A 144,179-nucleotide genomic window follows, 5' to 3' on the forward strand; every position below is an offset into this window, starting at 1 on the left:
ATGTAGAAGCAGAACTATGGCCTTTCATTAAAAAAATAAAAAAAAATGCATTTGTACTTACAGTTTTCTCTTACTCATGCAAAGTTCTACAAATACCCATTGATCATACGCAATGAAATCTACCCAACGCAGTTTGTACACCCTTTAAAAAGTAGGACCTGCCCTTTGGTTTAATTAGATGTTAGGCTGTCACTCTGGCATAGTAGGTGAAGGCAAAATTTAGCTCCGTACACACGACCGTTTTCCTCGACAGAATCCATTAAGAAACTTGGTGGCAGAGCTTTTTTGCCGAGGAAAACAGTCGTATGTATGTTTTTTTTAACGAGAAAACTGTTGTGGAACTCGATGAGAAAAAAAGAGAACAAGTTCTCTTTTTCCTCCTCTGGAGTTTCAATTTCCTCGTTGTGTTCCTTGACAGGCTGGTTTGACGAGAAACACGTTCGTGTGTATGCTTAGAAACCCGCACATGCTCAGAAGGGTGGTGCCAGTGGAATCAAACTTCCCCTTTATAGTGCCGTCGTACGTGTTTTACGTCACCGCGTTTAAGAACGATGAGATTTTGTCTTGAAAGTGTGTACGCAAAGAAAGCTTGTCAAGATTCTCGACAAGCCTAACAAGGAACTCGTCGAAGAAAACAATGTTTCATTTACGACAAGTTCCTCGGTCGTGTGTACAAGGCCTAAGGGTCAGGGCCAGATAAGTTGGGAATGGATGAGCAGGTGACACTTTGTAGCTTTGTGAGGAATGAACTGCAAAACCACTATGTGCACAAATTGAGAAAAATGTTCCTCTGGATTTTGTTTTTACTCCTGGAGATGACTAGAGGAAGACAAGTGTGATCGCACTATGGGCCTTGGAGTAACCAGCATATTGTTGAGAGAGTCAAGGGGAAAGGAACTATTTGTTCCTACGCCTGTACACCTTATTATTTTCAGTAAAGGTTTTCTTCTTATACATAAAAAAAAAAAAAAAAATGCAACTCGACATTCCTTTTTCCTGGATCATGCCAGTGATTAAGGAACCTGTCCAAATGGGGGCCTGAAAGGGACATGGATAAACCTATTGCTGGACTCTGTGGGGAGACTTGAGATTTGCTTTTGGTGATGTGCCTCTGTGTCCACAGGAGTGGGCTTGTGCATTCACTAAGATGCTACCTGATAACTTGGGTGAGTTTTCTATGCGTCTTTTGGTGACTTAAAGTGGTTGTAAAGGTTTGTTTTTTTAATTTTCTAAAAAGGTTCCTTTAAGCTAGTGCATTGTTGGTTTACTTACCTTTCCCTTCGATTTCCCTTCTAAATGTTTTTTTTCTTTGTTTTCTTTGTCTGAATTTCTCACTTCCTGTTTCTCTTCATTAAAGGGTCACTAAAGGAATTTTTTTTTCCTTTACCTTTCTGCAGTCCTGGTTTCATGTCCTCATTGTTCGTTTTTGCTCTGATGTTGCTGTAATTCTGCTCTGTTCTGGACACTTCCTGGTTGTCTGTTTCCTGATCACCACAGTACTGGGAGATTCTAGTTTCGTTTTCCTAACCATCACTCTCTATGGCTCTGTCCAGCACAGAGGCATTAAATTACATGCAAAAACTAAGCTAGAAGCAAAAACGAAAGTGAAACTAGAGGCACATTATATGATTGATTTTTATCTATTTTTAATCGTTTTTAAAAGCAATCAGTTAACTATTATGGGCCAGATTCACAGAGCAGATACGACGGCGTATCTCCTGATACGCCGTCGTATCTGTTGTTCTATCTATGCGACTGATTCATAGAATCAGTTACGCATAGATAGCCAGAAGATCCGACAGGTGCAATTGTTTTACACTGTCGGATCTTAGGATGCAATACCGCGGCTGCCGCTGGGGGGAGTTCGCGTCGTAATACAGCGACGGGTATGCAAATTAGGAGTTACGGCGATCCACGAAGATTTTTCCCATCGTTACGTCGTCGCGAGTGTTAGATTTCCGTTGCAAAGATAGGGCACCTTTAACATTGTGTAAAAGTATTGCACCATGTTAAAGTATGCCCGTCTTTCCCGCGTCGCTTTTGAATTTTTTGGACATTTTTTCTTTTTCCCGGCGCAAGTCTTTTTTTCACGTCGCGATTCACAAAACGTCGGCGCGTCGTAATTTCGCGCAAAGCACGTCGGGAAATTTGCGACGGGAGCATGCGCAGTACGTCCGGCGCGGGAGCGTGCCTAATTTAAATGGTACCCGCCCCATTTGAATTGGGCCGCCTTGTGCTTGACCTGTTTACGATACCCCGCCGCAAATTTCCAGGTAAGTGCTTTGTGGATTGGGCACTAAATCGGAAAATTTGCGGCTGTGTAACGTAAACGGGTTACGTTACGCTGCGCCGCCGGACTGTGAATCTGGCCCATAGTCTCTATACCCTGTAAACAGTAATTTCAGCAAAAACATTTTTTTCCTTTAGTGACCCTTTAAGCTGTTCTGGCTGACTAACTCCCAGCCAGAACAGCTCGGATGATGGGGGCAAGCTTACTGAGGAGAAACAGAAAGTGAGAAATTCAGACAAAGAAAAAAACATTTAGAAAGGAAATCGAAGGAAAAGGTAAGTGAACCAACAATGCACTAGCTTAAAGGAACCTATTTAGAAAATAAAAAACAAACCTTTACAACCCCTTTAAAGCAGACCTTCACCCTCCCGCGGCACTCTCCTCCTCTCCATCCTGCTCCCCTTCCATCCAATATTTGGGGTTTCTGTTTTTGTTTACTTATCTGTTTTCCTTCCATCAAAGGCTCTGCCCGCCGCCTGGTTTCCAGAATTTGCCTAGGCGAATGATTCGATGCCCCTGTTACCTCCTGGGATACATGACACACAGTCCTATTCAGCAAGGGGGTGGACATAGTGGCACCTGTACCCGGAAGAGCGGGCAGCTGTCACAGATAACATGGTGGCACCAAACCTATGCAGTGGCTGCAGAGAGGAGGATCCCAGTAGCTCAATGCTGGACCCGCAGGCTAGGTGAGTATGCTTACTGTGTTGAACAATGTAAAGCAGGGAAAAAATGGAGGAGGGAGGGAAACGCTGCAGTTCCTCTTTAAGAAAAGTTGAAGAAAAGAAGCATCTCTGAATTGCTTGACTTGAGGTAGTGCAATAACACATGTGTCTTTGTTGAGTTAAGATTTCTGTTTTTTCAGAAAGCTTCTGACCCCGTAAAACTGAAAGAAGAATATCCAGTATGGTGCCCATGCTGATTTAAATAAGAGCTCCCTTTTACAAACGTGCTGTGAGGAGGTGGCACTTATTCTGCACTGCTTCTGAATCCAGAACGGCATTGCCACTCTTGTTTAGGCTGTGTCTGCTTGCCCTACATTCAGATTAGATGTTGTATGGTAAGGTGTTATTAGCATTGTCACTGCTGATTCACACACCTGTAGCTTGTCAATCAGCACCTTGCCTGCTTACTGGATTGACAGCACGGCCTCTGTTGCTGCCCACTTTAACCACTTCACTACCCAGCTATAGTCATATGACGTCCGCAGATGGGATCTCCCATCCTGCATCCTGGGTGGGCGTCATATGACATCCTTGGCTTCCCCGCAGTATAGGGGCGCACACCCGCCGCGTCACTGAGGAGCCGATACACGTGCCCGGTGGCCGCGATCGCTCGTGACAGAACAGGAACATGGATCTGTGTGCGTAAGCACACAGATCCACTTCCTTTTAGGGAGAGGAGACAGATCGTGTGTTCCTAGTAAGAATCAGATTGTGTGTTCCACAGTAAGAATCACTCCCTAGGTAACACATGTAACCCCTTGATTGCCCCCCTAGTGTTTACTCCTTCCCTGCCAGTGATGTTTATACAGTAATCAGTTAATAGCACTGTTCGCTGTATAAATGTCACTGGTTCCAAAGTGTCAAAAGTGTCCGATCTGTCCGCCGCAATGTCACAGTCACGATAAAAAAAAAAAAAAAATCGCAGATCGCGGCTAATTACTAGTAAAACAATTATAGTAATAAAAATGCCTTAAATCAATAACCTATTTTGTAGGCGCTATAACTTTTGCGCAAATGAATCAATATACGCTTATTACGTTTTTTAACCAAAACTGTCGCTCTTTTTTTTTTGGAGAGGTGATCAAATACCACCAGCTTTATTTGTGGGGGAAAAATGTAATTGCCTCGGCAGGAAGGGGATGAAAATGCACTGTATTTAAGTTGTTAACATATGTGTAGTGTATAGTAATATTAAATCCATATATCGCAGCATTATAATTATTGTAAATACCTTTTATTTTCCTATTTTGTAAGTTGGTAATGTGATCTTTCGCCATTTCAATGTGTAAAATGCGGACTAACCACCTTTCCGGCCTGTGATGTTTCCTCCACACATCACCACAGTATTTCCCCTCTCTTTTACCCTTCTCTGCCCAGAGCTGATTGGGACTCTGGTGGTCACATGACTTAATAAAAAATAAATATCCCCCAAAAAATATATAAAAAACATTTTTTCTTCTATTCTTTTTATTCTTCTACATATTATTGGTAAACAAAATCGCAATAAGCATATAATGATTGGGTTGCGCAAAAGTTATAGCAAAAGTTATAGCATCTACAAAATAGGGGATAGATTTATGTCATTTTTATTAGTAATTATTTTTTACTAGTAATGGCAGCGATCTGCGATTTTTATCATGACTGCTATAATGCGTTGGACACATCGGACACTTTTGACACTATTTTGCGATCATTGTCATTTATAGAGCGGTCAGTGCTATAAAAATCCACTGATTACTGTGAAAATGACACTTGCAGGAAAGAGGTTAAACACTAGGGGTTAAGCGTGTCCTAGGGAGTGATTCTAACTGTGGGGGGGATGGTCTCACTACAACATGACAGACAACACTGCTCCCGTAGGGAGCAGTAGATCCCTACCATGTCACTAGGCAGAATAGGGAAATGCCGTGTTTACATAGGCTTCTCCTGATTCTGCATCTCTGTGTCACGATCGTGGGCGAGTAGGCAAGTGTATCGAGTTCGCCGGGGCCCGCGGGTAAGGTCAGGGAGAGAGCGGCGGGCGCGCGCCAATCGGAAAATTAAAGGGGACGTACCTGTACGCCCATTTGCCCACTGCTGCCATTGTGTCAACGTATATAGGCGTGAAGCGATCGGCAAGTGGTTGAAGAAAAAATCAGCATACATATTAAGATAATATACTTTTGGACTCTTTAGATGCAATTTTAAATTTGGGATCTACTAACAGTTCAAAACTAATACTAAAAACAAAAACTAAATTTGGGTACCAGTGAGTTGAATTACCGTATCTTTAAGACTCTGTTGACAATTATTAAAAAATTTGTATTCCAGTAATGAATATTTTATGTAACTACGCATATTCCATACCTGGCTGATTCCCCTGGAAACTGGGAATCACTGAAGTAGACACCACTACTCCAAAGATCTCCACTAGCTTCCAGGTCCTGTGCTAACTGGTGCCCTGCTGCATTGTGAATGAAAACAAAGGTTCACTGATTGGATGAGATGGAGAGGTGGGGCAGTGACTAGGCCCAATGTAACGATGTATAAAATATCTATACCAGGAATTCATCTTTAATGCCTTGTACACATTATCGGAATTTCCGTCGGGATAAACTCTGACGGATTTTTCTGACGGAATTCCGTTCAAACTGTCTTGCATACACATTGGGCCAGATTCTCGTCCAGCGGAAAAATTTCCGTTTGACTTTTTCCATCGGAAATTCCGATTGTGTGTACAAGGCATAATAAGATCCAACTTATAGGGAGGCCTATACATGTACGCAGGGGTCAAGTCCTGGGAAAAAAAGTGTGGGAACTCCCACCCAAGATCCACTCCACCACCAAAAAAAAAAGATTATACGCTCATATGCATAATTACTAAACCGCATGTTTTTTTTTTTCGATCCACTGTACCTTAGTAATCCTTTATGTTACTGGCTGCTTCCTGTATATGGATTTATCGGGTAGTGTGCGGGTATTCCGTCACTTCCTCGATGCCGCAATGTCTCCTGGGAGCTTTTGTCATTGTTCCCAGGAGACATTGCGGAGGTCTGCCGCGAGTTATCGCGGGATTTAGAAAGAAGCAAGTTCTTTCTAAATCCCACGGCAGACCTCCGCAATGTCTCCTGGGAACAATGACAAAAGCTCCCAGGAGACATTGCGGCATCGAGGAAGTGTCAGAATACCCGCACACTACCGGATGAATCCATATACAGGAAACGGCCAGTAACATAAAGGATTACTAAGGTTCGCCTGCCCCAGACAGTGACTCGAGCTGGGCATCGCCGCTTAGTGAAGGATTGGCTCAGGCGGCTCAGCTGCTCTCGGCTGCTCTAGTCCTGCAAAGGGAACTGAGTTCCTGCTGTGAAAAAAGTGCAGGAACTCCGTTCCCACGCGTTCCCGCAGGACTTGAGCCCTGCATGTACGTCCCTTTGAATTTGCCGCCCCTGCCGCCAGCTCCGTGACTGTGCCTGCGGGACCCGCGGAATCCGTTGGTATCCCGCGATCATGTCATGGATATAGCGCAAAAAAATAAAACCGCAGAGGTGATCAAATCGCAAAAAAAGTGGCTCAGTCATTTGGCAGCCAAATCCTCCGGGGCTGAAGAGGTTAAACTTTTTTTTTTAGACTGAGGGGAGGCTTGCATTACCTCTACTGCAACATGTGACCTCCATCTTTTTTGGCGGCATCTTGAGTAGCAGCAATTTATTTTTGTAGGTTGATATATAACCTTTTTTGACAAGCATGATACTTTAGGAAACACATTTAATTTTTTTGCTGTAACAGTAACAGTACTGATAGCATTAATCAACCTGACAGTAAAAACAGATTGACACTTCTAATCAGTAGATTATTTTGATAAAACAGGACTCAATTTTTTCCCCCCCAAAAGAGAGCAAATTGTCAGCTACCGGGCCTACAACAGCAATGTATTTTGTAAATACAAACCTATATACTGTATGTGGCCCAAAAAGTGCAGCTGTTGGTTTGACAAGCTTTAGTCTATCTATTAACCACTTCAGCACCGGAAGATTTTACACCCTTCCTGACCAGAGGACTTTTTACAATTTGGCACTGTGTCGCTTCAACTAAAAATTGTGCGGTCGTTCGACGCTTTACCTAAACAAAATTTGTATCCTTTCCCCCCCCCCCCCACAAATAGAGCTTTCTTTTGGTGGTATTTGATCACCTCTGCGGTTTTTATTTTTTGCGCTATAAACAAAAAAAGAGCAACAATTTTGAAAAAAAAAAGATTTTTTACTATAATAAATATCCCCAAATAAAAAAAACAAAATATTTATTTACCAGTTTAGGCCAGTATATATTCTCCTACATATTTTGGGGAAAATAAATTGCAATAAGCGTAGATTTTTATTGTTATATAACTAGATTCAGAAACACGTACGACAACGTATCACTAGATACGCCGTCGTAAGTCCGAATCCGCGCCGTCGTATCTTTAAGCGCATTCTCAAACTGAGATACGCTTAAATCTTGCTAAGATACGACCGGCGTAAGTCTCCTACGCCGTCGTATCTTAGCTGCATATTTCCGCTGGCCGCTAGGGGCATGTACGTCGATTTACGCGAGAATATGTAAATGAGCAAGATACGCCTATTCACGAACGTACGTACGCCCGTCGCAGTAAGCTACGCCGTTTACGTAAGGTGTTTTCAGGCGTAAAGATAAACCACCAAAAAGATGGCGCAGCCAATGTTAAGTATGGACGTCGGCACAGCCGTCGAATTTCAAGTCGTTTACGTTGTTTGCGTAGGTTACGTTCACGTCGAAAGCAAGGAGTATTTGCGACGTGATACTGAGCATGCGCGCACATGCGCCGTACGATTGGCGCTTCATTTACATGTATGGTAATGAATCGTTAATTCATTACCATACAACACGCCCCCTACCTGTCTATTTTGAATTAGGCGGGGTTACGCCGGGACATTTGCGCTACGCCGACGTAACTTAGGAGGCAAGTGCTTTGTGAATACAGTACTTGCCTCACTATCTTACATCGGCGTAGTGCAAATGGGATGCGCTACACCGACCTAAAGAAGCGCCGCCATACGTGAATCTAGCTAAATGTGTCTACAAACTATGGGAAAAATTTATAGCATTTTTATGGCATTTTTATTATTATTATTTTTTTTACTGGTAATGGAAATTGTAACGGTCAGGGGTTAACACCGTTTACGATATTCCATTCCACCAACCCAAGACAGCTTATCCGACACTCCACAATCCAGCAGACACGATCCATATGGATTTTTCCCAGAATAACGAGACACAAGCTCTGTTCTCTGGTTCCAATGAATGAATACTTTAATGGTAAACTCAGCTCTTTCTTATACAGTTAGCAACCAAATATGGACAATGACTCACTCCACCCACAACGTGACACAAGAACTTCAATACACATTCCTTTAGATGTAAGTCAGACTTTCTGGCACCGAATCTACATGAGTCAATTACTATAGCTGACATGGCAGACATCATGACTTTTAGAGTGTGTTAACTCACAACACATATTAGCATCAATAGAACTTTCACACAATACAGGGTTAGTTAGCATAGCACCATGAAATATCCTTAGGAGCAGGCTTAATTAACACAATAGACAATAGAATGCAATCACAGCAAGCTTTCATCATTACAGCCAGGTAGCTGGAGGCGATAACATCAATTAACATCTTAACAGTAGCAGACTTAATTAGCATCTCAACAGTCTATGTTCCACATTTAAGGAGACCTGTTGTGGTCAGAATTAAACAACTTGTAATATTTCAAGATATCCTGCAATACATGAATTATCATTACTGTCCCATCTCATGTAATTCATGATATAATTTCTCAGTCATCCTATGCCCCTATTGGAGGATGACCCTAGAACCAAGAGTCATTAGTGAAGCTGGCACAGGAGTACCCCGCATCCTTCAAAAGTCTCTGGGTGGTATCAAGGGCCATTCCGTTACAGAGATGATCTGCAATTTTTAGCAGGACTGCGACATTGCAACAGACAGATTGGAGACTTTTGACACTTTTTTGGGACCATTGGCATTTATACAGTGATCAGTGCTATTACTGTGTAAATGTCACTGGCAGAGAAGGGGTTAACACTGGGGGGCGATCAAGAGATTAATTGTGTGTTCCCTCAGTGTGTTCTAACTGTGGGGGGAAAGGATTGACTAGGAGAGGAGACATATTGTTTTCCTACTTAGTAAGAACAAATGATATGGGCTCCTCTTCCCTGACAGCACAGGAATTTGTGTGTTAAAAGGAATGGGCGTACCCATACGAAATTTCACCCAGGGGAGCCATTCTGCCGCAGTATATCTGCGTGAGCCGGTTGGGAACCAGTAAAGGTTCTTGTGGTAAAACCAAGGAAGCTTAGGCCTCGTACAGACGAGGGGTTGTCCGATGGAAACGGTCCGCCGGACCGTTTCCATCGGACATTTCACCTCCGGATTTTGATCCGATGGCTTTTACACACCATCGGATCAAAATCCGCGGTGACGTGTCGCGACGTGCACGACGCTGGAAGGTAAATACTTCCACGCATGCGTCGAATCATTTTGACGCATGCGAGGGATGGGGAGCGGACGGACTTATCCGGTGAGTCTGTACAGACGACCGGATAAGTCCAACGGACAGGATTCCAGCGGATAGATTTTGTAGCATGCTCCAAAATTTTTATCCGCTGGAAATCCGTCGGCTGGATTTTTATCCGCTGGGAAATGTCCGCTCGGGCCTACACACGACCGGATCTATCCGCTGGAACTGATCCACGGAAAAATCCCAGCGGATAGATCCGGTCGTGTGTACGGGGGCTTAGACTTCTGTAGTGTATCAATGCTTTACCAAACAGAAAAGCTGCACATACAACTCTAGGATACACAATACAACCCAATTCATATCTTACAAAATATGCCTACAACCTGCACAAGCCAATCATCCTTTCTAGCAAAATAAGTATTTATAATATGTTTGCAATAGGTAAACTAAACATTTACTCAACGTAATCAAGGTCATAGATCTCTTCTTCGACTCCAAATGTCTCCAAAGTTCTCCAGCTTCTCAGAGGCGTACTAAGTGGGGGGCGGTACCACACACTGGGTGTCAGGCCGCCACCCCCCCTCTGAGATTGAAATGGTGGCAGCGCCGCGGGTTTAGACAGCACGCAGCGGCACAATGAGAGGCACAGGCAGGGAGAGATGAGCTATAGTGGCGCTGTGGCGAATCAGCGATGCGGGGGGGGGTTATTTGCAGGATGACACCGCTCTCCGCTGCAGCTACCATCCCCTCCTCTCGCGGCCGCTGGCTGTCTGTCTGTGCGATCCCGGATGTCACACAGGCACAGCTCGGCTGAGCAGCAGTGAAGCCGCCTCCTCCTCCTCTCTGTTTATGTATTAAAAGGGGGAGGGGACCTGCTGTGCATGTGCCGGGCACTATCCGATGGCGGACCCATATCGGCAGGACACCCGCCACGCTGATCAGAGGTACTGAATGGGGGGGGGGGGCTACACTGAAGGGGGGCTGTACTGAACAGGGCTATACTGAAGGGGGGGGCTGCACTGAACGGGAGCTACACTGAAGGGGGGCTGCACTGAATGGGGGCTACACTGAAGGGGGGCGCTGCACTGAAGAGGGGGCTACACTGAATGGGGGGCTACACTGAACGAGGGGCTGCACTGAACGGGGGGCTACACTGAAGGCAAATGCTCTAGGTACGCCCCTGCAGCTTCTCACAGTCATGTCTTGCTTTTTGTTTTCCAAAACACAACTTCTTTGTCTCTCCACATGCTTTTTTAAAACGCAATCTCCTCCCTATACTTCCTGTTACAACATGTCCTGCAGAGAACTGCCTCTGCTACCAGTCCAAAAACCCATCCAACTGGTTTATTTACATATCAATGGGGGGGGGGGGGGCAGGCTTTTTTTTTAAAAACATGGTAAAAAAATCTAACTCCATATTATGGGTATAACGTTACTACAAATAGCCATGACAACACATGCTTGAAGTTTGCATTGCCATGCTAATATCCCCAAAAGGGGAATGTCCTCCTTGACGGTATAAAGTATGTTTTAATAAAGAGTAATTACTTTGATTTTACCTCAACATCTTGTCTGTGTACAATGTTTGGGGAAAAGGGCTGGTTTTAGCTCTTGGTCTGTTGGAAGAGTTTGGGGGGCAGGAGGCACTGTTTGGCGGAAGCACCCAGGCAGGGTGCCAGGCGGACAGACAATTACATTGTCTTTTTTAGACAAACGTAGGGGATAGTGGCGCTGTCACTTGGTATGTATGATAACAAAAAGTCCATCAATTTAGTCCTTATTTTTTCATATGAATGGAAAATGGCTGAGACTAAAAGTAAGGGTTAGGGGGGGTTGCGTTCCAACATCGACCCACAGATTCCACCAAGCCTCGGGCACAGCTCTCCAGCCTCCTGGAAATACTGCTGGACAGGATTACCTTCCCCATGACAAGGAAAGCTGCAGTAACGCTATAAAGCCGGATGGACGCCACATTCAGTAGTGGATAATTGCACCTGTTATCTATTAAATGCTATTTGTTCTAACCTGGAGGTGCCTGTTCTCTTCTTTTTACATTATTTTTTTCTCTTTATTTTTACCTGGTGATTCTGCCAGTAACACATTTCCTGTCCTAGGGTGACTACACCTATTCAGTCTACTGCATCTATGGAGGTACAGTGTTGTCAACTAAAAGTGGAACTAAACCAGGGCTCAAGTCCTGTGGGAACGCGTGGGAACGGAGTCCCTGCACTTTTTTTCACAGCAGGAACTCAGTTCCCTTTGCAGGACTAGAGCAGCCGAGCCGCCCTTGCCAATCCTTCACTAAGCGGCGATGCCCAGCTCAAGTCACTGTCAGGGGCAGGGGAACCTTAGTAATCCTTTATGTTACTGGCCGCTTCCTGTATATGGATTCATCGTGTAGTGTGCGGGTATTCCGTCACTTCCTCGATGCCGCAATGTCTCCTGGGAGCTTTTGTCATTGTTCCCAGGAGACATTGCGGAGGTCTGCCACAAGTTATCGTGGGATTTAGAAAGAACTTGCTACTCGATGAATCCATATACCGGAAGCGGCCAGTAACATAAAGGATTACTAAGGTACAGTGGATCGGAAAAAAAAAAACATGCGGTTTAGTAATTATGCATATGAGTGTATCATTTTTATTTTTTTGGTGGGGGAGTGGATCTTGGGTGGGAGTTCCCACACTTTTGACCCCAGGACTTGACCCCTGAACTAAACCATCCTAGTCTTTAGTTTACAGCCAAGGCATTTGCCACCTTAGCTTGTGTTTGATCTGAAGTTGCCATTGTGCTGCACATGTGATCCATTATGACTCTAGTCATTTGATGGCTTGACAGTTTGGATGAGAGCTCAAGCAAACATTACAGTTATCATTCACAGCAAATCTTCAATGTAACTGTTTTGAGACACAGTTAATTTAATGGGTTTCATATATAGAATATGTATTAGGACTAAAAAACACCTTCCTCATCTCCGTAGGTGGCGGTGTTCTGTAGAAGAAAACGAATAGCAGGGTACTGAGGTCAATATAAAATAAACTACATTTTATTAAAATGAGCAGCACACTTACATTGGATTTGGCATGAAACAGCATGGATAGGAAACACTTGAGACCAAGCAGCTGTGATCAGTGTGAGGTTGTAGACATCACTGAGCAAACAGAGACTGAGTATGACAGGGAGCCAGGACAGCTCAAAGTATGGATATTAGCGGCAATGTTCTAGGCTGCACACAAGCATGACAACTGTCAAAATGCTTGGTGGATGTCGGGAAAGGAGAGGCGTTTCCAGGGACTTTGCTCTCTATTTTAAATGCATCTGAAAAAAGGGGCAAATTCTCTGGAAACATGTCATTCACACCCCCTCTCCTGACATCCACCAGGCATTTTGACAGTTACCGCTAATATCTATACTTTGAGCTGGCTGGCACCCTGTTACATAGTTACATAGTAGGTGAGGTTGAAAAAAAGACACAAGTCCATCAAGTCCAACCTATGTGATCCTCTGTCTCTGTTTGCTCAGTGATACCTACAGCCTCACACTGATCACAGTTGCTTGGTTTCAGGTGTTTCCTAGCCATGCTGTTTTATGATGACTTCAATGTAAGTTTGCTTCTTATTTTAACCACTTGAGACCCGCGCTATTGACAAAAGACGTCAACAGCGCGGCTCTCAGGTGCCAACTGGACGTCTTTGGACGTCATTTCAAGTGCATTACCCGCGCGCGCCTCTGGGAGGCGCGCAGCGGGTAAACACTGTCCCGGCGCATCGCTGGGGAGCCGATGCGTGTACCTGGCGGCCGCGATGTCCGCCAGGTACACGCGATCGTCAGTAACACAGCAGATACGTGGAGCTCTGTGTGTAAACACAGAGCTCCACATCCTGTCAGAGGAGAGGAGACCGATCTGTGTCCCTTGTACATAGGGACACAGCATCGGTCACCTCCCCCAGTCACCCCCCTCCCCCCACACAGTTAGAACACACCCAGGATACACATTTAACCCCTTCCTCACCCCCTAGTGTTAACCCCTTCACTGCCAGTCACATTTATACAGTAATTAGTGCATTTTTATAGCACTGATCGCTGTATAAATGTGAATGGTCCCAAATTTGTGTCAAAAGTGTCCGATACGTCCGTCGCAATATCGCAGTCCCAATAAAAATCGCAGATCGCCGCCATTACTAGTAAAAAAAAAAATAATAAAAAAAAAACATAATTCTGTCCCCTATTTTGTAGGCGCTATAACTTTTGCGCAAACCAGTCGCTTATTGCGTTTTTTTTTTTTTTTACAAAAATACATCGAAAAATACGTATCGACCTTAACTGAGAAAAAAAAATAGTTTTTTAAAAAAAAAAATTGGGATATTTATTATAGCAACAAGTAAAAAATATATATATATTTTTTTAATTGTCGCTCTTTTTTTGTTTATAGCGCAAAAAATAAAACCCGCAGAGGTGATCAAATACCACCAAAATAAAGCTCTATTTGTGGGGAAAAAAGCACGTCAATTTTGTTTGGGAGCCACGTCGCACGACCGCGCAAATGTCAGTTAAAGCGGCGCAGTGCCGGAAGCTGAAATTTCGCCTGGGCACGAAGGGGGTTTATGTGCCCAGTAAGCAAGTGGTTAATAAAGTGTTTTTTTGTATTTGATACTGACCTCAGCGCCCTGCTGTTCCAATGGACCAAGGGACTTTGCACTTCTCCTAGGAGCGATGCATGTACTGTGTACTTGTACACTCCTTGAATTTTGCTATACTGCTGTTTGGAGGTGTTCTGTAGTTCACATAGAAAACCGGAAACGAGAGAGAGAGAGAGAGAGAGAGAGAAGGAAAATGTACATTTATCAGATTTCTGGCAGGATCAATAGGCATGTTTTTGCACTTTTGGAGAGGTATAACAAACCAGTTGGAGTTTACATAGACTTTAAACAGATTATTGAAATTCCTTCATAGGAATGTAATTCGTTTTCTTTAGTGCCATGCAACAAGGAGAACACACTCTCAATGACTCTTTTGTTACCCAGTTATACAAAGCTCCATCTATTAAGTGCATTTATTCCTGTATAGAGGGTGTTGAACAAAAGAAACAAACACACAAAATCACACTTGTTCAGCAAACCTAATCTATCACCCTGTACAAACAAAACAAAGCACGCAGCAATGTTACTGGTGTTTTCCCTTTGTCAGACGTGTTGTTCCTTCTGCCTTTCAATGTGTCTATTCTCTTTCCTTCATGCTCCATTAGTGCATTGCCTGCTGACTCTCCATCTTTCTCAGTTGACATGCTAATAAGTAAAAATGAGTAATAGCTTTAAATCCAATTTTTTGTTTCAGCCCACACGCAAGCAAGGACGGGAACAAAATCTGTAATGTTTCCTTACTTGGCAATTGTTCTTGAGTGTTTCCATATGGGAAACTGATGTTGTAATCACCTTGAAACTGCTAATCTGACAAGATGGCGGAGAGCTAGCACACACAGTTCTGGGGCCTGCTAAACCACTTCAAAATCGGGCACTTCTACCCCTATCCTGACCAGGCCAATTTTAGGCTTTCAGCGCTGTCACAGTCTGAATTTTTTTCACACAAATAGAGATTTATTTTGGTGGTATTTACCCAGCCAGGTAAAAACAATAAACTTGTGGTGAGGTAAGTAAAGTTGAAGAAGAAAGGAGAACAGCAGATTCAGGTGTAATAATAGGGAAACAGTCTTGCTCCCAAGCGTAACAATTATCTGTGCCACTCCTGCCTGAGTGGCCTCTCTCACTGACCTGGCAGCCGGAGTATCACTCGAACATTTGTAGGATAAAGTCCCTGCCACAGACCCTCCTTGGTGAACTTGAGCTTGAGGAAAAGTCTCTGCCACAGACCCTCCTTGGTGAACTTCAGAGAGACGCCTCTGCCACAGACCATCTCTGACTTGTAGTTGCGGAGGCAATCCTCCTTAGATAAATGACGCCTGGATCTCCTTCCACTTTCGCTCAGGTACTCAATCCTTCAGTGTCCAGCTCCCTTGATCCCCAGTGGTTTGTCGAGATCCTTTTGGATCGCCAGCCTCTCAATGGCGCTCCTCAGATGGACTCCCCACCGAACAGTAATACAGCTTGGGATCCTCAAAGGTGGGAACCCAGTCGCTCACGGGTTTCCGTCACTGTTCAGATGCTCTGGAACCAGGAACACCGCGTGGCACGCACGCCCCAGCCAGGTAGGCCATAACGCCGGGGCGCCGTGATGTGGTCACCCTAAAGGTGGGTGCCACACTTGAAGAAGAAGAAGACCCAGAACCAATGGCGTCTGCCTCATGAATACCCTTCTCCAGCACCAACACCAATCGTGTTTTGCGATCCACCAATCAAAATCTACTCCAGATACCCAAAGCCAGATACAAGTCCAAGGGAGAACGAAGATTTGCGCTCCAGGGCCCCAGACTATGGAACGCTTTACCAACCAGCATTCGGTTGGAGGAGAGTCACCTGACCTTTAGGAGAATGATCAAAACCCATCTCTTTTAAGTTCTAAGGAGAAATGGACAAACGAGCGCCCAGAGGCGATTTACTTCGCATGTGCTGCACTATATAAGTTTCTCACTCACTCACTCACTCAGCATGCACAGCGAGGCCCAAACCCTCCTGATTGGCCGCTGGGAAAAAGCACCCAAACCTTGACTCCACTGCTGCCACCTGCAGCACCGGGGTTGAAAGAACATCCCAATGCAACAGAATAGCCTACAGCACAGCCAAGCTGAGACAGAAAACATGTTTTACACTTAACAATTTGGATCAGAGTTTAACTACATTCTGATCTCCCTTTAAATTAAACAAGCATCTGTACCATAAAGTACACAGTCGCTACATAAACAAAAAAGGCCGATTTTTTTTTTAAAAAAAATAGTTTTTCTTTGTTTCTGTTATAACATTTTGCAAATAAATAATCTTTCTTCATAAATTTAGGCTAAAATGTATTTTGCTGGTGAAATTAACATCAGGGTTTATTATTTAGTCTATAGGAAAGTTATAGAGTCCACAAACTATGGTACAGTGAGGGTAACAAGTATTTGGTCCCCTGCTGATTTTGTACGTTTGCCCACTGACAAAAAGATGATCAGTCTATCATTTTAATGGTAAGTTTATTTTAACAGAGAGAGACAGAATAACAACAAAAATATCCAGAAAAACGCATTTCAAAAAAGTTATAAATTGATTTGCATTTTAATAAGTGGAATAAATATTTGATCCCCTATCAATCAGCAAGATTTCTGACTCCCAGGTGTCTTCTATACAGGTAACAAGTTGAGATTAGGAGCACTCTCTTAAAGGGAGTGCTCCTAATCTCAGCTTGTTATCTGTATAAAAGATACCTGTCCACAGAATCAATCTCTCCACCATGACCAAGAGCTGTCTAAGGACCATGATGGTCACAGCCTCCCCTTGAGTGGGCAGAACAAGCAGCCTCGAACCCGGCCTGTCCCCATATTTATATAACAAGGCGGATAGGCAGGGTCCAAAAAGCCTGCGAACCGAGGTGAAGAATATTAACCCCTTGCCTAGCCTGGGTCATCCACTACCTAGCTAATAAACTGTAGGCAACATGCCTACAACTGTGCTGCCATTCTATAAAGGAGTGTTCTCAATCTGCTTTTAGGTACACTTTAAAAGATAATTGCACATTTGCAGAAGTGCACTTATAATTTCTGATATGGGGGATGGGGTGAGAGGACAGGACTGTAACTCGCTAAACAGATGTAAAAAAAAAGGCGCCAGTCACATTTATAACAAGGCGCCAGTCACATTTATAACAAAACAAATTCCTCACTCAATAACATTTCAGGTAGAGAGGGGTAAGGGCTCAGGACACCAAGAACAAGCAGACGAAAACTTGCAGGCTCCTACAAAAACAATGGACAGTACAGAAAAATGCCTTTAATGCGGAACAATACTAACCTCTGCTCCAGCGTGCAAATTTCTCTAGCTCCCTGCCCATCTGCTGACATCTTCAGGCGGCCGACTTCTGGTTCTCGAATTCTGGCCACTATCATTGGCCAGGCAGGGATGACGTCACTCCCACGAGTTCAGTCTGAATCGGCATTGCTAAATGTGTACAGTGCATGTGCAGCATGCGGACAGACAGGTAAGTAGCTTTAATGCAGAAGAGACAAAGCATGTCTCTTCTGCATAAAAAATCCCACCTGTCTGCCAATTTAAGTGCCTTAGCCTAAAGTTCCACTATAAGGTGACACAGGTACCTTCTTAGCAACAGCTAAAACAGCAACAGCCCAACAGTATACAACTCATTGCTTACAGTATATGCAGAAATAGACTGGACGAGTCCATCTGGACACTTTCTCTGGCTCTCCACAGCTTTCCCCTATGGAAAAGTAACATTTAACACTTCCTCATCAGATTCTTCCATGTCCGCTGACAGGCTCCAAATTCCAGAGCCTCAAGCACTTGGTTAGGCCTCAGGCTTTAGGCCTAATACTCAAAACTGCTCCATGCACACCCACAACCAGGCAGGGTCTGAGTGGAAGTGGGAAATCGCTTGGCCTCAGCAAATATATATACTCAGGGCCGCCATCAGGGGGGTACAGGCAGTACACCTGTAAGGGACCCGGAGGTCCCCAGGGGCCCGGATTGCAACTCCCTTTAAAGGGGTCCGGAGGTTCCCAGGGGCCCGGAGGCCCACAGGGCCCCAGATGGCAACCCCCCCTTTTTTTTTTTTTATAAAAAAAATATATTTTTTTTAATATATTTTTATTTTTTTATTAAAGGGCCATTTTTTTTTTTGGGGGTCCGGAGGTCCCAAGGGGCCCGGAGGCCCACAGGGCCCCAGATGGCAACCCCCCTTTTTTTATTTATTTTTTTATAAAAAAAAATATATTTTTTTAATATATTTTTATTTTATTTTTTATTAAAGGGCCAATTTTTTTTTTTTTTTGGGGTCCGGAGGTCCCCAGGGGCCCGGAGATCCCCAGGGTCCTGGATGACAACCCCCCTTTTTTATAAAAAAAAATCTTTTTTTTATTTCTTTTATTATATTATATATTATTAAAGGGCTCAGAGGGCCCCCTTTTTTTATTTATTTTTTTATTAAAGGTCCCAGAGGTCCCCAGGGCCCTGGATGGCAACCCCCCCCCTTTGTTTTTATAAATGTTTATTTTTATTTTTTTTATATTTTTTTTATTTATTTATCTTTTATTAAAGGGCCCAGAGGTTTCTTTTTTATTAAAGGGCCCAGAGGTCCCGGATGGCAACCCCCCTTTTTTTGTAATTTCTTTTTCTAAAAAAGAAAATGTGTGTGTGTATGTATGTATGTATGTATGTATATATATATATATATTTTCTTTTTTTTTTTAAAGGGCCCAGAGGTCCTCAGGGCCCCAGATGGCAACCCCCCTTTTTAAAAAGAAATACATTTAAATATATATTTTTTATATATATATTTTTTTCTTTTTATTAAAGGGCCCAGCCAGAGGTCCCCAGGGCCTTTTTTCTTATTTTTTTGTAAAGAGCCCCCCCCCCGCTTCTCAATTCGTGGCAGCCTCCCCGCTTCTCAATTTCAGGCGGCAGCACCCCCCCACCCCCGGTTCTCTCTCCAGGGGGCCCATGCCTGAAAATGTGTAAGGGGCCCCATAATTTCTGATGGCGGCCCTGTATATACTCTTCCACTGCATGCACCAGTGTCCAGGAAACTCCTACTGGTTTGCTAAGAGAAACATAAATATTGATAAGCCAATTTTACTGTAGCTCATCATACTACAAAATGGAGGAACTACAGCTGCACTAGAAACCCAAATGATCAAAAAGACTACAAATCTACCTACCACCCAGCAAGCAAAATTTGACCAATAGTCCCTTTTTAAGACATGGGGGCTACATTCTTTCCATTCCACTTTTGGTGGACCTACCCAGCCAAATCAGTAGATTGTTAGCCAACTAAGTACACTGTTCAAAAAAAGCAGGATTGGTTTATAAATGTAAAGTATAATTAGCTATTCATATTTAAAACAAAAAAAATCCCTGTTGATCCAGGAATATCCAATTTTTTTATGGGACACATTTTTTCTTTGCCGGAGCAAATTTAATCATGCTTCATAAGTTTTTTTTTGCCTTCCCAAAGTCCCAACTTCTGTAAAAATGCAGAGCATTTCTTAAAAAATTTGGAACTTTAACCCAAGTTTCTGAGGTGAGGCCAAGTGATGATCCCAGTGCCTAGAGGAACTGGGGTATAAAGTAAGCAGTCTTTACATTTTTATTTACATTTTTTGGATGCATTTTATTGTACATTTAATAATAATGGGGGGAGGTTCCCTGATTAGAGGACCTTGCATTTTCATAAATGAATAAGGATGATTTTGCGCTAAAGTAAAAAAAATACAAAAAAGCATTTTCATAGTCTGCTTTAAAGTCTGACTCTAGCTTCGTAAGAAAGAAAAGAAAAAAAAATCCTCAGCCCTTGATAAAATAAAAAGTCCTGCAATACTCAACAAATATCTGACACTGTACCTTGCAGAATTAATGCTTCACAATCCAGCACTGGTATTCTTCTGTGTTCTGCAAAAAGGAAGAGTCCCCATGGCATCACAAAATCAGGCTTAGGAAACCTATGAAAAAAGTATGTATAAAGATTTTTTTAAACAAATAAAAGTCTGTAGGGGTGCTCCAAGGGTGGAGTTGGACTTTAATACACGAGTAGGCTAAGTTATAACAAAAAAAATAAAGTGTAGCGCTAAAGGAAGAAGAGCCCTATGATTGAGTCTCTAAATAGTGGTATAATAACACCAAAAAATGTTCATGTGGTCAGTGAAGTTAATAAATCTGAGTTTGTGACAAACTCCAATTCATCAGAACATAGTGACTTTTGTGATACACTGTGATTGATAGATGATCCGCCACCAATTAAGGATAATTGTGAGGCTTACCAGAAAGATCAGACCCGAATAAGTGTATACCTATCAGGTCATTAAAGCTTGAATAAAACCAGGGATCCAAACGAACTCCGAAATGGAAAACGATAGGCCTCCTAGAACCTCCTTATGGGTAATACTCGATATGTAGCAAGTTCACAGAAGCCAGTTGAATGGTGTCAATAAATGCTCCCATATGGTAATATTAAACATCCAAAGGTTTCAAATATTGCAGAGTGTGAGAAAAGAAATAAAAGAGCACATAGCGTAATTCTGTAATCAATACTTGACAGTATTTAATAAGATAAGTTTACACTCACATTTAGGTGGGATAAAACAAGCGCTTTAAAACAAGTCCAGCAGTGGGGTCAGTGTGCACACCCGACGCGTTTCGTTCTCTTGAACATCATCTGGGGCACTGGGGCATCTTCAATACATGAGTAGGCTAAGTTATAGCTGGTTTAGCGCTGACCTCCCCAAGATTGCCAACAGAAAAATTATCCGGCCACCTTCACATATGTTATATCTAAAAAATGCATTAAAAAAAGCTATAAAAAGACTAACATTTTTGGTTACCATTGTTTGCTACAAACAATATTCCCTTGCTTTCATCCAGTAAGCTGACCAGCTTCTCCTGTACCAAAAACAGGTTTTTAAAACTGATATTAAACTTCTTTTAAATGACATATGTATTGCTTTTCTGAATTACGTTGTAATGACAAAAACTTTATTATTCCAAAGTAACAGTCACACAGCCAGTCCTGGCCCTTTTTTTTCAGCAAATGGAAGCAATGCCATTCTGGACTTTTTTTTTACAAAGACTTTATTTTTAATTGCACCTCACAAACATAAGCCAAACGTATCATATATATTTGTAAATTATTATTTTGGAGTTAAATTAGGTGTAATAATGTTTTTTTTTTTTTTTGCCAAGAGAAAAAGAAGGCTTACTATACATTTTTAAGAGGTGTACCATTGGCAGACAAAAGAAATTAAATGCTATGAATATGCATAATTATCTAAATTAAAATAATTGGAAATAATCCTTTGTCTTGTCAACAGCGTCAAAACTTATCACTGCAAGTTGCTCGCTACTGTTAAATATCCTTTACAGTATAGACAAGCATAGTTAGTGGGCGATATTTCACACCAGAAAAAAAAAAAAAAACAGTGAAGCAAATGTTTTTCTTGAAGATAAGGCTGTTTTTTGCTGACATAAAAGCATAATTCCTCTGGTGTTGCTGGGACTTACATCGGATACAATTGCAAAATTAAATTGGATTCATCATAAGAATTGCCATCTTTGTTTAGGCTGGGATTAAATAATTATTACTCCTACTAAAACTGCTCTAATTAATTTAGAACTATTGATTTGCTGTATTGAACCTGCTGCCTGTTAAAGAGTTGAAGCAATTGCTTATATTGAATTTTTTTTTCTTATTCTTGCTTGTTTAGCTATTTAGCTACATTTACTAGCTCTTTTCTCTTTATCATCTCCCTTCTTCTTTAGAGCCGAACTCCAGGCAAACAACGAAATAAACAAATTATATACACATATGAGAGCTGTTTTACCAGGATTTGTATTCTGACTCCGTTTGTTGTGAAGCGATCCCTTGTGAGACCTGTATAAGCAGATATAATCACTGAGGACAATCCTCATCAGATAGCTTGAACTCACCAAGTACCGATTTTATTTGCAGAGGTGCTTTAATCCGAAACATCAGGGTTACAGCAGGTGGCAGAATACAACAGATGAATAGGTTGTGTTACTTATGCTGTCAAAAGATGATATTGTCTGTAGCTTACTATGCAGAATACATGTGCCATGTTACATGTGGCCTGTTAGCTGCCTCCATTACACAGGAAGTACAATCACAGGAAGAAGTGGTGGAGCATTACATACAAAGGAAGGGCATAACATCAGACCACAGAAACATGGAAACTAGTGCATTACCATAAAAGGTCACTAGATGGCAACATGTGAACTAAACATAACATCCATAGAAAAATGGTTCAGAGAAACAATGGGGTAGATTCGCAAAGGAGATACGACGGCGTATCTCCAGATACGCCGTCGTATCTCTCAGTCTGGCCGGTCGTATCTATGCGCCTGATTCATAGAATCAGTTACGCATAGATTTCTGTTAGATCCGACCGGCGTAAGTCTCTTACGCCGTCGGATCTTAACTGCATATTTACGCTGGCCGCTAGGGGCGTGTACACTGATTTACGCCTAGAATATGTAAATCAGCTAGATACGCGAATTCACGAACGTACGCCTGGCTGACGCAGTACAGTTACGCTGTTTATGTTAGGCTTTTCCCGGCGTAAAGTTACCCCTGCTATATGAGGCGTATATGCGGTGTACCAATGTTAAGTATGGCCGTCGTTCCCGCGACGAAATTTGAAAAATTTACGTTGTCCGTGAATGGGGCTGGACGTCATTTACGTTCACGTCGAAACCAATGATGTCCTTGCAGCGTACTTTGGAGCAATGCACACTGGGAAATTCCACGGACGGCACATGCGCTGTTCGTGAAAAACGTCAATCACGTCGGGTCAGGGTTAATTTACATAACACACGCCCACCTTTTCACAATTTGAATTAAACAGGCTTACGCCGGCCTATTTACGTTACGCAGCCGCAACTTTCTTTTGAGAATACGGCACTTGCCTGTAAAAGTTGCGGAGGCGTAACGTAAATAGGACACTTTACGCCCGCACAAACATACGCCATTCTACGTGAATCTACCCCAATATATATATAAATTCTATGCCCCATTGGGGCGGCACAATTTGTATTTCTGTTGATCCAGTTCTGAGATTTTACAGCTCCGCCATACAGCACAACCCTGGTTGCCATGGAGGGGACCATGATTCTTTTGATTAGATATTGGACGAACAACCCAAGGTTCTTTTCGTGGCAGAACTTTTAAACATTGTTTCGTCATTACCTGACTTTGTCTGAGGGTGACGCCCTCAGACGAAGTCAGAAAATTACGAAACGTGTCAGGGTGTGACTTTCAGTCAACTAAATCGGAAGTGACGTATGCACTCCACGGACCAGGAAGTACATGGGAATACCGCTAACCTAGACGGTTTCTGCTTCTAGCTTGTCCAAGCGCCTGTAGTCACATTTATACATTGCCTGAATACTTTGTTTTTTCTGGTACGCACATATGTAAAGGGGGTACTGTTGGAGTTATAATAAACTTGAATGGTACTGCTCTATGTGATATTCATTCAGTCTGCGGACTCCATACTAAACAAGACTAAGCAGTGGAAAGTGCAATATTAAACGACGGATGGTCATGATTGGTTTATTGCTTATTTGATCCTTACCTCGAGTAAGTGCATCCCCTAAAGGGGATTTTTTCCCCCCACGTGGGGTGAACAGCTTTGGGTGAAAGGAGCTTTGTGCACTGATTGTTGGTTAAACCACTACCATCATCATCCACATCACTATTGCTTCCTATATGCAACACATATAGAGGACTTTCAGACAAAGGTTTGATTGGAGCGCTGCTACATCACTATTTTGGACTCTGGGACTTTTTGAGTTTTTAATAATACTGTTTTTTATATTTGTTTTGTTTTAAACAGCTGCTGCATGTTTTATGAATCATATCACACTGTTTTAATCTTGATTGCTTTTTCCTGAACGCTAAGCGGTGATCTTTGTAGTTAGGGCAGTTCAATCACCATCTTTGTTTTTAAGCTAGAAAAATTTGTTAATTTAATTTTCATTTGTACTTTTTTTTTCTGGGCCATTGGTTATGATGGCAATTTGTAAATTAGAAAATTCATAAATTTGTAAATTCGAACATTCGTAAATTCATAAATTTGCAAATTAAAAAATTTGAAAATAAGAAATAAAATCCCAGAATTCAAAAGAATAACCAACTAACTAACTAATCTATCCGAATTTACGAAATATGCGAAATAAAGAATGCCGTATTTAAACGAATGGAACGAATTAATAGTATTAAAACATTTTTTTAATATTATTATTATTATTATTATTTATTATTTATTTGTTCTGTCCCATTTGTTTAGATACGGCATTCATTATTTCGGATAATTCATAACTTCAGATAAATTCAGATAAAATCGTGTTCGTTATGTTCACTAACAGCCAAATTTGAAAGCAAATTCCATTACCTATAATTTAATAGTTAGTAATAATTATGTTTATATTAGTTAGTTATTTTTTCTGATTTTCACATTTTTGAGTTTAAGGATTTTTGAAACTTTTGAATTTACAAATACTTTAAGGGAAAAAAATATATTTTTAGACATATATTGGCCCTTGATGCTTGACAGAAGCTGATCTAATGACTGGCCTTTGTCACACTGGATGTTGGAACATTTTAATTGGATCAGTGCACATGGGGAAATCCATTTTTTTTTTTTTTTTAGATAAGCCCTCTCACTGATGGGGAAAAAAACTGATCCATATATGGAAAGCCTTAGTTATACTTTAATGATAGGTCCACTTTAAGTCCCTTTGGCCAGCAGTGCAATCAGAATAATTGCCATATTGTACAGAAACAACCCAGAACATAAATACATTCATCTTACTTACTCATGGCAGTTTCAAGCTTGTTAGCTCTCATCAGTGCAAGAAATAAAAACCATGGCTTCTGTGGAGTAGGGCTCAGGGAGCAATGAGACCGTACAAAATGTTGTTCCTTGGACATCTGCCTGTAAAGCTGGCCTTCATTATAGAACATCAGCCTACACACACCAAATAAAATGTCTATCTTTTTTTCCTGCCCTGGCTGAAAACTCATAAAGGAAAAAGAAAAGCCATATTATCGAGGAATAATTTTGTACAAAACAAACCTGTATTAGGTGCCATGATTAGTTTAGGTATTAAAGTTCCGTGTCTTGCCATCTGATTATACGGCCAGAAATATAAATCCTATTATCGTTCTGTAATATGTCTAGACTTTTTAATGCAGTGTTGAGATTGTTTTTCTTTCAGCCCTTGATCTTGCAATCAATTCCATAACCCTTTTATTTCTGTTCCATAGAGTCAAACACACTCCGTAGTCTCAGTGATTGCATGTTCTTTTACCGGAATCTTTTTAGTGATAGCTAATCTCTGTTCTTCCAAAGGGTCCTTCAGTGTATTACAGAATAATGTAATAGAGGACATTTCGCCATTTAGGGGGAAAAAGTATCACTGATATACTTGACTGATACATCCTCGCCACTTCACAAAAAATCAGCAAAGCTCTGCTTTTGAACAAGAATAATGGAATTAAAGGACCATTCCAGCATCTTGCATGTTATTATGAAACAAGACAATATTAAAGCAAAGCATATTAACCCCAAACACCTTCCACCCACCCCTCCCCAAGAGCCCCGGGCCAGAATTTTTAAAAATTGAAACCTCAATATATAAATTTATAACCTGGACTGTTACAAGCTGATAACTGCTGCAGAACTTTGTTGCTGCTGTATTATCCATTTGCGGTGTGAACAGGGTTAAACTGAATATTCATTAATGCAGATGTACAGCAGTCATATTTAAGGAGACCACTTGGCAATGCTTGTCTGTGGAATGTCTTCAGTGCAGGGGGCAGCCATCTTGCCTGGGTCTGGAGCAACCCTGGAGGATTGTAATTGGTTGATGCAACAAAGCGAGGGGAGTGTGTCTGCAGGTTGCTGGGAGAAAAAAGTGGGGACAGTTATAAGGCAAGGAAGGGTGAAAATAAAGAGACAGGGCTGCTGGCTGAAAGGAACCTTACCATAGCTGACCACAATCAGGTGAGGCCTCAGAGATCAAAGAGGATGTGCATTGTGCAAGACCTTGCATCAGAGACCCTTCAGGTCTGGTATGGATTTTAAGGGGAACTCCGCGCCAAATAAAAAAATTACGTGGAGTTCCCCCCAAAAATCCATACCAGACCCTTTATCCGAGCACGCAACCTGGCAGGCCGCAGGAAAAGAGGGGGGGACGAGAGAGCGCCCCCCTCCTGAACCGTACCAGGCCACATGCCCTCAACATGGGTAGGATGCTTTGGGGGTCTGTGACCCCTCAAATCACCATGTCTCCATGTTGATGGGGAAAAGGGCCTCATCCCCACAACCCTTGCCCGGTGGTTGTGGGGGTCTGCGGGCAGGGGGGCTTATCGAAATTTGGGGGACCCCTTTAACAAAGGGGACCCCCAGACCCTTGTCCCCCTATGTGAATTGGTAAGGGGTACATTGTACCTCTACCATTTCACAAAGAAAGTGTAAAATTAAAAAAAAAAACACACAGACACAATTGGTATAAGTCCTTTATTAAAAAAAAAAAAAAAAAGCAGGTTTCCCATTGCATCAGAGGGGGGCAGGGTCACCCGTCACGTCACTGGGAAAGCACGGTTTCCCCTTGCGTCAGAGGGGGGCGGGGTCACGTGATGGGTGGCCCCGTCCTCAGATACATAAGAGACCTGTCAGGCTGCCGCAACGTCATTCCCGGGGTGTCTCCGGTGGAGACAGGATGCTGTTCCTCGCTGCGCTGGACATCATTGCTGGAGCCTGGAGAGGAGATCATCCATCGCAGGATACCAAAAGCGCTGGAGTGGAGATCAAGAGTGGATTACCACCGCTGGAATCTTTTTTTTTATTTTTTATTTTTAATAAAGGACTTATCCCAACTGTCTGTGTTTTTTTTTTTTTTTTTTTTACAATTTTTTACACTTTCTTTGTGAAATGGTAGGGGTACAATGTACCCCTTACCAATTCACATAGGGGGGCCTGAGATCTGGAGGTCCCCTTTGATAAAGGGGTCTTCCAGATTCCGATAAGCTCCCTGCCCGCAGACCCCCACAACCACCGAGCAAGGGTTGTGGGGATAAGGCCCTTGTCCCCATCAACATGGGGACATGGTGCTTTGAGGGGTCTGCCAGGATGCATGCTCAGATAAAGGGTCTGGTATGGATTTTTGGGGGGAACTCCACACCATTTATTTTTTATTTGGGACAGAGTTCCCCTTAAAATCCATATTTGGGGGGAACCCTACTTCATATTTTTTTTTATTTGACGCAGGGTTTCCCTTAATATCCATACCAGACCTGAAGGGCCTGGTAATTGAATTTGGGGGGACCCCACGTATTTTTTTTAAATCGATTACTTTTTTCTGTATCGGCGGAAGCCGACAATTCATTACAGCTGCGAATACTTTTAAATTACTGTTTTTCCTTCAAAAATTACACTTTGTGCAGGGACAGTTCTAAGCGTTACTTTACAGGCATACTTTACCCACCCCCAGGTACAAAATTTAAAGGAGTATTTTATTTTTATTGTTTCACTTTAAGCATTATTAAAATCACTGCTCCCGAAAAAAACGGCCGTTTTTAAAACTTTTTTTTTGAATTGATACATGTCCCCTGGTGCAGGACCCAGGTCCCCAAACACTTTTTATGACAATAACTTGCATATAAGCCTTTAAAATTAGAACTTTAGATTTCTCCCATAGACTTTTACGGAAAACGTTTTGCGGCTTTTTCGAATTTGCTGCGAACACCCCAAATTGTTCGCTGTTCGCCGAACGGGTGAACAGGCAATGTTCGAGTCAAACATTAGTTTGACTCAAACTCAAAGCTTATCCCTAGTGCAGAGGGTAAGTTGAACTTTCATATATTTAAAAAAAAACAACACAAGATTGGGGACTAAAACAGAATAATGAAACTGCAATTACACTTGAATAGCAATACCACATTCTAATGTATGTGATAGTAAAGTGGACCTGTAGTCAAGACAGTATTCTCAATAAAGAAAAAGAGACGAAAAAAGTTAACTCTAGCAGACATAAAAAACCTAAATGAATCATCAATCATTAAGGGGTTAAAGGAAACTTGTCTTGAGTAAAATTTATTCCTCTTTCTGAAAATTCGAATTGACTGGCTGTCGTGGTGAATACCTTTATTACCTTCACAGTCACCGAAAAAAATTAAAATCTTTATCTGTCTTACTTCTGAACTATAAGAAATAACAAAGTTATTGCTCAATTAAAGTACAATTAAGGGCATTTTTTTTAAAAGATTTGTATTGAGAAAGAGTATAACATCTGTCAGGTATTTCTTGCTGTTTGGGACCACACTTGGTAGATTCTCTCTTTCTATTTGTCCTTTTTACCATTTTAACTGAAAGTGAAAGAAAATCCCAAACTTGGGGTTATCTACAGAGGAGGAATAGAGGGGAAATCTAATGAGGACACTAGTTCTGGTGACAACCCATGATTCCCTCACTTTGTAGGAATTTCTTCTCAATTCCTATTTTGGCTATGGGACAGGGAAATCTTCTCAAAACAATAACCCTCCCTTACTCTATCCGAAATGAAAAGAAAAAGTTTTGTCTTTAGTTCTACTTTAATAGAACCATAGCTGAAGTAGATCTGCAGCTAAAATATACAGTACTGTAAAAAAGTAATTGCCCCCTCCTATGCTGAATCATGAATGAACTGTGACTAACCACAATTTTTTGGAAAGCTTAGTTAAATTTCACTTGCCACACCCAGGCCTGATTACTGCCAGATCTGTTGAATAAAGAAATCACATAAATAAAAGCTGTCTGACAAAGTGAAGCATGCTAACAGATTACAAAAAGCCACACATCATGTCACAATCTAAAAAAACTTCAATAAAAGATTAGAAACAAAGTAATGTACATGTATCGGTTCTAGGAAGGGTTTCAAAGCCATTTCTAAGGCTTTGGAACTCTAGTGAACCACGAGGAGAGCCATTATCCACAAATGGAGATAACTTGGAACATTGGTGAACCTTCCCAAGAGTGGCCGGCCTACAAAAAATACTCCAAGAGCATGACAATGACTCATCCAGGAGGTCATAAAAGAACCCAGAACAACATCTAAGGAACTGCAGGCCTCACTTGCTTCGGAAAGATCAGTGTTCATGATTCAACAATAAGAAAGAGACTGGGCAAAAATGGCATCCATGGGAGAGTTCCAAGGGCAAAGCCACTGTTGACCAAAAAGAACACCAAGGCTCATCTCACATTTATCCAAAACAATCTTGATTAGCCCCAAGATTTTTAGGCAAATATTCTGTGGACTGATGAGACAAAAATGTAACTTTTTGGAAGGTGTGCATCCGTTACATCTGGCATAAAACGAATACAGCATTTCATAACAAGAACATCATACCAACAGTCAGACATGGTGGTGTTAGCATGATGGTCTGGGGCTTCTTTGCAGCTTCAGGACCTGGATGACTTACCATAATAGATGGAACCATGAATTCTGGGCTCTACCAGAAAATCCTAAAGGAGAATGTTTGGACATCAGTTTGTGACCTCAAGCTTAAGTGCACTTGGGTTATGCAGCAGGACAATGATCTGAAACACAACAGCAAGTCCACAGTTCAAATAAAGCACAATTTAGGTTTTAGAGTGGCCTAGTCAAAGCCCAGACTTAAATACAAATTGAATGCTGTATCATGACCTTACACAGGCTGTTCATGCTGGAAAACCCTCCAATGTGGCTGAATTAAAACAATTCTGCAAAGAAGAGTGGGTCAAAATTGCTCCACAGCAATGTGAAAGACTCATTGCCAGTTATCGCAAATGCTTGATTGCAGTTGTTGCCGCCAAGGGTGGCACAACCAGTTATTAGGTTTAGGGGGCAATTACATTTTTACATAAAGCCAGGAAGGTTTGGACAGCTTTTTTGCCTTAATAAATGAAACCATCATTTTAAAACGGCATTTTGTATTTACTTGGGTTATCTATATGTAATAACATTTTTTTCTGAGTCATTTAAGTGTCAAAAGTATTGGGACACCTGCCTTTACATGCACAATGGCATCCCAGTATTAGTCTGTAGGGTTCAATGATGAGTTAGCCCACCCTTTGCAGCTGTAACAGCTTCAGCTCTTCTGGGAAGGCTGTCCACGAAGTTTAGGAGTGTGTCTATGGGAAATGTTTGACTATTTTTCCAGAAATTTGTGAGGTCAGGCACTAATGTTGGATGAGAAGGCCTGGCTCGCAGTTTCCGCTCTAATTCATCCCAAAGGTGTTCTATCGGGTTGTTCTATAAGACTCTGTGATGGCCAGTCAAGTTCCCCATCCCAAACTCGCTCATCCATGTTTTTATGGACCATGCTTTGTGCACTAGTCCAAAACATTTGGTGGAGGGGGGGTTAGGGTGTGGGGTTGTTTTTCATGGGTTGGGCTTGTCCCCTTAGTTCCAGTGAAGGGAACTCTTAAGGCATCAGCATATCAAGACATTTTGGACAATTTCATGCTCCCAACTTTGTGGGAACAGTTTGGGGATGTCTCCTTCCTGTTCCGACATGACCACACACCAGTGCACAAAGCAAGATCCATAAAGAGATGGATGAGCGAGTTTGGGGTGGGGAGACTATACCGGCCTGCACATAATCCTGACCTAAACCCCATAGAACGCCTTTGGGATAAATTAGAGTCGAGACTGCGAGCCTTATTATATATATATGAGCATCTTGTTTAAAAATACTTTAAGTAAGCGTTAGGCAATTTTTCTTTTTCATTTTGAATGGAGTAGGGAATAGTTAGGGCCTGTTCACACTGTACAATTGCAACACAGTAAAATTGTGGTGTTCAGATCTCAGCGCTTTGAACCCTTTTCCGGCTGTTAGCGGGAGTTAAAAGCATCCCAGCTAGCGGCCGAAAAGCGCTGCAAAAACAACGGTAAAACGCTGCTCATTGTGAAAGTGCCCTTTGGGTTGCAGCTGCTTTCAGAAGTATCTCTTAAACTCTTGGGGAAGCCACATAATGTTCTTCTATGGAGAGATATGGTATGACAGAAGCTTTGTGAGTTGAGAACTGCTGTTTTATGGGGATCTGAACCCAGGGACCATTAGCTTGCTTGAAAGGAAATCTTGTTGTTTAGTTATTGATGAACAGGCTAGGATCATGTTTTGTTGCATTGGACTTGCTTCTTAAGTTATTTAAAGCGGAGGTTCACCCTCAAAACTAACTTTTTATCTATGCTATCTGCAGCCTTAATAAAGGCTTGTAGCATTGTAATTTTTTTTTAAATCTGGACACTTACCTGTCTTCAGCCTCACTTCCGGGTCTTCTTCCTTGCGGGGAGTGGGCATGTCGCTCCTTTTCCCCGAAGGGTAGCTCTGCGCAATGTCTCCTGGGAGTGAGTGTTGATCCTCCCAGGAGACGATTGACGTGCGGGTAAAGCGCGTCATCGCCTTCCGAAAATATCTGAAAATATCCAACGGGGACTCGGCTCTTTACGGCGCTATACGACGCCTGCACCTGCCGTGTATAGCTGACCTCGTGAAGTGCCGAGTCCCATCTCGGATATTTTCGGAAGATGTGACATGCTTTACCCGCACGTCAATCATCGAGGCCTCGTCTTAGGAGCGCCTACTCCCCGGAAGCCGGGTGAAAAGAACGAAAAGAAGGGAGCTGCGGTGGCTCAACGCGATTGGCACTGCGCTGACAAGCCATTCACCTCTGCAGCTAGGGGTTCGGATCCTGGTCTCGGCTATATGTGAATTGAGTTTGGTGGTCTCAGCCCAGCTCCCAGTGGGTGTGCTATGCGAGGTAAGCCTGCGCTTAGTACGCCCACCCCCCTCCCACAAAAACCACCACACTTACACGCACTCGAAATTGGGTTAACATGCACGCACTTTGACCACGCGGTCTCTAAAAAAAGAGAGGTGAAGGACTAACAGGGCTGGTTGAGCGGGCTAGATCCTCTCACTCCCTTATAGGGAGTCCCTCTGCCCCGTTGGGCTTCAAAGCGGAGCAGGTAGGGCGGGCTGTGTGGGAGGACCCCCCTCACACACCCACCATTGCCACCCGAGGCATGGAGAAAGGTGGCAGATTGCCTCTGGGGGAGGCCTGCCTACTCCCAACTCCTGCAGTCCGGCTCCTCTCTCGAGTACACGCACAAAATACACTTCAAGCAAAAAAAAAGAAAAAAAGAACGAAAAGAAAAGTAAGTAAAGCGAAAAAAAAAAAAATCCAGCATACTGTTGATGTAAAGGTATATAGATGTTTTAGGGTGAACCCCCGCTTTAATGCTGTGTAGAATATATATGTTGCAGACTCACATAGATGTGTGAGGACCTGGGGGCGGGAACAGGAAGTAGGAAGTTATGAAGTGAAACTAAGAAACACTTGGTTCACTGCTGGCTGGAAATAAACAAGTTCTTCACAAGATTCGTCTGACGACACATCATTGTTTCCACAAAATCGACATGCTGGAAATGCTGATAATGTTTTTTTCTGATGCTAGAAGCCAAATAAAGCTAAGTATGTCTGCAATAAGATCACCAGATGAATATTATGCCAATCACATAGAGGGTCAGGTCAGGTGAATGGCTGCAGAAGTTAGTCTTCTTTACTTGTGATTCACTAAGCGAAAGATAAGAATTTGACCACAATGAACATTTTATTTCTTTATGTCAGACCGTGGCTTGGAAAATCTGAATATTTGGAAGGGGTCACAGAAAAAGTCCTTCCTTTTACAAAGGAAGAAAGATCTTTATGTGGCTGGAACTGCTTTTCCAACATAAAATGCATAAAAATAATGATACGAAGCATCTGACTCTGAAAGAAACAATTTCTTCCTAATGGAACACAGACATTCATTTCATACAGCTAAGAGTGCCATGGGTTCTTACCTTGGGAAATTAACATAAGTCAAAATGAAGCAGAAGGTTGCAATAAATCTAACGTTGAACGCTAATTCTTTTTTATCCTTTAATAGTCGAGCAGTTTGTGCCACACAGCAATTTTATCAACATTTTTTCCCACCTTTTAATATGTACATAAGCTTATAGGACTCCAAAGAGCCTGTAATTGGGCAAGCGTCTTAAAGAGTCTTGCTTGAATTCACCATAGTAAAAGTAAAAGTTAATTATCCCGTCGCTGTATGCAGAGCCTTAATACCAATATGTCAAAACTGTATCTCTGAAAGCGACTGTCTAGTGGAGCACTCAATATGAGCCTTGCTATAAATGTGATTTGTGGGGATCATTAATGAAGTACTAGACCTAATTGACTTCTTTTGGCTTTCTGTCAACATAAAAAAGTGCTGTACTAGCAACCATAAGTTGCAGGAAACTTCTGTAACAAGGTTCCTGATAGAGAGGACTTTACAAGATAAAAAGGTTTTTATGATTCGCTGCAGGTATAGCAGCTTGTCCAAATACTTTTTACAAATATTAATGAAAATCTAATTTCATATTTTATTATTGAAACAATACAAACAGTCAAAATGAATCCCTCATTTTAAAGAGTTAGAATAACGATGAGTTAACCACTTGCTTACTGGGCACATATACCCCCCTCCTGCCCAGGTGAAATTTCAGCTTCCGGCACTGCGTCATTTTAACTGACAATTGCGCGGTCGTGCGACGTGTCTCCCAAACAAAATTGGCGTCCTTTTTTCCCCACAAATAGAGCTTTCTTTTGGTGGTATTTGATCACCTCTGTGGTTTTTATTTTTTGCTCTATAAACAAAAAAAAAGCAACAATTTTGAAAAAAAATACAATATTTTTTTGCTATAATAAATAGCCCAATTTTTTTTTAAAAAAACATTTTTTTGCTCAGTCTAGGCCGATACGTATTCTTCTACATATTTTTGGAAAAAAAATCGCAATAAGTGACTGGTTTGCGCAAAAGTTATAGCGCCTACAAAATAGGAGACAGAATTATTTTTTTTATTTTTTTTACTAGTAATGGTTGGAACTGCAACATTATGGCGGACACATCGGACACATTTTTGGCACCATTCACATTTATACTGCGATCAGTGCTATAAATATGCACTAATTACTGTATAAATGTGACTGGCATTGAAGGGGTTAACACTAGGGGGTGAGGAAGGGGTTAAATGTGTACCCTGCATAGTGTTCTAACTGTGGGGGAAGGGGACTGACTGGGGGAGGTGATCGATCTGTGTCCCTATGTACAAGGGACACAGATAGGTCTCCTCTCTCCCTGACAGGACGCTGTCTCTGTGTGAGCCGGCAATGAGAGATGATCTCATATGTTTACATTTGAGATCATCTCTCATTGGCCGCACAGATCGCATAGCAAATGGCCACTCTTATTGGCCGTTCAATGCGATCTGTGATTGGCTGTGTCCAAGGGACACGGCCAGCATAGAATTTCCCCGCTGCACGCTCGGGAGCGCGCGCGGGGAACAAGCAAAGGGGTGGACGTCAATTGACGTCCTGTTGGATATTCAGGTCCGCGCTGAAGCCGTCATTCAGCTATAGCGCGGGCCTCAAGTAGTTAAAGTAGAACTATAGGCTGTTTATAGATTTTTTATTTTGGTTAGAGCAAGTGAGGGTTATAACCCTGTCAGATTTTGTTTGGCCACCTATGTACCATTGTGGAGATTTCTCCATTATTTCCTGTCCCATAGCCAAACAGGAAGTGGGAGGAAACCCCTGCAAATTAAGGGAATTCTTTGGGGACCTCCAGATCACCAGAGCAAGTATCCCCATTGGAATAACCTCTATTACTTTTCTTGGGACAACCCAAAATGTGTCTTTCACTTTTAATTAAATAGTTAATAATTCTCCTCTCTGGGGGCGATACTTGTGATAATGTTTGAACTTGATTGCATGTTTTTTGGAGTAATATTGATTTGATTTGGCCATGAATCTCCATTAGGGCATTGAACCTTCCTGTATTTGGTAGTTATGAAACTTAATGCCACATACACACGATCGGAAATTCCGACAAGAAAATCGTGGAATTTTTTCCGACTGAATTTTGGCTCAAACTTGTGTTGCATACACACGGTCACACAAAATGCCGACCGTCAAGAACGCGGTGACGTGCAACACTACAACAAGCCGAGAAAAATTCAATGATTCCGCGCATTCGTTGAATTGATTCCGAGCATGCATGTTTTTTTGCGAGTCAGAATTGCATACAGACGATAGGAATTTCCGACAAGAACTTTTCCCATCTGAAAATTTAAGAACCAGCTCTCAAATTTTAGCTGTCAGAAACTCCAACAGAAAAATTCCGATGGTGCCTACACACAATCAGAATTTCCGACCAAAAGCTCAAATCGAACTTTTCTTGTTGGAAATTACGATCGTGTGTATGCGGCATAGTATGTGTTGCTGCTGATTTATTTATCTGGGCTGTCTGCTTAGATTTGATCTCTATTCTAATTCATGTTTTTTCCTTTTCTTATTACTGCTTTTATGTCTTGTTAAAAAACTAAATAAAGACATATACTTCAATAATAATGATAAAAAGGACAGATAGAAAGGATGAATCTCCCTAACTGACAGCAATAAAAACTGACAAGTGTTCTAATCCCTCTCCAATCTATCCAAAACTAAAAAAAAAATACGTTTTGCTCTTAGTTATACTTAAAGAACGCATACAATTATTATTTTTTATTGCAATTTTTTAGTTCTCACTATAACAAAAGAACATAATACATACAACAACACTACACTGTGGGGTTGATTTATTAAACTGGAGAGTGCAAAATCTGGTGCAGCTCTGCATGGTAGCCAATCAGCTTGTTCAATTAAAGCCAAAAATGGAACTTCTGCTTTTCAGTCCCCCCCTCGGGTGTCACATTTGGCACCTTTCAGGGGGGAGGGGGGAGCAGATACCTGTGTAATCCAGGTATTTTCTCCCACTTCCGGGCATAAGAGCAATGTCTCTGCGGAGATCTACGCCATGTCCGACCCCACCTCTGTCTGTCCCCCTGCTGCATTCTGGGAGACACACAGGTCCCAGAAGACAGCAGGGATCAGTGAGATCGCGCAGCGTGGCTCAAGGTTTCACTTCCTGATTCCCTTACCGAAGATGGCGGCACCTCCACCCGAGAGCCGAGGGACAAATCGGCTTCGGGGTGCTGACATCGCGCCCTGGACAGGTAAATGTCCATGTATTAAAAGTTAGATATACTGTAAAAGAGGAGATATATGTCCCCCTTTTTTTTGTCTTGGTTTGTTGTGGTATGGCAGGGTGAATTGGTTTGGAAGATATTAGAAGTATGTGAGTGAGATGGAAGAATATTTTAAGATAAGAGATTGGAACAAGGAAGCTAATAGACAAATAATCAAGGTTCTGTATCAATACATAAGGAGAAGGAATAAACGCATACTGTAATGAATCTTGTATACAGTGGCCCAGATTCAGGTAGATTTGCCCATTACTTACACCTGAGCCGCTCAGCTGAATTTCTCTGCGCTGGAGCAATTTTGCCAAATTGCCACCTGATTCAGGAATCGTTTGTTCAGTTAATTTGCTCCTGTTTAAGGCAAAGCTGAGGGCGCAAGGCCGTGCAAGTCAAAGTGGGTGTGCCCCTATGTAAATGAGGAATTTTCGGCTCAGCAGAGGTTTGCGCCGGGCGCGCGCATGCGCAGTTAGAGCGCTGCCGTCTGCGCATGCGTCAAACTGTGCCTAGCATAATTTCAGGGCAAATCCTGCTCAGCTGCTTGCACTGAGCAAATAAATAGGAGCAGACTTGCGCAGGTTCTTTGCTGAATTTCATCCTGCTTTTTCCTACCCCCCCTGAGCAAGGAAATTCAGCCCATTTGCAAGACATGGCACCTCCCAAAGGGACCAAAAAAAGGAAGGCCAACTTTGTGGCTGCGGAGATGGACATCCTGATTGCTGCACTCCAGCAGCATAAGGAAGTCCTATATGGTGCCCAGCGGGCAAACACCACCATTGCCCAAAGGAGGGCTATATATGAAGCCATTGCCCTGGACATCAATGCCCTGGGTAATGAAGTGCGTACCTGGGATGACATCCAGAAGAAATTAAATGATATGAGGTGCAGGGTCCGGGATAAACTGGCCCTTATCAGGAAACATACTGGTGGCACGGGAGGTGGGCCGCGATGTATGATCCGGCTCAATCAGGAGGAGCAGCTTATTGCACAAACGTTCGTGCAGGAGCAGGTGGAGGGACTTGAAGGGTACGACTCCACTGTTGGGAACTTGGGGACTGGTAAGTTATTTTTCTTTCATATCTGCTGTGCATCATGGGAGGGGGTACAAGTGAACATATTTGTGGGTAGAAGTGAAGATGTAAGTATTATTTTTCTTTCATATCTGCTGTGCATCATGGGAGGGGGTACAAGTGAACATATTTGTGGGTAGAAGTGAAGATGTAAGTATTATTTTTCTTTCATATCTGCTGTGCATCATGGGAGGGGGTACAAGTGAACATGTGAGAAGTGTGTTGCACCAGCAAAATATTTCGTTTTGGTGTCATCCACAGGTGGTGATGAGGAAGAAGAAGCTGGGCCGTCTTCGGCTGCGGCTCGACCCAGCCCATCCAGACCAGAGCCAGGGGTCCAGTCAGGCCCCATGGACATTCTGGCTATGCTGGTCCAGGAGGAGATCATACCGGGGACAAGTATGGAGGAGGAAGTGGTATTGGAGGAGGATACCTTTTTCCTCATCCAGGAGGACTCTGGCTCCCTCCAGGAGGAGACCACCATCCCTGACCAACCCACCACCCCCCCGCCCAGCACGTCATCCCCCTCCAGGGCAAGCCCCTCCCTTGTGGACCCCTCCCCTTCTCCCTCTGTCCGTGGCCGAGCCTCTCCTCCCAGGAAGGCTCTGTCCAAAACGAGGCATATACCCTCCACCCTCCGTGACGGTCTGCTGGAGGAGCAGGCCCTACAGACCCGCCATATAGGGGCCATGGTGGGAGAGGTGCGTCGTCTGGCGGACAGCATGGCATCCACCTCCACCTCTATGCAGCATGCCCTCACCCTGCATGCGGACCGGGACAAACATGTCGCACAGAGCCTGGGGGAAATTAGTGGCAACTCTAAGGCCATAGTCACCTGCTTGGTGGCTCAGGAGACCACACCAGCTTTGTTAAGCAGGATGACAGCTGCGGTGCAGGCCAACACCGCTGCAGTGCAGGAGGAGGCGAGAGTTACCCGCCGGCATCAGCGGGATACCACCACCCGCCAAATGCGGATGTTGGCCCAGACCAACACCATCCTTGCCCGCCTGGCCAACGCCATGGAGGGCATGCAGCCACCACCTGCAAGGAGTGTGGAAGTAGGGGTTGATGCTCCTCCCCCCCTCCTCCCCCCCTCCATCCCCACCCCATGCCTCCTCTGCACCACGGAGATTGAGGAGCCGGAGCCGGGGCACCCTTGGCCCAAAGAAAAAAAACAAAAAATTATTTAATGTCTACATTTTTTTTCCCCACAGAATATGATTTTTTTTATTATTTTTATATATGCTCAGGATATGAGTTTCTATTTTTTTTATATGCTCAGGATATGAGTTTTTATATTTATTTGTAGTCCCTACACACGGTGAGGAGTGTATACTACAGTGTGACTGGTGTGTGAATGGGGGGGGGGTGGCACTCCTGCTGGAAAAGGGGTGTCACCCTCTGCCATGTGAAAGGTGTATGAATGGACAGCAACATAATTGGAGCCTTGACGCGGCGTTGCTGCTCCCTAATACCATGGGGTATTGTTGGGTCTAATCCAATTTGGGGTGCATGTGTCGTGTGTGTGCTAGGGACTACAGTGGTGTACATACATGCATTATACTTGTGACAAGATCAGGGTGTGTTTAATGTGCAAAGAGACGTTCCACAAGACCATTCCGGATTGCTCTTCCCTCAGAAGATCCGGTAGTGCTTCTTGGGGGGGGGGTTGCGTGGTTCGGGGGTAAGGTCATTGCGTAGCTCAATGTGCATGCCCCTTCTTAGAGCTAAATTGTGGAGAATACTACATGCCCCTACGATTTGGCATACAAAGTTGGGTGAATACAATAGGGTCCCCCCTGATTTATCCAGACATCTGAATCGAGATTTAAGAATGCCAAATGTGCGCTCCACCACCGCACGGGTACGTGCATGGGCTTTGTTATATCTTTCCTCTCCTGGTGTTTGAGGGTTACGAAATGGGGTCATCATGTGAGGTCCCAGGGCATATGCAGAGTCACCTGGAAGGGAAAAGACAGGAGAATGTTAGTCGTGCATGTGCCCCTTGTGATGTCTGCATCATGGGGGGGGCAGTCATACCTGACACCCATGTCACTCACCAATCAGCCAGCTGTCTCCATACATGTTCTGGTCAAACTCGGTTGGGATGGGGCTGTGTCGGTAAATAAAACTGTCATGGCTTGACCCTGGGTGTTTGGCACGGACATGCCATATGAGGCCATGTGCATCCACAATCATCTGCACATTTATCGAATGCCAATGTTTCCTGTTGCAGTAGATATGCTCGAGGAGCCGGGGGGGGCGTAGTGCCACATGGGTACAATCTATTGCACCCACAGTGCGTGGAAATCTGGCTAATGCATAAAAATCACTGATTGCCTTCTGCCGCAGGTCAGCCGTGGTTGGTTTGATAAATTGTGTGCCCATTCGTCTGAGTATTGCAGGGATCACTTGGTGCACACACCTGCTCATGCTGGATTGGGACATCCCCGCCACCACTCCACCTGTGCGCTGAAATGAGCCACTTGCCAAAAAATGAAGGGTTGCCACTACCTTCACCAGTGGCTGCACTGCCTGTCCCCGATGGGTCGGGCTGCTGATGTCATCCTGCAGGATTGTTACCAACTCAAGGATGACCTCAGGGCTAAAGCGAAACATGCGATAGACCTCAGTATCAGTCATCTGAAAAAGGTTGTAGCGCCCTCTGTAAATCCTCTCCCGTGCCCTCCTACGAGTCGGCTCAGTCAATATAATATCAAGAACCATAGCTGCCCCTGGCATGTTGGTGCACAGATGTGAGGTCCCGAAAATGTGGGTGCTCTGATTGTTCAGCTCGTCTGTCTAGGTGCTGCTGAAGTTGCGCGCTCCTTCAGATGACATTTGGCCATCTTTTGCTAACTTGCCCCTGCTTTTATCAGGAGCAAGTTTGCCCAGGGAAAAAAGCTTGCGCGCTTCCAGCGCAAGATGCGCATCACACGCGCATGTTTCTGAATCATCGGCAGTACCTAATTTGCATATTCGCTGAGGGAATTCCATGAAGGCGCAACTTACACCCCGCGCAAAATTGCGCGAAAATTGCGCAGGAGCAGCTAGGCTGCGTGCGCGGGAAAATGGCCGCATTTCAGGCTTAACTGGTTTACAGAATCAGCAGCAAATTTGCATGGGAGCAAATCAGTACTTGCGCGGCGCAAATCACACTTGCTCCCGCGCAAGTGCTTCTTGAATCTGGGCCAGTAACTGTAAATGTTGTTTTATAAATTAATGAAGAGAAATTGAAAACATATATTAAAAGTCAGCAGCTGTGGTATTTGTAACTGCTGACTTTAACCACTTAAGCCCCGGACCATTTTGCTGGTCAAAGACCAGGCCACTTTTTGCGATTCGGCACTGCATGGTTTTAACTGACAAAATCTACTCCAGATACCCAAAGCCAGATACAAGTCCAAAGGAGAACGAAGATTTGCAGTCCAAGGACCTAGACTATGAAACGCTCTACCAACCAGCATCCGATTGGAGGTGAACTACCTGGCCTTCAGAGGAAAAATCAAAACCCATCTCTTCTGAGGGCAAAAAGTTTACTAAGGCCCCTTTCAGACTGGGGCGGGAGCTGCGGTGGCGGTATAACGCCGCTAAAAATAGCGGCGCTATACCGCCGGAATTGCCGCGGGTATCAGCCGCTAGCGGTGCGGTATTAACCCCCGCTAGCGGCCGATAAAGAGTTAATACCGCCCGCAATGCGCCTCTATAGAGGCGCATTGCGGGCGGTATTGCTGCGGTTCCCATTGTTTTCAATGGGAAGGAGCGGTGAAGGAGCGGTATACATGCCGCTCCTCTCACCGCTCCAAAGATGCTGCTGACAGGAGATTTTTTTGTCTCCCGCCAGCGCATCGCCTCAGTGTGAAAGCCCTCGGGCTTTCACATTGAGTCTGCAGTGCAGGAGTTTTTCAGGCGGGATAGCAGCGCTATTTTTAGCGCTTTACCGCCTGAAAAACTCCTCAATGTGAAAGGGGCCTTAGGGAAGGGATACTAAGCACCCAGAGGCGATTCAGTTTGCATGTGTTGCGCTATATAAGTTTCTCACTCACTCAACTGCACGTCGTGCGATGTGGCTCCTAAACAAAATTGACGTCCTTTTTTTCTCACAAATAGAGCTTTCTTTTGGTGGTATTTTATCACTGCTGCGATTTTTAGTTTTTGTGCTATAAACAAAAATAGAATGACAATTTTGAAAATAATGCAATATTTTTTACTTTTTGCTATAATAAATATCCCCCAAAAAAATATATAAAAAAAAGTATTCCTCAGTTTAGGCCAATAGGTATTCTTCTACATATTTTTGGTAAAAAAATTAGCAATAAGCGTTTATTGATCGGTTTGCGCAAAAGTTATAGCATCTACAAAACAGGGGATAGTTTTATGGCATTTTTATAATTATTTTTTTTTCACTAGTAATGGCGGCGATCAACGATTTTTATCATGACTGCGGCATTATGGCATCGGACACTTTTGCAAATTTTTGGGACCATTGTGATTTTTACAGCGATCAGTGCTATAAAAATGCACTGATTACTGTGAAAATGACACTGGCAGTGAAGGGGTTAACCACTAGGTGCCGCTGTAGGGGTTAAGTGTGCCCTAGGGAGTGCTTCTAACTGTAGGGGCGATGGGCTGTGTGTGACAGGACAGTGATCACCGCTTCTGATTACAAGAAGCTGTGTACACTGTCCTGTGTCTAGGAAGATTGGGGAAATGCTTGTTTACATCAGCATTTCCAGCTTCTTCCTCATCATGACATGATCACGGGTATGCCCACGGACATCGAGTCCGCGTGACCCGTGGTCATAGTCAAGAAGCTTGCGGTGAGCATGCACAATGCCGGCTTCTTAAAGGGGATGTAAATTCTAGACTTTTTGGCTCTATACACCACCACAATGGATTTTTAAATGAAACGAAGAAGATGTGCTTTAAATGCAGACTTTCAGCTTTAATTTGAGGGTATTTACAGCCAAATCAGGTGAACTCCTTTAAAAAATCCACTTTTTCGAAACAATGGTTTCTGTTTTTGGTAATTTGACAATTGTCATGTGATGCCAAGGCTAGTTATATGAAGAAGAAAATATTCCGCGCTTAGGACCCACCAGGGCTAATACAGATGACAGTAGAATATTACGCTAAGGGAAATGAAGTACTATAACAAAAATCCAATAAGTTCCTATAGATATCCAGTAAAAGTTATATATATAATTCTAAAATTAAAATTAAAATTAAAATGTCAGGCTGCAGCTAGTTATAGGTTGGGGTGGTCGTCATTTGTTTGTACTCTTGGTAAATTGGCGAAGGGGCGCTCTGGATACCTTTGCTGCTATTGGGCTTTTCCTGGGTGTCCAGTGCGTCAATATCCCTTCAGGCCGGGTTCACACTATCTTTGCATGCGGCTCACAGCAAGGGTCAAGTGCATCCTGTTCACCGTTCCAGGTCCGATTTCGGGCAACATTTTTGACTAAATATGGAAATGAAACGCAGCAGAGATATGTTAACTGGCTCCATAGAGAGCCGGCCCAAATCACCTGGGGAACCTGCATCCAATTCGCAATAGTTTGACCCAGTCTCAAGGAGGGGTGGGTTCGCTCCAGGCATACCTACCCTTAATCTATCCATTATTAAATATGTGCTCCAACTCAGGGGACTCTCAAAATTATAGAGTTAGGTCTGCGGTACACTGGGGTGCCATGACATGGCCACTGCAGCTTACGCATCTATTTGCAAATGTGTGCAAACTAAACCCCTTGGGCCAGATCACATAGCGAGTACGCCGGCGTATCTACTGGTACGCCGGCGTATCTACTGATACGCCCGCTTACTTTCAAATTACCCGCATCGTATCTTTAGTTTGAATCCTCAAACCAAGATACGACGGCTTCTGGGTTTGATCCGACAGGCGTATGGCTTCGGAAGCCTTCGGATCGTAGGTGCAATACTTCAGTGCCCGCTGGGTGGCGTTCTCAACGTTTTCCACGTCGGGTATGCAAATGAGCTATTTCCGACGATCTACGAACGTACGCGCGGCCGTCGCATTCTCTTACGTCGTCTCTAGTCGGCTTTTTCCGGCGTATAGTTAAAGCTGGTATTTTGCGGCGTATAGTTAGAATTGCCATGTTATGTATGGCCGTCGTTCCCGCGTCAAAATTTGAATTTTTTTGATTTTTTGCGTAAGTCGTCCGTGAATCGGGATGGACGTAACTCACGTCTAAGTTAAAAAAATGACGTCCTAGCGACGTCATTTAGCACAATGCACGGCGGGAAATTTCGGGACGACGCATGCGCAGTTCATTCGGCACGGGGACGTGCTTCATTGAAATGAAACCCGCCCCTAATCGCCGATTTGAATTCCGCCGCCAGAAATACACTACGCCGCCGTAACTTACGGCGCAAAATCGTTGAGGATTCGAAATAACGCCAGGTAAGGTACGGCGGCGTAGTGTATCTCTGATACGCTGCGCCGATCTATTTCTATGTGGATCTGCCCCATACTGAGAAGGAGGTAAGCGGACATCTTGTTACACCCACCGGAGTCTTGCATTTTACAATTTTTTTTAACAGTAGACTGAGTTGATATAGTGAAATACAATACTTAAAACTCTGTCAGACTGGTTACGTGTTGAATTTTAAAAGCAGCGGCAAGCCTGTTCATTCCACAGGCTTGCTCATCGGACAGAAGTTTGCTGCCTTTAAAATTCAATATGTAAACATATTCACAGAGTTTTAAAGTGGATGTAAACCCACTCTCATTCTTTCTAAACTACTGCCATAGTGCTGATCTATAAGGATATAGATGCCTCCTGCATGTATCCTTACATGTCAAATATCTCCCCTCTGTCTGTTATAAGACCCAAAAAACTGCAGATTCTGTGGGTGGATCTGTTGTCTGGAGCTCGGTGGGTAGAGTCGTGATGTCAGTAGACTTCCCGCCCACCTCTACACTAAACTTACACTAAATTCTGCTATGATCCTTAACATCCAGTTAAAATCCAGAATAGTAACCACATGACTTCAGAAAAGGAGTGGGGGTGTGAATTAAAAAAATAATGCCTGTCTCCAGGCTAGTGCATGAGATATGCAACCTGATGTTGCAACTGTGATCAGGTGACTTCAGACACACACACTGCATTATAACAATCAGATCACTCGAGCTTTCTCCTCTGCCCATCTCTCACTAGATACATCTAACCTAAATCAGATAACTTGTCTGTGTATATTCTGCTTTCTGTTCTGTGTTTTCACTGCAATATACACGCTTTTCCTCGTCACACTGAACTGTGGAACACACCCCATGATGAGAAACATCCAGTCAAAACACAGTAAATCCAGCCAATCCTGGGAGAGCTGGAAGGGAGGGGAGAGGAGGGAAGGGGAGGGGGATGTGAATTGTGAACTTTTTACACAGGATGTGCCTCTGTCTCAGGCTAGTGCATGAGATATGTAAATAACCTGTCACTCACAGCAAGGGGGCGGAACGGACTAAGGTTTTTCTCTGCAAGTCCGTTTTATTTCACTGAACAATAAAAGAGGATTGCTCAGAGCTGGATTAACTCTGTGTGGCAAGACTGAGCACGGATGATATGAAATCGTATACCCTACATTGTGACATACAAAAAAAAAATTGGGGTTTACATCCACTTTAAGTACTGTATTTCACTATATCAACTCAGTTTACTGTTATTTTTTTTATAAAATGCAAAACTAAAATGGGTGTAACAAGATGTCTGCTTGCCCCCTTCTCAGTGTATCTTTACTGTGGTGGAGTGCGGGGTGTAGCAAGATGGCAGCGACAGAACGTCACTTCCATGACCAATTCTGGCAGGTCGCCTAACCTGACGGAACACCGGCTGGTAAGTGAGCTGGAAATTTCGGTTTGTTTGTTTTTTGACATCCTCACCCTTCCATGTGCTCCTTGCTGCAATGGTTAGTTATAGGTTACAGTGGTTGCCAATTGCTATTTGTTTGTACTGATGTGATTCTGAAGCCCATGCAACTTATATATTGTTTAACCACTGCTAAGAAGTAATTCCCATATCTAGCTGTCCTTGTCATCAAGAATGAAAATGAAGGAAAATCCAATTTTTTTTTCCCAGAACAGGAATAGAGGACAAATCTACCAATGGGGAAACTTGTTCCAGCTGACGATGAGGATTTTCTTCACTTAGAGCATTTTTATAGCACTGAGCAATGCAATAATGTCACTGGTCCCCAAAAAGTGTAATTTGGGGTCAGATTTGCCTGGCGCAATGTCGCAGTCCACTGATTGCTGCCATTACGAGTATAAACGATTAAAAAAATAAAAGTCCCAAAATCTATCCCATAGTTTGTAGACACGATTGTCAAAGAATATATATTGGCCTAAACTGTTGAATAAATATTTGTTTTTATATTTTTTGTTTGGATATATATATATATATATATATATATATATATATATATATATATATCCAAATATATTTATGGCAAAAAGTAAAAATAATGTTTTTTTCAAAATTGTCGCTCTTTTTTTTTGTTTATAGCGCAAAAAAATAAAACCTGTAAGTTTTAGGAGGTGATCAAATACCACCAAAAGAAAGCTCTATTTGTGGGGAAATAAGGATGTCAATTTTGTTTGGGTACAGGGCTGGACTGATACAAAAAATTGTCCCTGGACTTTATTCAGACTGGCCCACTTTGACAGGTCTCTTCCATGGCGGCCGGACAAACCACCCCCCCCCCCCCGGCCGGCCAACCCTGATGGCCACACAAGCCCCCCTTCCCCTTCACTAGCTATTAGCCATTCTACTTTATTAGAGTAGAACGGCTGGTACTGGTTTATAGGCAGTACCAATGGGGAAGCTAGACATCTAGACGTTATTTCACCCGGGGCAAAGAATCAGTTGAGTGCCCTCCCTAATGGGTCAAGATTAGGTAGAGGTGAGAAACTCCCAGGCCATAGCTGTTGAGAAAGCTGTCTGTCCCCTCCCCCGTGCTCCTTCTGCCCCCCCCCCCCCCGTGCTCCTCTGTCCCCCCTGCTCCTCTGGTCCTCCCCCTGCTCCTCTGGTCCTCCCCCTGCTTCTCTGTTCCCCCACATGCTTCTCTGTTCCCCCACATGCTTCTCTGTTTCCCCACATGCTTCTCTGTTTCCCCACATGCTTCTCTGTTTCCCCACATGCTTCTCTGTTTCCCCACATGCTTCTTTGTTTCCCCACATGCTTCTCTGTTCCCCCACATGCTTCTTTGTTTCCCCACATGCTTCTTTGTTTCCCCACATGCTTCTCTGTTCCCCCACATGCTTCTCTGCCCCCCCCTGTGCTCCACTGGTACCCCCCTGCTTCTCTGGACCCCCACATGCTTCTGTGTTCCCCCACATGCTCCCCCACATGTTTCTCTACTGCTACTCTGTTCCCCCATGCTCCTCTGTACCCTCGTACTTCTCTGGTCCCCCCCCCCATGCTTTTCTATTCCCCCCTGCTGCTCTGCCCCCCGTGCTTCTCTGGTCCCCCCACATGCTTTGCTGGTCTCCCCATGCTCCCTATCAGAGGAGAGAGAGACAGAGGAGCGGAGGGGGGCGGCAGTCCGCTGTCACTGAAGCAGGCCCCCTGAGCCATCGGCCCACCGGGAAACTCCCAGTAGTGGTGATGGCCAGTCCATCCCTGTTTGGGTACAGCGTCGTACGACTGCACAATAGTCAGTTACAGCGACGTAGTGCCGTATCACATGCTCGGGAAGTGGGTAAATCCTTTCCGGGCTGAAGTGGTTAATGCACAAAAATAAGGATTCAATGGCTTTTCCTTATTTATGTATGTGAATTGAATGTTTCAATGGGAAAATTATTAAATAATGAATGCAGTTAAGATAACTTATGCAGCTTTGAGAGATGGCTATTTTGACTGTTAAATTTAGCTGTCTCCGCAGATCGGTATTTTTAATGTGGACAGGCTGCTGCCAAATACAGCATCAAGTGGTACATAAAAAAAATAAGTAAAGTAAAGTCCTAAATACAGGTACCCTCACAAAGAATGAACTACGGGATTGGTGGATTTGTCTGGAGCTTTCCTTTAAAAGATAATACAAGGGCTGACATTTCTGTATTTTTAGAAGCACACATTCTGGTCTGACATCCTAAAGTGCATTTTCCTCCAAAACTTTTTTTCAGTATTAGATAGCGCAAGGAAGGTTTGGAACACCTCAAGTTTTACTGCCATCTAAGGCTAGAGCCTTCCCTTCTAGCTTTTTATTGCCTTTGTTTTGCTTTCTAATGCTGCATACACAAGATCGGACATTCCGACATCAAAACCGTGGATTTTTTTTCAGACGGATTGTTCGCTCAAACTTGTCTTGCATACACACGGTCACTCAAATGTTGTTGGAAATTCCGAACGTCAAGAACGTGGTCACGTACAACACTACGACGAGCCGATGAAATGAATTTCCGACAAGAACTTTTGTTGTCGGAAAAATTAAGAACCAGCTCTCAAACATTTGCTGTCGGATATTCACTATTTAGTAATCACTATTTTCAAAAAAAGTATTGTGATGGAACCATCCAGTACTCAGCTTGTGTGTTTCCGTCAGTATACAACTTCTTCCAGTCTGGACCCAGGAACAAATTATTATAGCCAATCACCCAGGAATCTAGACAACACTAACTAGGTATGTAGGTGCAGTGGAACTGGACATCTTTATAGCAAACTCAGACAGAATTTATATACCACAATTTATATACCACACAAAAAGAGCTTGCAAACAGTAAGATAATTAACATAGCTAGGGAACAGCCAATATACACAGTCCAATTAACATAAACTAATTACCGCTTAGCAGCCGCCCCACATACATACCTAGTATAGAACCGGACGCGTCTGGGGTGCACGCACGCCGCCTGCGACCCACTGTGATTGAACACAACAGGAGCCAATCAGCGGGTCAGGCAGATGCGATGTCTGCCAGGACCTGACGATCATTCAGGAGAAAGGCAGAATGGCGGTCTGCCTATGTAAACAAAGCAGACCACCGTTCTGTGAGAGGGGAATGTGCTGATCCTCTGTTCCTACTAAGCAGGGACACACATCTTTACATTCCCCCAGTCAAAGCACCTCCCCAAAGTTAGTAAGCACAGCCAGGGAACACATTTAACCCTGTTGAACGCCCCTGATGTTAACCCCTTCCCAGCCAGTCATTAGTACAGCGACAGTGCATATTTTTTAGCACTGTTCACTGTATTAGTGTCACTGGACCCCAAAAAGTGTCAGTTATGTGTCCAATTTGTCCGCCGCAATATCACATTTCTGCAATATGTCGCTGATTGCTAGTAAAAAAATAAAAATAAATAAAAAGATCCCATCGTTTTTAGCCGCTATAACTGTTGTGCAAACCAATCAATATACACGTATTGGTATATTTACCAAATATATGTAGCAGAATACATATTGGCCTAAATTGGTGAAGAAATTCGATTTTTTTAAAATAATTATTGGATGTGTTTTATAGCAGAAAATAAAAATATTTATTTTTTTTCAAAATGGTCGCCGTTTTTTTGTATATAGCACAACAAATAAAAACTGCAGAGGTGATCAAATACCACCAAAAGAAAGCTCTATTTGTGGGGAAAGAAGGAAATACATTTTAATTGGGTACAGCGTCACACACCTGCGCAATTGTCAGTTAACGTAACGCAGTGTCGTATCACAAAAAATGGCCTGGTCATGAAGAGGGGTAAACCTTCCGCAGCTGAAGTGGTTAAAAAACTAAAATAAACCTAGGTGCCCATGCGTACTGCACCCAACCCACCACCCTGGACATACAAAGTACATTACACATTATTATAAGCATAAACACATAACATCCCACAATGGTTCGATAACAAGGTACAGTGGTCACAATTTTAATCACAATAAGAGATGATCAGACAGACATAAACAATAGGTGGCTCAATTAACAATGGGAATGCACACCTAGGAGTCACACAATGGTACAAAGACATGCATACCAAACAGTGATCCCACCCCACCTCAGACTGTCTGGCAAAAGTCTACAACAGCCTATGAGACAAAATCATACAATGTTTCAGTAGTCTGAAAAGGTGAAATTAATTTATCTTCATAGATCTCTGTACAAGATTAATATAACCCCTTTCCATCCACTCCAGAAAGGAAGCTTTATTGTCCTTATTCAGGGAATTAATCCAAGCCACAGGTCTCGTACACACGACCGAACATATCCGCTGAAACTGGTCCGCGGACATGTTCGGTCGTGTGTAGGGCCGACCGGACAATTTTCCGACCTAGCGGACAGGTTTCCAGCGGAAAAAAGTTTCTTAGCATGCTAGGAAACTTGTCCGCTGGAAGCCTGTCCGCTCGGACATGTCCGATGGTCAGTACGACTCATCGGACATGTCCACTGGCCCGAGAACCCGCGCATGGCGTCGAAGTGATTCGACGCATGCGTGGAAGCATTGAACTTCCGGGTTTGCGGACGTGGCGGCGTCAACGTCACCGCCACGTCACCGCGCTGTCTGTCCGTGGGGATTTTGGTTTGATACCCATCAGACCAAAATCTCCGAGCGGATATGTCCGATGAAAACGGTCCGCGGACCGTTTTCATCGGACATGTTCGCTCGTCTGTACAAGGCCTCACTCTCAGCATTCATCACATGGTTGTCCTTCATTAGAGACTACAGTAATCTGCGCTCTCCATGGGCCATAATCAGTGGATGGGAGGCTTGCCCCTAGTCCTCTCCAAAAGCCCCTGTCCTGGTTGAGTCTGTCACAAGTATATACGCTCTTACAACCTGACACAAATGTCAGAAATGACAAATCCCATATTCCTACAATGTCCCCTTTAAGATAGAATAAAAAGACCATTTAGATACAAAGTAAGATTTCTCTGCCTTTCCAAACCTGAAATTTGTAAAATTCATGTACACCTCCGTGAAACTGTTATCACGAGCTGCAGTTCCAATACTATTGCTTTAATAATTTTCTTTTATTAGAATAAAATTGCATTAAACCAACCAAGTTATTTCAAAGCAGTGTAGGGCTTCACTTTCCAATTAAAAGTTATTTTAGAAGTTCTGCATTACTTTAAACCCGTTAGTTTTTTGTAAAGCATTTTTATTACAATAAAAGTAGTTTGCCTCATTATTGCTGTGACATTGAGAAGGTGCTGGACCTTATTAATTTAGAATTAGATTACACCTGTCTTGTTTTTTTCTCGAAATAACTGTAGTAGGTCTGTCTCCAATAAAAACCAGGGATTGTGCTGAATACGGAACACTGAACTTAATTATGTTTGATGAACGACATGTTACAAGCCTCTTGTGTCAACGAAACGGACTATGTCAACACTTGCTGTTTGTAAAAAGCATACTGCCTCCTTATGTTTTTTAGAAAAATGTATAACCTGTTGTTAGAACACCAACTTTTATTTTATTTTTTATTAATAGTATGTACCGTACTCTACGCTCCAGCACTGTCCCTTGCTTCCTCCCCCATCCATCACCATTGGTCCTCTTCAGGCAGAATGATAATTTTCTGTGAATCCACAGTATTATCTGGGCTCACCATGCTCTGAGCGGCACTCATGCATTATTACTTAAGTCTAGAAAGAATGCCTGTTCCCCCAAAAGAAAGAAAGTGGAAATACGGCAATGTCATTGGATTGACTGTAGAACAGCAGAAAACAATTATGTTCATAGGTTTTTATAATTTAAAAAGACCAGTGTGGGGGGTTCAAACTCTGAGTTGGATACACATCCTAACATTCTAATCCCTCTTCTAGACATATGTGTGTTCTACTCTAGCTTGCATGCTAGTATGTGGTCTACTCCAATATGGTAGCTGCATTCCAATCTAAAGTATTATTTGCTCTCTATAATCTTGGCATGGCACCCTGTTCTACACAGGCTACAAAAGGGCTAACATTTAATGTTTTAAAATGGCCACAAATGAAGGCCCCTTGAACCGCTTTAGGAAAAGGGAGCCTTGACCGATGGAAGCATTGCATTACAGTGGGAGTTGATCTAAATCAAGGAGGCTAAGTGGCTCCGTTAGGATTGGCTACCAGGACACAAGGTGATGGGGTGAAGTCCAAAGTCTAAAAAATGTACACTGAGGCACGTCCCTCTGACATGAGGAGATTCCGCTGACAGAAGAGTTGACCGCTCACCCACCCACTCCAATGTTTTGTCACAGCTTTATTGGCTATTTTGACCTTGTCAGCATTCGAAATTTTTGTAATGGGCTTTGCCCTCAAGTTAAATTCTGGGGTCAGTCTAATGCAGGGGTCTCAAACTGGCAGCCCTCCAGTTGTTGCAAAACTACAAGTCCCATGAGGCATTGCAAGGCTGACAGTTACAAGCATGACTCCCACAGGCAGAGGCATGATGGGACTTGTAGTTTCGCAACATCTAGGGGGCCACCAGTTTGAGAACCCTGGTCTAATGCCTGCCTGGGGCCGCGTACACACGGTCGGTCCAAACCGATGAAAACGGACTAAAGTCCAGTTTCATCGGTCCAAACCGACCGTGTGTACGGCCCATCGGTCCGTTGTCCTTCGGTCAAATTTTTTAGAACTTGCTTTAAAATCGAACCGATGGATGCTGCCCGATGGTTAGTACAGAAAAGCATCGGTTCAAAACCCACGCATTCTCAGAATCAAGTCGACGCATGCTTGGAAGCATTGAAGTTCGTTTTTTTCAGCACGTTGTGTTTTTTACGTCACCGCGATCTGACCCGAACTGATGGTGTGTACGCACATCAGACCATCAGGCCACTTCAGCGGTGAACCGATGAAAACGGTCCGTCGGACCATTCTCATCGGTTTGGATCGACCGTGTGTACACGGCCTGGCACTGATGGTAAGGACAGGCCTCTTAGCCTATGTCAGTTTATGGTTTATGTGTGCTCAGAGTATACCTGTGACAGGCATTGGTCATTTGTTACGTTTAGAAAAGTTCAAAGCTGTGGCCTTGCCCTTTCCAACTTAATCAGCCTCTGTATCATTTTTGTTTTGCCCAGAATTGGTCTGGTAATTGGCTGTATGAGCATATGCTTCTCAGCAGTCAAGATTGTTACTGTATATTTAGCGCACAGACAAGAGCCTTTCTTGATGGGGTTTTGTTTAGCTTAATCTTTTTTTTTTGCTTCATGAATGTTTTCTTAAAGTATAAAGCCTCGTACACACGGTCGGACATCATACAAACTTTCCCTTGGATTTTTGTCCGAAGGGAGTTGTCCAGTCACACCCATAGCATACACACGCTCTGACTTTTCTGCAAACTTTTCTAAAACTTTCCCAACATCACATGGTTTTTCTGCTCTTTTCTGCTCTTTACTGCCACCCTTTGGTTAACTTCTGCTATTGTTGGTTGATTTTAACATTGGTTCTGAGCATGCGTATTTGCACTTTGTACAAAAGTCTGATGGCTTGCTGTACACACGGTCGGACTAGGCACCATCGGACTTTTGTTGCCGAAAAGTTTGCCCGTTTGCAGACCAAACTTTTTGTCCAATGAAACCCGAAATGTCAGATAGATGTTGGAGAGGCTGTGGGGAGAAAGGGACAATGCTACATACATTTTGGGGATGTCCAATAATACAACAATTCTGGGAAACAGTACGGAGAATTACACAAGTATTTACGGAATATCATATTCCAGATGACCCCTCGTTTTTTTTTTTTTTCTACTACATCATGCTGAAATGTATCCGGTGAGATATAAGGGATCAATGATGTGTCATTTGATAAATGCGGCGAAAAGCTGCATTGCAACAAAATGGAAAGACCCCGAGGCACCTCCAATATCTATGTGGCTGAAAAAAGTAAGGAAAATAGGGATAATGGAGAAACTCCTCCCAAAAACAATAGATAAGAAAGAGCAAATTAAAATGATATGGGCACCTTGGGAATTATTTTTACAGTCGGAGGAAGGTAAAAAGCTAATAGGAGAATAAGATAAAGGGTAGTAGATGGAAGAAAGAAGGAAAATAGGAGAGAGAACATTTTGCGCACGGTGGGAGGACAGCGGAGGAGGGGAGGGATGTATTGTCTTATTAAATTTTTTTTTTTTTTTTTCTCTTCTACTAATTCTTCTCTCCGGCCTGAGGATAGACGGCTGGAGGAGGGGAATGGGGGAAGAAGGGGGTCTAGAGGTAGGGATAAGGAGGGAGGGAAAGGGGGGATAAAATGAGGAAGGAAGTGCTGCGGGAATAAGGAGGGAATTAGTACTTTAGATAAAGAATAAATGGATATTTAGTGGGAGGTGGAATACTCGGGTAGTCTGAAATTTAGTTTAGAAGTAGAAAGTATTTGGTCTATTATAGAGGAATGGATTGAAACTAGTAGTGATACAGATATTATGAACAGTAAATAGAGTTGAAGAGAGAGAATAAATATAATTTCCATATATATGTTGATGTATAGGACTGTGTTTAGTCCTCTTCTTATGTTTCCTGTATCACTTTCTTGCTTTCTGTTTTCTTGGAAAAGAAACAAAATAAAAAGGAAAATTTGAAAAAAAAGAAACCCGAAAAAGTTTGTCCGATGGAGCGTACACACAGACGGACTAATTGGAAAACTTGCTGATTTTGAAGTTTGTTGGCAAAAAGTCTGACCGTGTGTACGGGCCTTTAGACAAAAAGAAAAAAAATAGAGTAACAGTCTCACACTGGTAATATTAATAGATCTGAATCTGAGAACATATGCTATGTGCACAAAAAGGGTAAACAGAAATGACCAATAGTACCATAGGTAAAAACTTGGTAGTCCATGTAAAGAACATCAAACGTGTATGTGCATTAATACGTACATTAATACAGAATCAGTTCAGAAAGATAATCCTGTGAGAAACACTCCAAAATGATGCAGAAACAAATATAAAGGGACAGTACCATTAAAGTGGTAGTAAACCACAAAAAAAATCACCTGCGAGGCAATTAATGGCATAATGTGCCAGTATGCATTGCATACTAGCACGTTATGAAATACTTACCTTAGAACAAAGCCCTCCAGCTGTGCGCTGTCACTGCTAACAGGGCTTCTATCTTCCCCCATTCTTCCTTCTAGGTTTGCGGGCTATGGCTGTATGAGTGGCCGGGGCCGCATGCATGTTGGAGCCTGCGGCTGCAGCACGGAGCTCTGAATGCGCTGGTGACGTCACAGGTTGCATGCAGTATGAATATCTCCTAAACAGTGCAAGGTTAGGAGATATTCACTGTACGTACAGGTAAGTCTTATTATAGGCGTATCTGTAGGTACTACTTAAAAAAAAGACTTTGCTACCACTTTAATATAGCCAGTATTGCAAAAAAATAGTAAAAAAAAATAGAAGGCAAATGAGGGTAAGAGGGAGAAGAGGAAAGGAATGGGAGGGGAACAGAAAGGGAAGCTGTGAGGATAAAGGCAGGGAATGCATATGTGTCCCTCTTCCTACCCCCACACCAAATTGATAAGCAGGCCAATACAATTCTCGGAGAAGATCATGGACAGCTGGAGTCGAGCCGTACAATCAGAGAGAGAGCAGGATTTCTCTTTCCTCATACAAGTCAATGGGAATGCAAAAACAGCTTGAAAAGGGTTGATTAGGCCCAATTATTGTACCCTCAGTCTGATGTTTAAACCTAGCTTGCAAGAGTAACACGCACCCCTTATTCAAGTACAGTAGACATTCACCATAGGGCTGAAGGATCTGTAATTGCTATGCATACTTGCATATTTTAATAAGAGCTGCCTACCTTTGTCCATGCTACAGTGCCGCTTTGAGTGAGTGAGTGAATAACTTATATAGCGCTAAAAATGCGAACTGAATCTCCTCAAGGCGATTGGCATCCATTTTCCTTCTATTTAGCCTTCAGAAAAGGTGGGTCTTGAGTTGTTTCCTGAAGGCCTGGTGATTCTCTTCCGTTCGTAAATGAGATGGTAATGAGTCCCACAGTCGTGGTCCTTGGACTGCAAATCTTGGTTCTCCTTTGCTCTTGTAACGGGCCTTGGGGATTTGTAGTAGATTTTGGTTGTCTGATCGGAGAACGCGATTGGGGTTGTGGAATTTTATTTTCCCACATATATATTGGGGGGCGATGCCTTGTACACACTTGTGCGTCAGGTAGAGGGCCTTGAATGTGATTCAGTCCTTGACGGGCAGCCAGTGGAGGGACCTCTGGGAGGGGGAAATTGATTCCCAGGGTTTTAAAAAGCATATCCAATCTGCATCAGTATATCAAGCCTAGAGGTCCAGTTGTTTTCCTAATGGCTTGATCTTTGCAAGTCAGAATGCATACAAATGCTTGTATTTAGCAAGTGTTAGGTCCACTTTAACAAGGGACCATGACAAAGGGTCGAGTTTCTTAAATTTTATCTAAGTTGCAAACATGTATTAAAGAAAAGAAAAAAACAAAGCACAGCAAGAATGTCAAACTAAATAGAAACAATTTAAATCATAGCGCACAAACAAAGAACTTAACATTGTGCTTTTTAAAGGTTATCTGTCAACCAACAGCTTTGCAGTTTGTCATATTGCTTTGGTGACACACTGAGATGCTAAGACATTTTCGACATGCTGGACTAATTCCGACATGCCTGGTTATTTTTCCTATTTCGCTGTGTTTCTCTGTTATGTTATAATAGTCATAAAGGTGCATTTGACTAATTCCTGAAGGCTTGTGGGTTAGTGTACAATAACCAATGGCAACTGCGTAATTCACCTTTCCCTCCTAAATTGATAGTAAACCTTCAGTTTTTTTAAGCACCTTCAGCTGCTCATTTAATCACTTACTGAGTACGTAGTTGCCAACAGTCTGGATTTGCCCTGGACATTCCCAGAAATCAGACCAATGTCCCGGTCTGAGCATGTCTTGGGCAAAACCCCCAAAATCTGCGCCTGTCCCAGACATTGGGCAAACTCAGATCCCTCCCCTTACCTCCTCCGGCTGCCAAAGGAGCAAAGCTGTTAAACGGCTCAGTATTAGGGATTCTGGTGCAAGGAAGTCAGGTGGAGCATGCCTCTCAGTGTGATTGGGTGGGACTAGTGAGGGGGCATGGCCACCCTCGAAGGGAATATCGTGCCAGCGTGCCTTGATATTGGCCAGGTGCAGCATGTGTGTGAGGAAGGAGCAGGCTGCGGTAACACAGAGAGAGCGGACCCAACCAGAGGTAAATTAGTGCTTATTTCAACTGTGGCTGAGAGCAGGGCCTGGCGGGAAGGTAAAGAGAGCCTGGGCTGAGGAGAGAGTGCGGAGCCAGGGGATGGGAACATTCCAAATATCACTGTCCTCAGCCACCGTTGCCATTCTAAATAATGCCCCCTCTGCTTTCATCTTAAATGTCAGACTGCAGCAAAGGGCAGCGCTAGCCTATTGGTCAACTCCCACTTTTATGGCCCCACCCAACCACAAGTGTAAATTAGGTCTTAGGATAAGAGTTTTACTTGAAATACAACACCACTATTTATCAACCCTCCCGCCTAAACTTTAGAACCTCCTATAGGCCTCAATGCACATGGGCATAACCATCCTTACACCCAGGCAAAGAATGTCTTCACCAGTGTGGGATGCACAGGTGTTCCATGCAGTGGCATGCAGGCAGCATGTTTAAGTCAGTGACAGGTGTGTGTCTGCAAGGATCTGCACGGATCTGCAAGTGAATCCTCAAATGTACATCCATACAAGTAAGGACAATCCCACAATAATCCATGGATCAATACTGCCATATTATTATTGTGAACATCAGTGACGGCTGGTGGTATATTTTTTTTGGGGGACAAACAATCCACCCATTGCCATGCCCCCTCCAGTCAGTCGGTCACCAGCCCCGCACTTACCCCATCTAGGTCATGGGCATTGCTTCCTCCGAGCAGTGGCTTTACCCTGCATCTCCTCCTGGTGCCTCACAGCGGCTTTCCCTTTGTCTCCTCCTACCTCCTCCTCAGCGGCCAATAGGATCACTTCTCCTTTCAGCCAATCAGGTGATGGGTCAGCGTGATCAGCTCTCATAGGCTGACAGCTGATCACGTAATAAGGGGCCTTCCGAGAAGAGTTGAAGCTGTTATAGCTGCAAGGGGTGAGCCAACTCAATATTGAACCCTACGGACTAAGATTGAGATGCCATTCAAGTTCATGTGCGAGTAAAGGCAGGTGTCCCAATACTTTTGGTATATATATATATATATATATATATATATATATATATATACACATATAATATACATAGAGTAAGCTAAAACAGACTTCTAATTTCTCTCTCACTTTAGAGGAACAACTATTTGCAAAGTTTCTCTCGTTAATTTTCTATTCTGCTGTAACAAAAAGACACTGGCAGTAAAACACCAAAATAAAGGGTGCGCTTCATAGAAGTGAGATATGGCTGTGCTCCCTGGTATCCGCTAACAATACAAGAATCATGGAAAGCATTAAAATGGATTAATTCCTGAAGGATTTATAAAGTGGAACTACCTCGTAGTACAGCATTTCATTGTATTTCTGCAGACAGTGTTCGTCCTGTTAGCCAGGATTATAATTCTAACAATGAATCCTGTTATTTAGGCAATTACATTCTATCGATTACGAGTATGATTTATTAATATGACTTAATGCATTGATGATTTTTATATCAGGCTCCGAACTGAAACATCAAGCCTCAGCTTGGCCATTCGTTATGGGTTTGACAGGCTACTGGTTCCCTAAGTCTGGAAGTTGAATAAATATATTTTTATTGAGTTCCACAAATAACTTTATGGCATAATGTTTTGTACAGAACATTGCCACTGTTTCATTGTTGTGTTGTTATAGTCAGAATAGTCTGTAGCATAAAATATTGTAGGGTTTGTTTATGGGCAGCTAAACAGATATAAGGAGGTAGTATTTTTTGTGAGGACGTTTAGTTTATCCCATGGGGGTTCTTGTAAGCCTTAGAACCAGGCAGAGCATCTAAACAGGGTGAATGTGGCAGATAGTGTTATATTCAAATAAATGCGGTCCTTGATGAGGGGTAACGGATGTTTTTGGACGCCGGGTGCCTGAATTCCAGCGGGGGGGTTTGAAGCACTGGATTAGAGCCAAAAGCTCTAGAAGGCAAAGCATTGCGCTCGGAGTCCACCCAGGTGTGTTAGAAATGCAAATTAATATTTGCTTTCCTAACACTGAACCATATCTCCACCAATTGGGTCCGCGGGTCTGTTACCCATCACCTGATTGGCTGATAGGACAGGCGCTATGATTGGTTGCCTATCAGGAGGAGGGGACGAGACGCACAGAGGACACAGGAGCCACTGTCTGACCTGCTGCAAGGTCCCACCGCTCAGCACCGTCACCTGCTGCCTGACCCGCCATTGAGACAGGGTAAGTGCCGGGCAGATGGCGAGCGGGCGGGGGGGTCAAAGTGGCAGCATTTGATGGGGCACAGTGGCAGAATTTGATGGGGCACAGTGGCACTATTTGATGGGCACAGTTGCAGCATTTGATGGGCACAATGGCACTATTTGATGGGCACAGTGACAGCGTTTGGGCACAGTGGCAGCGTTTTATGGCACAGTGGCTGCATTTGATGGCACATTGGATGTGTTTGATGAGCACAGTGGCTGCGTTTGATGGGCACAGTGGCTGCATTTGATGGTGCAGTGGCTGCAATTGATGGGCACAGTGGCTGCGTTTGGCACAGTGGCTGCTTTTGATGGCACAGTGGCTGATTTTGATGTCACAGTGGCTGCGTTTGATGGCACAGTGGCTGCGTTTGGCACAGTGGCTGTGTTTGATGGCACAGTGGCTGCAATTGATGGGCACAGTGGCTGCAATTGATGGGCACAGTGGCTGCATTTGATGGCTCAGTGGCTGCATTTGATGACCACAGTGGCTGCATTTGATGGCCACAGTGGCTGCATTTGATGGGCACATTGGCTGCATTTGATGGCACAGTGGCTGCGTTTGATGGCACAGTGGCTGTGTTTTATGGCACAGTGGTTGCAATTGATGGGCACAGTGGCTGCGTTTGATGGCACAGTGGCTGAAATTGATATGCACACTGGCTGCGTTTCATGGCACAGCGACTGCATTTGATAGGCACAGCGGCTAAGTTTGCTGGGCACAGTGGCTGCATTTAATGGGCGCAGATGTTTTTTTTCCAAATTTTTCAGTTTGTTTGTGCCCCCCCAAAAATACCACTGTAACTGAATACTAACATATATAGGTAAGAAAGAAAAATGCCCCTCGGATTGTACAGATTGGACTATAATCATATGGAATGCCAGGCAAATGTATAAAAAAAATTAAAATATATTTTATTATAGTACAAAATTAGACATAATATAGTGTCAGGAGAGGAATCTCTCCTGACAGCACATCTCGGCTTCCCCCGCCGCCATCCTTGGTGAAGGAATCGGGAACATATACAGGTAAAGTTGATCCAGAGAAAATCTGATTGCCTCTCAGTGGATCAGAAAGGCCATTTTCCCCCTGCTGGAGCAAATTAGATCATGCTTTGCTGGGGGTTTTTTTTTCCCTTTGGATCAACCGTGGGTATAGGATTGTGTATATGGGATTGAATGTTTTTTTTCCCCTTATATTGGTTGAACTAGATGGACTTTTTTCAACCTGACTAACTATGTAACTATGTAACGTGACTCTTTAATGAAAATGAAAGAGCATCTAAACCAAAAAAAGAAAAATTTAATATATCACACATTACTGGTCCTTTAATGTAGTGGCTGCATTTGATTACCTTTTTTCTTTTTTAGCTTTTTTTCATTATATTTGACCTGGTTATTTTGCTAGAAACACATCTAAAACCCACCTCAGTTTCAAGATACAAGATAGGACTGATGAAACCTTGTCCCTTTTCTAGTTTTTATAACGTAGAGAGGCGTGGTTTTGTAGTTCTCAGAGATCAACATAATTGATGACACTTAGCACAGGCAGGGAGCACAGGAAGTTCACGTTCACATTTTTTTTATAACTTATCAGTTACAACAAAGTCCTTTCATTGGTGTATTTAACAGACAAAAAGGGACTAAATAAGAACATTTATTGTTAGGGTTAGCCTGAACTGCTGTCCCTTTAAAAGAAGGGAGCTAATGCTCTTCTCTCATGTCACCAAATGCCACTTCATTAATGAAAAAATTCCCATTTCTTCTGAAGAGTTTTCGATCTCCTGGTCCCCATCTGTGTTGGGTGGTTCCCCCTGCCAACCCCTACATCTCTACTGAGTCTTATGCCGCTTGCACACGATCGGAAATTCCGACAAGAAAACCGTGGATTTTTTTCCGACGGAAATTTGGCTCAAACTTGTGTTGCATACACATGGTCACACAAAATCCTGACCATCAAGAACGCGGTGACGTACAACACAATGAGCCGAAAACAATGAAATTCAATGATTCCGAGCATGCTTCGAAGAACTTTTCCCGTCGGAAAAATTGAGAACCAGCTCTCAAATTTTTGCTGTTGGAAATTCTGACAGAAAAAGTCAGATGGAGCCTACACACGGTCAGAATTTACGACCAAAAGCTCACATCAAACTTTTCTTGTCGGAAATTCTGAGCGTGTGTACGCGGCATTATAGTGACATGGAGGTCAGTGGAAGAAACAATTCAGCACAGCAGGAGAACGAAAGATCCATTCTTCCTGATGTGTTTGTTTCAGAATGAGACTTTAAATAGGGATTTGTTATTAGACATCTTCTGCAACGAGCAGGCAGGATAAGTTACTATTAAAGAATATGTTACCCTAACATTTCATATTCCTGATATGTATCTGTTGTACCAAGTACTTGTGTGAAAAAGTATCCTGTTCTTTTTGTATTGTCTCATTCGAGTGAAATACCTGGTGTTCCTGCTGGTTTTCCTGGTCTCCTATTTCAAACTGACCAGGGTAGGCATAAGGCACATCCATTGCAGCGTGGTCAGTTTACCGTCTGTGCTGGGGGTGCAGCCTGCCTGTCCACCAATGGCCAAGATTTGTGCTGACATCCCCCTGCACAGCCATTTGTTGGGAAGATCAGAGTGTTGATGTTTCTCCACCCCCATCTCTCTCTCTCTCTATATATATATATATATATATATATATATATATATATATATATATATATATATATATATATATATATATATATATATATATATATATATATATATATATATAAATACACACACACAAGCACACATCAAAAAGGTATGTATACAGTATATTGCCAAAAGTATTGAGAACCTGCCTTTACACGCATATGAACGTTAATGGTATGTCAGTCTTAGTCTGTAGGGTTCAATATTGAGTTGGTCCACCCTTTGTAACTATAACAGCTTCAACTCTTCTGGGAGGGCTGTTCACAAGGTTTAGGAGTGTGTTTATGGGAATATTTGACCATTCTACCAGAAGTGCATTTGTGAACTCAGGCACTGATGTGGACAAGAAGGCCTGGCTCGCAGTCTCTGCTCCAATTCAAGTTCACCTCAAACTTGCTCATCCATGTCACAGATGCGTCATTGGACCTCTTGGATTGGATGCCCTGTATGGTTACGCACATAGCTGGGGAAGTTCCGGGGGAATCCCCCTATGCCGGCATTCTATGACATGAGGTTAGACGCAGACGAGCCTGCTTAAGACTGCCAAGGTATAATACAGGGAGGCCATCTTCAACACTCCCTTTATACACAGTGGATGTACCTACAGTACATGGCAGTCCAGGATTTCATTGAAGTCATATGGCTATTGGGAGCTGGAGCTGAGACAGTCTAAGATGACTGACTACCCACCTCCTATGGTGACAGCAGAAAGGAAGCAGTTTGACAAGCTAGGAGTGTCTGTCAAGGCAGGCCAATATATATGGACATTTTGCCTTACTAAGATTGTCATGTGTTTTGCACTTTGCAGCCTTCTAACGGGTGAACCCGGTACCTTGGAATAGCGCATCTTGTATGCTCACTTCAAAGAGCAGTTTTCCTTCCCCCCTCCTCTCCCTCTCTTAGGCCCTGTACACACGAGCAGATATCCGATGAAAACGGTCCGCCGGACCGTTTCCATCGGATATGTCCGCTGGCGGATTTTGGTCTGATGGTTGTACACACCATCAGACCAAAATCCCAGCGGAAAACATCCGCTGTGACGTGTAGCGACGTGGCCGTGCCGTCGCCACGACGATGACGCGGCGACGTGTGCGACCCTGGAAGGTAAATACTTCCACGCATGCGTCGAATCACTTCGACGCATGCAAGGGATGGGGATCGGTCGGACTTATCCGGTGAGTCTGTACAGATGACCGGATAAGTCCGACGGACAGGTTTCCAGCAGATAGATTTCTTAGCATGCTAAGAAATTTTTATCCACTGGAAAAACGATCGGCTGGACAAATGTCTGCCGAAAAATGTCCGCTAGGCCGTACACATGACCGGATTTGTCTGCTGGAACTGATCCGCGGATAAATCCCAGCGGACAGATCCGGTCGTGTGTACGGGGCCTGAGATGCTGTACTACGAGTAACTTTAGGACTTGTGCACATTTATGCATCAATGGATGGCCTCTATTTTTCCAGTGTCCATCTCGACTAATGCATATACCTTGCTTCACAATTAATTCACATTCCTTGGAAACCCTCACACATCTTGTGCTATATCAATAACAGCCATAAGAGGGGCCGTTAGGTGTACTATAGGAAGCCCTGGGGCCTATGTGTAAGGAAAGGACGGAGACGCCTTTGGCACGCACACATGCGCACACTTAGACCACAACGGACTTTACTGACCAATGGCGCACATGCGCGCGCAAAGGATACAACAGCCGCCGCAGCGCGCTACTGCGCATGCGCGTACGCAACGGACGGCGTGCACATGCAGGAGGCGTTCCTGATCCTTCCTGATGCCTATTTAAAGAGAGCTCTGACGATCAGGCGGTGCTGACTGGTCTTCAGCAGTTCCCTGATTTCCTGACGCCTGTATTCTCTGCCAGATTCCTGTTACTGACCCGGCTTGCTTTGACTCTCCCTCTGGACTCTGATTCCTCCTGAATACCTGGCTTCTGATCCCGGCTATCCATTTGACCTTGCTCCTGCTGATCCCTGTGTACCTCGCTGCCTGTCTGTTATCAAACCCGGCTATCCTGACCTCTGCATTCCGGAAGTTCCTGCTACTTGTTCACCCTGACTCTGCAAGTGGGTTGGAGTTCCCCTTAAACTCCAGCTGTTCTCTCCACACCACCTAGCCCGGTGCCTGCTGCTCTACCAGTGTATTCTGTCTTCACCTTCACCTGACAGCACTCCAAGCAACACTCACAGGCACTCGTGTTCCTCCTAACCTGAACCGCCTTCTGTCTCATCCTCAGAGGGGTTCTGGGCTGGAGATACAAGGGAGGCCGACCTCATCACATCAGACTCCTACCAGGTACGTGACACTATGTGAGCTGCGGATACCAGTGATCTGAGAATAGGAATTTTTGTTTATACCTCTTGTGGGTGTTTTCACTGGTACATGCGGCACACATGGATAATCAGTCTGAGCGGGTTATATTGTGACGAAGAGATGCTTTTTGATAAATCGCGTGCTTTAATTGAGCAATATACTCCTTTTATTGTAATTTTGATACAGTAAATACATGTTTTACACTATCCAATAGTCACATTTCTACCTAATTAACCACTCGGGTACCTATGGTGTGAGTTTTACCCCCCACTTAAGTTTAACTGCTCCCCTCCTTTTTGCTTTCAATCTTGAGTTGGCCCACCCTTTGCAGCTATAATAGCTTTAACTCTTATTGGAAGACTGTCCACAGGGTTTAGGAGTGTGTCTATGGAAATGTTTGACCATTTTTCCAGAAGCACATTTGTGAAGTCAAGCACTAATGTTGGATGAGAAGACCTGGCTCACAGTCTCCTTGCTAATTCATCCCAAGGGTGTTGAGGTCAGGACTCGCCCATCCGTGTCTTTATGGTTCTTGCTTTGTGCACTGGTGCAAATCATTTGGCGGAGGGGGAATTATGGTGTGGGATTGTGTTTCAGGGGTTGGGCTTGGCCCCTTAGTTCCAGTGAAGGGAACGTTTAAGGCGTCAGCATTCTAAGACATTTTGGACACTTTCATGCTCCCAACATTGTGGGAACAGTTTGGGGATGGCTCTTCCCTATTCCAATATGACTGCACACCAGTGCACAAAGCAAGGTCCATAAAGACATGGATGAGCGAGTTTTTGCGTGGAGGATCTTGACTGGCCTGCACAGAATCCTGACCTCAACCTGATAGAACACCTTTGGGATGAATTAGAGCAGAGACTGCGAGCCAGGCCTTCTTTGAACCCTACGGACTAAGACTGGGATGCCATTAAAGTTGATGTGCGTGTAAAGGCAGGCGTCCCAATACTTTTAGTAATATGTGTATTTCTAGATTAAATTTAATCCTAAATATAACCAATACCAGACCACTGAATTCTAGCATATAAATACGACCCCATCCAGTTACTGAAGGTATGCATTTATTTGTAAAGTTTGTAACAGAATAGAAATATGATCACTTTGTTGAAGTATACACAACTTCAGAAAGATATAGTATAAATCATCAGTTACCTTATAACAAAGCCTCACAAATGTACATTTGAGTTGTACTGATCCTGATTGGCTCAATAATGTTGACTTTGATCTACCCTTCATCCAAGTTTTAATAATAACACTGTGCGTTCTTTTCAGTCTTGTTAGTTCTCACTGACCTCATTTTTCAGATTTTAATGAATGTAAATATATTAAAATGTATTTACGATAGGCATATATATTCCTACTGTGAGAAGTGTCTGGAACCCCAGGAGATCAATTGGGTCACAGCTGTTTTCTTTTGCCCTGGCGATACAATTCACAAAAAAAATCAAATTTTTACTTAATTAGCTTTATTAAAAGGAAGTCACAAGTGTTTTTCTGAGTCTCTGATATCTACAAGAAACAAGCTCTTCATGTCAAGAATATTTAGGAATGCTAATGCAATATTTGTACTGTAAATTCTTGAACATAACGCTGAATCTCCCTAGCTACTAGAACAGGCTAAGCGGTAAACACATTGTAAAGTGTACCTGTCCTAAAACAGAGTTTAGTGTGTGGTACCACCTTGCCAAAATACCTACTTGCCATGCTTGGCGCTCACAGTTCACCCAACTGTGTTAGAAAAGCAAATGAATTCTCACTTTCCTAACACTGAACCGTATCTCCGCCAATCAGGTGCTCGGGGATGTTACCGTCACTTGATTGGCTGAAACGACAGGCACTGTGATTGGACGCAAAGGTGTCAGGTGTCCAATCATAAGAGAGGACGGGAGTAGAGGAGGACAGGAGAACACATCGAGGAGCATGAAGGACACCGCTCGCTGACCGCTGCCATCACCCGCTGCCCCACTGAGACAGGGTAAGTTCCAGGCAGATGCGGCCGAGTGGGGGGCACAGTGGCAGCATTCGATGGGCATAATGGGAGCATTTGATGGGGCACAGTGGGAGCATTTGATGGCACAGTGGTGTCATTTGATGGGCACAGTGGGAGCATTTAATGGCACAGTGGCGTCATTTGATGGGCACAGTGGGAGCATTTCATAGCACAGTGGCTGCGTTTGATGGCACAATGGCTGCATTTGATGGTACAGTGGCTGAGTTTGATGGCACAGTGGTTGCATTTGATTGCACAGTGGCTGCATTTGATGGTACAGTGGCTGCGTTTGATGGCACAGTGGCTGCGTTTGATGGCACAGTGGCTGCGTTTGATGGTACAGTGGCTGCGTTTGATGGCACAGTGGCTGCGTTTGATGGCACAGTGGCTGCGTTTGATGGCACAGTGGCTGCATTTGATGGTACAGTGGTTGCGTTTGATGGCACAGTAGCTGCGTTTGATGCACAGTGGCTGCATTTGATGGCACAGTGGTGGCGTTTGATGGGTATTTTCTCAGAATTTTTCAGTTTGTTTGCTCCCCCCCAAAAAAAACTGAGCACCAGTCGCTAATGATACTAAGTTCAGATTCTCACAAACTTCATACGTCTTGATCCAGGAAAACAAACTCCCCTGGCTGACTATTATTAATTTTGCTTTTTGTAGAGAAAAAAAATCCTTCCCAAAATTAAAAGGCAGTTGGATCAATTTCACGGACTAAAATATTACTCTACAATCCTCATCACTTATAGAAATGATAAAAATTCACAGTTTTCGTTTCCCTGCAATTTCAGCAAAAATTAGGGGATTTTGACGAAATGTCACCATATCTGAAAACTGCATTGGGGCCAATCGGGACGTTTACATTAAAGTGTTTTTTTGCTGAGTTTTAAAGGTGCAATGGTATTAAGTTGAGTCTGAGGTTTATGGAAGCTCTAAGCTTAAAGACAGAGGGCCAGATTCCCGTACATCCTGCGTTGGCGTCGCGTAAGCTATTTACACTACGCCGCCACTACTTACAGGAGCAAGTGCCGTATTCTCCAAGCACTTGCTCCGTTATTTTATGGCAGCGTAGTGTAAATGGCCCGGCGTAAGGCCGCGTAATTCAAAGGGGGCGGCTTGTATTCAAATTAAGCGCGCCCCCGCGCCGATCGAACTGCGCATGCGCCAGGCGGAAAAATAGCCCAGTGCGCATGCTCCAGCTCACGACGGAAAATGTCAATGACGCCGACGTGAGTGTCATTGACGTAAAGTCGTATTCGCGGACGACTTAGTAAAACGACGTAACCGACGGAAAAAGACGACGCTGACGCGACGCCATACTTAACATGGCATACGGCGGACTGGCGTAAGGTTACCCCTCATATAGCAGGGGTAACCTTACGCTTACGGAAACAACGTAAACGACGACTACGCAACGCAAATTCGTTCGGGAATCGGCGTATCAGGCTCATTTGCATAGTCAAATGAGAACTGAACGTAAACGCCACCTAGCGGCCGGCGTTACATTACATCTAAGATCCGACGGTGGAAGTGACTTACACCTGTCGGATCTTGGCCGTATCTATGCGAAAATTATTCTAGGAATCACTCGCATAGATACCCGGGCTCAGAAACAGAGATACAACGGTGTTTCCTGAGATACACCGTCGTAACTCTTCTGAGAATCTGGCCCAGTATACACAAATAATAAAAAATGCCCAATACACCTTGTCCAAAAAAAAATTCAAAATAAAAACAAGCAAAGAAAAAAAATACTTCTTACTAAAGGAAAAAAAACAGTTTTTGCCTATGCAAAATTTAGCAAAATAAAGATATTTTGGTTTAAGCTAAATTGGCAATTTTGGAAGAAAATCTGTTCCACCAAAAGCATTCTACTCTTTGATAATCACTAACTGTAAATACTATCAATTAAAAATATCATCAAACCCTTTTTAACCACTACAGCCCCGGACCATATTGGTGGTCAATGACCAGGCCACTTTTTGCGATTCGCGGTCGTGCGACGTGGCTCCCAAACAAAATTGGCATCCTTTTTTCCCCACAAATAGAGCTTTCTTTTGGTGGTATTTGATCACCTCTGCGGTTTTTTAGTTTTTGCACTATAAGCAAAAATAGAGTGACAATTTTGAAAAAAATTAATATTTTTAACTTTTTGCTATAATAAATATCCCCAAAAATATATAAAAAAACGTTTTTTTCCTCAGTTTAGGCCGATACGTATTCTTCTACATATTGTTCATAAAAAAAATATTGCAATAAGCGTTTATTGATTGGTTTGCGCAAAAGTTATAGCGTTTACAAAATAGGGGATAGTTTTATGGCATTTTTCTTAATATTTTTTTTTTTTTACTAGCAATGGCAGCGATCAGCGATTTTTATCGGTACTGCGACATTATGGCAGACACTTTGGACACTTTTGACACATTTTTGGGACCATTGGCATTTTTATAGCGATCAGTGCTATAAAAATGCATTGATTACTATAAAAATGCCACTGGTAGGGAAGGGGTTAACACTAGGAAGGGGTTAATCATGTTCCCTGGGTGTGTTCTAACTGAAGGGGGGTGGGACTGACATGGGGAAATGACAAATCGTTGTTCATACATTGTATGAACAGGCGATAGGTAATTTCTTCCCCTGACAGGACCGGGAGCTGTGCGTTTACACACACACAGCTATCGGTTCTCGCTTTGTAACGAGCGATCGCGGGAGCCTGGCAAGCGGGAGCCCCTATTGGCTGAACGGCGAGATGACGTATAGCTACGTGATCTCGCCCAAGCCGTACCGACCTGCCGCCGTATAACTGCGGCGGCTGGTCGGCAAGTAGTTAAAATAACTTATTGATCTTACCTTTACTATTTGTTGTGGTAGGGCATTTTACCACCGACCCTAGACATACAGTTTAGCAGTGTTTAAAAATTTTTTTTTTCCACATAAACTTTTACAGACTTTACAAAAACATTTTTAGGAATACGAACCATTATAAAGTACACATTATCTATATATATATAAAACTCAACGTGTGTGTGTGTGTATGTATGTATGTACCGTATTTATTCGAGTATAACGCGCACCCGTGTATAAAGCGCACCCCTAATTTTCAATTAAAAATCGGTATAAAATCATTGTAATTGCCAAAAATCATTTATGTCCAGCCATGCCCCCTGTATGTCCAGCCATGCCCCCTGTATGTCCAGCCATGCCCCCTGTATGTCCAGCCATGCCCCCGTATGTCCAGCCATGCCCCCGTATGTCCAGCCATGCCCCCTGTATGTCCAGCCATGCCCCCTGTATGTCCAGCCATGCCCCCGTATGTCCAGCCATGCCCCCTGTATGTCCAGCCATGCCCCCGTATGTCCAGCCATGCCCCCGTATGTCCAGCCATGCCCCCTTACCTTTAATCACGCGGCGCGCGGGAACATTACAGACAGCGTTCGTTTGAACAGCTGTTTTCCCTGCCACGCATAGACACTCCCCCTTGCTCGCGATTGGACAGATCCGTCCAAGGGGGAGTGTCTACGCGCGGCAGGGAAAACAGCTATTCAAACGAAAGCTGTCTAATGTTCCCCCGCGCCGCGTGATTAACGTTGTAGCGGCGTTGGTGGCTTCGGTGGCGGCGGCGGTAGCAGCGGCGTGTGCGGCGGCGGTAGCAGCGGCGTGTGCGGCGGCGGTAGCGGCCGGGGGGACAAAGTCCTCGAGTATAACGCGCACCCAAACTTTGATCTTTTTTTTGGGTATAAAATTTTGCGCGTTATACTCGAATAAATACGGTATGTATGTATGTACAGTGAGGAAAATAAGTATTTGAACACCCTGCTATTTTGCAAGTTCTCCCACTTGGAAATCATGGAGGGGTCTGAAATTGTTATCGTAGGTGCATGTCCACTGTGAGAGACATAATAAAAAAAAAAAATCCAGAAATCACAATGTATGATTTTTTTAACTATTTATTTGTATGATACAGCTGCAAATAAGTATTTGAACACCTGAGAAAATCAATGTTAATATTTGGTACAGTAGCCTTTGTTTGCAATTACAGAGGTCAAACGTTTCTTGAAGTTTTTCACCAGGTTTGCACACACTGGAGGAGGGATTTTGGCCCACTCCTCCACACAGATCTTCTCTAGATCAGTCAGGTTTCTGGGCTGTCGCTGAGAAACATGGAGTTTGAGCTCCCTCCAAAGATTCTCTATTGGGTTTAGGTCTGGAGACTGGCTAGGCCACGCCAGAACCTTGATATGCTTCTTACAGAGCCACTCCTTGGTTATCCTGGCTGTGTACTTCGGGTCATTGTCATGTTGGAAGACCCAGCCTCGACCCATCTTCAAAGCTCTAACTGAGGGAAGGAGGTTGTTGCCCAAAATCTCGCAATACATGGCCCCGGTCATCCTCTCCTTAATACAGTGCAGTCGCCCTGTCCCATGTGCAGAAAAACACTCCCAAAGCATGATGCTACCACCCCCATGCTTCACAGTAGGGATGGTGTTCTTGGGATGGTACTCATCATTCTTCTTCCTCCAAACACGGTTAGTGGAATTATGACCAAAAAAGTTCTATTTTGGTCTCATCTGACCACATGACTTTCTCCCATGACTCCTCTGGATCATCCAACTGGTCATTGGCAAACTTAAGACGGGCCTTGACATGTGCTGGTTTAAGCAGGGGAACCTTCCGTGCCATGCATGATTTCAAACCATGACGTCTTAGTGTATTACCAACAGTAACCTTGGAAACGGTGGTCCCAGCTCTTTTCAGGTCATTGACCAGCTCCTCCCGTGTAGTCCTGGGCTGATTTCTCACCTTTCTTAGGATCATTGAGACCCCACGAGGTGAGATTTTGCATGGAGCCCCAGTCCGAGGGAGATTGACAGTCATGTTCAGCTTCTTCCATTTTCTAATGATTGCTCCAACAGTGGACCTTTTTTCACCAAGCTGCTTGGCAATTTCCCTGTAGCCCTTTCCAGCCTTGTGGAGGTGTACAATTTTGTCTCTAGTGTCTTTGGACAGCTCTTTGGTCTTGGCCATGTTAGTAGTTGGATTCTTACTGATTGTATGGGGTGGACAAGTGTCTTTATGCAGCTAATGACCTCAAACAGGTGCATCTAATTTAGGATAATAAATGGAGTGGAGGTGGACATTTTAAAGGCAGACTAACAGGTCTTTGAGGGTCAGAATTCTAGCTGATAGACAGGTGTTCAAATACTTATTTGCAGCTGTATCATACAAATAAATAGTTAAAAAATCATAAATTGTGATTTCTGGAATTTTTTTTTTGATTATGTCTCTCACAGTGGACATGCACCTACGATGACAATTTCAGACCCCTCCATGATTTCCAAGTGGGAGAACTTGCAAAATAGCAGGGTGTTCAAATACTTATTTTCCTCACTGTATGTATGTATGTATGTTCCAGCATCACGTCCAAACGGCTAAAGATATTAACATGAAACTTGGCACACATGTTACTTATATGTCAGCAACAAACATAGGATAGGTGGTTTAACCCCTACCCACCCCCATTTGCCATGGTCGGGGTTTTCCTTTAAAGTCCCATTCAACTCTATGGGAAATACATTTTACTTCATAACTTCCAAACGGCTGTAGATATTTCCATAACACTTGGTCACATGTTACTTATATGTCCACTTAAACTATAGGATAGTTAATTTATCCCTTAACTACCCCCATTTGTGAGGGTCGGGGTTTTTGTTTAAAGTCCCATGCAAATCAATGGGAAATGTATGTTCCCACATAACTTCTGTACGCCTGGAGATATTTCAATAATACCTGGTACACATATTACTTATATGCCAAATAAAAATATATGACAGTTAAATTAACCCTTACCTACACCCTTATATAAAAGATGGGTATATTTATATTACTATGATTTTCCTCCCCAAAAGGTTAAGATAGGAAGACCGGGCAACGCCGGGTATTCAGCTAGTACATTCATAAAAACATACAATAATACATGTATGGGTACATAGTAGGGTCCATCCTCTAAAACATGCGCCTAAAGTAGATCTATCTATACCATAGCGCCTTCTCTTTATCTTCCAAGACCTCTCAGAAACATGCTTTCAGCGACCCCCCCCCCCCCCCCCCCCCCCCAAAACACACACAAAAAAAAAAGATAATCGTGTATTTTTCAGAGAATATGAATGATAACACAAAAACTTTTCTTTCATTCATGGTTTACTCTTTTTAAACCATAATGGCAACAGAAACTACCCAAATGACCCTGATCAAAAGTTGACATACCGTGGTGATTTTGACCTGATAACATGCACACAAGTTGCCACAAAGGGGTTTGAATGGCTATTAAAGGAAACCATCCTCACATGTGATCTGTTTGCTTGTAATTTGTGTGTATGTATAAAAGGTCAATGAGTTTCTGGACTCCTGACAGACTCTTACATCTTTCATCCAGTGCTGCACTGACATTTCTGAGTCATGGGGAAAGCAAAAGAATTGTCATAGGATCTGGAGGAAACGGTAGGATATAAAAAGATAGCCAAGGAATTGAGAATACCAACCAGCAGTGTTCCAACTCTAATCAAGAAGTGGAAAATGAGGGGTTCTGTTGAAACCAAACCAGGGTCAGGTAGACCAACTACATTTTCAGCCACAACTGCCTGGAAAATTGTTTGGGATAAAAAGAAATACCCAAATATAACTTCAGGGGAAATACAGGACTCTCTAAAAAAATGTGGTGTGGCTGTTTCAAGATGCACAATAAGGAGGCACTTGAAAAAAGATGGGCTGCATGGTCGCGCTAGCCACATGATAAATGATATACAGGTGCTGCAGCTGGTATAAGTCTAAATACTAAAAAACTCAAAAACATATAAAAAACAAAGAAACAAGCACGCATCCACTGATATGTGACAATGTGTTGGAATATAATCACTTCTAGGTGCTACTAAAACAAAAAAACATATGTAGACAAGAAAATATAAAAAATAATTCAGGTGTACTAATATAATATATGAGTGCTGTATAAAAACAGACACGCATCCACTAATTAGTGAAAAATGTGTAAGGAGATAAAAACTCCAAGTGCTATTTAAAGTTAATTAAACAAACAAGACAAATATAAAGAAAAAAAAAAAGTATGAATGTATCTTTCCTCTCAAGTGCACTAATATATTCGTGCTGGACAGTAAGACAAAGTCTAAATAGCGCTACTAGAGAGCAAAACACTAATAAATAAGTGCTGCATATAAAAGAAAATCCATAAAATTATCACACTAAGACCTCTGGAAATCTTTCAATATCAGGAATCTTCTGATGTTTCTGAAGCAGGTAAATGTAAAAATCAAGCCGCTTACCAGAAATGTAGGTCGAGTCGCCAGAGGAAATCCATTACTATGCAAATGCCACAAAGTATTCCGCTTACAATATGCCAAACAGCACAGAGACAAGCCTCAAACCTTCTGGCATAAAGTCATTTGGAGTGATGAGACCAACATTTAGTTTATTGGCCACAACCATAAACACTACATTTGGAGAGGAGTCAACAAGGCCCATGATGAAAGGTACACCATTCCTACTGTGAAACACAGAGGTGGATTGCTGATGTTTTGGGGATGTGTGAGCTACAAAGGCACAGGAAATTTGGTCAAAACTGATGGCAAGATGAATGAAGTATATTATCAAAAAATACTGGAGGGACATTTGCATTCATCAGCCAGGAAGCTGCGCATGGGACATACTTGGACATTCCAACATGACAATGATCCGAAACACAAGGCCAAGTCAACTTGTCATTGGCTACAGCAGAATAAAGTCAAGGTTCTGGAGTGGCCATCTCCGTCTCCTGACCTCAATATCATTGACCTCTCTGGGGAGATCTCAAACGTGCAGTTCATGCAAGACAGCCCAAGAATTTACAGGAACTGGAGGCTTTTTGCCAAGAGGAATGGGCAGCTTTACCATCTGAGAAGATAAAGAGCCTCATCCACAAATACCACAAAAGACTTCAAGCTATCATTGATGGTAAAAGGGGCAATACACAGTGGGCCAGATTCAGGTAGAATCACGCAATATTTGCGTGGGCAAAGAGCAAAGATTTTTCTCTGCGCCCACGCAAATATTTTGAAATGCCCGCGATTCACTGAGCATTTGCTCTGTAAATTGCGCGGGCGATATGCTAAATAGCCCTGCGTAAGGGCGCCTAATGTAAATGATCCAGCCGGGGGCGGGAATCATTTAAATTAGGCGCGCTCCCGCGCCGAGCGAACAGCGCATGCTCCGTCGGGAAACTTTCCCGACGTGCATTGCGGCAAATGACGTCGCAAGGACGTCATTTGCTTCTAAGTGAACGTGAATGGCGTCCAGCGCCATTCACGGTTCACTTACGTAAACGACGTGAAATTTAAATTTCACGAGCGGGAAGCGCAGCCATAATTTAGCATTGGTTGCGCCTGCTATTAGCAGGAGCAGCCTTATGCTAAAGTCGCCGTACGGAAACTCCGTACCTTGCGTGCGCAGGGCCCGCGCAACTTTTGTGAATCGGTGGTAGTATGCAATTTGCATACTATACGCCGATCACAATGGCCGCGCCCCCTAGCGGCCAACGCAAGAATGCAGCCTGGGATGTGAAGGCATAAGGAGGCTTATGTCTGTCACATCCTAGGCTGCAGTCGGTGTAACGAGGTTCCTGAATCAGGAGCACTCGCTACACCGGAGCAAGTAAGCCCTTGCGCCGCGCAACCTATGGTTGCGCGGGCGCAAGTGCTTCTTGAATCTGGCCCAGTATTAAGAACTGGGGTATGTAAACTTTTTATCAGGGTCATTTGGGTAGTTTCTGTTGCCATTATGATTTAAAAAGAGCAAATACAGTTGATTGATAATAAATGGCTTCAGCCAAACACTAACCATGAGTGAAAGAATTGCCAAGAAATCATACATTCTGCCAGGATATGTAAACTTATGAGCACAACTGTATTTATACATAGTAATTCAGTCACATTTGTGTCATCTTTTTTTCATTGTAATGGAGCCCTAATTATGTCACCTGTCATAAGTGCAACTTCCTATGCCTTTTATTAATTTAGATACCCACTTTTATGTCCTCTCCAAAAGGGGGTGTCCATTCTAAAATGAAAGATCGCCTTGTGATTTTAGTTGCTGCTTTAAAAACGTGACTGTCTCCATGGATTGGAGGCTCGGGAACAGGGGGCCAGATTCACCAAAGAGATACGACGGCGTATCTCCTGATACGCCGTCGTATCTCTGTTTCTATCTATGCGACTGATTCATAGAATCAGTTACGCATAGATATCCATAAGATCCGACAGGTGTAATTGTTTTACACTGTCGGATCTTAGGATGCAGTACCGCGGCCGCCGCTGGGGGGAGTTTGCGTCGTAAACCAGCGTCGGGTATGCAAATTAGGAGTTACGGCGATTCCCGACGGATTTTCGCGTTCGCTACGTCGCTGCTAGTCTAGTTTCCCGTCGCAAAGTTAGTCGTCGTTTGACCTGCCCTAACTTTACTCAGCAATCGTATTGCTATGGCCGTCGTTCCCGCGTCAAAATTTAAAATTTAACGTAGTTTGCGTAACACGTCCGGGAATACGGAAGTACGCTACGCGCGTCGCTGTTCGAAAAATGACGTCACAGCGCGCAAAGCACGACGGGAATTGGCGAAACTGAGCATGCGCAGTAGGTCCGGCGCGGGAGCGCGCCTAATTTAAATGGCACACGCCCATTTGAATTGGCCCGCCTTGCGCTCTGTGAATCAGGCACTTGCGATGAAAACTTGCGGCGGTGTAACGTATCTACGATACGTTACGCCGCCGCTCACCTACGTGAATCTGGCCCAGGATGTTCCAAAATGCAGAGCTACTGGCAACCAAAGAAAATTGCAAAGCAAGGTGGCCTGGTGAATGAATGTTAGAATGAAAAAATAGAGACACTATATAGGTAGGCCACCTCTCTTGTGTCTGTTTAAATCACTTGCGTAGACCTTTAACAAAGGAAAGTAGGATATTAAGTAAACATTTTGAAATAATGCATGCTAATTCTATAACATTTGTCTTTGTTCTGCTGAAAAGTTCATCAATTTTTTTTCTGTCAGCTGATTAAATCCAGAACTTTTGCTTTTTCTCCTCTCATTTATCAGATGCCTAAACTTGGGGATTTTCAAAGGCATGTCAAAAATAGAAGAAAGGCAATTTAAGGATTATGTTATCCTTATATCAAATGTAAACTCCGCGGGGAGAGTTCAGACTCTGATAAGTCTCTGATAAAAATAAGCAAGGTCAAAATTATCTGGGGAGATGATCTGTGAAAAGAAGAAAATTAATAAATAAAAAACGGAAATCGAACTTGACTGCAACTTACGCCACATGGTAGAATACATATACAGTATATATATATATATATATATATATATATACACACACACACACACAGGTGAAACTCGAAAATTTGAATATCGTGCAAAAGTTAATTTATTTCACTAATGCAACTTAAAAGGTATAACTAATATATGAGACAGACTCATTACATCCAAAGCAAGATAATTCAGGCCGTGATTTGTCATAATTGTGATGATTATGGCTTACAGCTCATAAAAAAACCAAATCCGCAATATATGAAAATTTGAATATTACATGCAATCAATAAAACAAGGATTGTACATAGAACAATATCGGACCTCTGAAAAATAGAAGCATGCATATGTACTCAGTACTTGGGCCCCTTTTTCAGCAATTACTGCCTCAATGCGACGTGGCATTGAAGCTATCAACCTGTGGCACTGCTGAGGTGTTATGGAAGACCAGGATGTTTCAATAGCGGTCTTCCACTTTTCTGCATTGTTCAGTCTCATGTCTCTCATCTTTCTCTTGGCAATGCCCCATAGATTCTCTATGGGGTTCAGGTCAAGCGAGTTTGCTGTCCAATCAAGCACAATAATCCCACAGTCATTGAACCAGGTTTTGATGCTTTTGGCCATGTGGGCAGGTGCCAAGTCCTGCTGGAAAATGAAGTCAGCATCCCCATAGAGCTCGTCTGTGGAAGGAAGCATGAAGTGCTCCAGAATCTCCTGGTAGATGGCTGCGTAGGCCCCGGACTTATTGAAGCACAATGGACCAACACCAGCAGATGACATGGCTCCCCAAATTAACACAGACTGTGGAAACTTCACACTGGACTACAAGCATCTTGCAGTGTGTGCCTCTCCATTCTTCCTCCATACTCTGGGTCCTTGGTTTCCAAATGAGATGCAAAATTTGGACAACTGAGCAACAGATCAGGTCTATTTTTCTTTAGCCCAGGTAAGACACTTCTGACGTTGTTTGTTTGTTCAGGAGTGGCTTGACAAGAGGAATACGACATTTGAAGCCCATGTCCAGGATCCGTCTGTGTGTGGTGGCTCTTGATGCACTGACTCCAGCCTCAGTCCACTCCTTGTGAAAGTCCCCAACACTTTTGAATGGCCTTTTCCTGACAATCCTCTCCGGGCTGCGGTCATCCCTGCTGCTTGTGCACCTTTTTCTTCCACACTTTTCCCTTCCACATAACTTTATATTAATGTGCTTTGATACAGCACTTTGGAAACATCCAACTTCTTTTGCAATTACCTTTTGAGGCTTTCCCTCCTTATGGAGGGGGTCAATGATGGTTTTCTGCACAACTGTCAGGTCAGCAGTCTTTCCCATGATTGTGATTCCTACTGAACCAGACTGATAGACTATTTAAAGGCTCAGGAACCCTTTGCAGCCATTATGGCTTAATTAGCTCATTAGAGTGGGACACTTTGAGCCTAGAATATTGCACCTTTTCACAATATTCAAATTTTCTGAGATTGTAGATTTGGGGTTTTCATGAGCTGTAAGCCATAATCATCACACATATGACAAATCACGGCTTAAAACTATCTTGCTTTGATGTAATGAGTCTATCTCATATATTAGTTTCACCTTTTAAGTTGCATTAGTGAAATAAATGAATGTTTGCATGATATTCTAATTTTTCGAGTTTCACCTGTGTGTGTGTGTGTGTATATATATATATATATATATATATATATATATATATATATATATATATATATATATATATATATATATATATATATATGTATATATACTATTTTCATATTTAGAACATGTTAAAATGTGTAAAGGGAATCCTATACACTCCAGGTTCCCATTCCTATAATTCCAAATAGTTCTGGGGATCTCTATGATTACGCTCTTCAGAGTGAAACATGTTAGAGGGGTATGTAGGAAAATGTGCTCATTAAAGTTCCTTGTGGTGCCACATATTGGAGTGCATCTGTTGTTTCCTTGTATATTTCAACATTTAGGTTAAAGGCATCGATTTTACAGAAATCACCAGCACTGATAACAACCATCCTGTCTGGCTTGTACCGACAAAATTCCACAGAAACTGCCTCTTAAAACTCACTAATGACTTTCTATCTGCTAAAACCAATGGTCATTTCTCTGTACCCTTATGCCCTGTACACACGATCAGAATTTCCGATAGGATAAAATCCGATGGAATTTTCCGCCGGAATTCCGTTCAAGCTGTCTTGCATACACACTGTCAGACCAAATTCCGACCGTCCAAAACGCAGTTAATTAAAACACTACAACGAGTTGAGAAAAATTAAGTTCAATGCTTTCGAGCTTCGACTTGATTCTGAGCATGCATGGTTTTTCTCCGTCGGAGTTCCACACAGACGATCGGAGTCCTATTTCTAAACTCCGATGGAAAAAAGTCAGATGGGGCCCACACACGGTCAGAATATTAGATGAAAAAATTCAGTCTGTCTTTTTTCATCGGAAATTCCAATCATGTGTACAAGGCATAACTCTTTGACCTTTTGAGTGCCTTTGATACAGCTTTCCACCCACTCCTCAAAAACTCTACTTCCTTGGCCTCCTACACTCTGCCCTTTGTTGGTTCTCCTCCTACCTATCTCACTGCACCTTTAGTGTCACTTACAACTCTACTTCCTCTTTCGGTAGGGGTCCCGTATGGTTTTATGCTCAGACCTCTTCTATAGTGTATGTACACTAGTGTTGCTCACGAATATTCGCATTGCGAATATTCGTTACGAATATGGCATATTCGAATATTCGCGAATAACTTGAATTTCGCGGCCAATATTCGCTATTCCGAATATTCATATTTTTTCAATTTTATTTTTAAAACAGATCACATCCTAGTGATCTCCATCGATGTCTAAAAGCATTGCTGGTATGATTAGAGACCCTGGGCCGAGTAGCTAAGCTGAGGCGATCCTTTTATGTTGCCGAATATTCGCAATCACGAATATTCGATTTCCGAATATTCGCGAATACTTTCTCCGCCCTTCTTTTGCATCAGAGCCAATCAGAGTTCTCCTACCACAGTTGTCATAGGAGAGAGTGGAGTGTTTCTCCAGTGTATCACATCTTCAAAGAATTTTCCATCTTTTGTCCCGTGTCATCATTTGCATTTCACCTCTTTAATGAGAATAATAACTGTTTAACATTAAGGCATTTAAGAGATGTCAACGTAAACGGTTTACTTGTATTTTCCAAATCTATGGTTATTCAATATTTATTAAACTAATCAATATACAAATTGGTCAAAGTAAACCCTCAAATCTATATAATAATGTATTTATTTTATTAATACCTTGTTAGTTGCAGGGTCCATTACGTAAAACCACACTTTTTCCAAAGGGCAGGTGAAATTGAATGTTTCAAAATTTCGCAATCAATTTCGCATTCGCATTAGTGAAATTTCGCAATCAGTTTCGCATTCGCATTAGCGAAATTTTGCAAAAATGTTTTTTTGATAAAATATCACGAATATTCGATTTTAGCGAATATATTTCACGAATATTCGGCTATATATTTGTGATATATCGCGAAATCGAATATGGCGTATTCCGCTCAACACTAATGTACACCTCATTCCTAGATCAGCTGATAGCCTTCCTCAGCTTCCAATACCATTTCTATGCTGATGACATGCACATCCATCCCTCTTCTCCTCTGCTCACCCTGTCAGTCTGCTCACACTTCAGTAATTTACTAATTGACACATCAGTAAGGTTGTCACTCGTCTTCCTCAAATTGAGCTCATAATAGTGTAAATACTGAATCATAATAATAATAGTAATAATAAATATACCTAAGGCTATGAATAAGGTTCAAAAGGGCTCAGGTGAAGAACACAGGGACCTCAAACTAGCAGAAAGTGCAAAACCAACCTTAGAACGTATTATTTTAATGAAAGAGTAGTTGATATAGACCTCCACCAGAGTGGTGACTCAGTCAACAGTCAAGTGAACTTAAATATGCTTGGGACAACATTTATAGATCTAATGGGCCAGACTTGATGCATGGCATAACATGGCATTTTTTGAGTTCAGGTTCCGATGTTGGAGATGAAGGCATGGCTGGCAATCTGTGTTTAAATACACACAGTAGGGTTGGGGGTAAGAGCTTTATCCAGGGCACTAAAGCTCCTTCAAACTCATCAAACCATGTATTTATGGAACTGGATTTGTGTATAGGGGCACAGTCATGCTAAAAAAAAAGAGCCACAAGGTTGAAAGCACACAAATGTCTTTGTATAATGTAGAAAAAAACAGTCCCCTTCACTGGAAACACCTGAACTCAGTCATTTGGAGTAGTACCCACATACTTTGGCCATAATGCGTTTTGGACATACTTTTGTTCATAATTCATTTCTGCTTTATACTTTCATTTGTTCAACTGAATAACATTAAATAATTTTAATTTCTGTCCTTATTCTAAAATTCATGCATGATATTTTTGTCTGTATTTTGGTACCATAACATTTTTTTTTTTTTTTGCTGATGCTGTTCTCTTGCTTTGGAGATCCATTATATCAGCTCAATGCCTTTTGGTCAATTTGCTTTCTTTTTACCATTAACCACTTCAGCCCTGGAAGATTTGGCTACTCAATGACCAGGCCAGTTTTTGCGATACAGCACTGCTTCGCTTTAATTGATAATTGCGCGGTCGTGCGATGCTGTAACCAAACAAAATTAATGTCCTTATCTCCCCACAAATAGAGCTTTCTTTTGGTGGTATTTGATCACCTGTGTGTTTTTTATTTTTTGCGCTATAAACAAAAGAAGAGCGTCAATTTTAGAAAAAAACACAATGTCCCGGATTCACAGACAGCGGCGCACATTTATGCCGCCGTAGCGTATCACAAAGCACTTCCTCCCAAAACTGCACTGGGTTTCCTAGGCATAAGTCGGCGTAAGTGGAAGTGGGAGTGAGCCATGCTAATGAGGCGTGACCCCATGTAAATGATGGGCCGAGCGCCAGACAGATACGTATCACCAACTGCGCATGCGCCGGGACGTGGACGCATCGTTCTGCGCATGCTCAGAATCACGTCGGAACAACTGTCTAAGATACGCCAGATCACTGCCTACGGCGTGAGCGTAACCTACACCCAGCCATATTCACGTCCAACATAAACTACGTAAAATAGGCCGGCTTGGGTTCCCTGGTGCAGCCCTTTGCATGGATGCTGCTGAGTTACACCTCCTTTATGAGGCATAACTTTGCGCCATACATACAACTTACGTGCACCAGTCGTAGCCTGCGTCGGGCGCAAGTACGATTTTGAATCGGCATATCTCCCTCATTTACATATTTGAATAGAAAATCAATGGGAGCGTCACATGTGTCCAGCGTAAATATGCGCCCACTCTACGCCGGCGTTGGCAAGTTACGTCGGTGGAATGAAGCCTGTTTTTAGGCGTATCTTAGTTTTGTGGGCCCGGCGCACAGATACGACGGCGCATATTTGCACTTACACGGCGTATCTCCAGATACATCGGCACAAGTGCTTTGTGAATCCGAGCCATAGGGGGTTATTTATGGTTATGCACTTGTACATGCACTGAAAGTGCACTTGAAAGTGCAGTCGCTGTAGATCTGAGGGGAAGATCTGAAATGAGGGGAAGCTCTGCTGATTTTATCATCCAATCATGTGCAAGCTAAAATACTGCTTTTTATTTTCCTTGCATGTCCCCCTCAGATCTACAGCGACTGAAGGGTCTGAAATGGATATTTGGGGGGAACCCCATGTCATTTTTTTTTATTTGACACAGAGTTCCCCTTAATAACCATACTAGACCTGAAGGGCCTGGTAATTAAATTTGGGGGGACCCCCACACATTTTTTTTTTTATCAATGACTTTCAATTACTTTTCTCTGTATTGCCGGGAGCCGACAATTCATTATAGCTGCAAATGATTTAAAATTACTTTTTTTCCTTCAGGAATGACATTTTGTGCAGTGACAGTTCTAAGCGCGGAAAACAAGCGCTACTTTACCGGCATACTATACACACCTAGGTACGAAATTTAAAGGAATTTTTCACTTTTATTGTTTCACTTTAACCACTTAAGGACCACCTAACGCCGATATACGTTGGCAGAATGGCACGGCTGGGCACAGGCACGTACCTGTATGTTGCCTTTAAGAGCCCAGCCGTGGGTCGCACGTGCGCCACTGCTGGCGCGTTTGCGACCCGGTCCGAAGCTCTGTGACCGCGGGACCCGCAGACCAGATCGCCACCGGTGTCCCGAGATCGGGTCACAGGAGCTGAAGAACAGGGAGAGGTGAGTGTAAACACACCTTCCCTGTTATTTTCTGTGGCAATGTCACTGATCGTCTGTTCCCTGTTATAGGGATGATGATCAGTGACATTACACCTACCGCCACGCCCCCTACAATAAGAATTACTCCCTTAGGGCACACTTAACCCCTTAGCGCCCCCTAGTGGTTAACCCCTTCACTGCTATTGTAATTTTCACAGTAATCAGTGCATTTTTATAGCACTTTTCGCTGTGAAAATTACAATGGCCACAAAAATGTGTCAAAAGTGTCCGATGTGACCGCCATAATGTCCCAGTCACGAAAAAAATCACTGATCGCCGACATTACTAGTAAAAAAAAATATTAATAAAAATACCATAAAACTATCCCCTATTTTGTAAACGCTATAACTTTTGCGCAAACCAATCAATAAGCGCTTATTGCGATTTTTTTTCTTTACCAAAAATAAGTAGAAGAATACGTATCGGCCTAAACTGAGGAAAAAATAAAAATTTTATAGATTTTTTGAGGATATTTATTATAGTAGAAAGTAAAAATATTGAATTTTTTTCAAAATTGTCACTCTATTTTTGTTTATAGCGCAAAAAATAAAAACCGCAGAGGTGATCAAATACCACCAAAAGAAATCTCTATTTGTGGAAAAAAAAGGACGTCAATTTTGTTTGGGAGCCACGTTGCACGACCATGCAATTGTCAGTTAAAGGGACACAGTGCCGAATCGCAAAAACTGGCCAGGTCCTTTACCTGCATAATGGTTAAGCATTATTAAAATCACTGCTCCCGAAAAAAAGTCAGTTTTTAAAACTTTTTTTTGCATTGATACATGTCCCCTGGGTCAGGACCCGGGTTGCCAAACACTTTTTATGACAATAACTTGCATATAAGCCTTTAAAATTAGCATTTTAGATTTCTCCCATAGAATTTTACGGCTTTTCGAATTTGCCACGAACACCCCAAATTGTTCGCTGTTCATGAACATGAGTACGACTCGAACTCGAAGCTCATCCCTACTTAATACTCATACCTTGCATTATGCCGCGTACACACGATCGTTTTTCGGGTTCTAAAAAAAATTACGTTTTTCTTTTAATATCATTAAAAACAATCGTGTGTGGGCTTCAGAGCATTTTTTGCGATCTAAAAAATGGCCATTTAAAATTTCGAACATGCTCTATTTTTTCAAGACGTTTTTAACGTTGTAGTTTTTAAGGTTGTAAAAAATGGTCGTGTGTGGGCTTTAACGATGTGAAAAATCCGCGCATGCTCAGAAGTTATGAGACGGGAGCGCTCGTTCTGGTAAAACTACCGTTTGTAATGGAGTAAGCAAATTCATCACGCTGTAACAGACAGAAAAGCGCGAATCGTCTTTTACTAACACGAAATCAGCTAAAGCAGCCCAAAGGGTGGCGCCATCCGAATGGAACTTCCCCTTTATAGTGCCGTCGTACGTGTTGTACCTCACCGCGCTTTGCTAGAGCATTTTTTTTTTCACGATCGTGTGTAGACACGGCCGTTTTAATGATCGAGTTGAAAAAAACTTCGCTTTTTCTAGACCCTTAAAAACATAATTTTTTACAACCCGAAAAACGGTCGTGTGTATGCGGCATTAGGGTAAAAAAATGTTTAAGCATCAGTATCCCCCCTCACCCCCCTTTTACTTACCTGAGTTCTCATTTGATCCAGCGCTGTGCACATCTGCAGTTCTTCTCTCCCCTCACTTCCTGGTTTCCCAAGCTTTGCTGAGGCAGTGGGAGTCATTGGCTTCCACAGCTGTCAGTCAAGGCTAGTGATAAGGGAGCAAGGGGTGGGGCAGAGTCCCGCTGTCTGTGTCTATAGACTCAGACAGTGAAGTTCGGGAGCGAGCCTGCTGAATGTCCCCCATAGAAAGTGGAGTAGTCAAGAGCACTGGCAAGGGATCCAAGAAAAAGAGGTCCAGTGCTGCTTTGTGCAATTACCTTGCACAGAGCAGGTAGGATAAGTCTGTTTGCTACTCTCCTTTTTTTTTTCAAGCATTTACAATTACTTTAAAATTACCATTGCCAGATTTATAAAAGTAAATAGAAATGCAGCTTGATCATAGGAGAAAGGGAAATTACTTTTTTACATACAAAAATAAGATTTTCTCTCTTCTTTTTTGGTAGGTAAATTTAATCTTAATAAGGATTTAACCACTTCAGGCCCAGAGGATTTGGATGCCCAATAACCGGGCCATTTTTTTTGTGATTCGGCACTGCGTCGCTTTAACTGACAATTGCGCGGTCGTGCGACGTGGCTCCCAAACAAAAAATCATACCCTTGATAAAGTCACGTGCAGTGTGATGCAATGCGTTGGGAGGAGGAGCTTTGTGACGTCACTTCCGGCTACGGCCGTGACTGGAAGTCTTTGAACACCTTTTGTTTTGGCGTCATTTGGCCTGTTTTTACTGTTATGTCATTTTAAAATAAACGTGAGTTTTTTTATACTTTATCACACTATGGAGATTCTTTTTGCTTGTTCCTGAATTTGTGGTATCTGGAGATCATATCCTTAAGAAGAAAAGTTCGAGGGATTGGATGAACAGCCGCAGAGATCCTTTTACCTGACACCTGGAGGAGGACACAACAACTGCGTTTGGTGATCGGTATTTCTTGATGCACCATTAGACCCACTGGGGTCTTCCATTAAGGTGAGAGGCTGGTACCACCGGGGGGGGGGGGGGGATTGTAGAAGGACATCTGCATTTTCAAGTCTCCATATGAAATCTGGACTCCCATACCTCCTCCTTTTTCCCCACTCATCCCCATTTGTTTATCTGCGAAGTGATCCCATTTGAAATAAGGACTGCGTTCCTCTGTCTAAAACATCAGATTATCTTGGATGCACTTTACAAATGGACTTTATTTAATATTGAAAGACACTTTGATTTAACGGATATATTGCAATACACTTGATTTGATTATTTTATATATTTATATATAATTTTTTATTATTATGCACATAAGGATTGTTTCTATATACTAGCACAGGATTGCTTATTTGTGTCTTATATTAAGCGCCACTTCACTTTATTATTCATTTTTATTGGTTTTGGCAACACTTACGAAGTATTATTTATTTCACTTAGCACTTTTTACATCAGCACTGTACTCCCCATCAGCACTTTCTGTTAGAGCATTAGTAATTTTTACTATATCCCAAACAAAATTGACGTCCTTTTTTCCCGCAAATAGAGGTTTCTTTTAGTGGAGTTTGATCACGACAGAGAGCGACAATTAAAAAAAAAATCAATATTTTTTACTTTTTGCTCTAATAAATATCCCCCAAAAAATGTAGAATTTATTTATTTTCCTCAGTTTAGGCTGATGCGTATTCTTCTACATATTTTTGGTTAAAAAAAAAAATCGCAATAAGCGTATATTGATTGGTTTACGCAAAAGTTAAAGCGTCTACAAAATAGGGGATCGTTTTATGGCATTTTTATTTTTTTATATTAGTAATGGCGGCGATCTGCGATTTTTATTGTGACTGCGACATTATGGCTGACAAATCGGACACTTTTGACGATATTTTGGGACCTTTGTCATTTATACAGCGATCAGTGCTATAAAAATGCATTGATTACTGTGTAAATGACACTGGCAGGGAAGGGGTTAAACACTAGGGGGCGAGGAAGGGGTTAAGTGTGTCCTAGGGAGTGATTCTAACTGGGGGGGGGCTGGGCTATCAGTGACAAGACACTGATCACTCCTCCCGATGACAGGGAGCAGTGGATCAGTGTCCTGTCACAAGGCAGAACAGGAAAATGCCTTGTTTACATAGGCATCTCCCTGTTCTGCAACTCCGTGACATGATCGCTGGCCACCGGCGGACATCCAGGGCCGGTGCAAGGATTTTTGCCAACTCAGGCGAAGGTGCATTTTGCCACCCCCCCCCCCCCCGGCGTGCACAGGGCACAACACATCAGGGTACAGTGCACAGGGCACCCTTCAGATCCCACAGTGCACTCCAACCTCTCACAGTGCCACCTAGCCCCCCAACCTTGCACATTGCACCCCAACATCCCCCAGTGCCACCTAGCTACAGCCTTCAACAGTGCATTCCAACCTACCGCAATGCCATCAGCTCATGCAGCACCCACTAGTTTCCCACACCACCCCTAAAACGCCTCCTGGAGAGGCCCCCTAACCCCCTAAAAAGACCCCTACCCCTTGTAGTTTCTCCTGGCCACCTCCAGAACACCCAGCCCCATGTAGAGCCTCCCAGTGTTCCAATACACACTTTGCACTTCCATACTATCAGCCTGAAGTGTCCTGTTTCCATGGTTACCCGTCAGTCCCAGAAAGTTTATTTTTAGTGAGTGAACAGAGTTCTGTGGATTTTCCAGCCCCCTCCTGTGGCTGATCCTGGCTGAGCGCTCTGTAAATAAACAGGATGATGGCAGGGGGGGGGGGGGGGGGGTTACCTGCGTGACTCAGATGTCGGCACAATGCAGCAGTGTTCCCACATGTCAGGCGTCGTCCTCTCCCACCACACACAATCTGAAGGAAAGGCAAAGTGACGTACACCTGTGCACAGCCACCTCCAGATACCTGAGGCGTCATCACCACACTGCTCAGTACAGCCGTCGCCAGCACCCTCCTCCCCACCGATGGCAGAACCCGCCTGTCAGCCGGGACACTCCCCGCTCTGTTCTAGTGGCTAGTGCGACGATCCCTCCGCCCCTCCCCAGGCGGCTCTTTAAAGTGAGGTTGCCAAGTGCGGTGCAGAGATAATGGGCATAGATGGATGATGGACGGGGCGGGGCAGGCTCAGTTTTCCGCCCTGTTCCCTTGGCGGCGCTGGCGCCATAAGGCAAGTGCCAAAGTTGCCTTGCGCTAGCGCCGGCCCTGCGGACATCGAGTCATGGAGCTCGCAGCAGGGACAGGCGGCACATTCAAAGCAACTTACCTGTATGTTGCTTTGCGTAGCTGTGCCATTCTGCTGACGTATCTGTACTGGCGGCGGTCAGCAAGTGGTTAATGAAACACATTCGACGTCTTGAATAGTGACTTGCATTGAAAGCTATATTAAATACTCTTGGCGGGTTGGATAAAGAATTATAGAATTTTGGAAATTATTTTCATGGAAAAATCTCCTGGTCAAATGATCTCCCCTCAGGGGGATGATCAGTCAATCTAAACTCCCAGCCTACCATTAAGAGAGATTACCAAACACCACGGCCTTTGGGAATATGACCAGCACAGAGGATAGCTTGGAGCATCCAGTAAAGGTAAGTATTTTAGCCCTTCTGTTACTCATTATTTATTGATCCTAACAGGACTTTTTCTATAGCTTTCCATAAATGCCAACTACAGGCAGTTGGTATAAAGTTGCCGAAACCTTATTCAGTATCCACAATGTCATTTCAAAAATAATCTTGAAAATAGCCAGATTGTGTTAATTTTTCTACTTTTTTCAATTCCTTTTGAGAGCTTCTTCTAGAAGTTCTTTACTGTAGCTATCAGTGAGAGGGACTGCCAGGGAGCCCAAGGTTTTTCCTGGCCAACATAGGCACAAATCATCGCCAAGCAGCCAGCCAGCTGTCATTAACTTGACTCTTGAGACTTCTCTAATATGGGTGGACATCTGGAGGACTGATTAAGGGGTGATAGGGGAGCAGAGTTCTCCCTTATCACTGTAGCATAGAGCAGGACAGGACAGGGCAAGGAGAATATTTAAAGTTTGCATAATATAGCAGCATTGACAGAGCCAGAAGAGTAGCTGTTCTGCAATGTCACTGTTTCTATAATATGTAAGCTGTAAATGTTCCCCTTACTTCATCCTGCTTAATGCTAGTGGTAAAAGGAGGGTTTTCTTCCCCATTATCACTGCTGTACTAGCACTCTCACGGCTCAGAGAAGTGATGGGGAAGTAGACATCTTACCTTTTATTCATGCAGAATTCAGTAAAAACAAGGGATATACTGGTTTTCCCATTACAGGCCAATAATTACAGGAGTAATCAGCCAAAAATCAGAGAAATCAGTCGAAAAAACTGCAAACCTAGGTAATGCTGGTGGGTTATGCCAAAAAAAGAGTAAAGAACTTTAGATTAAGTTCTAAGTGTTTTTGATTAGCTGACCCATCCATTTGGGTTTTAATATTTATTATGTAGCGCTACCCCCGCAGGAGCCGCTGGTTGTTTGTGGGATCGGCGTATTGAGTTACCTTGCAGGATGTCTAGGGGTAATGCTAGTGAGTTGAGGCAATGAGCGAAGGTCCAGTCATTAATTGGGTTTTCTTCAATGCCTTATTCCAAGGACCAACATGGCCAACATCAACATAAGACAAGATAGGAAAGGTTGATGAAGCATAAAAACAACTTTAGTATCAGGCCTTGGATATGAAAAGAGCAGTCCTGCTCTTAATAATAATGAGATCAGTTCGTCGCCACTCTAGCCAGAGTGGGTAAAGTGCCCCCAGACAGACTTCTGCCACAAGCCTGGCAGCCGAAGTGTCACTTGTAAATCGCTGGGAGGAACAGACCTCTGCTACAGGCCTGACTCTGGACCTCTGCCACAGGCCTAGCGATTTAGGGTGCAATAATTGGATTGAGCGAATCCTCCCAGTAAATTTCAGTTAAGGTCACCGGTTGACAGCTGCAATATTCCTGTCAGTATCGTGGTGACCAGATCCCCGATGGTTCTTTCAGACCTCCTGGATAACCTCTCTCTGGGTTCTCCCTGAGCCGATTCCCCACCGCACAGCTCTCAGCTTAGGATCCTCTTAGCAAAGGTTGGGACCCAGCAAGTCGCTGGGGCCCCTCTCATCATCAGGATGAAGCTCTGCATGATGCGCAACTCCGGCCAGGTAGGCCACGGTGGCGGGGTCCATGGATGCGCACACCCTGAAGGTGAATGCCGCACCTGGAACTCGGACTCCGCGAAAAAGGACCTAGAATCAATGGCGTCTCCCCCAGATATACCCTTCCCCAGCATGCCCAGCGAGGGAAAAACTCCTCTAATTGGCTGCTGGGCAAAAGTGACCCTGCCAGAACCCCTCTAGCGCCAACTGCCGCCCAGAGGTGGAAACGCACCCCTGAAACGCAGACTGACCTACAAGACAGTTCTGAACGGACAGGAGCCCTGTAATTTAACAAATTGAGAATGGGAGCAAAATAACTCTCCCATTCCCCACTAACTTTAGCGTAGTGCCCATACTGAAAGTAAGGGGGCGCTACAATTATAACAGTTGTTGGCACAAGAATGCAACCTGTGGACAGTACCACTTGTACTGCAGTAGGTGTTGCCATACTAACACAAACCCCAGACCAGGCTGGCAGTTTTGTCCCAGGTTCCATTCTCTATGATGTACAGGCAGCCAGGCACACAGAAGTTCCACAGTCTCACAACTCAAGAAACAGAAACAGTGCATGTTATTATGTAGTTTAATGCTGATTAAACTTGGGTAGGATGAGCTTTGGGATACAAAAAAAATCAGTACATAATATGAGGACACTCTCTGGTTATGACTGACCCTTCAGGGTGAACCCCCTCTTAAGACTAGTGATAGGTAAACTACTGCTTAGTGGACTCCAATGCAAGAACCTGAGCCAGAAAATCTGAAACAGTCTCTCTAATGGTTAACAAAGATAGTCTCTATGATTTTTCTCAGGCTTATACTTACAGTGCCCAGTGTACTTGAATGCTTTCATGCAGTACAAGCCAGCTTCTGTGCTGTAAGCCTCCAGGCCAGATCCTCTGTGGACCTCCTTCAAACTACCAGCAACTTTAGACTTGGGTCCCTCAGCTCTCCCTGAGCTGTGACCCTGTGTAAGGTACTTGTGGCAGGTAATGTCCGAAGTGGAGCTTGTGTGCTAAGGATTCAGGCAAAAACGTAGTCAAGCAGGTCAGGTTGGCAACAGATCAGGCAAAGCAGTACACAATCGAAATACAGAGAGTGGTCAGGCAGGCAGGGGTCATACACGAGCTGGCTGTGAAGTACAAAATCAGCAGGCTAGAGAGTAGTCAGGAATTCAGGCAGGAGTTCATACATGGCAATCAGAGTCACAAAGCTATCACAACACCAAGGGCGCTAGTCCACACAAACGGGCTTTGATTGTACATTGTCCACAGCTGGCAGCAGGTGGGGCTAGTGAGTCCAAGGCAAAGCATCAAACTGAGAAAACATTGCCATAACTCCAGAGCTCCTCCGTGGCACAACAGTTAAGACTGCAGCTGTGGGACAAGTAACATCCCAGTTCAAGGACACCCAGGTACATGACACCCTGATAGACTTCTTCAGCTACATGACCCAGAGAGCCACAGCCCTCAGGCTGGGTCTTCTCCAGCCAGGACAAAGACCCTGCTGTTCTAGGCCCCAGCCTATGTATACCCACCTCAGCCCCCTACTGGTCACTCTTACTTCCAGGGATTGCCTGAGGCTGTATGAAAATGTGAGTTCAGAGTCTGCCTCTTCCAACCAACTAAATGACTAGAAACCAGGGAGAAGCAGTTGAGACTGCAACCAGCAGAACACAGAATAGCCAAAAAGCCAAAAAGCAATCAAACTTTGCTCCACTGGCTACACAGAAGCCCCACTCCCCCAAAAAAATTGTTTTTACCTTAATCCTGCTAGAAACCTAACTAGGAGGGTACTGGCATGTGCATTCACAGCCCATCAGAAACTTCCAGTCTTATGGACAACAGGGATGTGCTCTTGACACCCAGGTAGCTGAGGAAGGGCTGGATAATGCTGGATGTTTTGCAGCCTAGAAGTTTTATACAGCAGCCACGGGCTAAATTGGAGATTTCACAGCTGACTGTGTGGAGAGGACAAAAACAACATACAATCACAATGCTGTACTTGACTTTAGATGGAATTCCACAGTACGAGAGAAAAATGGATGAGGCTGGAGCTATAAGTCTACTTTAGTACTTTACTAGCTGAATACCCGGCGTTGCCCGGTCTTCCTATCTTAACCTTTTGGGGAGGAAAATCATAGTAATATAAATATACCCATCTTTTATATAAGGGTGTAGGTAAGGGTTAATTTAACTGTCATATATTTTTATTTGGCATATAAGTAATATGTGTACCAGGTATTATTGAAATATCTCCAGGCGTACAGAAGTTATGTGGGAACATACATTTCCCATTGATTTGCATGGGACTTTAAACAAAAACCCCGACCCTCACAAATGGGGGTAGTTAAGGGATAAATTAACTATCCTATAGTTTAAGTGGACATATAAGTAACATGTGACCAAGTGTTATCGAAATATCTACAGCCGTTTGGAAGTTATGAAGTAACATGTATTTCCCATAGAAATACCCCCTACTGGTCACTCTTACTTCCAGGGATTGCCTGAGGCTGTATGAAAATGTGAGTTCAGAGTCTGCCTCTTCCAACCAACTAAATGACTAGAAACCAGGGAGAAGCAGTTGAGACTGCAACCAGCAGAACACAGAATAGCCAAAAAGCCAAAAAGCAATCAAACTTTGCTCCACTGGCTACACAGAAGCCCCACTCCCCAAAAAAAATTGTTTTTACCTTAATCCTGCTAGAAACCTAACTAGGAGGGTACTGGCATGTGCATTCACAGCCCATCAGAAACTTCCAGTCTTATGGACAACAGGGATGTGCTCTTGACACCCAGGTAGCTGAGGAAGGGCTGGATAATGCTGGATGTTTTGCAGCCTAGAAGTTTTATACAGCAGCCACGGGCTAAATTGGAGATTTCACAGCTGACTGTGTGGAGAGGACAAAAACAACATACAATCACAATGCTGTACTTGACTTTAGATGGAATTCCACAGTACGAGAGAAAAATGGATGAGGCTGGAGCTATAAGTCTACTTTAGTACTTTACTAGCTGAATACCCGGCGTTGCCCGGTCTTCCTATCTTAACCTTTTGGGGAGGAAAATCATAGTAATATAAATATACCCATCTTTTATATAAGGGTGTAGGTAAGGGTTAATTTAACTGTCATATATTTTTATTTGGCATATAAGTAATATGTGTACCAGGTATTATTGAAATATCTCCAGGCGTACAGAAGTTATGTGGGAACATACATTTCCCATTGATTTGCATGGGACTTTAAACAAAAACCCCGACCCTCACAAATGGGGGTAGTTAAGGGATAAATTAACTATCCTATAGTTTAAGTGGACATATAAGTAACATGTGACCAAGTGTTATCGAAATATCTACAGCCGTTTGGAAGTTATGAAGTAACATGTATTTCCCATAGAGTTGAATGGGACTTTAAAGATAAACCCCGACCATGGCAAATGGGGGTGGGTAGGGGTTAAACCACCTATCCTATGTTTGTTGCTGACATATAAGTAACATGTGTGCCAAGTTTCATGTTAATATCTTTAGCCGTTTGGACGTGATGCTGGAACATACATACATACATACACACACACACACACACACGTTGAGTTTTATGTATATAGATAAGGTATTACATAAGTACTATATATACATGGGAGGATAAAGGGAGCAAGAAACTCATCAATCTCACAGGGCAAAGTAAAGTATGCCAACATTTCTACTTTTCCGTGTTGTGTCGTATTTGCAAATGTCAGATATGCTGCATATGTCCCTCCAAGGTGTGGATGCAGTTTTGCTCCACTCACGCTCCTTCATTGACATGTTTTGCATTCTTTGTGTCGTTGATGAGTTCCCAGGGAGTGTTCAGAATGCTCCCTAATATTTTGCCCATGTATACAGGACCTGAATAACCCTGGGCCATATTCTTATAGATCTCCGGCGGCGTAACGTATGTCCTTTACGTTACTCCGCCGCAAGTTTAACTGGCAAGTGCCTGATTCCCAAACCACTTACCTGTAAACTTGCGGCGGCGTATCGTAAAGTCAACATGCGCAAGCACTCCTAATTCAAATGATCCTGGTAGGGGGCGTGGATCATTTAAATTAGGCGCGCTCCCGCGCCGATCGTAATGCGCATGCTCCGTCGGGTAAATTACCCGACGTGCATTGCGCTAAATGACGTCTCACGGACGTCATTTGTTTTGACGGTAACGTAAATGGCGTCCAGCGCCATTCACGGACGACTTACGCAAACGACGTTAAATTTTCAAATTTTGACGCGGGAACGACGGCCATACTTAACATTGAGTACGCCACCCATGTTTATCTTTACGCCGCGTATCGCTTACGGAAACTATGTAAAATCACTACGACGGGCAAGCGTACGTTAGAGAATCGGCGTGACTAGTCATTTGCATATTCAATGCTGACCGCAAAGGAAACGCCACCTAGCGGTCAGCGTAGATATTGCAGCCTAAGATACAACGGCGCTGGCCGTCGTATCTTAGGCATGTTTAAGTGTATCTCAATTTGAGAATACACTTAAACATAGGACGGCCTTAGAATCGGACTTACGTCGGCGTATCTGCTGATACGCCGGCGTAATTCTTTGAGAATATGGTCCCCTGTCTTCTGCTGCATCGCTAAAGTTTCACAGATTGACAAGTTAGTGTTCTTTCAGATATGAGAGCAACAAACATATCACTTAACTCGGGAGCAATTTTTCCGAGACGTTTAACTGAAACAATTTTTGAGCAGAGTGTAAATGGCTCCAGCGGCAACAAAATACATTTCACTAGCACAGCTGGTCTTCTTTCCTGCAGCACACATAATATGGATAATCTAAAAAACGTCTTTCTGAGCAGTCGTGACAAGAAGAATTGCTTGTGGCATTATCATGATTTCATCAGCAATAGCTTTCACAATAGTGTCAGATTAGATGTATAGTAATTACCTGGCAGACACCTCTCTTCTCCTTAGGACAGCTTCACACTGATGTTTAACTCAGAGGATAAATGTCTGCATTCAAGCTGCAAGTGTTGTGTGTTCCTTGGGGTTTTGGGTTGCTTTTTCCAAGCACATTAACATTATAACTCAGTGTTTCCATCATGTCTCCTACCTCTGCTTTGAAGTTTAGCTCTGCTTTATTTTTTAAAAACACTTCTACAATCTATATAACTGTGATACGAGCCATTTTGTCATTTATTGTTTTATAAAAACGGGCCACCCTTTAGGCCTGCAGCCAGAAATGATTTTCTATAACTGTCAAACAGAATCCATATTTCTCTTAAATACACTGTGGCAGCAATCATTAACAGACTACAACTCTGACAGCAAGATGCTTGGTCAGAATGTTTTTCATTTCTTTGGTCAGTGCAAACTTAAAGGGGTGGTTCACCCTAAAAACGACTTTTTTTTATTACAATGGCCCCCCACATTACAATACGATTAAGGCTCTTATTATTTTTTTAAAGCTGTACATACCTTTGTACTAAGGTGACCAGATTTTTTAAATGAAATCCGGGGACATATTTTTTCTTTACTAGTAATGGCAACAATCAGTGGGTCTCTGCCCGTCGCCGCTCACCTCACAGCCTCTCAAGTCTTACTCTCCAGGCCCCAGCTACTACTGGGTGGGGAGCGGAGGAAGATCACTCCGCCAGGGAAGGCAAGGAGATAAGCAGATGGCTGGCCAGGATTTGAGCCAAGGCAGAAGAACATGCGAGCGGAGCTGAGTGGGCATGCGCCCAAAACTGAAGAAATATTCCCTCCGCTCCGACCAGCACATGATCATCAGAAAGGGGCACAGATAATGGGAAAAATACAACCCCCCTATGCTAGTAGGCACGGCGGAGCTGGGGTGTGTAATTCTAATTTTTTTATTTTAATTCTGCACTGATTGTCTTTGAAATTGCCCCTGCCCCCTATTAAATCCAATCTGGGGACACAACCAGGGACAGACTTGGTCCGGGGACAGTGTCCTCAATCAGGGGACTGTCCCCTGAAACTGGGGATGTCTGGTCACCCTACTTTGTACAGCATATTCACCCGTTACGAGTCCCGCGGGAGTGGGCGTTCCTCACATGTCTGTGATTGACATTTTGCCCAAAAACGAGCTCCCCCCGTCGCGTAAGCCGCGTCACGATTGGCGAAAGGAGCCGAACGGCGATGCGCATGCGCAGTATAGCGCCGACTCGCCGTTCGGCTCCTTTCACCAACCGTGACGTGGCTTAAGTGATGGGGGGGAGCTCGTTTTTGGGCAAAATGTCAATCACAGACATGTGAGGAACGCCCACTCCCGCGGGACTCGCAACGGGTGAATATGCTGTACAAAGGTATGTACAGCTTCAAAAAAATAATAAGAGCCTTAATCGTATTGTAATGTGGGGGGCCATTGTAATAAAAAAAAGTCGTTTTTAGGGTGAACCACCCCTTTAAAGCTCAACTCAGGGCAATTTTTTAAATAAAATGGGCCCCTAGCATGGGCGTCCGCTGAATTTTTTTCAGGGAGGGGTGCTTTGGCAGCGCCGATACACAGTCACATTTAACCCTTTCTTCAAACGCTAGCGAGGATTAAACGTGCCCCACTAGCGGCCGAATAGCGCAGCTAAAACGATGGTAAAGCGTCACTTTTTAGTGGCGCTTTACCGATAACGTTTGAAATATCTCTTGAGATAATTCATCTTCACTCCATGCCCATATAAATATAGCCTAGAGAATGTACAGACCTCCCTTTAGCACATATGGACCTCCCCTTCAGCACAGACCCCCCCTTCAGTACAGACCCCCCTTCAGCACAGATGGACCCCCCATTCAGCACAAACCCCCCTTCAGCACAGATGGACCCCCTCCCCCCATCCCATTCAGTACCTCAGATCAGCCATCACCGCGGCACAGGCACAGCAGGTTCCCTCCCCCTGTGTACACATAAACACTGGAGGAGGAGTGGCTTTGGAATTCCCACCAGAAAAAGATTCAGAGCAGGTTCTCAATTTTCCATTCTTAACGCTCAAAAGTTCAGAGAACTCGCGTGTATGCAAGCCAAGCTTGAGCGGAATTCCGTCGGAAAAAAACATCCATCATTTTTTTGAAGGGAATTCCGCTTGTGTGTACAGGGCATAAAAGGACATCTAGGAGATTCCTTCAGCCCTGATGTCTTGGGTATGTGGTAACATATGTTTTGTATGTGCATATGTATGTGTTTACATGTGTACATATGAATATATGAGTAGGGGTGTATATATACTGTATGTGTGTATGTATATGTATGCGTTTTAAAAAAAAATCCCAAGATTATAGCTGCCCTGCCTCTCCAGTACCTTTTCAGTGTGTGTATGCGTATTCTGTGTGTATGTATACTGTGTGTGTATATTGTGCGTCTGTGTGTGTATACTGTGTATGTATACTGTATGTGTGTGTGTAAACTGTGTAGCTCCATAATCTATTGCTTGGGGGCCCCATAATCTCCTATTGCCTGGGGGCCCTATAATCTCCTATTGCCCGGGTGCCCCATAATCTCCTATTGCTCGGGTGCCCCATAATCTCCTATTGCCCGGGGGCCCCATGAGTTGTCAGTCCGCCCCTGCAACCACTTTAACTTTTTGTGGTCTCTGAAGTATCATCTTTAAGCTATATAATCAGCCCTGCCCAGGTCAACTTTATGAACTAAATAATTCCTTCCAAGATCACAAGGTTATAATAATAGAAAGAAAAAATCTGGGGGGAAAAAAATAAAAATAAAGCAGGCACCACATTTTAGGACTGGTAATTTGCAGATATTAAATTTTTGTTCTTGGGTTTAGTTATCCTTAAAGCTGTCTCTAAGCATTTAGGCCCAGATTCTTGTACATTCTTGTATCCAATTTACGTTACGCCGCCGCAACTTACACGGGCAAGTGCTGTATTCTCAAAGCACTTGCTCCGTAAGTTACGGCGGCGTAGCGTAAATCACCCGGCGGAATTCAAATTTGGCGGGTAGGGGGCGTGTATCATTTAAATCAAGCGCGTCCCCGCGCCGAATGAACTGAGCATGCGCCGTCCGTAAAATATCCCAGTGTGCATTGCTCCAAATGATGTCGTAAGGACATCATTGGTTTCGACGTGAACGTAAATGACGTCCAGCCCCATTCACGGACGACTTACGCAAACGACGTAACTTTTTAAAATTTCGACGCAGGAACGACAGCCATACTTAACATTGGCAGCGCCTCATATAGCAGGGGCAACTTTACACCGGGAAAAGCCTAACGTAAACATTGTAACTTTACTGCGTCGGCCACGCGTACGTTCGGGAATTCGCATATCTAGCTAATTTGCATACTCGACGCGGAATTCAACGGAAGCGCCACCTAGCGGTAAAAAAAAATATGCAGTTTAGATCCGACGGCGTAAGAGACTTACGCCTGTCGGATCTAATGGATATCTATGCGTAACTGATTCTAAGAATCAGGCGCATAAATACGACGGCTCGGATTAGGACTTACGACGGCGTACATGGCGCTGCGCCATCATAAGTCCTCTGAGAATCCGGGCCTTAGTGACGTTAAGATGCATTTGCCCTGAGCTGGACATGTCCTGACATCAGGTACATTAGAATGAGAAATTGAATTGAACATGCTGAGTAGGTAACATTGGAACTATCATTTAGCCTGGAAATCTTTAGCTTCTAGAATTTTTTAAACATTCTCTACACTTTCTAGTACTTGCCTGACTATTATGATCATACCCAAACAGAATTTTTTATTTAAATTGTCTAAATATTTTAAAAACCAGAATGCATCATCTCATCTCTAAAATCTCAGTTTATAGTTCTCTTGTGGCTGTTTGCATCACTTCAGTAATTAATATGCTTGAAGTAGTTATCTCTAGGAAACATTTGTCAAGTTGCCACGAGAGGTCACTTAGCCCCCCATGAGGACCTTTTTTTCCAGGTAATTTGGTCGTAAGACTGTTAGGACATTTTAATGTAATTACTTTCCTGAACTACTTTTGGTATTCATTTTATATGCTGAACAAGATGAATGGTAAAAAAGAAAGTGCAACAAGCTGTAAAAGAGGAGAATAAAAAAAATAAAAAAAAGACTTATTGGAGCCACTGATCTCTGGGGATGAAATTAACAACTCAGTCTGATACACAAATGAACTAGTTCCAGAGGAAAATTACATCATCTAAAAATTATGCCTAGATAATTTTGTCACACTGAAAAAGAAGAGGTAAGAATCTTTCAAAAAGAGGTAAGAATCTTTCTTTCAAAGGTCCTATGCCTGTTGATGCTTATTTACCCACTTCAGCCCCGGAGGATTTGGCTGCAAAATGACCGGGCCACTTTTTGCGATTCGGCACTGCGTCGCTTTAACTGACAATTGCGCGGTCGTGCGACGTGGCTCCCAAACAAAATTGGCGTCCTTTTTCCCCCACAAATAGAGCTTTCTTCTGGTGGTATTTGATCACCTCTGCGTTTTTTATTTTTTGCGCTATAAACAAAAATAGAGCGACAATTTTGAAAAAAATGCAATATTTTTTACTTTTTGCTGTAATAAATATCCCCCAAAAACATATATACATTTTTTTTCCCTCAGTTTAGGCCGATACGTATTCTTCTACCTATTTTTGGTAAAAAAAATCGCAATAATCGTTTATCGGTTGGTTTGCGCAAAATTTATAGCGTTTACAAAATAGGGGATAGTTTTTTTGCATTTTTATGTTTTTTATTTTTTTTTACTACTAATGGCGGCGATCAGCGATTTTTTTCGTGACTGCGACATTATGGCGGACACTTCGGACTATTTTGACACATTTTTGGGACCATTGTCATTTTCACAGCAAAAAATGCATTTAAATTGCATTCTTTATTGTGAAAATGACAGTTGCAGTTTGGGAGTTAAACACAGGGGGCGCTGTAACATTTAGGGATCACTGTGTGTGTGTTTACTAGTGTAGGGGGGTGTGGCTGTAGGAATGACATCATCGATCGGATCTCCCCTATAAAGGGGATCACCCGATCGATGCGCCGCCACAGTGAAGCACGGGGAAGCCGTGTTTACACACGGCTCTCCCCGTTCTTCAGCTCCGGGGAGCGATCACGACGGAGCGGCTAAAAACAAATAGCCGCACCGTCGTCCCGGATCGCTCCCCGAGCGGACCCGACCTCCGCATGTACCGGGGGGGGGTCCCGATCGGACCCCCCACCCACGTCTAGCAGAGGACGTACAGGTACGTACATGTGCCTGTCCGTGCCATTCTGCTGACGTATATGTACATGAGGAGGTCGGGAAGTGGTTAATAAATACCCCCAAAAGAAAGCTCTATTTGTATGAAAAAAATTATACATTTTTTATATGGGTACAGTGTTGCATGACCGCGCAATTGTCATTTAAAGTGTGACAGCGCTGCAAGCTAAAAATTGGCCTGAAGCCCTGGTTCACACTGATGCTACTTTGAAATCGTGCTACTTTACTTGAAGTAGCGCGATTTCAAAGTAGCAAGGTCAGCGCGATTTCAGGTGCTACTTGATAGACATTTGTGTGGCTTCATACACAGATGTCTATAGAAATCGCACCTGAAATCGGCAAAAGTAGTGCAGGAACTACTTTTGAAAATCGGTGCGGCGCCGCAAAATCGGTGTCGCACCGATTGGAACAGTGCCATTGGCGCCAATAGGCTGCGACTTGTCATGCGATTTGATCTCTCAAATCGCATGACAAATCGCTCCAATGTGAACCTAGGCGGAATGTCTGTATTTCATCTGTTAACAGATTAATGAAAAACAGACAAACGGTCAGCATGTGTGAAACGGGCCAAAGGGGGAAATCTCCCTTATGGGGATAAGACTTGGAAGTATGTTTTAGGCTACTTTCACACTTGGTTTGCAGGCGCTATTGCACTAAAAATAGTGGGCCAGATTCACGTAGAGAGCGCGTATTTGTGAGCAGGCGTAACGTATCCTATTTACGCTACGCCTCCACAACTTTGACAGGCAAGTGCAGTATTCTCAAAGCAAAGTTGCGGCGGCGTAGCGTAAATAGGCCGGCGTAAGCCCGCCTAATTCAAATATGGAACATGTGGGCGTGTTTTATGTTAATTTACTGTGACCCCACGTAAATGACGCTTTTTATGAACGGCGCATGCGCTGTCCGTGAAAGTATCCCAGTGCGCATGCTCCAAATTAACCCTCAAAAAGCCAATGCTTTAGACGTGAATGTAAATGACACACAGCCCTATTCGCGAACGACTTACGCAAACAACGGAAAATTCGACGCTGGTCCGATGTCCATACTTAACATTGGCTGCGCCTCATATAACAGGGGTAATATTATTTTTTTGATTTTTGGAGTAACATTTTTTTTTTAGGGTGGAACGTCACTTTAAGTGAAAAAGGAAAAGTAGACAGTTCATTGTTGTATGAACAGCAGGTCATGTGTATTGGGTCTTTTTTTAAGGATTTGTTACATTTATCCTAATTATGATCACGGTAGACAAACTTGTTTTGCTGAACTTTGCCTTAGAGATTTTTGGGGGATCTTGGTTCTCACAACACCACTAGAAACTGCAATTTCCTCCTTGTTATTCTATAGAAATGTATTAATAAGATCATTTTTTGATTTAAGAATCTGGCATTTATTAACCATTTCAGCTCCGGAAGGTTTTACCCTCCTGACAATTGCGCAGTTGTGCGATGTTGTACCCAAATACAATGTATGTCCTTTTTTCCCCCACAAATAGAGCTTTCTTTTGGTGGTATTTGATCACCTCTGCAGTTTTAATTTGCGCTATAAACGAGAAAAGACTGAAAATGTTGAAAAAAAAAAACCCAATATTTCTTACTTTCTGCTATCAAACACATCCAATAAAAAAAATGTAAAAATCAAATTTCTTAATCAATTTATTTTAATATTTATTCTGCTACATATTTTCTGGTAAAAAATCCCAATAAGCGTATATTGATTGGTTTGCGCAAAAGTTATAAGGTCTACAAACTATAGGATAGTTTTATGGATTTTTTAATTATTTTTTGACTAGTTATTAGCGGTGATCAGCGACTTATAGCGGGACTGTGACAGTGCAGCGGACAAATTGGATACCAATACAGTGATCGGTGCTAAAAATATGCACGCTCATTGTACTAATGACACTGGCTGGGAAGGGGTTAACATCAGGGGCGATCAAAGGGTTAAATGTGTCTCTAGGGGGTGATTACTAACTGTTGGGGAGGTGTTTTTGCTGTGAGAAGGCAGAGATCTGTTTTCCTGCTTAGCAGAAACACAGGATCTCTACCTCCCCTTCTTACAGATTGGCAATTTGCCTTGTTTACATAGGCAGACTGCCTTTCTGCGCCTCTCCCGAACGATCGCCGGGTTTTTTGCTGATTGGCTCCCGCTGTGTCCAATCACAGCGGGTTGCTGGTATTCTATAAAGAAATGCCGTCCATCGAAAAATGCCTCAGATGGGTCTGCGCATGCGCAGTACGCAACGTCACTCCAGCTGATATGTTGATCAGCTGGCGTGATGTCAACACGGCGCATGCGCAGATCATCAAAGGAAGTATCTGATGGTCTGCTAAGCGCCAAGAGAGAATGAAGTTGTCAGATTCTGCCTTATTGTTGCGGGGTGGGTTTTGGCTGTATTGAAGGGTGTGTTTTTTTGTCTGTTGCATGGCGGCTTGAGTGTGTTAAATGGCTGGTTTTGGCTGTGTCTAAGGGCGGTACAAAAAAAGGTCACTGCTATTACTGGTCTTCACAGCAAGGAGCACTGGAAGGGAAGACGCATGTCAAATAAAACCAAAGAATTTCCAAGCTCAACTTATCAACCAGCCAGCAACCAACCGAATTAACCTGTCTAACAGTACGAGTTAAAAACAGGGGTTTAGTTCGGACATTTGCAAATACATGCGTAAGCTGCAGGCCCCGTCAAGGCTACCTGTATACTGCAGACCCTAACTCTAAATTTAAAGAGTCTCCACAGTGAAAGCACATGTATGCTGATGGATAGATAAAGGGCAGATGACTTGGAGGGAGCCCAATCCTCCTTTAAAGGCGCAGGAATAGGCTAAACACCCAGCACATTGCACAATGGCAGCAAAGGTGTAAGTGTATTGCCTGACCAATATGACAACAATACAAAAAAAAAATCACTGCCCCTACCTATAACTAGTCTTAACAGCAGGGAGCACTGTGTCTAAGAGCGGGTTAAAACACAATTACAAATCTAAAGAGGGCTTGGTGCCACACTCCCCCTTCAGTGACCCCACTCACCAGAGATAGTGGACCCTCAGCTTTGCAGTCTGGGATCAAATTAGGCTGTAATCTATTGATCTGGGGTATGAAAGATGGTTGCTTAGAGGCTCCTCCAGAGGGATTGCTTTATACCAGAGGGAATTTGTCACACTGAAGAAATTCCAGAGAAGAGGAGTGTGAGGAGGACATAATGTTGTTCCTAGTTTTTGTAGAACAGTATTTCTTTTCTAGATTTTTCTTAAATAAACCAGTTTATGAGTACAGACAGGCCTATCATGTGATTTTAAAAATCTTCTGCAAAGTTCTGCAGCTTTTCAAGTAAACCAACGGACCTCCTTATACCTTGTGCTGTGCGAGTCTCTGCTTCTCCGAGAGGCAGAGACAGTGTCTTGAAAAAGTATTCTATATTTTCTCATGTCAGGACCAAAAATGTAAATGTATTTTATTGGGATTTTATGTGATAGACCAACACAAAGTGGCACATAATTGTGAAGTGGAAGAAAAATGATAAATGGTTTTAATTTTTTTTTTTTTTTACAAATAACTATCTGAAAGTTTGACGCGCATTTGTATTCTGCCCCCTTTACTCTGATACCCCTATGCCCAAATGCCTTCAGAAATTCCCTAATTAGTAACTAGAGTCCACCTGTGTATAATTTAATCTCAGTGTAAATACAGCTGTTCTGCGAAGCCCTCAGAGGTTTGTTAGAGAACCTTAGTGAACAAACAGCATCATGAAGGCCAAGGAACACATCAGACAGGTCAGGGATAACGTTGTGGACAAGTTTAAAGCAGGGTTAGGTTATAAAAAAATTCCCCAAGGCTTGAACATCTCATAGACTGTTCAATCCATCATTCGAAAATGGAAAGCTTATGGCACAACTGTAAACCTGCCAAGACATGGCTGTCAACTTGAACTGACAGGCCGGGCAAGGAGAGCATTAATCAGAGAAGCAGCCAAAAGGCCCATGGTAACTCTGGAGGAGCTGCAGAGATCCACAGCTCAGGTGGGAAAATCTGTCCACAGGACAACTAATAGTCATGCACTCCACAAATCTGGCCTTTATGGAAGAGTGGCATGAAGAAATCCATTGTTGAAAGAAAACCATAAGAAGTCCCCATTTGCAGTGTGCGAGAAGCCACGTGGGGGACACAGCAAACATGTGGAAGAAGGTGCTCTGGTCAGAAAACTGAACTTTTTGGCCTAAAAGCAAAATTATCTGTGGTGGAAAACCAACACTGCAGATCACCCTGAATACACCATCACCACCTTGAAACATGGTGGTGGCAACATCATGTTGTGGGGATGCTTTTCTTCAACAGGGAAGCTGGTCAGAGTTGATGTGAAGATGGATGGAGCCAAATACAGGGCAATCTTAGAAGAAAACCGGTCAGAGTCTGCAAAAGACGTGTGACTGGGGCGAAGGTTCACCTTCCAGCAGGACAGTGACCCTAAACACACAACCAGAGCTACAATGGAATGGTTTAGATCAAAGCATATTCATGTGTTAGAATGGCCCAGTCAAAGTCCAGACCTAAATCCAATTGAGAATCTGTGGCAAGACTTGAAAATTGCTGTTCACAAACATTCTCCATCCAATCTGACAGAGCTTGAGTTATTTTGCAAAGAAGAATGGGCAAAAATGTCACTCTCTAGATGTGCAAAGCTGGTGGAGACATCCCCCAAAAAGACTTGCAGCTGTAATTATGAAAAAAAATGTAAAACCGTTTATCATTTACCTTCCACTTCACAATTATGTGCCACTTTGTGTTGGTCTATCACATAAAATCACAATAAAATACATTTATGTTGTTGGTTGAAACGTGAAAAAATGTGGAAAAATGTATGTGACTTGCTAAATATTGACTTTAGTTGGCCCTCCTTTAACCACTTCAATACCGGGCCTATTCTGGCACTCCTCTCCTACATGTAAAAATCATAATTTTTTTTGCTAGAAAATTACTCAGAACCCCCAAACATTATATATGATTTTTTTTATCAGACACCTTAGGGAATAATGGATAGGATATTACCGCCCTACCAAAGAGAAGGGAAGGGAGGGGTTAGGAGGGGAAGGGGGGAGGAAAAAGAAAAGGGGGGTGGGAAAGAAAAAGATAGAAAGGGAATACTGCTGCAACACTGAAGGTGTATCAAACCCCCAAAAAATGTAATAAATAAGTAGTGCTGCGCTGCGTGATAGGGTAGATAATTTTAAGAAAAGACAGTTGCTATAACTGATGTGTGAACGTCAAAAAATATTGCTGATATTAGTGATACAAATAACATCCAATCAAAAATACAAAGTGCTCAGTGATAATGAAGCATGCACTGCTATATAGTAGCAAAACTAAAGCAATGTTCACATATCAGTTATAGCAACTATCTTTTCTTTAATTCATCTACCCTATCACACAGCGCAGCACTACTTATTTATAACAATACCCTAGGGAATAAAATGGCGGTCATTGCAACTTTTTATCTTGCGCTGTATTTGCGCAATCATTTTTCAAACTTTTTTGGGGGAAAAAAGTTTAGTGAATTAAAAAATAACAAAGGTGACACGTTAAAACTTTTTACAGGTTACCAGTTTAGAGTTACAAAGGAGGTCTAGTGCGCTAACGCACATGGCGATACCTCACATGTGTGGTTTCAACGGTTTCAATAAGACCCCGCATTCCTCCAGGCTGGAAAGCATGAGATTGGAAAAAAAATTCACTGATCTCATGCTGACAGCCACGATCGCGGCTTTGTTTACATCTGGGGGCTCCGACGGTCATAGAGATGACCAAATGGTCACCGAAAATCTCGATGGTCATCATCTGGTGGCAGCCGAGTCTTTTTCCGGGTCCCCAATGGCACGGGAGAGCCCGGAGAAGCACCGGATGGTGGTGGGAGAGGGGGACGTTCCCTCCCATCGCCTGTGAGAACAATCAATCGGCGGAACTGCCTCTATGATCCTTTTTGTCATTCACAGAATCGCCTCCTTAAAATAATGATATCTGAATGATGCCTGCAGCTGCAGGCATCATTCATATATCCCCGCACAAAGTCAAGGACGTCATATGACGGCGTGCGGTATTGAAGTGGTTAAACCAGCGGAAGCCAAGTTATTGGTATAGACCTGACACATTTATCCCATCCATCTAGCAAGTGAACACACCATGCATACACCATGCTCTCTCATTCCCTTTAGTTTATGTTTACAGCTTTCACATTCAAAAGAGTGGAATCCTGAATAATTCTTTCTACCACACCCACACACTTTGGCTCTGATGGTTCTATATACGCCTATGATCATCTGATATTTTGAAATTTTGAAATACTTCACACAGTTATATTTATGCTTACACAGTACCAAATACTTAACTATTTGGTTAGTGATCTAATGAAACTATGTAAAGGGTCTAATCCAGGAAGTTAGGGCTTATCTTTAGGAATGAGGTTTGCTGAAGTATATCTTGAGATTTGGATGAAAAAAAATTTGGAGACATTTATTTGTGGTTATTAAACATACTGGGCCAGATTCATCAATAGATACGCCGGCGGATCTCCCGATCCGCCGTCTTATCTGTGAGACCCGACGGTCGGATCTGTGAGATCCCATGGTCGGAGCTATGCGACTGATTCATAAGAATCAGTTCCGCATAGATCTCCCTTAGATCCGACTGGTGTAAGTGACTTACACCAGTCGAGTCTTAGGCTGTAATCTCCCGCCGGCCGCTAGGTGTCGTCGCTTTTTTTTACACGTCGCATATGCAAATGAGGAGAACCGCCGATTCACGTCCGTACGCCCGCCCGTCGCTCTTTTTTAACGTCGTTTGCGTTCGGCTTTTTCCGGCGGATAGCTACACCTGCTAATATGAGGGGTAGCTAATGTTAACCACTTCCCGACCGCCGCATGTACATATACGTCGGCAGAATGGCACGTACAGGCACATTGGCGTACCTGTACGTCCCTGCCTAGATGTGGGTCGGGGGTCCGATCGGGACCCCCCCTGCTACACGCGGCGGTAGGGTTCCCTCGGGGAGTGATCCGGGACGACGGCGCGGTTATTTGTTTATAGCCGCTCCGTCGCGATCGCTCCCCGGAGCTGAAGAACGGGGAGAGCCGTATGTAAACACGGCTTCCCCGTGCTTCACTATGGCAATGCATCGATCGAGTGATCCCTTTTATAGGGAGACTCGATCGATGACGTCAGTCCTACAGCCACACCCCCCTACAGTTGTAAACACACACTAAGTGTACACTAAATCCTACAGCGCCACCTGTGGTTAACTCCCAAACTGCAACTGTCATTTTCACAATAAAGAATGCAATTTAAATGCATTTTTTGCTGTGAAAATGACAATGGTCCCAAAAATGTGTCAAAATTGTCCGAAGTGTCCGCCATTATGTCACAGTCATGAAAAAAATCGCTGATCGCCGCCATTAGTAGTAAAAAAAAAAATTAATAAAAATGCAATAAAACTATCCCCTATTTTGTAAACGCTATAAATTTTGCGCAAACCAAACGATAAACGCTTATTGCGATTTTTTTTACCAAAAATAGGTAGAAGAATACGTATCGGCCTAAACTGAGGGGAAAAAATAATTTTATATATGTTTTTGGGGGATATTTATTATAGCAAAAAGTAAAAAATATTGAATTTTTTCAAAATTGTCGCTCTATTTTTGTTTATAGCGCAAAAAATAAAAACCGCCGAGGTGATCAAATACCACCAAAATAAATCTCTATTTGTGGGGAAAAAAGGACGCCAATTTTGTTTGGGAGCCACGTCGCACGACCGCGCAATTGACTGTTAAAGCGACGCAGTCCCGAACTGTAAAAACACCTTGGGTCTTTAGGCAGCATATTGGTCCGGTCCTTAAGTGGTTAAGTATGGCCGACGTTCCCGCGCCGATTTTAAAATTTTTTACGTCGTTTGCGTAAGTTGATCGGGAATCCCGATGGCCGCAATTGACGTACCCGCCGCTAACAATGACGTCCTAGCGACGTCATTTGGAGCATGCGCACTGGGCTTTTTCGCCGGCGGCGCATGCGCAGCTAAATCGGCGCGGGAACGCGCCTGATTTAAATTGTACACTCCCCCTAGCCGCGGAATTTGCTTTCCACCGGGGGGAGTTACGATCCAACGGTGCAATTTGCGAGGTAAGTGCTTTATGAATCATGCACTAGCCTCGCTAAATTGCACCGGCGGATCGTAAACCAGGTAGCGGATCTAAAGATCCGCTGAGCTACATGAATCCGGCCCACTGTATTTAAGTAAATGGACACGTTGGATGGACTTTGATTTATTTTTGGTCTTTCATTGAACACATCATAAAAGTAACTCCACTTTTATTAAGAAAGAAACATTCCTCTCTGTGTGATCTATGTACATTGTATGAATTTTAACAGACTTTGTTACAGATTCCTATCTTTTGTTGTTCTGAAAAATGTGTTACTTACTGAAGAATTCTGAAGAATTTGTTGAAGTACAGCTGAATTTTCTTGTCTTCAGCTGAGAGAATTTTCAATAATTTAGGACTTTACATAAAGTCATAAAGTCTCAGAAATCTTTTAATAAGGTTGTCATGTGTATAGTTTGAATAACATGTCAGATATATTATTTATCATTGTAAATAAACATATTTCACACATATTTAATTTTTTTTCCAGAATACCCCCCAAAAAATGCTTTGAAAAAGCACAGGATCATGGTAGTTTTTCATATTTTTTTATGGATGTTGTGAGCCTTGTAACAGTGTGCACTCAGGGTCCTTTCGGGGTGAATAGAAAAAGGTTTTTAGGGTAATTATTGTGAAATCAGGACTTTTAATTTCAAAACATTAAACAGTTGATAGATTTTCTTCTTTGTTAAAATAAAAAAACGCAGAGGAGCCATTACTTTTGACATAGTTTATCTATATATCTATATCTATATCTAGTTTATCTATATATCTATATCTATCTATATCTATCTATATCTATATATATATATATATATATATATATATATATATATATATATATGTATATATATCTATATCTATATCTATATCTATACACACTAGATATATTTTACAATAAATTAACTTATGGCTAGTAAAGGAAGGAGAGGCATATAAAAAACAAGGTTTTTAAATGGAGTTTTCCATTTAGATATCTATTATTACCTTGAAGGGGACAAAAAAGTTTTTTGAGGGCACATTCAGAAAGTCCATTATACGATCATGTCCTCATGCATGATAAATTAATAATTGCTTTGTAAATGGATAAGAGAGGATGGAAATAACTATTAAAAAGATGTTATGTCCATAGTTCGGAGCCTTTGCCAGTAAATTGTCAAAGAGAAGAAATATGAAAATATAGACTGAACTGGAATTAGGAAATAAAGGCCAGTGAACAGAAAAGAATTAATAGGAGAAAACCATCAACTGTGAAGTTCAGTGAAGAGTAACAGAATAGCAAATAACAAAAATATCATGTGTAGTCAAGCAATGATAAGACTTTATAGCAAATGAAAAAAAAAATACAAAACGCCTAAAAACAATCAATATATATTAGCGGCGATGTGTGATCTGCAAAGTTACAAACAAGTAAATCAAACACATTTCTGCACGCCACTGTCTCATTGGAGTGGAAAAGTGCGATTTTTTGCCAAAAACGATAAACTGTTAATAAAAAAAGGAATAATAGCATTGAAAAAGGAACTGCTTATCAGTTGTAGAAGTGTGATGACCTTCAATGATAAAATAAAATTATGAAAGTATCATCCAGAAGTACCACCATCACACTTTAAGGCCCCGTACTCACGACCAAACATGTCTGCTGAAACTGGTCCGCGGACCAGTTTCAGCGGACATGTTCGATCGTGTGTAGGCAGTAACGGACAGGATTCCAGCAAACATTCGTCGGCCAGACCGTTTTCCAACGAACAACTGTTTCCTGGTCTTGCTTTAAAACAGTCTGCTGGAATCGTGTCCGTCAGACATGTTCGGTCGTCTGTACACAAAAGCAGTGTACAAAAACCCCGCGCATGCTCAGTCCAAATGAGGAGACGGGAGCGCTCGTTCAGGTAAAACTCGCGTTTGTTTGGGATATGGCACATTCGTCATTAGAAACCTTTTATTCTAGCAAGAGAACAATGTCTTAAAAAGGCGCACTAAACCACAGTTTCTTGCCTCGTTTTATTAATTCTTCTCTTGCTAGAATAACCCCGTTCTCTTGCTGATGCAATTTCAATAGAGTTGTCCCATACTGAAATGTCACATTTCTTGCTTGTGATGTAATCCTTTAATAATGTTTTCTATGCCAGACGTGTGTTTTGGTTGGTGGTCCTCCATAATTTATTTTAGTCATTTTTGTAAAGGAATGTGCATCTTTTTTTTTTTTTTTTGTTGTTTCTAGTTATGTCACCATTTTCTTTACTTTTTTTTTACATGTTTTATTTATTTTTATTTTTGTGTTTCATTTGAGAATATTGAACCATGTTGGCACACCAAATGTCCCCCCCCCCCCCCCAAGGAGTGTGTCCTTTGTAAATGACCCATTGTATATTTATTAAAGGTTTGCTGCCTAATAATCCCCACAGTATAACAAACAATAGACATGTTTTCAAATGAAAGCAAAAAGCCTTTTATTTATGCAAATGTCATCCAAACAAAAAAAGAACGGCAGCACTAGAACAGATAGCAAACTATATGCAAACTTGCATTTCCAACATGGTGAAGGATAAACTTCCAAGCCTCAGGAGCCAAACACAAAAATATGAAGCAGCAGCACAGAAACAAAGGAACCCAAACTGTGGTAGTCCAAACAATATGTCCTTTATGTGGAAGGAAATGGAAGGCAGAGAATCAACGTTTCCTCCTCTTTCCAGCCTTCCCTCCAGGCAGCCTTCCAGCGGATCTTACACGGGCTCTTGCAGGTGGGGTCGATGTGGCAGCAGGAGGATGGTGTTCCGCAAGCCGGGCCGGGTCACATAGCCCAGTGTCTGGGGTCAGCAGGCCCTTCTGCATCCACCAAAGGACCTGGTTCATCAGGGCCTTTGCCAGTCTTCTCTGGTCCTCCTCCCCTTCATTCAAATCGTGTGCCAAGGAGGCACTGAAGGCCTCTGTGGGGTTGAGGGGGGCCCTCATGATGGCGCTTGCCTCCTGTATCATGCGGAGGCTTGCCTCCTCCACAGGCCTCAACTGCCTCCTTCGGCCTGATGGCCTCACCTGGGGGGGAGAAGACTGGCTGGTGGTGGTTCTCCTGGCCGGGGGGACCTGCTGCAGGCCACTGGGCCCAGCCTCCTCCTGGCTGCCACTGACCCCGGCCTCCTCCTGGCTGCCACTGACCCCGGCCTCCTCCTGGCTGACAGACACGTGAGGATCTGCCACCTCCTGGCTGATCTCTTCTTCCTGTGTGCAAAAAAAAGGACATTTTTTACAATTTCGCTAAATAAAACCACACTCATTTTCATGTTTTTCGTTTAGTATTTTCTGTTCATTATTACTTGAATAGACTCTACTTCTGACCCCTGCAGTTGTCATCCCTGACACCTATTTGTCTGTACACCTTTTTTTGTGCTTTTTCCCAGCTTGGCTTTTCTTTTACAATATCAAATCATTAATCCACCAATAATTATTTAGGTCAGAAATATAGAGGAAACTACTATACCTCCTCATCGAAGGGTGGCAGATCTGCATCTCTGTCAGCCAGGCCCTCTTCCTCCGACTCTGCAGGGCTGTGGTCATCTGGGGAATGTCCGCTGGAAGGTAGCATGGAGGAAAGGTTGGAAGCAAGACTAGACATCGTTTTCCTGCCTTCCATTTCGTCCCGCAAAAAAGCCATCTGTTTGTAATACCACAGTTTGGGTTCCTTTGCTTGTGTTGCTGCTGCTCCCGATTTTTTGCTTTTATTAGCTTTGTATGCTCTCCTGTATGTGCTTCTCAGGTTGGCAAGTTTATCCTTCACCATGTTGGCAGTGCATCCTGGCACCCATGTTTGCATATAGTTTGCTAGCTCCTCTAGTGCTGCCGCTCGTACATCTTTATTACAATATAAAGAGTGTTTGGAATTCCACAGGATGGGCGTGTCCTGATATTTTTGTAGTAAGGCCTCTATAGCTTCCTTTGTTTGTAGTTGGTCCATTTCTCGTTGTGAAATATGATATTTCTTTTTGAGTCTAGATTCGCAAAACATAAACCAAAGAAAAATAGATATTCAAAAGGATCAGCGTTGACCTTGATATAATATGTGTCTTCAAATTTATTACCTATATCTAATTACAAACACAGTCTCTCTTGTTTAAACAATGATTGGCAGCTCGGCCGCATTGGTTGTACCAAACATTGATTTGCTAGATGCAGAGCCATTCTTAACATTGCAGTAACTCTTTTTAATATAGAAAAATAAACAATGATTACAAATGACAGTATTCATCTAGGCACTCTTTCATGTGTAGATCTCATGCCCCTGACAATGGATGACATAAAAGACACTTCCTAATGACCTCTGTACAACCAACACTTGAACAATACTTTGCCTGATCTGAATACACCATTCAAAAACTTGTCAATGAGGTACAGCATTGTTCACATCTCTATTTTGTGAGGTGTCCAAAAGCATTTGGACACCAAAATAACATTGTGGTACCCCATAGACAGAATAGCTTAAAAAGGGTGCAACCAACAGCCCAAACCCCCATCCCATGTGTCTACATTTTCTAGGCCTCTGCTGATCCCATTTTTAATTTCCTTACCTTCCTGTCTCTCGCTCCTCGTTTCTCACGCTCGCCTAATTACCGCGTAAGATGCGTAATCACGGCGTGCACCTTTTAAACACTCCGCGTATTTATTAAACCCTGCCCTCGTCACCTTTGCTAGGCCCCTAATCAATGTGTTTAGGAAATATGGCGTTAACTGTGTATGTTCTGGATGCGCTCGAAGATTCTCCGCGTAACCTACGTAAACACGTTGTTTGCATTCTCTACACTCCGCGTATGTATTAAACGCCGCCCTCTTCTCCGCCCATGGCGTAACAATTCATCTTTTCCCCGCCCATAATCTCTGTGGGAAAGGAAAGATGGCGATGTCACACGAGCGGGCACGATGCTCTCATGCCACAAGTGAAGGGACAGAGGCAGGGACGTCCCGATCAAGGCAAAGAAGATACAAAGCCACTAATATGCGGTTCCAGGAAATGGTGGAGTTAGTTTCCATCATGCGGAGGAAGGACTATGATGGTGAATTAGGGCCATACAAGACCCCTAACCGCCGAAAGGCACATATTATGGACAAGGTGGCGAGGAGAATGCAGAGGATGTTTGGGATCACCAGGTCCAAGGAACAGCTGAGGAAACGCTGGTCAGACTTAAAATTGAGGGAGCCACATCAGATGAAGAAGATACTTAAAATTCTGCGTAAAAGTAAGTAAATATATTTTGGGGTTGGGGGGGGGGTTGATAGTCTGCAATAATGTGTTGCCATGTATATTTCACCATCTGCCTCCTTGGCCTGCTTGTAATTTTAAAGACATGTTGTCATTTATTTTTTATGACATAAATAACTACATATTTACAAATAGTGTTCTTAGTAAACCACGTAACATCACATAGTTTCTCAGAAAGGCTCGGTTTTTCCAGGAACAACACACCTGGACATGGCTCACTGGCCAAAAACTTTGTTTGTAAACATTGTGTAAAAGCTATTTATAAAAAATAGAATGAGGAGAATGGGAAAGGCAAACAGGATACATTCTAAAAACAGTGGTAATAAAGCAGATGTTTTCACATCTGCAATGGAAAGCACCTGTGTCTCCCCTAATCAAAAATGGGTTTTGGTAGGGTCTCCCAGAAATACAGTTTAGGGGGGACATCCATGTGTGTCACTTTGCTAAAAAGGGGCAGGATCAGAGCTTGCCATAGAAGTAATTGAAAAATGTAGGTTTGGTGAAAGATAAAAGTAAATAAATGAAAGCCTCTTCTAAGCAATGTGTGCGATTTCTGCTCTCCAATATCTGTGTGCTGATGAGTATACATTTTTTTTGTTGTTATTTAAGGGGAAAGAAGTCGCCAGCATTTGGAGGAGGCAGAGAGGGCCAGACAAGGCCAAAATCTTCCATCTCGACATGTGGAGGAGGAGGAGGATGTGGAAGGAGAAGAGGATGTGGAAGGAGAAGAGGATGTGGAAGGAGAAGAGGATGTGGAAGGAGAAGAGGATGTTGAAGGAGAAGAGGATGTGGAAGGAGAGGAGGAAGGAAGAAAGGAGGAAGGAAGAGAGGAGGAAGAAGTAATTTTGGACTTAGAATTTATAGCAGATGAAGGGCAAGTGGCGGAAGAACAATTTGGCGAATTGAAAGAAGGTGGATTGATGGATGAAGGAGGAGTCGAAGATGATGGGGAGGTGGTGGAAGAAGGAGGAGTGATAGAAGATGATGGGGAGGTGGTGGAAGAAGGAGGAGTGATAGAAGATGTCGAAGAGGTGGAAAGGAGAAGCCCATCAGGTCAGTGTCACCCTAGCTTTATTTAAAAAAACATATGTAGATAGGCCTCATGAAATAAATTTTTTTTGAATGCCCATTTTTTTCTTTTTAGGGGAGGAGGATGGTGTGTCAATATTTTCACGTGCAAGTGCTGCTATAATTATTCAACAGGTAATGGAGTGCAGCACTGAAATGCACAATATGCGTGAAAGGATGGTTGTCATGGAACAGAATGTAACAAATGTCCTTTTGGAATGCAGCACGGAAATGGACAATATGCGGCAAAGAATGATGGTCATCGAATCTAATTTTAAAAATATTATTGACATGATGGGCCGTGTCAAAGACTGAAACACCCCCCGCCCATCCCCCGCCCCCACAACCATTTTTACTGTTTTAATAATGAATACGCCAAAATTTGAAGATACACACACAGTGTGCCAACATGTGCTATCTGCCATCACAGAATATCTAGTGTTTGTGCTTTGTGGGTCCAACCCCCTCCTCCATCCTCAAGTAGTTGAGAGGAAGGGTTTGCTCCCACAAAACACAGACATTGATCACCCATGATGTCAGATAGCACATGTGGCCATTTGTCTGTTGAACCAATGACATTTGGCGAGTTTGCACTGAATGTGTGTATCTTCAAATTTTGGCGTGTTCCAGTGTGAAAGCACACCATGACTGACTGCTGTTGTGAATTATTATATTTTTATAAGTTTTAAGTTCTTTTTTTGGTCCATGTTGTACATTTTTGGATACTATAAAGTTTAGACCATAAAGAATAAACACACAAAAAAATGAAATATATATATATATAGAATTATAAATCTCTATAATCACTGAATTTAGTGAAGTCGAGATTTGACTCCTAAATCTCCCCCACAAATATTCGTATTTAAAAACACACAAAAAAATGGAAAAAAAAAAAAAAAATCCAAAAAAAATATATATGTTTTTGGGACGAAAAAATATGGCGAGAAGAAAAAATACAAAGGCGGTAAACACCCCACCAAAAATATTCTATATATATATATATATATATATATATATATATATATATATATATATATATATATATGTAAACAATAAATCGAACTATATTTGATAAAAAAAACTGTGAACTTGTTCAAAAATGTATATTCTTGAGAATATTTTTTGTTTAATTACCTGAAAAAAAAATACACAAAGTCCAAAAAATATTGTAGACTCCTAAGTACAAAAGCAGGGAGTAATGAAAAAAATAAAAAAAAATTTTTGTGGTCATGAACAAGCAAAAATTAAAACACTTGACCTCAAAATTTACAAATGGAGTTGCTTCTTATTTCTAGACTCAATACCCTGTTTGTAGATGAGTGAATACTGTGCAAATGTGGTTATTTACTAAAAGTGGAGAAATCAATTATGCACTAAAATTGCAGAAGTTAGTTAGAGAACCAGGAAGACAGATAAAAAGAGAAAAAGCATTAATGACAAACAACTGTATAAAGTCCAATGGTCTAATTATTTATTAGTTGTGAGAATATTCCTTTCTTTGGGGGCCGAATTAGAAAGAAATATGATCTGGCATAGCAATGGCCCCCCGACCCATGAAGTACTCAACATATTTGTCGCGTACCTCACGAGCTGATTGGGGGGCCAAGCCAGCGCGACCAGTGTCCAGCCCGGGAAGGGGATCTGAGGGTAGTCTTGCCTCAGAACCGATGTCGGGTAGGTACGTCTGGGAGTGCCTGCGTAAAAAGTTGTGCAAAATGCAGCAGGCAAATACAACGGTGTCCAATTTATATTCCGCCAGATGTATCGATGTCCTGAACAGGCGGAACCGGTTGGTGAGTATCCCAAAGGCATTCTCGACTACCCTCTGAGCCCTGGCCAACCGAAAATTAAACACACTCCTCTCTGAGGTGAGGGTCCTCTGGGGAAAAGGCCGCATGAGGTGAGGACCAAGCCCGAAAGCCTCGTCCGCTAGGAACACAAACGGAAGTCCTTCCACATTCTCTTCATCTGGTGGCAATGCCAGACCACCAGCTTGGAGACGATCATAGAAATCAGTCCGTGCGAACACTCCCCCATCAGACATCCGGCCATTCTTCCCCACGTCCACATATAGAAACTCATACTGTGCCGACACCACCGCCATCAACACAATACTATGATAACCCTTGTAATTATAATAGTAGGACCCCGAGTGGGGTGGGGGCACAATGCGGACGTGTTTCCCATCTATTGCTCCACCGCAGTTTGGAAAATCCCACAGCTGGGCAAATTGGGAAGCCACAGACTGCCATTCCTGTGGTGTGGAGGGTAGCTGTGGGGACAAACAAAAAAAGAGATTTAGTACTTTGGCACAAAAACATCCTACAAGCATCCTTGTGAAACTTCACAGTATTAAAATTGCATTTGAAAAATGTGCATGGAGAATTTGGGAAATCAAATATATATAGGGCCACTTAATTAAGAGACTCCACAGACCTCTGATGGGGACTTAAAAAATTTGAAGGGGGGGGGGACACAAAAACCAAAAAGTCGTGTTTTAAAAAATGGCAAGGTGGGTTTGTCCCTAGGATAGCATGCTGGACAGGTTAATATTGGGTAAGGGACAAATATGCAGGTAGGTCAAGAATAAAACATGTAAAGCTTATATCAACATGCATAGGGAGAAAAGGGAACGTTAGTTAAACACACAGCATATCTGGGAAATTAAAAATAAAGTTAGTTGGCCACATTATTACAGCCAGGAAACTTACCTTAATATACTCCTCATGCAGAACTTTGATGATGGCAGCACACGTGTCCGGTATGATGACCCCAAGCGCCTGCGGAGAGATGCCTGTCGAGAACTTGAGGTCCTGCAGGCTCCTCCCAGTCGCCAGGTACCGCAACGTGGCAATAAGCCTCTGCTCGGCCGTGATGGCTTGGCGCATCACAGTGTCCTGCCTCGTGATATAGGGGGACAGAAGATCCAGCAGACTGTTGAATACGGGGTCCGTCATGCGGAGAAAATTCCTAAAGTCATTAGGATTATTCTCCTGGATTTCCCTAAGCAGAGGCATATGTGAGAACTGGTCACGCTGGCGCAACCAATTCTTGGTCCAGAAACGCCTCCGCCCCCTGTTTCTGGCCAAAGTACTGGAATAATGAACATATCCAGCAGCCATCCCATAAACAGCACCAACTCACGAAAATTGACGCTGCTGCTCCATCATGGCTTCAAACCGGCCGGCTGGTCAGTCAAGAACACACTCAAACAGAAAGCACTCGCAAATCCAGCACTACCTGCGACGAACGCGTGACAAACAGATACGAGCGCACAGGATGCAACTGCAAAAGCAGAAACAACCTGCTAGCCTATAGCCGAATGACAACTACGTTACCGCAAGCACACGCACTGAACCCGTGAATACACGCTGTCAAAGCCTGGAGACCGAGAAGCGCGAATCAAACCAAACCTTCACTAACACGAGCAAACCCGTAACTAGCAAAAGAGGAACAGAGGGCGGCGCCATTAAGTTTGGTCTTCCCCTTTATAGTGACGTCGTACGTAGTTTACGTGCACGCGTTCCGGTACGACGGTAATTTGGTCCGCTGGTGTGTACAAGCCAGCGGAACCAAACAAAAATAAGCCTTGTACGCCGGAAACTGTCCGGCAGACAGTTTTCAGCGCACAGATCCGGTCGTGAGTACAAGGCCTTAGATTTAATACCGTATACTGTACATGTATTTACTTCAAAGAAAATTTGCACTTGGTTTAAACTTCAACTCCTCTCTGTTCAGTGCTGGGAATTCAAGGAAATACCCAGTACTTCTGGTCATGAAGAAGATTGTTGTGAAAGTGCTGGGCCAATCAGCATGGTTACGTAGGGAGTCCATAGCTCTCAAAACAAAAGGAAGGTATCTACACTATATTGTCAAAAGTATTGGGACACCTGCCTTTTCATGCACATAATCTTTAATGGCATCCCAGTCTTAGGGGCAGATCCACAAAGGTATTACGCTGGCGTATCTCTTGATACGCCGCGTAATTTCAAATTTTGCGCGTCGTATCTTTGTTTTGTATCCTCAAAACAAGATACGACGGCATCTCGGCTTGATCCGACAGGCGTACGCCTTAGTACGCCGTTGGATCTAAGCTGCATTTTTTTCGGCGGCCGCTAGGTGGCGTTTCCGTTGAATTCCACGCTCAGTATGCAAATTAGCTAGTTACGGCGATCCACGAACGTACGACCGGTGCATTCTTTTACGTCGTTTGCGTTCGGCTTTTTCCCGCGTATAGTTAAAGCTGCTGTTATAAGGCGTACTCCATGTTAAGTATGGCCGTCCTTCCCGCGTAGAAATTTGAAATTTTTACGTTGTTTGCGTAAGTCGTTCGCGAATAGGGATTTGCGTAAAATGACATCACCGTCGGAAGCATTGGCTTGTTCCGGGTTAATTTCGAGCATGCGCACTGGGATACCCCCACGGACGGCGCATGCGCAGTTAAAAAAAAACGTTGTTTACGTCGGGTCACAACGTATTTACATAAAACACGCCCCCATCACAGCCATTTGAATTCTGCGCCATTACGCCGCCAAAGATACACTACGCCACCGTAACTTACGGCGCGGATTCTTTGTGGATTAAAAAAAAAAAAGTAAGTTATGGCGGCGTAGTGTATCTTAGATATGCTATGCCCGGCGTATATGCACCGCTGTACGAGGATCTACCCCTTAGTCTGCAGGGCTCAAAATTGTGTTGGCCCACCATTTGCAGCTATAACAGCTTCAACTCTTCTGGGAAGGCTGCCCACAAGGTTTAGGAGTTTGTCTAAATATACTTGATGATTCATTCAGAAGCTCATTTGTGAGGTCAGACACTGATGTTGAACAAGAAGGATTGGCTCACAGTCTCCGCTCTAATTCAACCCAAAGGTGTTCTATCGGTTTGAGGTCAGGACCAGGGCCAGTTAAGTTCCTCCACCCCAAACTCCCTCATCCGTGTCTTTATGGACCTTGCTTTGTGCACTGGTGCGCAGTCATGTTGGAACAGGAAGGGGAAAGCCCAAACTGTTCCCACAAAGTTGGGAGCATGAAATGATCCAAAATGTCTTGGTTTGCTAACACTTAAAAGGAACTAAAGGGTCAAGCCCAACACCTAAAAAATAACCCCACACCATATTATATGTGCTTTATCTTTATAGAAAATGTAATTATTTTTATTTTATTAGTTGGCTTGTCTTGGATTTTAGATGCAGGGTTATTAACCACTTGAGGACCACCTAACGCCGATATACGTCGGCAGAATGGCGCGGCTGAGCGCAGGCACGTACCTGTATGTTGCCTTTAAGAGCCCAGCCGGGGCGACCCGGTCCGAAGCTCCATGACCACGCCCGTGGGAACTGTGGACCCGATTGCCGCCGGGTGTCCCGCAATCGGGTCACAGGAGCTGAAGAATGGGGAGAGGTGAGTGTAAACACACCTTCCCCGTTCTTCTGTGTGGCAGTGTCACTGATCGTCTGTTCCCTGTTATAGGGAACAGCGATCAGTGACATCACACCTACAGCCACGCCCCTTACAGTAGGAATCACTCCCTTAGGGCACACTTAACCCCTTTGCGCCCCCTAGTGGTTAATCTCTTCACTGCTATTGTCATTTTCACAGTAATCAGTGCATTTTTATAGCACTTTTCGCTGTGAAAATTACAATGGTCCCAAAAATGTGTTAAAAGTGTCCGATGTGTCTGCCATAATGTCGCAGTCACGAAAAAAAAATCGGTGATCGCCACCATTACTAGTAAAAAAAAAATATTAATACAAATGCCATAAAACTAACTCCTATTTTGTAAACGCTATAACTTTTGCGCAAACCAATCAATAAACGTTTATTACGATTTTTTTACTAAAAATAAGTAGAAGAATACGTATCGGCCTAAACTGAGGAAAAAAAAAAAAAATTTTATATATATTTTTGGGGGATATTTATTATAACAAAAAGTAAAAAATATAGAATTTTCTTCAAAATTGTCGCTCTATTTTTGTTTATAGCGCAAAAAATAAAAACTGCAGAGGTGATCAAATACCACCAAAAGAAAGCTCTATTTGTGGGAAAAAAAGGACGCCAATTTTGTTTGGGAGCCACGTCGTACAACTGCGCAATTGTCAATTAAAGCGACGCAGTGCGGAATCGCAAAAATGGGCAAGGTCCTTAACCTGCATAATGGTCCGGGTCTTTAGTGGTTAAAGGCAACCACATCACTTTCTGCAGCTTAAACAAGTTGTAGGTAATATTTTTTAGAAACTTTTGATAAAAAACTGAAGTTATTATTATTTTATTCTGAGAGCAAAACTCCCTCTTAGGGACAAGACAGGTATTCAATCTTGACAGAAATTCGAACCTTCCTAGAATTTTATTTTTTAAAGCTGTATCCCCTTTGGTGGATCTCACTTCCTAGCAGGATATTGCGCTAAACTTGTTGGTAACTAAAAAAAACAGTAGGAGAGTGGCTTTGATACTGAAGTTGGCAGTGGCTCCACCAAGGACAGGTCACCTGTGAACAGAGGGGATTGCCTTCCTGGCAAATGAACCAGTAATCTAATCAACATTACATAAATTGTCGTGCCACAAACATGAACGGGACTTGGGACTTTTTCCAGCAATTGTTGTTTTTTAGTGCGTTTTATTTGTTTATTTTTTATTTAATTTAGTGTATCACTATTAACTTTGTTGTATGTAGCATTTAGCGCGGTTTATTCTTTATTATAATTTTGTGAGATTGGTGTGGAGGCACTTGAGTGGCCTCCACAGATCTCCAACCTCAACCTTTCTGAACACTTCTGAGAGAAAACAGAATTTCTATTCGCAAGCTAGGTTTTCTCATCCAGCATCAGTATATGAATTCACAAATGCCCTTTTGGCTGAATGTGCACAAAGTCCCACAGACACACTCCAAAATCTTGTTGGAGGCCTTCTTTGAAGATCTAAAGCTGTTACAGCTGGAAAAGGGAAATCAACTCCATATTAATGCTTATGATTTGGGAATGGGAAGTTCATATAATGTGATTTTTTTTTGTAGAAAATAGTCTGTGAGGAAAATTGTTATTTTTGTTTGTGAGGCAAGAGTTTTGCTACTAGAGATTTTTGTCATTAATAATGTTTGCCACGTATTGAGCTCACAGCTCAATAACCAGCATAGGCTAGAGCCAGGTTAGGCACCTGATGGACACTTCTGGTAGTTAGAATTCCAGTTGCATGACAGATTAGAAATTACTAGGGAATATAGCGCAGAGTAGATAACCTGAGTCTGAGCTCCAGTGCCACACCACAGTTTCTCTGAATATGACAAGCTGCATTCCAGGCTTGTTGGACAATGGCTGGAGGCTCCCCACATCCCCACTGACCTTGTATTCAGGTCTCTGACACCAAGACATACATTGCATTGCGATCATCCTCGGGGGCCCCTTCAACTAGACTTTGTGCAACATTTATCTGGAGGTATCTCTATTATTATAACTGTGTGCCAGTTATATGTCACCACAATGCTGGAAGTGCTTGTTTGAAATATATTTGTATGCTGTACCATAAACAGTACCCTTGACTGGAAAACACTTAAACTCTTTGAACTACTTTGAAGGAGTTTCCACATACTTTGGTCATGTGTTGTAGGTAGGTCTGATGATCTGATGTCCACAAACTGTTATATGTCATAAAATATGGTAATAAAATGGTAAATATAATGTAATTATATGTGTACTTCAAGATATCTGCAGAAATCTGATGTTTTCAGAGGGATGAATGGTTTTCTATCTATCTATCTATCTATCTATCTATCTATCTATCTATCTATCTATCTATCTATCTATATCTATGTGTGTATATATATATATATATATATATATATATATATATATATATATATATATGTGAAGCAGGATCACTTTACTAATATCTTATACTGTAGGTCACAATTCTCTGTATGCTTTGTCTGCCTTGTAACTTTATTCTCACTAATATAACCTTGACAAAGTTTTTGCAGAGCTTAAACCTCTATAAAAAAAAAACATGACTTAAGAAATTTAGTGTGTCATTAATGTCTGTTTCTCTTTTATTGCATTTTTGCCATTTTTATGTAGAAAAATGTATGAATCAAGAATAGGCGATGTCTTAATCATGAAAAGTCTGTTCTGATGATCTTGCCAAATGATATCTTTGGAATGCGATAATGAAATATCTTGAAAAAAATTAATGATCGTAAAAGAAAAGGTGTATCAGAAGAAAAATATATAGAATTTGTTGAATGAAGCTGTAGTTCCCGAAATATAATTAGAAAAATAGCATAAAAAATTACGAACAGATGCCGGAAAAAAGGACGAGCGTGTCCCACGCCCACGTGCTGATGAGGATGCACCGTGTCCGTCATTTGACGGAGTGATCACGTGGTAAACGGCCGCGATCAGCGGCAATTTACCGCGATTATGTGATGCGCCGGGTCTTCTAGACCCGGCGGTCATGGATGAGTTTGGGAGCGCACCCCAGGGGGCGCGTGGGAGCAGGATTCTGGGAGGACGTCAAAAGGATGTCCTCCCAGAATAACTCGACCGCTCTGTAGACGTATTTTGACTATAGCGCGGTCGGCAAGTGGTTAAATATCGTACCTGCTGGGTGTCTATAGTATGCCTGTAAAGTGGCACGTGTTTAGGAACTGTCCCTGCACAAAATGACATTACTATAAGAAAAAAGTCATTTAAAACTTCCTGCGGCTTGAATGTAATATCTGGTCCCTGCAATATGGATGAAAATCATTGAGAAAAATAGCATGGGTTTCCCCCCCCTTTCCCCAAGTCATTACCAGCCCCTTAGGCCCTATATACTTCGAACAACAGTATACAGGCAGTGCAAACAAGACAGGGACTGTAGGTTTGCTGTTAAGTAGAATCTGTTCGTAATTTTGAATAAGTACTTTTTTAGTGTAGCTCCAGCCAAAATATCTATTTTTAAGCTTTTTGGAAAACATAGAGAAGGGTTATCACCCCTGTAATATTTGATTTGCTGTCTGTGCGCATCTGTTCAGAAGATTGCACCTCACTTTCTGACCCAATGACAAATGTTTTTTTGAAAATTCTTTTTTTTTTGTGAAACAAGGATTGGTGATAAAGCATCAGTGGACAGTAGACACCTCTTACAGAAGAGAATTGCACTTTCTATGGGGTAGATTTCCTCTCACTTCCTGTTGTCTCCTTCCGTTTGCAAGTAGGAGTCGTTTGTAAGTTGGATGTTTGAAAGTAGGGGCCTGCCGTATATACTTTGCAGAAATTTGGGCCCAAGGTGTTGGTGTTGCCACAACACTGTAAGCCCTCACAGTTAGTCTTGGTGTGCGCTAGAACGCCCTGCTGTGAACTATTATATCAAGAATTGTAATTACATGCCATTGTTGAACAGTGGTAGGAAAATTGGGCCTTTGGTGCTGGCGCTGGTGGTGCTGGTGCCACAACACTGTAAGCCCTCACAGTTACTCTTAGTGGGCACATGAATGGGCCCTGTTGTGAAATATTAGATCAATTGTAATTACATGCTCCTGTTGAACAGGGGCAGAAAAATTGGGCCTTAGGCACTGGTGCTGGTGCCACAACACTGCAACCCCTCACAGATACTCTAGTTGGAGCGCACTAATGAGCCCTGCTACAAAGTATTACATCAAAAATTGTAATTGCACTAATGCATGCACTGTCACTGCTCACCATCCTCGTGGCCTCCTGAAATGGTGACAGGAAAGTGCATGCATCCCTGATCATGGCCCACTGACGTGGGGAAAAAAAACCAAGCTCCCCTGACCCTGTCCTGGTGCCATATTGGCACAGATACTCATGGATGACCCTCTGCTGCGTGTGCAGCCGCTGCAGCATAGCCAACGTAGAGTTCCACCTGGTGGGCATGTCACAGATTAGATAGTTCTTGGGCAGGTTGTATTCCTTTTGGAGGTCTGCCAGCCGAGCACTGGCATTATATGACTGTTGGAAATGCACACAGAGTTTCCTGGCCTGCTTCAGGACATCCTGTAAGCCTGGGTACCTGCCCAAGAACCGCTGCACCACCAAGTTAAGGACATGAGCAAAACAGGGCACATGGGTCAGTTGTCCCTGTCGCAGGGCGGAGAGGAGGTTGGTGCCATTGTCACAAACCACCATTCCTGGCTTAAGCTGGCATGGCGTCAACCACCTCTGAGCCTGCCCCTGCAGGCCTGACAGAACCTCTGCCCCAGTGTGGCTCCTGTCCCCCAAGCACACCAGCTCAAGCACGGCATGGCATCTCTTTGCCTGTGTACCTGCGTAGCCCGTTGAACGCCTACGAAGCACCGCTGGTTCCGAGGACACATCAGCACAGTAAGAGGCCACAGAGGAAGAAGACGAGGAGGGGGTGGAGGAGAGAGGTGTGTCACAATGACCAGTAGTAGCATTTTGGAGGCGTGGTGGCAGAACAACCTCCAACACTACTGTACCTTGTCCTGCATCCTTCCCAGCTGCCAGCAGAGTCACCCAATGCGCAGTGAAAGATAGGTAATATCCCTGCCCATGCCTGCTGGACCATGAGTCAGCGGTAATATGCACCTTACCACTGACCGCCCTGTCCAGTGAGGCATTGACATTGCCTTCCACATGCCGGTAGAGAGCCGGAATCGCCTTCTGTGAGAAAAAGTGGCGTTTGGGAACCTGCCACTGAGGTACTGCACATTCCACAAAATCACAGAAGGGGGCAAAATCTACCAACTGAAAAGGCAGCAGTTGATGTGCTAGCAATTTAGCTAAGCTAGCATTCAACCGCTGGGCATGTGGATGGCTGGGAGAAAACTTCTTTCGGCGCTGCAGCAGCTGGGACAGGGAAATTTGCCTGGTATAATCTGACATTGGTGTACCGATAGTAGATTGCCCACACGTACTTGGCTGTGACACACCTAATTCTACACCTTCAGTCCTATCAGTGCAGGCTTTAGAGAGGACTAAAGGTATAGTGGGGTTGGAGATCCCAGCAGACGAGCGTGTCCCACGGCCACGTGCTGATGAGGATGCACCATGTCCTCGACCAGCAGCACTGTTGCCTCTAGACGCAGAGCCTGCTTGCCCTCTTTTATCGGCTCATGACTCTCTGCCTCTCCTTGTTGTCCTTCTAGACATACTAATGGCCTGCAGGGAGATGTAGCTGCATAAATACTGACAATACTTGCTGATCAGTCACTGCCTGTGGTAGTAACATGAGAACAACAGCAATTGTATTCACGTAGCTTTAGGTGCACACTGTGCACCAAGTGAAAATACTTGGTAATCAGTCACTGCCTGTGGTATTAATATGAGAACACCAGCAAATGTATTGACGTAGCTTTAGTTGCACACTGTGCAGAGGACACAGTACAACAAGTGAAAATACTTGCTGATCAGTCACTGCCTGTGGTATTAATATGACAACAGCAACAACTGTATTCATGTGGCTTTAGGTGCACACTGTGCAGAGGACACAGTACACCAAGTGAGAATACTTGCTGATCAGTCACTGCCTGTGCTATTAACATGAGAACAACATAAATTGTATTCATGTGGCTTTAGGTGCAAACTGTGCAGAGGACACAGTACACCAAGTGAAAATACTTGCTGATCAGCCACTGCCTGTGGTATTAATATAAGAACAGCAATTGTATTCACGTAGCTTTAGGTGCAAACTGTGCAGAGGACACATTACACCAAGTGAGAATACTTGCTGATCAGTCACTGCCTGTGGTATTAATATGAGAACAACAGCAATTGTATTCACATGGCTTTAGGTGAACACTGTGCAGAGGACACAGTACACCAAGTGAGAATACTTGCTGATCAGCCATTGCCTGTGGTATTAATATGAGAAAAACAGCAATTGTATTCACGTAGCTTGAGGTGCACACTGTGCAAAGGACACAGTACACCAAGTGAAAATACTGCAGCTAGCACAATCATCTGCCTGCCTGTCAGTATATTAGGAAGAGCGGATCCAGCTAAACTCAGTACAGTGTATACATATATATACAACACCTGGGATGCATATATATCCTCTACACACTGTAACTGACTAGCCTGCCTGCCTGCTCTACCTAACTAAAAAAAATTACACTCTCTGTCTCTCTCTGTCTTAACCACCACGGAGGCGGCCTTATATAGTGTGGGGCGTGTACTAAACCCCCTGAGCCATAATTGGCCAAAGCCACCCTGGCTTTGGCCAATTATGGCTCTCCGTTTTTTGCGCGCTGATTGGCCAAAGCATGCGGGGCATAGTGCATGCTTGGCCAATCATCAGCCAGCAATGCTGCAGTAAATAATGGGCCGTGACACGCCACCTCGTAATTCGACGAACGGTCGAACATACGATGTTCGAGTCAAACATGATTTTGACTCGAACACAAAGCTCATCCCTACTCATACAATGTTCCCACAGTCTGAAAAAGTGGAATTCATTTATCTTCATAACTTTCTTCAAGGGGTATTGTTAATAAATATTTCTGTCCCAAGTGGAGGTGCTTCTCCAACTCAGTTTGCAGGAGGGCCACCATATTTACTCTGACCATTAACCTGTACAAGATTAATATTACACCTTTCCATCCACTCCAGAAGGGAAGCTTGATTGTCTATATTCAGAGAATTAATCCAAGCCTCGCTCTCAGCGTTCATCACGTTGTTGTCCATCATTAGAGACCGATCTGCTCTCTCCATGGGATCAGAGGCTGAACTGAGCTCTTCACCATGATCTGACTGGGAGAAGTAGACAAAATCCCCGGTCTCCTCCATGGGCCATAATCAGTGAGTAGGAGGCATGCCCCTAGTCCCCTTCAAAAGCCTCTGTCCCAGTTGGGTCTGTCACATTGACCTCATTTTAGTGTACCTAGCATTAGATATATTTTTCATGTGCATGCAATTATAATTATATCCAGGTAACTATCATTAGCCACATCCAGGTAATTATTACCTCTTACAAAGCTCAATGTACACCTCCTGACAATGCCTTCAGTTTATTTTCTCTGCAAAAAGATGGCACCATTTTATTCAGACATCATCCATGTCGACTTCCTGAACTGAGATTCTCACTAAGAGATGACACTGTGATGTCAATATTGCTGTTTGTGCAGTTCTTGACTTGGTTCACAAATGTCTCATCAGCCCTTGTTGCAAAATCTTACCTAGTGACTTTGTAGTGTTTACAGTTTGATCACTGGGGGAGAAGAAAAGGAAATTCTTCCTACTGCCCATAGCACACTGATGACATCATCTTAGGGCAGTCAAAGTCAATGACTGGAGCTTTAGGATTGTTTTTTAATGTAGATAGGTGGAGACAATGTTTCTCTTGCTGCATATTGTATCCTGTCAGGAATTTATTCAGAATTTTTTTTTAAAGTTTTTGAAAGGTCTTCTCTAAGGGGAAAAAATGTAATCAGTGAACTGCTAACATTAGCTCGGAAACAGTTCTAAAAACAGTTTACTGTAAGTTGCGTTTTATATAACCTATTGTGGTTAGGTTCACAAGCAAAATTGGACATTTGAACAATGTTCATGCGGTCAGGGTATTTGGCAAATATAGATACTAATGCTGCTTTATAGAAACTGTGAAGACAAGAATATGAAAACAATCACAAAAATGTGTGATAGAAGTTGCAGATACCGGACAGTCAGTTGCCATAGAAGAAAGATTCATGGTTCATGAAATGCATTTAACACTTCCTGCCTATAGGTACCAGTTTCCCCTTCTATGGGCTAAAACACATAGTAAAATATATGTAAACCTCTTACATCTCATACAGTGGGACCTTGGATTATGAACATAATCCATTCCAGGAGAATGCTCGTAATCCAAAGTACTCGCATATCAAAGCGAGTTTCCCCATAGAAGTCATGGAAACGAAAATAAATTGTTCCTCATTGACTTCTATAGCATGAAATACTGCATGTGGCCAGAGGTAGGGGGAGTGCCAGAGAGCCTTGGAAATACTTGGAAATACTCGGGGACAGCTCAACTGAACACAGAAAGGCTCGGGAAAAGAGCATTTCCAAGTATTTCCGAACGGCTCAGAACGGCTCTGATTGGCTCTGATCGGCTCCGCTTGGCTACGGCGCCCCCGCACCTCTGGCCAAATGTGGTAATGCACACCGCTGTGGCTTGAATCCTGCTCGTTTCGCGAGACAACACTTGCAAACCAAGTCAGGATTTAAAAAGATAAAAATATTTGTATTGCCAAACGCTCGTTAACATGTTGAAGTAGAACTATATGCAAAAAGTTTTTAATTTTTATCTTGAATAGAACAAGGGAGGGGTATAACCCTTGTCAGATTTTTTTCTGCCATATGTCCCATTGGTCAGATTTCCCTTCACTTCCTGTCCTATCGCCACACAGGAAGTATGAGGAAATGCCTGCAAATTAAGTAAATTCCTTGGGGACCCGGGTCACGAGAACTAGTGTCCCCATTGGAAGATTTACCCTCTATTACTTTTTTCCGAAAGACCCAAAATTTGGGTTTTCTTTTACTTTCACTTTCAATGATAATAGTAAACAGGACAAATATAGAGGGTGAATCTCCTAAAAGAGGGCACAGACAGCAATACAAACTGACAAGCGTTCTAATGCCTCTCTACTCTATCCAAAACTAGAAAAAGCTTTGTTGCCTTTACTTATACTTTACTGTAATTCAAAAAGTAAAATTTTCCATATATTTATATATGCAGTTGCTATTAAAATAATACTCAGTGATCCTGAACTGAGGGTCCTTGTGTAGGCACTTCCCCTTATTAGATTACAATGTTCCGTCCAGGTCTAGCAATTGTGCTCTTTTCAGTCTTGTACAGAGGGGGGAATAGGGGTGGGGGCCTTCAACACCATCTGTCTTTTACCTAAAACAGTAATTTTAACCTTACAGCCCCCCGGCACTAAAGTATGGTATTTATTAACAAAAACAGGGAGGTTCCACAACTTTCACATCCCCAATCCTGATGGAAAATCATCATCTGCCTTCACCCATTTCATGGAAACGGAATTAAGGTGACACATTCCAGTTTATAGGGCTCATCATACAGTCTGAAAAGACTATGACACTGCAGACCACTCGAGGAAGTGAATGCATTATGGCCTTGTACTTAACAATGTTTATCTGGTAGCCAGCAAGCCAATGTCATGGTGTACTTTGACAGCCCTATTCTGTGTATACAGTATGTATCAGGTCCTCCATATTCGCCTCCTCGTTGATTTGTGTGAACTTATTCCTACAATGTAGGAGCCTGTTTAGAGCACCATTACAACATAATCCACATTTTAGCCACAATAACATGCATAGCTAAGAATTTGAAATAAAGTTGTATTGGGAAGATTGTTTAGTGAAGTGGGTATTATGTGGCTGTGAAGTCAAGACCATAGCTACATACTGCCAAAGTAATTCAGTGTATGTCTTACCAGAACTCTTGCAGACCTGGATATTCCTTCCCACCATATGTATAGTAATGTGCCTACCTTCCTCAATGTTACATCTCCAACAGCCAATATTGATGTAAATGTAAATCTGTACCTGTTTTCCTTGATGTAAGATGCATCAGTCAGGACAGTCGCTTAAATGGGTGTACAGTGAGGCCTATAAGAATGTGGTCATTCCGAGCTTTCAAGATAAATTGAAGGGAGATCTATAGAATGTATCTATGGGATAAGTCGTAAATGATTTCTCTAGAGATCCCAATCCACCAGTCTCAGCATCTGACATGCCCAATAAAACTTTTAAGGTCAAGAAGCCCAATACCCACTTTGTTTTTGGGCAAGGGTAGATGAGCAAAACTTGTTCTTCGTGGAAAGTTTTTTCTGTGGAATTGAGTTAAAAAGTTTTGCATGGATGAAAAAAAGGATGTAGAGGAACTGAGGTTGTTTGCATGATATACAGTAAAAGTGGTAGCATATTCATCATTAAGATAACGGCCCTCCCGAACACCATGAAAAGCAAGACCTATCCCTTTTTTTAAGGCCTTGTTAAAATTCTCTCAGAATAGGATTGTAGTTGGAGGCAAATAGTTCTTACAGGTTGCAAGGTATTTGAATCCTTAACCACTTGCCGACTGCCACATGCCGATAAACGTCGGCAGAATGGCACGGGCAGGCAAATGGGCGTACCTGTAGGTCCCTCTGAATTTTACGCGCAGCAGGCGGCTGCGCGACTGCTGCGTGCCTCGTGAGTGCGCCCACGGGTCCGGGATTGTGGTCAGCAAAGGCAAGACAAGGGAGATTCCTTTGTAAAAAAAGGCATTGCCCTGTTCTGCCTAGTGACATGTCAGGGAACTACTGTTCCCTGTGATCGGGAACAGTGATAGCTGACGTGTCACTGGTAGCTCTTCCCCTTAACAGTTAGAATCACTTCCTAGGACTCACCTAACCCCTTCAGCGACACCTAGTAGTTAACCCCTCCACTGCCATTGGCATTTTTACAGTTATCAGTGCATTTTTGGTCCCAAAGATGTCAAAAGTGTCTGATGTGTCCGCCATAAAATCGCAGTCACGATAAAAATTGCAGATTGCCACCATTACTAGTAAAAAATCAATTAAAATGCCATAAAACTACCCCCTATTTTGTAGACACTATAACTTTTGCACAAACCAATCAATATAAGCTTATTGCGATTTTTTTTACCAAAGATATGTAGAAGAATACGTATCGGCCTAAAATAAGGAAAAAAAAATTGGGGATATTTATTATAGCAAAGTACAAAATATTGCTTATTTTTTCAAAATTGTCACTCTATTTTTGTTTATAGCGCAAAAAATAAAAACCACAGAGGTGATTAAATACCACCAAAAAAAAAAGCTCTATTTGTGGGAAAAAAAGGAGGTACATTTTGTTTGGGAGCCACGTCTCACGACCGCACAATTGTTAGTTAAAGCAATGCAGTGGCCTGGTCATTTGGTAGCCAAATGGTCCGGGGATGAAGTGGTTATGAACATTGTGACTTCTTTGTTGTGATGATAAGGGCACTAAGTTGTGTCCATTCTTCTGAACCCTAAGCCAGAAGGAACTAATAGGCAAGTATTCATATGTTCTAATAGTTTAACTGCAGCTGCTGAGTGTATATCTAAATCTTTGTGACAGACAGAGTATCTCTGTGCTATAGTTGTTATTTTACATGCGCAGTGTCAGATAGCTAGGTCTATACCACTTTATATATGTAGTGTTCACCTTGCTGTATATTAGTGGGTGAAACTGATTATATAGAGTTTATTTAGATTAGCTAACCCTATCTCTTCTGGTCTGGAAATCTATAGCTAACTTTAGCTCAGAGCTCAGTAACCAGCAGGTTAGGCACCTGATGGCCACTGGCAGAGGTCTGGTTGAATGTAAGATTAAAAAATACTAGGAAGAGTAGATTGACGCTGAGCTCCAATATCACACCACGGTTTCCTTGTGTGAAAATATGCATTCCAAGCTGATGCATTCCATGGACAATGAATAGAGGATCTCCCCATCACCGCTGATCTTGTCTTTAGATCTTTGACACAAAGAAAAAGGCTGTCATCAGAATCATCCTCAGGGGCCCTTGCCACTGAACAATCGATTTTTAAAATAGTGATTCTGATCTACAGTAAATACCAACATATTTCTTTGTATATAATTTATTGTTTAATCTCATAAATTTGTATGTAATGGTACTTAATAACCAAAATTTGTATTTTCCTGATGTTAGTTTGACCTGATTTATTCCTATATATCTTTGAAAATTAAAGAATTTATAAAAACAAAAACAAAACTTTACTGTTAATTATTAATAAGATCTAAAATGACTCATATCTCATCAACGTGAATACCATAAATAATCTTAAATGAATCAATAGTAGTCAATTTCTAAAGTGCATACATAGCCAAAACATGTTATTTAGTTTTGATAGAGTATGAAAAAAAAGTAAAATTCCCATTAGTTTATTTGTTGCTGTCTATGAACGATTGGGGAAATTCACGTTTATTGCCTCAAAGACACAACAGAAGGCTAGAGGAAATCTCCCAAGATAGGGAAATTCCCTTAGACAGTTGTTCTGAGAAGTAGTGTCCCTGTTTCAAATATTTTCTCTCACTTCCTGTTCTGGGGATAACTGTAAAATTTTCGATTTCCCATCCATTTCTTTTGGTGACCATCATCACCAGTACAAATAGAGGGGATGTAGACAGCAGTAACAACTTGACCCAAAAAAAGAACTATAACAATCCAGATGTAGATCTATCTTCTACAGGTGAAACTCAAAAAATTTGAATATCGTGCAAAAGTTCATTTATTTCACTAATACAACTTAAAAATGAAACTAATATATGAGATAGACTCATTACATGCAAAGCAAGAAAGTTCAAGCCGTGATTTGTCATAATTCTGATGATTATGGCTTACAGCTCATGAAAACCCCAAATCCACAATCTCAGAAAATTAGAATATTGTGAAAAGGTGCAATATTCTAGGCTCAAAGGGCCAAATTCTCAAAAATCCTGCGTAACTTAAATTTCAGCAGTTAAGTTACACTGACTTAAAATTTCTACCTAAGTGCCCGATCGTCAAAGCACTTACCTAGAAATTTCAGGCCGTGTAACTTAAGTGCCGCCGTCGTAAGGACGGTCCTCCTCTCCTGGGGGCGTTTAAAATTTAAATGAGGCGCGCTCCCGCGCCGGCCGTACTGCGCATGCGTGTGACGTCATTTTCCCGACGTGCAGCGCGCAAACGTAATTAACGCCGGGCGGCTTTGAGAATTTCGACGGGACACTAAAGTTGCGACGGGTGCAAAAAAAAAGACGCGCCGGGAAAACAAATAATTATTAAAAAAAATGACAGCGTCGCTCAGCATGCATTCCTGAGAGGGAGAACTCCATGCCAATTTTCAAAGAAAAAACCGGCATGGGTTCCCCCCCCCCAGGAGCATACCAGGCCCTTAGGTCTGGTATGGGTTGTAAGGAGACCCCCTACAATCCATACCAGACCCGTATCCAAAGCATGCTACCCGGCCGGTCAGGAAGGGAGTGGGGACGAGCGAGCGCCCCCCCCCCCTCCTGAGCCGTGCCAGGCCGCATGCCCTCAACATGGGGGGGTTGGGTGCTCTGGGGCAGGGGGGCGCACTGCGGGCCCCCCCACCCCAGAGCACCCTGTCCCCATGTTGATGAGGACAGGACCTCTTCCCGACAACCCTTGCCGTTGGTTGTCGGGGTCTGCGGGCGGGGTGCTTATCGGAATCTGGGAGTCCCCTCAAATAAGGGGGCCCCCAGATACCGGCCCCCCACCCTAAGTGAATGGATATGGGGTACATCGTACCCCTATCCATTCACCTGGAGGCAAAAAGTAAAAGTTAGTAAACACACAACACAAGGCTTTTTAAAATAATTTATTATTCTGCTCCGGATGCCCCCCCTGTCTTCTTTATTAGCTCTATTTCCAGGGGGGGCTTCTTCTTCCGCTCTCCGGGGGTCTTCTTCCACTCTCCGGGGGTCTTCTTCCACTCTCCGGGGGGGGTTTCTTCTTCCGCTCTCCGGGGGGGGGGCTTCTCCGCTCTCCGGTGGGCTTCTTCCATCTTCTCCCCTCTTCCGCTGTTGACTCGGCGAACCCCGGTTCTTCTCCAGCTGTCCGGTGCCTTCTTCTTCAGCGCTGGCTGCCTGCTATGTTTGTGTGTTAGCTCAATTAGTAACAGGCAGCCGGCGCGGTCTTCTGTGACGTCAGGGTCTTCTGTTCTTCTCCCCTCTTCCGATGTTGACTCGTCGCATCTTGTCGCTGTAATGATGGAAGCGCGCCTTGCATCCCATTTATATAGGCATCACCGTCCCATCATGCTCCGGTAGGTACCCACGTGGTGGGTGCACGTGGGTAGGCACCCACCGCGTGGGTACCTGCCGGAGCATGATGGGACGGTGATGCCTATATAAATGGGATGCAAGGCGCGCTTCCATCATTACAGCGACAAGATGCGATGAGTCAACATCGGAAGAGGGGAGAAGAACAGAAGACCCTGACGTCACAGAAGACCGCGCCGGCTGCCTGTTACTAATTGAGCTAACACACAAACATAGCAGGCAGCCAGCGCTGAAGAAGAAGGCACCGGACAGCAGGAGAAGAACCGGGGTTCGCCGAGTCAACAGCGGAAGAGGGGAGAAGATGGAAGAAGCCCACCGGAGAGCGGAGAAGCCCCCCCCCCGGAGAGCGGAAGAAGAAACCCCCCCGGAGAGTGGAAGAAGACCCCCGGAGAGTGGAAGAAGACCCCCGGAGAGCGGAAGAAGAAGCCCCCCCTGGAAATAGAGCTAATAAAGAAGACAGGGGGGGCATCCGGAGCAGAATAATAAATTATTTTAAAAAGCCTTGTGTTGTGTGTTTATTAACTTTTACTTTTTGCCTCCAGGTGAATGGATAGGGGTACGATGTACCCCATATCCATTCACTTAGGGTGGGGGGGCCGGTATCTGGGGGCCCCCTTATTTGAGGGGACTCCCAGATTCCGATAAGCACCCCGCCCGCAGACCCCGACAACCAACGGCAAGGGTTGTCGGGAAGAGGTCCTGTCCTCATCAACATGGGGACAGGGTGCTCTGGGGTGGGGGGGCCCGCAGTGCGCCCCCCTGCCCCAGAGCACCCAACCCCCCCATGTTGAGGGCATGCGGCCTGGCACGGCTCAGGAGGGGGGGGGGCGCTCGCTCGTCCCCACTCCCTTCCTGACCGGCCGGGTAGCGTGCTTTGGATACGGGTCTGGTATGGATTGTAGGGGGACCCCCTACGTCAATTTTTTCGGCGTGGGGGGGTCTCCTTACAACCCATACCAGACCTAAGGGCCTGGTATGCTCCTGGGGGGGAACCCATGCCGGTTTTGAATTTTAAAATTGCCGTGGAGTTCTCCCTCGGGAATGCATACCAAATGCCGTCGCTGGAATGGGCCTTTACAATGTGTGACTAACTTTCCACATTATAAAACCAGCCCTAGTTTTGCGCAGGCAAATTCGGAACTTAGGCAGAAATCACAGTGATGAAATCCTCATTTGCATACGCAAAGCTGCATTTCAATGAGAAATGCCCCCAGTGGCGGATGCGGTACTGCACCCTAAAATCTGACCGTGTAAGTGTCTTACACATGTCAGATTTTCTGCCTAACTTTGGAAAAAGCCTTTTGAGAATCGTTTCCAAAGTTAGGCACAGGGATACGCAGGCTGAACAGCAGTTAAGTCTGCGTATCTCTTTTGAGAATCAGGCCCAAAGTGTCCCACTCTAATCAGCTAATTAAGCAATAACACCTGCAAAGGGTTCCTGAGACTTTAAATGGTCTCTCAGTCTGGTTCAGTAGGAATCACAATCATGGGAAAGACTGCTGACATGACAGTTGTGCAGAAACCCATCATTGACACCCTCCATAAGGAGGGAAAGCCTCAAAAGGTAATTGCAAAAGAAATTGGATGTTCCCAAAGTGCTGTATTAAAGCACATTAATAGAAAGTTATGTGGAAGGGAAAAGTGTGGAAGAAAAAGGTGCACAAGCAGCAGGGATGACCGCAGCCTGTAGAGGATTGTCAGGAAAAGGCCATTCAAAAGTGTTGGGGACTTTCACAAGGAGTGGATTGAGGCTGGAGTCAGTGCATCAAGAGCCACCACACACAGACAGATCCTGGACATGGGCTTCAAATGTCGTATTCCTCTTGTCTGGCCTCCTGAACAACAAACAACGTCAGAAGCGTCTTACCTGGGCTAAAGAAAAACACACCTGGTCTGTTGCTCAGTGGTTCAAAGTCCTCTTTTCTGATGAGAGCAAATTTTGCATCTCATTTGGAAACCAAGGACCCAGAGTATGGAGGAAGAATGGAGAGGCACACACTGCAAGATGCTTGAAGTCCAATGTGAAGTTTCCACAGTCTGTGTTGATTTGGGGAGCCATGCCATCTGCTGGTGTTGGTCCACTGTGCTTCATTAAGTCCAGAGTCAATGCCACCGTCTACCAGGAGATTTTGGAGCACTTCATGCTTCCTTCCACAGACGAGCTCTATGGGGATGCTGACTTCATTGTCCAGCAGGACTTGGCACCTGCCCACACTGCCAAAAGCACCAAAACCTGGTTCAATGACCGTGGGATTACTGTGCTTGATTGGCCAGCAAACTCACCTCACCTGAACCTCATAGAGAATCTATGGGGCATTGCCAAAAGAAAGATGAGAGACATGAGACCGAACAATGCAGAAGAGCTGAAGGGCGCTGTGGAAGCATCCTGATCTTCCATAATACCTCAGCAGTGCCATAGGCTGATAGCTTCCATGCCACGCCGCATTGAGGCAGTAATTGCTGCAAACCAAGTACTGAGTACATATGCATGCTTCTACTTTTCAGAGGTCCGATATTGTTCTATGTACAATCCTTGTTTTATTGATTGCATGTAATATTCAAATTTTCTGAGTCTGTGGATCTGGGGTTTTCATGAGCTGTAAGCCATAATCACCACAATTATGACAAATCACGGCTTGAACTATCTTGCTTTGCATGTAATGAGTCAATCTCATATATTAGTTTCACCTTTTAAGTCGCATTATTGAAATAAATGAACGTTTGCACAATATTCTAATTTTTTTGAGTTTCACCTGTACATGGAATATCACAGCTGTATCAAATAAATACAGTAGTCCATAAACCAACTAGCTATCTCCTATCATAAAAGTTATAACCACGCGTATTGTATTCCATGCAGTATTTTGAATATCACTTTAAGGTTATATGCATATGAAGTAGCCAAGACAAAGTTTCCCAATGAAGGGTAGGTGCTGACAACACTGTCTGTTTGGCTAATTGTGAACTCATTAATTGTGCCTGGAATAGCGTTGTAATCGAAAATCAGCCACAATTTTTTTTTCCCATCGGGGTGATGAGCTTCTATAGGAATGAAATTCTGTATTTATAATGTCAGGTCTATAACCATAATCCATGGACAAGGAATAAATTATGAAGAGCAATCTTGTCACTATTCAAAATAAAATGCAAGCATCTACAAATGAATCCTCTGTACAAAGCATACCAGTGTGTGAGCAGTTAGAAGTAACATATAAGCACAACATGGCACCTCTGGAAATATGATGCAACTCTAAAGAATCTTTAGACAGTGTAAACTCACAGTCTCGATGATGAAGCACATGATGATTTTTCTATGCCCCATCGAAGGACATAATGCAACTTCATGGGGCAATTGGACTGTTTTGACCCACCATCTTAGTGATAAAGTCTACAGTGACTCTTGTGTACCACTGTCAATCCATTATATCACATGGATCTAGAGCAGAGTCTATGAGGTGCTTCAATAAATACTGATCTGTGATAACTGCATATGTTGTAGAGACCCATATTTTACATGGCTAAGAATAACATGCAAAGAATCAGACAATGGGCCAGATTTAGGTACATCGGCGTATCTTTGTGCCGGCGTAGCGCATCTCATATGCGCTACGCCGACATAACATTGAAAGGCAAGCTGAGTATTCACAAAGCACTTGCTCCCATATTTACGCCAGCGTAACGTAAATAGGCCGGCGTAAGCCCGCCTAATTCAAAGTAGGCAGGTAGTGGGCGTGTTGTATTAAAATGAATCGTGACCCCATGTAAATAAATGGGCGTACGAACGGCGCATGCGCGCGCATGCTCAGAATCACGTTGCATATACTCCCTAAGATACGACGGCTCAATGCGTACAACGTGAACGTAACCTACGCCTAGCCCCATTCACGCACGACTTACGTAAACAACGTAAAATACGACGGCTATTCCCACGTTTCAGACGTCCATACCTTAACATGACTTACCCCTGCTTTATGAGGGGTAAACTTACGCTGGACGTACGCCTTACGGAAACGGCGTAGCTTACTGTGACGGGCGCAAGTATGTTCCTGAATCGGCGTATCTACATTTACATATTCGACGCGTAAATCAACGGAAGCCCCCCTAGCGGCCAGCGGAAATATGCACCCAAGATACGACGGCGTAGGAGACTTACATTGGTCGTATAAAGCTAAAATTCAGGCGTATCTTGTTTCCAGAATAAAGCGCATAAATACGACGGCACATCTGAGGACTTACGCGACGTATCAATAGATACGTCGTCGTAAGTTCTCTCTGAATCTGCCCCAATGTATTTAGCCATACTGGCATAGTCAGAGGGGCTCCTATGAATATTGGCCTGTGACAACAGCATATGCCATGGAGACCCATAGCCTGCAAGGCTAAGGACAGCATGCAAAGAACCAAACAATGCATTTTGCCATACTGGCATCGTCAGAGGGGCGCCTTTGATTGTTATAGTTCTTATATTTGAATCAGTGATTTTGTGAAGCTGCATCTTTATTAAGATTCATTACTTTTATGATGGGAAGGGTCGGTATGACATCTGTTTAAGGGCATGTTTACATTAGTGGTTAGGGGGTGGTAAAACCGTGTGGTTGAGATGTGTTTTTAGCAGCCTTCAACTGTACCCTGGAGTGTATTGACAATGCTTTGCAGCCACAGAGGGAGTTATACGCCCTGTCAAATATGGCAGGCAGTAGTATAAGTGACTGGAGCTGAACTGCACCTGTCCCACAACCACGTGCAATGCATGCGGTTGTGCCACAGTAGTGTGTCATTTAGGGGGTTAAAACAGATGGTAAGGAGGCGATACAATGCCTTCTCATCACCTCTCAAATGCTCTGAAATATTTTTATACTTAGCAGCACTAAAATGACACTAAACAATATCCTTATTTCCAAAATCTACAAAGAGCCCGTGCTATCCTCCACCTGTGGGCACTAGCTGGCTGCTCACCTCATGTTATAACCAGCTGTTCCCCCCAGGGGATGTTACGAGATCAGTGTGGCATACTATCCCTCTGTGTCTCCTGTATCCACTTATTGGCTCCCAGAGTTTCAGGTGTGCTTAATGGATGATGGCACATAGGTTTGTATACAGAACATACAACATCTAGTGTTCTCTGTTTCACATAATTGAATCCATATAAAAAAAAAAAGTAATACACTCACATAAAGAACACTTAAGCAGGAGTCACCTTTGACTCTGATATGACTATGGATGCACAAATAGGATCAGTAGTCAGCGGATCACACCATCTTCTCCGCCTGCTACGAAGACTCATCTCCTTCATCCTGGAAGAGGATACAGCAGTAGTGGTTGGAATAACCTCGACTATGCAAACTCCCTCTACCTCAGACTCCCAAAATACCAGATTGCTCGTCTACAAGTCATCCAGAACACGGAAGACTGGTAATGGGAAAAAACCTGGAAATCAATCACCCCGCCCCTGAGGACCCTCAATTGGCTGACCGTAAAGGACCAAGTCACATTTAAGGCCCTCTAACTGACTCACAAATGTGTACAAGGACTCGCCCCCCAATATTTATGTGAGAAAATAAAATACCACAACCCCAATCGCGTTCTTCGATCAACCAACCAAAATCTACTTCAAATCCCCAAGGCCCGCTACAAGTCTAAATGAGAACAAAGATTTGCAGTCCAAAGACCTCGACTGTGTAACGCGTTACCAACCAACATCCGAACTGAAGAAAGTCTCCTGGCCTTCAAAGAAAAACTCAAGACCCACCTCTTCTGAAGGCTAAAGAAGAAAATGGATACCAAGCGACTTGAGGCGATTTAGTTCGCAAGTGTAGCGCTATACAAGTTATTCACTCACTCACTCACGACGAGCATGCGCTTGTCACATTCGATGCCGTTGCCGCCATCTTGCTTCACACTACCTATGCCGTGGAAGCTACCTCGCATGCGTCAAAGTCATTTCGAGCATGCGCAGGTTTTCACGGCGACAGGTAGGTATGCACACTCTCGGGTTTCTTGTCGGCAAGCCGACAAGAATCTCGACGAGAAAATAGAGAGCAGGATCTCTATTTTTCTCATCGAAATTCTGCCCAGATTTCCAGACGAGAAACCTGAAACTCGGCAGTTTTCTTGCTGATTCTTGCCGAGAAAACCTAGTGTGTGTACAAGGCTTTACACTTTATTTTTGTTACACAGTGATGTATGAATGAACTGAAGTAGCACTACACTACTTGTGGATTTAAGTAAACATGAGAAGGTGGCTATGTATCTACATACAATGCAGAACAAATGTAGCCACCCTGTAAACATAATCTGATCACATAAGCAAAAAAAGGTGGAGGAGACTGGGAACAATAGAAGGGACTTTTCTAGTTAAAGTGGATGTAAATCCGATTCATGAAATTCGAGCTGGGCACATCTATCGGCAGTGTTTTTTTTTTAATCTCTCTTCAAAGCACTATGGGCCAGATTCACAAACGAGATACGACGGCGTATCTCTCTCAGGAGTATCTATGCGTCTGATTCATAGAATCAGTTACGCATAGATAGCCCTAAGATCCGACAGGTGTAATTGACTTACACCGTTGGATCTTAGGATGCAATACTTCGGCCGCCGCTGGGTGGAGTTTGCATCGTTTTCCAGCGTCGGGTATGCAAATTAGCTTTTACGGCGTTCGTTACGTCGTCGCTAGTCGGTTTTTCTCGTCGTAAAGTTAAGAGTGCTATGAACATGGTGTAAAATTACTCCTCCATGTTAAAGTATGGCCGTCGTTCCCGCGTCGAATTTAAATTTTTTTTTGCGTAAGACGTCCGGGAATACGAAATTACATTACGCATGTCGCCGTTCAAAAAACACGTCGGGGCGCCGTAATTTTGCGCAAGGCGGGAGCATGCGCAGAATGTCCAGTGCGGGAGCGCGCCTAATTTAAATGGTACACGCCCCATTTGAATTGGGCGGGCTTGCGCCGGACGGGTTTACGCTACACCACCATAAGTTTACACGCAAGTGCTTGGTGAATCAGGCACTTGCGCTGAAAACTTGCGGCGGTGTAACGTAAAGGACATACATTACGCCGCTGCAAAGATATGTGAATCTGGCCCCATGTCCCGTAGCTTTGCCTTGCTCCGTTCTTTTGTTATCAGCATGATAACTTTTGACAAGCTCTCCGAGACGGGAGTCTGAAGTGTGTGTCAGGGGTGGCTGCTTTAAGTAGATTATCAGACAGCTAAACTATTCACAGGCATGCTCTGCATGTGTGGGGAGGGGGTTTGTGCATTTTCTCCAAATAGCTGTCTCTCAGTGTTTAGCAATAATCCCCTCCTACAGGGGAATCGGGAAGAGAAAATACTAACAGGATGTGCAATTTCTAAACAGTTTATAAAGGTGAAGACAGCAGGTATGCATATGAAACTTATGTAGGGAGATTTGTTTCATCTCTGTGTATCATCTGAGGCTGTTCACTTCACTGGGTATATGTGAGGGTTTACATCCACAGAGTGCACATTAGTAGATTTATTTTTCCTTTTAACCCAGAGTTTGTCACTTTTAAAGTTCAAGCATAGCATATTAGTAAAACCATTGCAACTACTTAGTGTATCTAGTTAAAATATACCTATTTTTTAGGATAAAGTAGGCCCTCATAAGGATGCAGGGTAATAGAAATCTCCTGATTTTTTATTTGTTTTATTATCAAATGAAAACTTTCCCAAAATAGTAAAAACAAAAAACTTTAACGGTCCATACAAGTTTTATGCCAGGGAGCGTTAAAGATTTTTACTGTTCTGTGATAGCTAGTCTGAGCTCCCTGTCATCTATCAGTGGCAGCTCACAGAAATGTACTTGTTTATGAAGACTCCTTGTTACTGTGCTTTATCACATCACTAATAACAATAATTACCATATGGTAAAGGAGTTGTTGGGCTGTTATTTTTTTTTTTACAATATATATATATATATACCAGGTTCCACTGGTGATTTCAAACAGCTATCGGAATCGCAAAACATGCAAAGTACAACTTTTGTTAAAAAAAGTCTCAGCTGGTAAAAAGGCACAGGAAGCACGCTATTTGGTGAAAGAATATATTGCCCCGAAAAAGTCACACAGTTGGTGAGAATCTAAAAACGCCAACTTGTAAAATTATAGTGAGTCAAATGGTAGGTGGCAGCTGCAGTAAGGCAAATAGAAAAGGTTCCACTCTCAATTAATACAAGAAGTTGACATATTGATGACATGCCACTTAAAGCGGGGGTTCACCCTTAGAGGGCACTTTTCCCCCTTAGATTCCTGCTCGTTTTTACTAGGGGAATCGGCTATTTATTTTAAAATATGTGCAGTACTTACCCGTTTACGAGATGCATCCTCTCCGTCGCTTCCGGGTATGGGCTTCGGGAATGGGCGTTCCTTCTTGATTGACAGGCTTCCGAGAGGCTTCCGACGGTCGCATCCATCACGTCACGATTTTCCGAAAGAAGCCGAACGTCGGTGCGCAGGCGCAGTATAGAGCCGCACCGACGTTCGGCTTCTTTCGGCTACGAGTGACGCGATGGATGCGACCGTCGGAAGCCTCTCGGAAGGCTGTCAATCAAGAAGGAACGCCCGCTCCCGAAGACCCATACCCAGAAGCGACGGAAGAAGATGCATCTCGAAAACGGGTAAGTACAGATCATATTTTAATACAAATAGCCGATTCCCCTAGACCGAACGAGCAGAAAGCTAAGGGGAGAAATTTTTTTTTTTACAAATGGGTGAACTCCCGCTTTAATGTGAAAGAGGTCTTGTCAAATATCCTGTAAAACAACAGCTCTGCTATCCAGGTTAAACCACCAAAGTTAAGTCCACCAAAATCACCAATGCATGCCATTTTGTGTCATTTGTACAATTTGAAAATAGTGATAATATTCAAGTAAACTTTTCTGCTGAAAAGAGTTGCCTGAAACAACCAAGGGTCAAGATATATTTAATGTTTTGTCTGCATATATTGAATCAAATGGTCTTGGAAGGATTAGGTTGGCATCTGTACTGATAGTGCCCGATCAATTGGTGGCTCTATGAAAGACACTGGTTTATTCCTCAAGATGGGACAATATCAAAAACCTTTTGGAACTAAAATCAAATATGTTCTGGGTGATGCAAAAAAAAAAAATGGTTGCATTTTAAATAAATAAAGACCAGTTCACTCAAGAATGTTTAAAATTTTAACAAAGACCACATAAATCTCCTTCTACATACAGCAATTATGTGGCTTAGCAGAGGACAAGTTTTCCACAGAGTGTTTGAGCTGACAGAACTAAAGGTGTACTTTCAAGTAATGAGTTGGTCAGATTTTGTTCAGTGCTTTGAAGATGAATGATTGCTGCAGAACCTTGCCTACTTAGCTGACATTTTTCATCCCATGAACCAGTTGAATACGTTTCTGCAGAACATATCCTGACTTTAAGTGACAAGATTCTTGGAGTTAAAAGGAATTTGAATCTTCGGAAAAGCCATGTTGCAAATAGCAATCTGGAGATTTGCCCTCTGTTGCTTGGTCTTGGGAGTGAGGAAGGATATTAGCAGGTTTCGAGTCTACTTTAAATCCACCTGAATATATTGCAGAGCAAAATTGACCATTATTTTCCTTCTTTTTCAACACAAATGAGGGGCCCTTTCACTGGGTCTTCTGTTCAGTTAGAGAACTAGGTTTAAAAAGAACAGGAAGAATTTTGTGATCTGCAGTCTGCATCGTACCCTCAAGATGAGGTTTAATAATCTATCCCTGAAAGGGAGAAAGGCACTAAATGTTTTAATGCCATTTTCTACTTCTTACATGTGTGAACAATTTTTTTTCTTGTTTAACAGGCATCAAGAGCAAGAACCAAAATAATCTAATTTCAGTTGAAGATGAAATTTTGTGTGCGCTTATCTTAAGTCTGACCCAGAATTAAGCATCTGGGCAGAAAACGCATGCCCGCAGCCCAAGTTTCACATTAAAGGGGTAAATTGTAATAGTTATTATTTTATTTAATACTATTTCTACAATAATTGTTGTTATATCAACAGCTTGCTGATCACACTAATGTTCCATAAGCTGTATAAGTGATATTTTTTTCAGGGGTTCCCTGAGATCTAAAACATTTTACCAATAGATACTCCAAGGGCTTGATTTACTAAAGGCAAATCCACTTTGCACTACAAGTGCACTTGCAGTGCAGTCGTTTTAGGTCTGAGGGGAGATCTGAAATGAAGGGAAGCTCTGCTGATTTTATCATCTAATCATGTACAAGCAAAAATGCTGTTTTTTATTTTCCTTGCATGTCCCCCTCAGATCTACAGCGACTGCACTTCCAAGTACACTTGCAGTCCACTTGTAGTGCAAAGTGCATTTGCCTTTAGTAAATAAACCTCTTAGGCCCCGTACACGACCAAACATGTATGCTGAAACTGGTCCGCGGACCAGTTTCAGCATACATGTTCGGTCGTGTGTAGGCGCGAGCGGGCCGAATTCCAGCAAACATTTGCCCGC

Source organism: Rana temporaria, chromosome 2 (assembly GCF_905171775.1).
Source record: "Rana temporaria chromosome 2, aRanTem1.1, whole genome shotgun sequence".
Taxonomy (NCBI): domain Eukaryota; kingdom Metazoa; phylum Chordata; class Amphibia; order Anura; family Ranidae; genus Rana; species Rana temporaria.